Source organism: Odocoileus virginianus, chromosome 32, assembly GCF_023699985.2.
Source record: "Odocoileus virginianus isolate 20LAN1187 ecotype Illinois chromosome 32, Ovbor_1.2, whole genome shotgun sequence".
Taxonomy (NCBI): Eukaryota; Metazoa; Chordata; class Mammalia; order Artiodactyla; family Cervidae; genus Odocoileus; species Odocoileus virginianus.
This window is the reverse complement of record NC_069705.1, coordinates 28,817,759-28,939,654: the sequence shown is the minus strand read 5'-3', so window position 1 is coordinate 28,939,654 and position 121,896 is coordinate 28,817,759. Positions and strand designations below refer to the sequence as shown.

General features: G+C 45.1%; 1 protein-coding gene across 2 annotated transcripts; it reads right to left on the bottom strand.

Annotated features, from left to right (window-relative positions):
- Window positions 1–13,564: 13,564 nt before the first annotated feature.
- IRF2 (interferon regulatory factor 2) lies at window positions 13,565–96,511 on the bottom strand. 2 transcript variants are annotated; one of them, XM_020876531.2, is made up of 9 exons: window positions 96,326–96,511; window positions 54,935–55,030; window positions 46,469–46,568; window positions 44,882–45,058; window positions 44,526–44,572; window positions 35,929–36,046; window positions 24,453–24,617; window positions 16,273–16,319; window positions 13,565–14,982 (listed from the first exon to the last, which is right to left on the bottom strand). In XM_020876531.2, the coding sequence occupies exons 2-9, from the start codon at window positions 55,019–55,021 to the stop codon at window positions 14,674–14,676; spliced, it is 1,050 nt and encodes a 349-aa protein (XP_020732190.1). In that variant the 5' UTR covers window positions 55,022–55,030; window positions 96,326–96,511; the 3' UTR covers window positions 13,565–14,673. The 2 variants fall into 2 exon arrangements, with proteins under 2 accessions (XP_020732190.1, XP_020732191.1); XM_020876532.2 differs by lacking the exon at window positions 96,326–96,511 and adding an exon at window positions 95,899–95,944.
- Between the last annotated feature and the right edge of the window lie 25,385 nt (window positions 96,512–121,896).

Sequence of the window (121,896 nt, the reverse complement as noted above, 5' to 3'; positions counted from 1 at the left end):
GTCTGGTTCTAGGTGAGTGATCACACCATCGTGGTTATCTGGGTCATAAAGATCTTTTTTGTACAGTTCTTCTGTGTATTCTTGCCACCTCTTCTTAATATCTTCTACTTCTATTTCTGTCCTTTATCGAGCCCATCTTTGCATGAAATGTTCCCTTGGTATCTCTAATTTTCTTGAAGAGAAATTCACTTGAATCATCCCCAAACCATCTCCTACCCCTGTTCCGTGGAAAAATTATCTTCCACGAAAACAGTCCCTGGTGCCAAAAAGGCTGGGGACCACTATTTCTTTCACGATAAAACAAGAGCCTCAAGTTCACCAGGAACAATATCATGGAACAGAGCCAAGCCATTCCTGCTGTCTAAATTCCAAACCCATAGAAGCTCTGAACATGTAGTAGATGGGTGTTTGAAGCTGCTAAATGTCAGGGATAAATTCTCATGCAGTAACAGTAACTGGGACACCAGCTCTGAGCATAGACACATTTTTCACTGAATTTACTGTCTTGGAGTATTCCTGAATCGGAGTCATCATTATAATATAAAGAAAAAATATTTGGGGGAGATAACTCACTTTTCTAAAAGAGGAAAGTGTGTAGAATTTGGGGAGGGGGTGTTGCACCAGTGCAGATGGGCACAACTCCCCACCTCCCCAGTATCCCTCAGGGTGAACCGCCCTCCAGGGAGAGGAAGCACCAGCATCCAGAACATGCATGAGTGGTCGCCGCAGGAAGAAGGCAGCAAAGGAAGCTTATCGGGCAGCTTGGGGATTGGGAGGGCAGTCATGGGAAAAGCCCTTTTCTGTTGCATCTCATTTATGCCTTTATTATGCCACATTGTGGGTAACAAACACACACAGCGACACCACACCGCCCTCCACCGCTGATAGGGGACAGGACTTCCTGGTGACTGGATAAAGTAATTATTGCTGGGAAGAGAAGGGAAGTGTATGCTTCCGGTGAGTTTTGTTTTCTGTGGCTGAAATGTGAGGAACTTGGCGAACTTCCCAGCCCAAGAAGTCCCTGTGACAGACTGATAAAGGAAGGAGACGACCCCCCCTCCCCAAAGTCACTGAAGCGAAAGTGAGCTGTGCTTACACGGGATCCTTCCTTAAGTGGAGAAGAACTGAAATGCAGAACAACACACGGGAGATTTTGTAATATTATCTTGGCGGTTACGTAGTCGTCTAGAGGTATTGTTAAGACATTTAAGAACCCCAGTGATTAGCATTTGGACTATTTGTTTGACTTCCTGGCAAATGATCCAGAAGAGCCAACATAATATTGAAGAAGAAGAAGAAGAAAGTTAGAGAATGGACACTACCTGGGTTCAAGGCTGGAAAGTTACAACAATCAAAACAGCATGGTGTTGGCAAAAGAATAGACAAATGGATTAGTGAAACAGAATACAGAACCCCAGGTAAATATAACTATATAATATATATAAATTTATATATGCATAAATTTATACATTTATATAAAATAGAAATATAATATAAATATAACCCCAGATAAATATAAAACAGGCCCCAATAAATATAACTAACTGATCTTTGACAAAAGAGCAAAGGAAACACAATGGAGTAAAGGTAGTCTTTCCAACAAACGATTCTGGGACAACTGAGCATCCACTTGCAAAAGATTCTAAACATACACCTCCTACTCTTCACAATTATATGCTGCTTTTATTACCAGAGTTTAGCTGCAGCTTATTTCTTTTTTAAAAATATTTCATTTATTTGACTCTGCTGGGTCTTAGTTGCAGCACGTGGGATCTAGTTTCCTGCCTAGGGATTGAACCCAGCCCCCTTGTATTGGGAGTTCAGAGTCTTGGCCTTGGAACCACCAGGGAAGTCACTATACCTTATTTCATAATCAGAGACTAAATATTTTCCCAAGTCATTTCGGACACCTACAGTTAGTCACAGCCTGACGAGGAGACGCTGTCTTTCAATCACACTAAAGAGCTTGGCCTTTGCAGCACAGTTAAGATTGACAATGCAATTTGAAGGCATCACAGAAAACCCTAGGGGTGTGTTGGCATTTCCTCTTTGGTTAAACTTATAATTTCGTTTTTCCTTTTTTAAAGAATGTTAAACAGCTTCTGTTGAAAGTCACTAGAAACCTTTAAAAGATTTTGAGGCCTAAATAATAGTTTTTTTTATGATGCATGAAGGGGTCACACCAATTTTCCCCAGTTTTGAAAATTTTTATAATGTACCCTGTGTTGTGGGGCAACGTGTAATGCTCGATATGTGCACACGAGGTGACTTCTGCTTCCATACAGTAAAGCAGTGTAAGCTTTTTGAAGACATTTTCGGTGACCACTGGGACACATATCCATTGATAAGTTAATAGCATGTGGTGCCACCATCGCAAACAGTGAACCAGGAGATGAAGAGATGCTTCTACGCTGGCAAAGCTTGTGTGGCCATAGGCAGTGCCAACTGTCTTGGCACCTCACTTCTCTGCCCAGCAGCAGGCAAATCTTTTTGACAGGGCTTGCGTTACAGATCCCAATTTCATAAATGTTAACATATGGGAAAATAAACTGAGTGTTAAACTCGAGAAAATAGGGCAGCTTTCAAATATTCCAAGCCCTTGGAGAATTCTGCAGAGCTGGAGCTATGTCCACCAGCTAGAAAGTTGTGTCTGCCTCTACCCTTTGTCATCTCAACACCTCCTCCAGCCTCAAACCTGGAGATCACAGAGTTCAGGTCACAGCATGGAGGGAAAACCAATCTAAAAAGGAAGAAGAAGACAATGGTTATGCTTATTTTAAGCTTCCTGCCTGAACTACCATGAGGCTAATTTCTTCTAGATTAGACTTCATTTCCTGAGGGTTCATAAGCAAATGTGTCTTTTCATGGCTGTGCTAAGACACGAAACCTCCTTTTCTCAGGAGGCTCATTTGAATGAGTGTGAACACACAGCTAATTGTGAAAGACCGACTCCCATTTGATAAAGGAATGAAGAATAATTCCAATAAAAGCACTTTGCCCTTTTGCGTGTCCGTGTGTGGTTATTTTTTGCTTTGGGTGTTCTTTGATTCTTTCTTTTTAATAAAATTATAAAGCAAACAAACTTTTAATGACGGTTCCCAGTGCTCACACAGCAAAGCCTCTCCTCTTCCTGCTTAACAATTAAGAGCTTTGCTTTGTTGCCTATGAAAAAAATTCTTAGCTTTAAAAGAAAGAGTAAATCCCCCAGTTTGGAAATATGCAACAAGACCCTATAGGAGGACAAAGTCAAACCAGGTCAAGTTGCAGGTCCCTAGAAGGAATTTACACAAAGCTCTGGGAGAAAGAGTTACCTTGTGGGGGCTCAGTCTCCCCTCACCCAGATGGCTAATTTAATGAGACCATAAAATGAATATATGATCAATTTTTCCAAATGATCCATATCCATTGCATTTGAAAAGAAGATATGATCACTACTCTTAGGGTATAGTGTTGAATATACATGCATAAGTTCTACCTTAGTATTTACTGAATTGTTTAAAACTTTTATCTTTATCTTATTTCCTCCAGACCTGCCATGCTGAGCATGGTGTGTTGAAGTCTCCTTTTACTAATATGTTTCCATCTCTTTCTATTCTCATTTTATGTACTTTCTGCATTATATGCTTGGTTGTTGTACCATTTGGTGCAGAGATGTTCATAATTTATCTTCATTGTGAATCGTGATTTTTCAGCCTAGATAGCATGCTTTTTTCTCTCATTTAAAGCTTTTTAGCCTGAATTCACTTTATCTGATATAAAAATCATCACCCTTCTTTCTTACTGCTTCTGTTTTTCTGTTAGAACTTTGCCTGTTTCTTAATTTTTGGTCTTTTGAATCATTGTGATCGAGGCGTGTCTATTAAACATAATATGGCCTTGTAAGCTAATTTGATACCTGGATCATTTGTCACTACAACAAGAAAAGAGAAGAAACCAGTAAAGTGTGTTCCATTTATTGATACCACTCCTGTTTAGTCTCAACGCTGTCATATTATTTTATGTTATATTCACTGCATGTTATGTTTGCTGTATTTCCTTCTTCATTTGGCACATTTTCTTTGTTATTTCTTATATGTTTACTTTTTCAGGTGACCTGCCTCTGCCCTCTCCAGGGTGTTTCCCATCATTTTACTTGATCTGCTTCTGAGGCTCAGGCCACTGCTCATCCAACCACTAAAAATAAAAGAACCAGGAAACTAAAAAACAAGCTAAGGGAAACCTGGTGTGCTGCAGTTTCAGTCCATGGGGTTGCAGAGAGTCGGACACAACTTAGAAACTGAACAACAACATAAGGCGGGGTGGGGGTCCTGAAATGCCAGCTGGCATACCCTTAGCCACTCTCACCTCGGGCTACACATCTCTCAAGGGTGATTGAGTATCTTTATGAGCACAAGCAGCAGTCCCGACACTACTGAGAACAGCGCCCACCACCTTTAGCATCTTTCTGGCTCCAGCTGGTCACAGCCTCAGCCTACACTGTCTTCCCAGAATCTAGTCTCTGACACAGTCTTCTCGCTCTTCTCCCAGGAAGCTTCTCAATCCCCGTGTTGATCCACTAAGGCAAACAAATACCCTGGAAAGGACTTCTCCTGCCCCTACACCTGGTCTATGTCTAGACTCTATCGAAGCTTCCGCCACACCCAAGTTCCTTTATCCTGTCCATGACCTAAGATAACATTCTAGGATAGGGCAGGAAAATATCAAGAAACACAAAAGCTTAATAGTGTGCTTGTCTGATTCATAAGTACGCTGAAATGCACCTGATTTCAAACTTGCTGAGTCAATATGTCTTGCATCCTATGAATCTGGTGGGAATCAGCGTGCCCACTGGTCTATGATGAAAGTCATGTCGCTGACCCAGAATGAAGTCAATTAGGATCACCTCAATAATCAAAAGTTAATTAAATTCCACCTGGTGATTTTAGAATGCATTTTAAAAATGTGTTTGGGTCCATGATGTTAAAAATAAAAGTCCCTACGGACAGATTCTGATTGCCTTCAACTCCTACCAGGAAGGAATATTTTCTTAACTCTAAGCCCACTCAATCATAAAATGAGTCTTGCCCAACAAAGCATGCACCAGGATCTAGGGAGGAAAAAGACCCACTAATTTTGGGCTACATAGAAACTGGGGTTACAAGTTTGAGCTCTGGAATCCTCAGTGATAAATTCTTGAATTAATATAAATCTGGGAGTGGATAGGTCATTTGAAAGCAGTGCTCTATAATATGGATTCTGGCTATTTTATATCCAGATTATGTGCTTGTAAAACTGAGTGCATACAACACAGTCCAGACTTTAATGACATGATCTTCTTCTTCTCAACATTTTAAAAAATTAATTAATTTATTTATTTATATTTTTTATTTTAATTGGAGGCTAATTACTTCACAATATTGTGGTGGTTTTTGCCATACACTGACATGAATCAGCCATGGGGGTACATGTGTTCCCCATCCTGAACCCCCTCCCACCTCCCTCCCCATCCCATCCGTCAGGGTCATCCCAGTGCACCAGCCCTGAGCATCCTGTCTCATGCATCCAACCTGTACTGCCGATCTGTTTCACATATGATAATATACATGTTTCAAGGCTATTCTCTCAAATCATCCCACCCTTGCCTTCTCCCACAGAGTCCAAAAGTCTGTTTTTTACATTTGTGTCTCTTTTGCTGTCTCACATATAGGGTCATCGTTACCATCTTTCTAAATTCCATATATATGCGTTAATATACTGTATTGGTATTTTTCTTTCTGACTTACTTCGCTCTGTATAATAGGCTCCAGTTTCATCCACCTCATTGGAACTGATTAAAATGCATTCTTTTTAACAGCTGAGTAACCTCACAACATTCTTGCAAAATGTTAATGTCTTCTTTTATATACAAAAAAATCCTGTTTTGTATAGACATTAAGAGATTTCCGAAAAGTCAGCAGCAAGTGAGAACTGAACCCAGGTTCATCTGATTTCAAAAACCCAATCTCTTTCCACTACAGCACCTTGCTGTCCCATACACACCGGAAGTACAGGATGGCAACTCTGGTCTCTGGATTCTCTTATTTGGGAGTTTTTACTTCCTTTGGTGTAACTGGCAGAGTGAATGTCCCAAACAAGCACTCAGCAGTCCCCATGCCCAAATTTGGGGTGGATGGGGGGGAATCAAATCCATCCTCCTGGATTGGAAGCCCAGGAGCCTTAACATCAGGGAAGTCCCGCCCAACTTTTTCTCTTCTGCCTTTCTCTAACACCAAAGCTGGAAATGGACAGCCTTATTTCCTAGTTCCTGCATCTGGGTTTCTAAACTACAAATCTGGTTCGTCAAGTTAGTTATCTGCGCATGAGTGAGACTGGGAGTCAGGATGGAGGCAGAAGCCGCCTTCCTTCACATTCACTTGTAATCATCGGGCAACGTGATTGTGAGACACTGGGACTTTCTAAAGCTGTGTCTCAAGGTTTAGTCACTAATTTTATGGGCCCCCAGAGGGCTTCCCAGGTGGCGCTAGTGGTAAAGAGCCTGCCTGCCAATGCAGGAGACTTAAGAAACATGGGTTCCATCCCTGGGTCAGGAGGACCCCCTGGATGAGGGCACAGCAACCCACTCCAGTCCTCTTGCCTGGAAAACCATGGACCGAGGAGCCTGGTGGGCTACAGTCCATGTGGTCGCACAGAGTTGGACACGACCGAGGCAACTTGGCACACACACACCAGAGATAGGTTGGGGGTGACAGGGACTTCTTGGTTCTCAAATTTCCATGAACACATCACGTCCTCAAGATCGTTAGGTACTTCCAGCACCAGCTTTCTGGTTTCTGAGGTTGACAGCGGAGGCAGAGATGAGGCAGCCTGCTCTCGGCCCCTCCAGCCTTCCCAAAACACGAACACCTGCTTCTCCCCAGTCCAGGCCTCTCTGCTGAAAATAGCCAGAGCGGTTTCTGTTTCCTGCAACTGAACCCCGCTGATACACACTGTTCCCCATCTCTCCCACTAACTGCTGGGCTTTACAACTGTCAACCCTTCAGTGGATCCTTTAAGCCCTAAAATGAGAACTCTAAATACCTCCATCACTCCCATTCTCCCTGGTCTGGCTTTATTTTTCTCCATAGTATTTATTGTCTCTTAAAGATTGCTTGGGCTTCCCTTGTGGCTCAGTTGGTAAAGAATCCACCTGCAATGCAGGAGACCTGGGTTTGATCCCTGGGTTGGGAAGATCCCCTGAAAGAGGAAATGGCAACCCACTCCAGTATTCTTGCTTGATAATGCCATGGACAGAGGAGCCTGCTGGGCTATAGTCTATGGGGTCGCAAGAGTTGGACATGACTTAGTGACTAAACCACCACCAAAGATTGCTTATTGGTTGGATGTCCACCACTACTAGAATTTAATCTCTATTCAAACACAGACTTTGTTTTTCCCACTTCTGTACAGCCTTCTAACACTTAGAACCTTATTGGCATAGGGTTTGAATGAATGAATCTACTTTTCTTAACAGAATGTGGGTGCGTGCATGTTAAGTTGCTTCAGTTGTGCCCGACTCTTTGTGACCCTACAGACTGTATCCCTCCAGGCTCCTCTGACCATGGGATTCTCCAGGCATGAACACTGGAGTGGGTTGCCATGCCCTTCTCCAAAGGATCTTCCGAACCCAGGGATCGAACCTGCATCTCTTACCTCTCGTGCATTGTCAGAGGGGTTCTTTATCACTAGCATCACCTGGGAAGCCCTCTTACCTGAACACTACTCCTAAATTACTGCACTAGTAATAAGGTCATCAACAATACACCCTCAATTATGCCTCCTCATGAAGATTTTACCTGGGTTTAGAAAATCCTCAAAGAACACAAAGTGATATGTGTTCTCTGAATCTTGGCATTAAATTTAGGGTGACCAAATCCTTCTGGTTTGCCTGATATTTTCTCAGTTTTAGCACTGAAATCCCATGACCTGAGCAAACCAAGATGATTAGTTGCCCTAGTTTAAATTCATGAGGTGGTAAAAAAGGCATGTGAAATTACATTATTTTAAATCCATCTTGCAAATTAAAGTTTGCAAACAGGAATCTTTTAAATCAGCCTGTGGTTTCCTTCCCACATCACAGTTGTCTTGTGAATGATCCCAGAAGCCATCAGGGTGAAATTTGAGCAACAGCCTTGGGCTGCCTTCTACACTTTTATCAATCTTCTTTTTTGGTTATGCACTGAATATGCTACAGCTAAGGGTGTGAAATATAATTAATAGCATATTTCATAATTAAATTAAAAACTTGATACAGGAGGTTCCCAGAGAAAAGTTATAGCACTAGATCCTTCGGGAAGGCAAGGGAAATCTGTTTATAATGTTGTTGGGAGACAGAAGAGTGAATTCTATTGAGAATATTTATCAATATTAATTCTAGGGATAAATAAATACTTAGCCATCACAAACCAGAAACAACTCTTCCCTCCCCTCCTCCCCTCTCCAGCCTCTAGTGGCTAACATTATCCTGAAATTTCAGACATCTAGTTCAAGTATAATTTGTGGTTCAAAATAACGTCTTTGATCTGGTGCATTACCGAGAACTGGAGAATGTGAGCATGCTCAGTTCTACGACCTAAGCTTCCAGTAGATGGATCATCTTGGAGAGTTTCGTTCCCCGATGATTCATGCAGTTGAATGCTTGGATGTTTAGATTTTCAAACATTCTTCTCAACCCAAACCAAAACTTAGCGATGCTGTCACCCTGGAGTTTGTTGAGCACCTGCAAAAACAGTTGTGTTGCTAAAATCAACTGTGCCACGTGACGGCAGCGTTTCTCAGGCTGTGTGTGTGAGGGGTTAACGGAGCCGGAGTTGCACAATCCAGCACAATGCATTCCTCAGAGACTGCAAGAGCCGTCTGAACGTGTTTACAAAGCAGATACAGGGAAGCCGCCCAAGGGCAGTGTGCTTAGGGGAACAGAGGCACCACCTGGGCTGCTTTTCTTCTTAAGAAATTGCCCAAAGGACTCCAGAAAACGCTTTTAGACCGTGTGAACTCTGACATGTCCCACATCTCGAGCCTTCCAACCCTTCCATGGAATGACTCAAGTTCTTGGACAGACTTCACATTTTTGCTCACACCGGCTATTAGGCCTGGCCACTTCCTTCCTTCCAGGCTCTATTTTCGGTAGCAGAACCCCTGCACCTGTTGTTAGCATGGCTGCAGAAGGAAACCTCAACAAAACCCTGGTCTGTCTGCCCAGCAAGGCCAGGCCTGCCCAAGCCGAGGCAGGGGATGGTGTCAGGGTCCAGAGAGCCGGGAGCCTCGGGAGAGAACCGCTCACCCACCATCTTCTTGTGTCTCCTGGCCCGAAGCTTTGCCCAACCGGGGCGCTCCTCTCTGTGTCTGGGAGTGGCTGGCCACACTCCTGAGGGTCGGAGCCCAGGGGCCAGGCCCCGTTCTTTTGACACTGGTGTGTGGATCCCAGGGGAGCAGGAGAAGATTCTGGGTCGGGGGTGACTGCCTAATTTCCACATGTGGGAGGCCAACATGACTGAGACATAAGCTGGAGAAGCTTCCAGTCCCGCAGAGTGGGATCCCCTCGGGGAGGGGTCTGCGGCAGCCTGAGAACAGGTGGAGATCTGGTTCTCAGGCCCCTCGGTGGGTCAGGCCCTAGTCCACTGGCTCCGACCATCCTGGCCCAGCGTGCGCCAGCGGGGTGGTGTTTCAAGAGGTGGCTGAACACCATGGAGTCAAAACCAGTTTCTAACGCCATTCTCTTGGCAAACCCAGGCTGCTTCTGAGACACTGGGTACATGACACTGCATGCCAGGACCCCTCTGGGCCACCTGCTTGCAAGCCCCCTATTGTGCTTTCCCTTTCCTCAGTGGAAATTTGGCAGAATCACGGGGGGTTCTTATGTTCACCTTTTATCTGAGTCTGTTTGTCCACAGCTAGAATAACAGGGGGCTTTTAAAACCTAATGAATTCAACGTTCAAAGAATAGCCTCAAGCAAAAGGAATGTCTAATGTTCCAGTAGGGCAGGAGGCCATTTGGGGCTTAACCGTCGTTTTCATTCACATGCAAAATACTTCCAAAAGCACGAGTTGGAAAACTCAGAATCCTGAAACCCAATCACTCATCTTCCTCAATCCTAAAATTTTGATCTCACTAGTGGTTACTTGATAGCTGAATATACTTTAGATTTAGGAGGGGGGGAAAAAAAGCGGATACTATTTTGGGGTTTGGGTGGCCAGTAGGTTTGTATGTTATTTCTTTTCTGTGTATATTTCTTCTTCTCTATAAATACATTTAAATAGACTAAACACCTCCTTTGGCAGTTACTTCCATCAAAACATGGAAAAACGCTATGGCTGAGCATGGATTTATTTAGAAACTTGCAAACGGTGTTCTGGAAGCCCTTTGCGGTTCAGGATGTGCTGGGTTCTTTCAACCTTCAGACTGGGCGGAAGTCCCTGCCACTGGATGCATGGCTCACAGCTGAACAGGCTCCTCGTTATTAAGGGGATGACCCAGGTGCTGGGGCAGAGACTAAGACACTGAACCTGCCAGTTACACACACACACACAGATACACACAGACACACACCACCCCCCCCAAGGCCATCACAAAAGCATATCCACACACACACACACACACACACACACACACACACCAAGCCCATCATAAAAGCATAACACACACACACACACGCACACACAGACACCCCAAGCCCATCACAAAAGCAGATCCACACACACACCAAGCCCATCATAAAAGTGTATCAGTGCACACACACACACACCAAGCCCATCATAAAAGCATGTCAACACACACACAGAGCAAGCTCATCATAAAAGCATATCAACACACCCCCCAAGCCCACCATAAAAGCGTATCGACACGCACACACCCAAGCCCATCACAAAAGCATATCCACACACACACCAAGCCCATCATAAAAGTGTATCAGTGCACACACACACACCAAGCCCATCATAAAAGTGTATCAGTGCACACACACACACCAAGCCCATCATAAAAGCATATCCACACACACACCCCCCAAACCCATTACAAAAGCATATCAACACACACACACACCAAGCCCATCATAAAAGTGTATCAGTGCGCACACACACACACACCAAGCCCACCATAAAAGCAAGCCCACCATAAAAGCGTATCGACACACACACACCCAAGCCCATCACAAAAGCATACACACACACACACACACCAAGCCCATCATAAAAGCATATACACACACACACACACACACCAAGCCCATCATAAAAGCATATCCACACACACATAAAGAGCAAGCCCATCATAAAAGGATATTGACACACACACATACACACCCCCCCAAGCCCACCATAAAAGCGTATCCACACACACACACCCAAGCCCATCACAAAAGCATATCAACACACACACACACACCAAGCCCATCATAAAAGCATGTCAACACACAAACACACATACAGAGCAAGCCCATCATAAAAGCATATCAACACCCCCTCCTCCAAGCCCACCATAAAAGCGTATCCACACACACACACACCCAAGCCCATCACAAAAGCATATCAGCTCACACAGACGCCAGCCAAAAGCAGCACGTGTCCCCAGCACTTCCTGTAACGGACAATGAGGTCTGAGGCTGAGTCCCTGAGATGTCCCGTCTCACTTGTTTTTCTTCCTCAGGCCAACCCTAGGCATGGGGCTCTTTCCCTACACTCCTGGCAAGTGACACTCAGAAGCATGACGGAACATGCCCTTTCTCAGAAATAATTTAAACATCATTCTGCTTCTCCTGCCTTCTTGGCTATGCTCTGTGTGCGTGCTCAGCCGTCTCCGACTCTGTGACCCATGGACCGTAGCCCGCCAGGCGCCTCTGCCCATGGGATTCTCCAGGCAAGAATGCTGGAGTGGGTTTCCATGCCCTCCTCCAGGGGATCTTCCTGACCCAGGCATCGAACCTGTGTCTTCTTGGCCACGGATGGTTATCTATAGGCCCCTCAGGGGTGCATTTCCAGTTCTCATCGTCTCTCACCTGCTGAGATGCTGCCTGTCTGGTCACAACCAGTGTCGGCAGAAGCGCACAGAGCGGCCTCTGGGCCCTGCAGAGCTGCCGAGAGGCCTGGAAGAGAGTTGGGGGGGGGGGCTCCCTCTGTGTTTGGAAGAGAGAAAGGGGTCAAGAGGATCTCCCCTTTGCCCTTTCATCTCCAGGCCACGTGATCGAGAACCGCCTTCTGCTACTGGTTTTTAATTGATTCTAACGCAGGGTGGCTGAGTAGAAGGATTTAGATACAAGTTGCAAAGAACTGGACCTGTTTGTCCAGAACCTGGGAGAAGGCGAGGTCTTCAGTGAAGGGCACGGAGCCGAGGAGGATGGGCACCCCTCCTCCCTGTGGCTTCTCCTCTCGCCGAGATTGCAGAGGCTTTTCTTGAAGGGGAGGTAAACCCACTGTTACCTGGGTGCTCCTCATGGGAGCAGCCAACTGTCCAGCCTGGCATTTCAGCCACAGCACAGCAACCAGCAACATGCTTCAGCTCATTTTTTGTTCAGGGCTGGGTAATTTTATGGCCACTAATTCTATCTGCAGCCACACACAGAGGGAGGCATAAAATTAGCCCTTTGTCCTTTCACTGAAGGAACCTTTTCAAATATTAACCCAGCAATCTCCTGCACAAGCCCCAGGGGTAACAGGGAGGGGGCCAAGGCTCCACAGATTGATTTTACGGACACTGTGGAAGCGTGAGGGGTGAGCCCGGTGGCTTCCCCGCGGTCACGGAGTCGGTGGTGGAGTCTGGGATTCTGGAATTCACATTTCTCACTCGAAAAGATATGCCTCAAGTTCTGAGGGCAGGGCCTTGGGCTGAGGCCCCAGGTCTTAGAAAGTAGACTGAGCCAGGAGGAATCCAACAAATATCTCCTGTTACCAAAAATGTCTTATCCGTGAGCTTGGGATGTGACATAAATACATAATTTTAATCATATGTTTAAGAACAAGAAAAACGCAGATGTGTGTGGAATTTGCTAACAGTAGAGAGCAGTGGAAAGGGGGACGAAGACTCCCTCCATAATCACACCAGCCTCGGACACTTACTACCTGTGAGGCTTTGCATAAAGGCATTTTCCTTTCCAGTCTCCATTTCTTCCCTGTGACATGGAGATAAATCTCTATCCTGTGCACAACCTTGATGAGTGAAGAGGTGAAATCGTCATGTAAGACAACACTCAGCACAGGATCCAGCTCCCGGCGAACACCCAGCAAAGGAAGGCATCCGTATCCTCAGGGCTCCCTAGGTGGCTCAGATCCTGCAATGCAGGATACCTGTGTTCAATCCCTGGGTTGGGAAGATCCCCTGGAGATGCACCCAGCAACCCACTCCAGTATTCTTGCCTGGAGAATCTCACGGACAGAGAAGCCTGGTGGGTTACACTCCATAGAGTCACAAAGAGCTGGACATGACTGAATGATTTACACAAAGGAAAAGGAAAGGGGGAAAGTTCCAGTTCGCCAGAAGAAATGATACCCCTGCCAGTCTTGTCCCATGACTGTCCTCTAAGATACACACAGACAAAACCAGGCGTGATGCCTATTAAAAATTTAACTATATATCATATTCATTTATTATCAATCCACAGGATAATTTGATTGCTACATGAGCTCATAAAAGCTTTTCACCTTTACAAAATTAAAAAAAAAATGTGCCACAAGGATGTAATAACTGCCGATAAACAAGAAAAGGAATCTTAAAATTATAAATTTGCTGTAGAAAAGATAAAAAACAATTATATTTTCTTTAGAATTTTACCTTGAATAAAATATTCCCCTGTATAAAAAATAAAAAAGCTTGCTCTGGTTAGAATTAGAGTATTTTTGTCTTCAAATCTGAGAATTTGCATAATCTTTCCATGATAGTTTTCCTTTGTACCGCGTGGCATTCAAGCATAGCAGATTAGAAAGATTTTCTTTTTTTTGCTGTTTTTTTTTTAAAGCAGTCTTTTAAAATGGGACATCGGTGGAGAAGTTCATTGTCTTCTTCTCCTCCTCAGGGATGTGGAACATGGCCTTTGAGGGGAGGAAGAGGAGGAAAGAAAATGAATGGGAGAGGGGGGAGGGGAGGGGATGAAGGGAAAGAGATGGGAAGGGAAGGGATGAAGGGCCAGGGGTGGGAGGGGAGGAGGGAAGAAGGCTAGGGAAGGGGGTGCTGACTGTGCTGTGAAACAGAGCAGGATCACAAGAAGGTCTATCTGTAAGTGCTTTTAAGATAAGGTGCAGAAGCAGACTGCAACGTCGCTAGTACTGCCCTATGTACATATTCACAAGAATAAAAAATTCCAGCTAGTTCACATTTTCTCCTCCATGTGGAGGCATCCATTCCACCATGCTGGCCTTGACCACGGGCAACGCAGCACCTCACTGCCCGTATGGGGGTTGGTCCTATGACGTCCTTGAACTTGAGGGAGCAGCCCTGGGAGATCCAGCAGGCTCTAGAGATAACGCGTCTACCACGAAGCTGGAGTCCTGAGTTAAAAAGAAGCTCCAGTACTGGAGTTGGACACAGCAATCAATGTTCTATTTTGTCAAGGCTTTTTCCCTTAAGATTCGTCTAAAACAGGTGTCAGAGAGAAAAATAAAATACAAACAAACGATAAAGACAGAGCCAAGAAACCCCGACAACCACCAGGGGAAGTCGCAGGCTTATTAATAGCTCTTGACGCGGGCCTGGGTGATGTCTGACGTCTTCTTGATGACGCTGGCCCGGGTCTCCCGGTCCGGGCGGCTGCTGCTGGGCGTGGGGCTCATGGAGGGGGCGAGGGGGAGGTCTGGGAACGGGGGCCAGGAGCTGTTGTAAGGCACGGGGCAGCTCTCCTCTTTGATGGTGACCTGGAGGTCGGGCTTGTTGGACGTGACGAAGGTGGCCATGCTGGGCAGCAGGTACGTGTTCCGTGGCCCCATGTTGCTGAGGTACTGTTTGCCTTCAATGTTCCTCTTCCGCCAGTGTGGCCGACCCTTGCAAAGAAAAGAACGATGACAGGTATTTCCTCTGCCCTTTCTCCAATGGCTTTTTAAAACACGGCTCCTTCTCCCCACGGGTTAAGTGTCTGAACTTAAGAGGCGTGGAATAAACGAGAAGCTGACTGACTCCACATCCTTGAACTGAGAGCTATCCCCAGCCACACATGCCCCCAAAACACGGTTTCTCTTCCCCTCCCTTTTTTTTTTATCATCAATGCCCATCGCCCACCTCCCAGAAATCTAACCGAGACTATTCTATGAAGGCAGGAAAACGAGGCAGCAGCTTGGTTTCTGGTTCCCCTCTAACGCCAGCTGCCTGGCCTGATTGTTAGGAAGCTCTGGGCCAGGATGGCTGGTGCGAGAGGGCGACCAGGTCTTCATAATGGTCCCACCGGATCCCTGAGTCCAGCTGCGTTTTTCAGAGGGAGGCAAGTGAGGTGCTCAGTAATAGACAGGGAATGCCCGTGGATCGCTTTCAGATGGGTGCAGTTCAGAGCTCCAGCGTGCTGCCAACAGCTGGCTCCAAGGTGTGGGCGCCATTCAGGGAAGAACCTAGAATTCTGACCTTGAAGAAACAGGGTCTGAATGTGTGTGCGCATCTGCACCTACTGTCTTTTCAGAATTCCTGGGCTATCCTTGGAAGCAGTGCGCACCCTGGGAAATCGCTAATTCAAACAACCGCTAGGCAGTCTGTCTGTAACTGACTCCAACGCAGACACAAGGCAGGCTTCAGAGGAATGCTCTCGCTCACCGTCAGGGCCTTGCCTGCCGTTGTCAGAACCCAGCCAGACGAAGAAGAACAGGAGAGGGACTCAGAATCCGACTGAACACGCACTTGGCCAGTGGGCAAGGATCGCGGGTGGCAGGGACTCTAGGGACGTGGAGAGCTGCTCCTGCTTTAAGCGCTTCCTGACATTGATCTCTCATCACTGCCCGGGGCCTCCTGGACCTTCTGTTTCTGCTCGCGGAGTCGGATGTTTATTGCGCTAAGAACATCAGCGTTTCCTGGCTTTCTCCTGCCATCACAGCCTCCTTTCTTACTGAGCCCTCCCCTTCAGTTCCCAAAGCCTCGTTTTGTAAGTTGAAATCCAAAAGCACTGTCAATTTTACGTTGTGTATATTTCTCCACCACCACCACCACCGCCACCAAAAAAAAAAGCCGCAAATGAAACTCATGATCAAAAGAAAAGAACCTTCACTAGCTACGAGGAAACCACCGTGCTGGTTGGGAAGGCTCTGTCCCAGCGCCTGCTGGCGACAGCCGCCCCGCCAGGCCATGCTTACCTCCGAGCTCTCTTCGTCACTGGGCACGCTATCGGTAGTTTCGCTTTCTGTTCACAGAGAGAAAAACACAGGCCCATCATTCCTGCCGCTCAAATCATATGGAGGCTCAGGCAGTGTTTTAAAAAATTATATATATATATCAGCAACTTTTTCTTCCAAAGAGAAGTGGGTCACTAAACTCATAACCTCTGTCCCCTGTGCTCAGGTCAAACGTGTGCACCTGGGAGGTGCCGGAGCAGAACTGGATTTCTCTAGTTCTGCCCCGTCGCAGAAAAGGTTGAGGGTGGAGGGGTGGCTCATTTTCCCAGGGCCAGGCTATGTTTATTCATGGTCTCTGCTTCCCGGGGTGCGGTGCTGGACCCCCGGATGCCCGTCTGCCCCCCTGGTCCACTGCCAGCTCCCGCCTCTGCGTCAGGCCCTTTCCTTGAGGCTGCTCCATCCAGGCCCCACTGGATGGCAGCTGGTTCATTTAAATCCCAGCCCGGTCTCCCCAGGTCCCTCCCTTCCAGCCCAGTCTCCTCCCAGCCCCTCAGTGCTGATATCCTGGATGGATAAAGGAGTTTATCTTCCCCCTGGCTTGCTGTGGATGCACAGATTCTGGGGGTGGGTGGGGGTGGGGGGTCCTGTGAGCCTCAGTAAACTGCTGTGTTTACCTCCTCGTGGGGTTCCCTCCTCCAGAGGGCAGGCGGGGCCCGTGACTTGCTCTGAAACCTACAGAACATGGCAGAGGCGACGGGCTGTATGCAATCACATTACATAAGTCTGAAACTCCGTCTAACGAGGCGACGACCTCCCTGGCTGGCCTTGAGGGGGCAGGCCACCACGGCAGGGAGGCACCCAGACAGACGACCAAGGGGCTGCTTCCAGCCAACAGCCAGCAAGAAGCTGAGGCCCTCAGGATGACAACTTGCCAGGAACTACATTCTGCCCCACACTGTGTGAGCCTAGAAGCAGACCCTCCCAGATCCCATCCTCAGATGCGACAGCAGCCCTGGCCCAGAACTAGACTGCGGGTCTCTGCAGGGAATGCCCCGAGCCGAAGACCCAAGCCAAGTCACGCCTGCTCTCCTGACCCTCAGCAACTGTGGGATGATAAAGTGTGTTGTGTTCAGGCACTAAGTTTGTAGTTATAGGCGGCAAGAGACAACCAACTCAGTCACCACCCTGATTCAGCCTGCCGGCTCTGAGAGACAGAGCAAGTGACTTGACTTCACGGAGACACAGTTTTCCCTATCTGTAAAATGGGAATAGAAGCACTTTCCAAAGAGGATGCCATGCTCAGCCCAGGGCCTGGCACACAGCCCACATCCAGTGAATACTGGAGTGCCTTTGTCCTGAGCTCACTAGCCTCCTGCAACACTGGATCTGTACCACATACTAGGGGAACAGAATCAGGCAACAGCTAGAGGTGACATCACTCGTGCACAGAATACAAGATTATTTTTTTTTTCAGTAATTTACCAGTGTTCTTTTAAAAAAAATTTTTTTTATTTATTTATTTTTGGCTGGGCTGGGTCTTCATTGCTGTGCGGACTTTTCTCTAGTTGCAGCGGCTACTCCACAGTTGAGGTGCGTGGGCTTCTCTTGTTGCAGAGAACGTGCTCCAGGTATGCTCCAGACTTCAGTAGCTGCCATTCCTGGGCTCTAGACCACAGGCTGGGTAGCTGTGATGCACAGGCTTAGTCGCTCTGCGGCATGTGGGATCTACCTGGACCAGCGTTTAAACCTGAGTTTCCTGCATCGGTAGGTATTAGTATATTCTTCACCACTGAGTCACCAGGGAAGCCCCAAGATTTAAGTAAAAATATTTAAAAAAAAAATTTTTTTTAAGCAAACTACTTTTGATTTTTTTTTAAGTAAAAAAAATTGTAAGTGTTCAAATGCAAAATTGATGGCGTGCAGTTTTTCAGGGTTCACAGCATCGAGAAATGAACGCACAGAAGGGAGAACTTCCAAAAGACAGGGACCCTTAGAGGTCACCCTCGGGGTCACTCACTTTGCAGACAAGGCCGGCAGGGAAGCCGTATCAGTGAATGCTTATGGGGCTAGTGAGCCGTGGGCCTGCACTTTGCCTGCAGGTCTCATTCAATCTCTCAGGGACCCTAAGTCAGGAAGCAGGTCCTGTCACCCCACCCCACCCTCACTGGGCAGAAGATCTTGCGTGCTCTTGTGGCTTCCAGCCCTTCCACTCCAAACCTACAGAGGCCCTGGCCTCCAGCCTCCAACCTTGCTGGTGGCATGCTGTGACCAGGTAGCCCCCCCAGCCCACACAGAGCCCTTCCAACCACACAGAGCACCAGTCCTAGACCAGCCCCCTCGGTGAACTAAAGGCTAGGGAACAAACGGACAAACTGAGGCACAGAATCATTCTTCAAACGAAGAAGCCGAAAGTGACGACACGGGGCCCAACCTGGGGCCTCTGAGCACCGTTCTCGGTCACTATACTTTGGGGACTTCACCGCAGAGGACTGACCATCTGCAGCCAGAAAACCGGCCCGTCCAGCAGGGGCAGCAAGCGCCTGGGAAGGCTTGACCCTCTTTATCGGGGAAAACCAGCAACGCCAGGCACAAGAGACCCTTCCCCACAAAAGTACATTATTGTAAAGACAACGGCAAGGGAAAGGCCCCTCCTGGCTTAATCTTCCAGCTAGCCCAGGACTCCGAAGAGGAGACAGAAATCAGTGACTGCCACTCCCAAGGAAAAAAGCGGAACAGAGATGTTGAGAAATCAGCTCAAGTGTGGTGGTCTGAGTCAGCGCAGGGAGGGAAGACAGACCAGCCTTCTGATCCCCGGGCCCCGGGCACTGAGGCTCTCCTGCAGCTCCGACCTCCCATGAAACTTCAAGATCCCCTTTCTGTTTTGAGCGTTAGCTTCTTAGGGCTCCAAAGTCGAGGTTTCTCTTCCTTTCCTGTAGGTCCAGCCCTTCCAATTCCTCCTAATCACCCTCCAGAAATACTTCATCTTCTGTTCCTCTCCCCTTCAAATAAACACAGGATACCACCAGGCTTGTTGGAAATGGGCAAAAGCCAGCAGGGGATTGAATCACCAAGGCAGGAGGGGTTGGGATGCAGTCTCTGGGAAGACTCTGTGGTGGGACCTGGCATGACCATGAATGGGATCAGAATGTCATCCACCCGTAAGTACAACTTCAGGGAAACTGCTGGAGCCAAGAGGAGACACAAATGCTCTGAACTTCTGTTTTCAGCTGACCCAAGTGTTAGCGGAAAAGCATCACATCTAAAGGAAGGTCAATTCCCTCTGAAGCAGTTTTGAAGAATCTCCACATTAGCAAACTGAGATTTCTTATTTTTTTTTTAAGTATTTTCTTGTATGCTTTGCATGGCATGAGGGATCCCAGTTCCTGGACAAAGGATCAAACCCCTGCCCCTTGCATTGGAAGTGTGCAGTCTTAACCACTGGACCATCAGGGAAGTCCCTGATTATTCTAGCTTTTAGTACTTAAAAGAACGGCCTTGCGTGCCTTCAGCTTAGGAGCAAAAGATGCTTGAAGCCCCAGCCTGAGGATCTCAAACCCTTCTCTCTAGAACAGCGGTACTTCCAGCGACTCCTGGGTCACTGGCTCAAAGTGCTTTGTTGGGGGCCACGCATACCTATCTTCCTCTGTTTTCTTGGGTTTTACTTCACCACTGGTATTTTCACAGAACTAACAAGCTCACGGCAGCTGCTGCTTCCAGATCAATGTTGCTGCTGACACATCAATATGAGTTGTTTTAGTTTTCCTTTTCATTAATTTCAGTTTGGTTTTTTATTTGCTTTGAGTAAAATGGAATAAAAAAGAAAAATTGGGAGTTGCCTCCTAAGCACGGTCTGAGTAAGTTGCAGTGTTTACAGAGTAATAGCAGGTACCTAAGCAGTTTGATTGATCTTTCTGATCTCCGTTTTCCCAGAAGCAACCGGGGTGAGAGGGAAGGGGGAGGTTTGGGTGCTTCCTTCAGGACCTGCAGTTTTACAGTGATCCTAGTCTTAGGCTTACTCTCCACGTAGCCCAGTTTCTTTCTTTCTTTCTTTTTTTTTTGCTCCATTTTTTGGCTATGTGACCTGGTATGCAGGATCTTAGTCTGCTGACCAGGGATCAAACCTATGCTCCTTGCAGTGGAAGCATGGTCTTAACCACTGGACCACCAGGGGAGTCCCCTTAGCCCAGTTTTTATTGTCAGACCATCTTAGGAACATAATCTGGAAGGAGACAACACGTCTTCCATCACAGCCCTTTTGCACAATGACATCTTGGTACATTTTCTGGAAGACTTGTTCAACAAGTTTTAGTAGTAAGATTGACAAGGATTTTTTTCCCTCGATCACTTCCTCAATGACTTTCACTACAAGTCTCAATGAAAAGATTCAAATCAGACCCCTCTCTAAAAAAAAAAAAAAAATTTCTGTATTTGGCCGCGTCAGGTCTTAGCTGTGGTGTGGGGTCCTTTGTTATGGGATGCGGGCTTCTCTCCAGTTGCAGCACACAGACTTAGTTGCTCCATAGCAGGTGGAATCTTAGTTCCCCGACCAGGGACCAAACCTGCATCCCATGCATCGGAAGGCAGAGTCTTAACCACTGGACCACCAGGGAAGTCCTTCAAACCAGAGTCCTCTTAAAGCACTTTTATTTTTGCTGCACCCAACAAAACACACGCCTTCTCTGGTTTCTGGAAGGACCCAAAGTCTTTTCTGCTGGTGGCTGATCTCCCTTCTCTCAATTATCACAAATCGACCCTCTGTCTTCTGTCTTCTCCATCCTCTCATCCAGCCTTCCCCCCCAATACTACTGTGATTTTTCTTACTAAACCATCAACAACATAATAAATGATCCCTGTTCACACACTGGGATATTTAAAAATAAAAAGGACTCTTCTCTAGAGTTTCCCAAGGTTGGGCTTTGGGACATCCCTCCCCAGAATGAAGTTTCATGAATCCAACTAGAATTGCATGCTGTCTTCAAACAACATAATGCAAGTGTGTGTGCTCAGTAAAGTCATGCGCAGCTCTTTTGCGACCCCATGGACTGCAGTCTACCAGGTTCCTCTGTCCATGGGATTTCCCAGGCAAGAATACTGAAATGGGTTGCCATTTCCTTCTCCAGGAGCTCTTCCCAATCCACGGTTGAACCCACGTCTTCTGCACTGCAGGCAGATTATTTACCGCTGTGCCACTAGGGACGCCCACAGTGCAAGTATGTCCCTCCACTCAAATAAACTGTCCCTTTTCTTGCTCAACATCATATTTAGACCACGGAGAAGACCAACTTGCAACAGTGAATGTGATTTTTGTAATACTACTGGGATTCTATTTCAATGATCAGTAGAGAGGGAAAAAATAGCAAACAACTGCCTCCAAATACCAGTTTCCTAAATGAATGAAAGTGGTTAGAGGAGGCTGAAATTCACTTGAATAGTCCAAACAAAGGGACCCTGTCATGGAAAACAGGCAAACAGCCTATTTTTTTTTGTGGAGACCATCAAGTTTAAAAAGGAATACAACCAAGAAGCTGTCTTTCCTAGCAGCAAGCTATGGAATTCCTGACTGAAAGATTTTAGCTACCCATGGTCAGTAACAGATAAGTTTCTGGTGTGTCGTGGGTTCTAGAAAGGAGCAGTGATGACTTATCTTGGCTCTATCCAATAAGCTTCCCCGCAAAGGGTTCTGGAGAATTCAGACAATGAAAACAATGGAAAGAAATAAAGGCCAGGCTGAAACACCAGGCTCCAAGCAAACCCCCGCTGCCTGCCAGCCTGGCATTAAAACCCTTCTTTTCAAATCTTTCAAATGTCCTGAAAAGGGTAATGACATTTTCATTTCTCTCTGCATGAATCAGCTGTTCTTGGGATTCTTCTGTGAAGGCAAAATGCTACTGCTGGCAGAACAGCAAGAAGAGGCCCTTCCAGAACCCCCAAGAACACTTCAGAAAACTCTTACTCAACAGATAAATAGAAAAGTCGATTCTAAAGCGCTAACCCCCTTTTTTTAAAAAAAAAAAAAAAAAGGATGTAATAATGCCTGCAGTGCATGATACAGAGAAAAGTCACACATTTTCAGCCATGGTCAGGGAAACAAAAGCCAAGTGGCTGACTGTTTCAGGTTTCAGTTATCTCCACTGTAAAATCAGGGCATAAACATTTGGCTCTGCCTCCTTTGGTTGGCCCTTGAGATCCTGGAATGTGGACCGCTCTGAATGGCCGAGCCCCATGAGTTCCTGCAGGGCAGCGTCGCAGTGCAAGGGCCAAGAACAGCATCAGCCACGCGTGGGTCCCACTGTGCTACAGGTTGTCCATCTCTGGACACATGGCTTCACCCCAGCAGCCTTAGATACTTAATTTTTAAAGACAGAATAATGACAGTACCCAGGGTTATTCTCCTGACAATTAAATAAGCCAGTCAACATCAAGCACTTTGCATAGTTTCCAGGGCACAATGAACACGCAACAAACAGTATCGTTATAGTTCCTATTACAGGGACTGGTACACACAGGAGTTCAAACTATGTTTCATGAATAAATAACTGATGACAAGCTTAGCCTGTTTGGCAGATTATAGGCTTCTTGTAGCCAAGGTTGCTTCTCACTTTCCTTTTATGTTTGCGGCACAAAAGAAAGTCAGGACCTTGAGGACATTCTGCGAAGTGAAATAAACCAGTCACCAATGAACCAATACTGTATGATTGCACTTATAGGAGGCACATAGAGTAGCCAAATGCAGACAGACAGAAAGTAAAAGGGGGACTTCCAAGGGGCTGGGGGGAGGGGCATGGGGAGCTACTGTATATCAGGCACCGAGTTTCAGTTTCGTAAGGTGAAAGGGTTCTAGAGATGGACAGGGTGCTCCTTGCACAACACTGTTAAGGCACTGAATGCCGCTGCAATGTGCACTTAAAAAGGGCTGAAGTGGGGGGACCTCCCTGACGGTCCAGTGGTTAAGACTGAGCTTCCACAGCAGGGGCATGGGTTCCATCCCTGCTCGAAGAACCAAGATCTCACAGGGCACACGGCATGCCCCCCACCCCCCAAAAAAAGGCTAAAGTGGTAAATGTTGTACTACGGATATTTTACCACAATTGAAAAAAATTAAGGTGACATGAAAGCAAACTGGGGTTCAGGAGACAGAAAGTTAATTTAGGGGCTGCTAATGTACAAACAATGTGTCACATGAATCCACCCAATTCTGAAGCCGACTCTGTGCCAGTCACTGGGGTGGTGCCCGGATTGAAGGACATGCTACTTGGCAGCACATAAAGAGCACTGGGAAGAATTCCTGACCCGAGCAACTGTGGTTACCCGTCAGAGGACGTCCTCTTTTTCCTGTGGTATCTGCAAGGAATAACCCTAACTCAGACCTTACATTTCATAACTATAACTGAGTACCAAAAAAGTCAAGAGGAGATCATCAGAAGGAGGGTATGGCGTAATGCTGGTGGGGGAAGGGAGCCACCTCTTTATCTTCTAAGGATGGGAGAGCCTGCTGAATCTGGTCCTAACCCTGTGACATCGCGGCCAATTTCTTCCAGTCTGGGGACATTCCCTGGAGAGTTAAAAATGCCCAATGAGAAGCTTTGCTAAATTGAAAAAAGAAGTGGAACCTATGTGGAGATGACAAGGAAACTTGGTGGAACGACGGAATGGAACGTGGGGTCTGCAGGTTCAGCTCAAGTTCTGAGCCAAACACTTCTGGCCTGGAGAGACTCCTTCACTTCCGATGAAGGGGCTGGAAGAGGTGACCCCTAAGATCCTATCCAGGTGGGACAAACTCAGATTCCATGAAAAACACCCTTACAAATTTCTGATAACGTGTGCAAATAAAACAGACGTAGATGAACTATTACACTGGCTAAAACTTTCGTCCCGGTTTTTCTGTAACATCTTGCTGTAACATCTATAAAATTGAACACACTCCCCCCCTACCCAAAGAAATCTTCTTATCCATTAGTCATGTGTGAACATGTTACGGGTGATCAAGAGAAATGTTGTGACCAAGACTTGGACCTGAGAATAAAAGTGTCTAAGAAGACGTTGGTTGAGAACATTAAAGCCAGAATAATTCCAGCCAGAGTAATCCTCAGGATGGAGGAGTGGCTCTCTGCTGTGTTGGTGAAGTGGGTGACCTTAGACTAAAGGACCTCCCCGCCTTGTTCCCCGTTCAGTGGCAGTTTCTGACCCACCCACCCCCTTACCTGCGTAGGAAGACACGGGGGAGATCTGCAGCGGGTAGAGCTCACTCATGCTGACCGGCTGCTCATCGCTCTCGGTGGTCACCTCCACAACTTGGCAGATGTCCGGGGGATTAGTGACAATCTCTTGATCCTCATAGGTGCCGTCCAGATGTGACTGTCCTACGACTTTAAAGAAAAGATGGCCATCATGTGCCACCATTACCAGCCTATACCATCCTGGCATGCACTCTCAAGAGAGAAAAGCTCCCCCGAGAGAGCCCAAGAGTCGGAGTCCCAGTTATCAAATGTCATCTGTCATGAAATAAGAACAAGCCTTTGCTTTGGGTTAACGTCGGGGGAGAAGAGGCTTGCCAATAACCTGGCTGCCCAGGGCTATTTCCAGTGTGCCTGCCAACGGTGCTCACGTGTGGCAGCATCCCAAACTCAACCCGCTCATGGCCAAGGCTGCAGGAGCAGGGGCCGCATCCAGACCGAGCCCCAGGGCGTGAGAGGGAAACAGTGCTTCCAACCTGACCCGTTTCTCTTCTCTGCTCCTCCTCTAAGGGATGCGGCTGTGCTAGTTTCTGGGTCCTGGGATCCAGGGAGCTCATCAAACCTTAATAGAGAGGAAGGACCACCAAAATCCACCCTGTTGTGTCAGGTCTAGCTGTGGGATGCTCTGTTCATACTCTCCACCCTCTTCCTCCTCGGCAGGCAAAGGCTGTCATATCAGAGTGATTGAAAAGACTGCCTTCCCAGTTCTAACACACCTTTGCAGCATCAGCTCCTCAAAACACTGACAAGATGAATTTTGACCACCTGGGCTCTGAATCCTGCCTCAATCTTTTTTTAAATCAAACTCTTTAGTCTGAGATCACTGGAGATTCACATGCAGGTGTAAGAGATAATACAGAGATCCTGCACGCCCTCTGCCATGCGTCCTCCAACGGTAACACTTTATAAAACCATCGTACAGTATCAGGATATTGACATTGATAATCTATGCGTCTTGTTCAGATTTCCGTGTTTCACTTGTACTCCTGTGTGTGTGTGTACGTGTACTTAATTCCGGCAATTTCATTACACACGTGGTTCCACATAGCCACCACCACAGTCAAAACACTAACCGTCTCATCATTACAAGCATCTTCTATAACCGTATCCACCATCCTTCAGTCTCCTCCCCTTGTCTCTAACCCCTGACATCCGCTCATGTGTTTCCTATTTCTACAATTTTTGTCATTTCAAGCATGCCTCACCGATGAACCCACACGGTAACCTTTTGAGATGGGCTGTTTTCACTCAGCATAATTCCCTGGAAATTCATCCAAGTTGTTGTGTTTATCCATCGTTGGTTACTTCACACTGTTGAGTAATATTCCATGACATGGATGTACCATGGTCTGTTTTTATTCACCCACTGAAGGACTTGTAGTATGTTCCATTCTTTGGCTATTATAAATAAGGCTGCTATGACCATTCATGCACAGTTTTTACCTGAACATAAGTATCCATCTCTGGGACAAAGACACAGGAGTGCAATTGCTGGATCACGTGGTAATTAGATGTTTAGTTTTACAAAAAAACTGCCAAAGTAGCATACAGAACGGCTATACCACTTTACATTCCCACCAGCAATGTATGAATGAGCTCACTTATGCACATTTTCACCAGATTTTGGTGTCATCACTACTTTTTGACTTTACTCATTCAGATACACGTTGGTGATACCTCATTGTGGTTTTAATCTGAATGCCCCCAATGCCCTGTCCCACTTTCAAACAGAGCAGACCATATACACTTATGTTGGCAACTGATTGGATGGAATATCCCTGGAAACTGGCATCCATAAGCAAATGGGACCGACGTTTTCCCAAGGGCCTCTCTCAAAGCACTACGTACCCATAATCAATGTTTTGCTCGTGCGTGTTACTTTAACATTTCAACACATGAGAATGTCAGGGGAAAAGCATCACTATCCAGTTATAAATGAAGACACTCGGGCACAGAGAAGCGCAGTGGCTGTCTGAAGTCACTCGGCTCGGATTCCAGGCAGTGCTCTGCGTCCCTGGCCACCTGGAAAAGGTTCAGGTTAGGCGGGAAGGCAGCCACACTCCAGTCTCCTGGAGAAGTTATTAGCATGATGGGCCAGCTCTTGTTTTCATGGCTCCAAGTATTTTGATTACTTAAGTATTTCTGTTTATACACTGGTTTCTGTTTGAACTGCCTGGGCAATGAGGGGTGATGAAATGACCAGCACAAGGTAGGGAGAACATAACCCGATTTCTATTCAGGGGAGGTTTTAGAAGGGAGTGAGAATCCATGAATTTTCTAGCAAAGAAAAGAAAGGCGCCGAAGAAGCTGGGAAAGGAGATTTGGGGATGTGATAACAGCCTCCACAAAGTCACGGCAGACAGAATGGAATGGAAATTGGATGCCACCAAGGTTTCCCTGGGGTGGGGGGTGGGGGGGATAAAATTAAAGAAGAGGAGGGCAGGCTAAATATGGCAGGCAGACTCCCAAATTCTTATTTTATCCTTTGGATGATCCTACTCAGGCCTGAGAGCATCCATTATGCTGCTCGGCAGACACAGACTGAGCGCTGACACCGACCTCTCAAGTTTCTTCTGCCTCTTCTCCCAAGGAAAATAAGATGGCAGGAAAACGAGATGGGGTCTTTCCTTTCACAAACCAGGGGGTGGATATAAAAACCAAAGAAGTTGTGTCTCTGCGTGCATGTGTGTGTGTGTGTGTGTGAGAGATCTTACATGCTAAGATCTTTTATAAATTTGATTTAAATCAAGTCCACTTTAACTTCCAATACTCCAAAATTCCTTTCTCCCTTGCACTGTCATTCCTGGGAGTATAAACAATGGTGGCCGTTCAAGCATCTTCCTAACGACATCCCTTTGTTCTGGCCAGGAATTCTCTCCCTCAAGGTTTTTCCCCAGAAGGCCCAACTCAGTCATTGAACTGACAAGAGATTTCTGGAGCATCTTCTTTGTACAAGGCCTGGCTGTCTGGTCCTAGGAGGAGATGAGGAAGCACAATCTAGTCCAGGATCTGGTTTATGAGAAGTCCAGCGGGGCTGGAGGCCAGCACGCAATGATCCAGAGAATAAGCCGAGGACAGTCATGAAAATGAACAGAAAGCGGAGGGCCCGTGATGAAAGTTCAGGAAGTGGAATATTTTTTTCCAGTTCCAGGAAATCAAAGGCTTCAGTGAGCGGGAGGGGAGAAGGGGAGGGTGAACGGCAGGCAGGAGTCAGATGCCTCTGCTTTTGGGGGGCCTTTCCTGCCCCCCCCAAGAACAGAGCTGCCCTCTCCTTCCTGTGGACCCCTCACTGGCTGTCCCCGAGGCTCAGCCAAAACGACAACGTGACACAGTCTCGGGACGTGTCCTGACTTTCGGCCTCGCGTGGCCGGTTAATTCTCTGTCTCTTTATTAAACTCTGTATTCGTGCATGTCATCTCCCAACCACGCCATGGCTCCCGAGAGAGCTGAGAACCTGCACAAGGACTTTGTGTCTTGAGTCACAGCACACGTTTGTGGCTTGAACCGCAGAGCGGCTGGATGACTCTGCTGAGTAAAGAGATGAATGACCAGAGCAAGGCTCCCGGGCGGGAGCCAGAGGCCTGTGGGAGTTCAGGACCATTTGTGAGTACCGGATGGAACAATGGATGTCTTCTAGAGAATTTCAGGACTCCTGGCAAGTGGGATTTAAAAAATCCAACTGAAGTGATAAAGACAGAGCAGCCACAGCTGCCAGGGGCTTGCAGGAAGGACAGAAAACATTTGGGAGTGAGGAGAGTGACCTATGTCTTAAATATAGGGGTGGTCACACCACTGAGGACATCTGTCAAAATTCATAGAGCTGCACGCCTTTAAGGGGAGCTGCTTTTACTATATTTCACTTAATATACATGTTTTCAGACCAAAAGGAGATAAGCACCTCTAATTCAATTTTTAAGTGTATCCTGAATACCAGTGACAAGGAGAGAAAAGTAAGTTTTTGCTTTCTGGGCTACATCTGGTACCCAGTTAATATGAGTCCACGATGTTTAAGGCCAAGCATCGCCCTGAGAGTGTGTGGCTTTGTGCTTGGGCCAGGGATGACCGCTGCTCTCTATCTGAACATGACTAAGGACACTTCAGAAACTTCCCAACTTGTAAGTCGCAAGTCCAAGAGAGAAGCAGGGAGGTCCCACACACCTGAGATGCTCTCTGGACGGGCTTTACGCACCAGCCTTGATCAATCTCTCTCTCTTTACCCATCTATAGAGACAGATGGGAACTGATTTCCCTGAATCACCAAACTTTGCCTCCAGGGGACCATAGAGACAGTGCCACTGATTCCTGAAGAGTGAAAAATCACAAGAAGAGCAAAGTGAGCAATCTGCTCAAGCAGCGGTACCCAACCCTTTGGGCACCAGGGACCAGTTTCATGGAAGATGATTTTTCCAAGAACCTGGGGGTGGGAGTTGGTTTGGGGACGATTCAAGCGCACTACATTTATTGTGCACTTTATCTCTATTATTATTGCATCATCTCAGCCTCACATCATCAGGCATTAGACCCCAGAGGTTGGGGACCCTTGTGCTGCAGCGCGTAAGGACAGGGGTGGGAGCCCTCTAGGTGTCAGATGATCCTGATGACCAATAAGAACAAAACCTAACACCTTCTGGGCCCTGAAGTTTGTCTTCCCCACCATGAGTAATCACCTACAAGACCTCACAACTCCATGGGGAAGATACAATTATCACCCTATCTTACACAGGCGGAAAAACATCGTGGAGAATCAAATAGCTAACAGAGCGTTCAAGGGTCAGACAGCTGGTTAAGTGGCAGTCTCAGGGTAGAAATTCAGCTTTCTCTCTCCAGTGCTTAGCAGCACCGTCTCCTGAAAGAAAGAGTTAAAGAAGTTCAAACTGAGCTACCCAGGGTTTTCTGAGCCCCTCTTAGGAGAAAAATTTCAAATCTCACCTTAATAAAACTCTGGGCTCATAACCAATAGTGAAATTGCTTTTCAACAGTTCTATATTGGGTGCCAAGGAAATTCTCGAATGGTTAGAGGAACAAGGAATCCACTAAGCTTCTCTAGCTTATGAAGGTCAGCACATCAGGAAAAGAGACACCCGCAGGAATGTAATTTTATCGGGACCTCATCGCTGAGACTTACAACAATATTATTCATGGCTCGTTACTGATGAGCCTGTTTGATTCCTTAAAAGGTCATTCTCACTTTATTAACAACTGTTGACTTAAATGCAGGGCTCCACCCGAGAAAGTAGTTGCCCCCATGCCTCAGAGAAAGAACTTAAAAGTAGACTACTAGGAATGGGAAAGTTCTTTGAAGGTGGGTTGGTCCTACCACTTGGCAGCTGAAAACAAGCTGAAAACCAGGGAGGTCAGCTAAATTGTCAAGGTCACTCAGGCGGCTGCAGGGTCCAGCTGGAGGCATAGAAAAGCAGGCCATTTGCAAGCTACCACGGAGAGAAATTTCTCTGACCTCATCTGAAATTTGAGAGCTTAAACTGTGAATACCTGCCCTGATGATGTAACACAGATAGAGAAAACTCTTAATCAAATCTATTTTAATATGATTTTGATAATATCACAATCATAATATCATTTTACCATCTCCTAACCACATTTTGGGCTTCCCTTGTGGCTCAGCTGGTAAAGAATCCGCCTGCAATGTGGGAGACCTGGGTTCGATCCCTGCGTTGGGAAGATCCCCCGGAGAAGGGAAAGGCTACCCACTCCAGTATTCTGGCCTGGAGAATCCCATGGACTGTATAGTCCATGGGGTCGCAAAGAGTCGGACACGACTGAGAGATTTTCACTTCACTTTTCAACCACACAGTGATCTCTGGTGATACCCATTGGATGCTCGCAACAACCCTGTGAGGTGGGCAGGATCAGTTTTATCATTTCAGCCTTAGACATGAGGAAATTTGAGTCTCAGAGAAGTTAGGGAGTTTGCTTAGGATCACGTGATAAACAGAAACCTGCAGAACTAGGTCTAGAGCCTTTAAACTTTTAATCTGGTGCTCTTTTGTTTTTCTTTTAGATAAAAGAGTCTGGCCACGATTTGGTTTAGGCATTCAAGGGTGGTAGAGACAGTGTCTACAAAGTTAATACTTTCAGAGAAGGAAGCTCTGTCCCCACATAGGCCACACTGCCCCCCGAAAGTGACAGGCCTACAGGGGTGCAAGGCAGAGCCAGAGTGTGACGGGTGTGTATACACTCTTCACTCCCACCAGAAAACAGCATCCTGTACGGCTCTGCTACAGAGGGGAGCAAACAGTGTGTTCTAGTAAAAACTCGGTTGAGTTTATCAACTTGTCTCAAGGGTCAACTCTCTGGGAGCAGAAACCCGGGTAAGACCTCATGGATTGGTGGCATACCCTTCCTGATGAAGCCACCAAATGCCCCTTCCTCACCCTGCTATGTGGACGGAGCCTGAGCATCCACCCACAGAAACAAAACCCATGACCCAAACCTCTTTCTCCCTGGATGCACACTAGAAATCAAACTGTTCAGAGTCATTCAAGTTCAAACACAGGTATAAAAGAGGTGGACAGGGGCTAGGTCACCAGGAGCCTGTGGACGTGACGGTCTTGGTCTTGGGGCAGGGCAATGGTGACAGGGTGAGACTGGCATTTTGTGACAAATGACTCCAGGGAGAAGGGGCAGCGTGGACGCGGAGCTCGGGCCAGCGCGAAGGTGACTGGGAGTCGCATCAGAAATAGAAGAGGACGGATTTGAGAAATACGACCAGGGAAGACAGGATTAGACAGTTAATTATAAATGAGGCGGAGGTGGCAAGAAAGAGGGGGAAGGAGAAAAACATCTATAGCCTCCTGAAAAGTTGACAACATTCTTGGGTAAATAAAAACTACTTAAAGGTTGAAAAAAGAAATAAAACCTCCACCTTCACTGCCCCGGGCTGCAGGGGCATGTGGGACTGAGACCACGACCTGTGCTGGCTCACCTCTGTCACCCTGGGTTTTCCAAGGTCCAGTTCACCCAAGAAAAACAACATGTATTGTCGGTTGTGTCTGGGTACACTGTGAGATCTCGGTTTACACCTCATACGTGGACCACCCGATGGCTAAGAGTTTTCTCGGGAACCTGATAAAACTGGATATCCGGTCTCTGACCCTGTCCCCAAAAGCCTCCAGGACAAGGCCCAGCCCACTGAGAACCAGCAAGGAGAGCCTTTATTCACCCCTTCTCAAGAGGGGTGCCTTCCATCGAAGGAGCCACCCCAAAGCTACTTTTTATCTCATAGACGGGATTTCTCATATCTGAAGCATCAGGGAAAATGGGAAATCAAAAGGCACAAAGGAGCTGAAGAAATGAAGACAACCATACAGCCTGAGCATCATCTGTGTGTGTTCTAAGTCGCTCCAGTCGTCTCTAACTCTTTGTGACCCTATGGACCATAGCCCGCCAGGCTCCTCTGTCCATGGGACTCTCCAGGCAAGGGTACTGGAGTGGGTTGCTGTGCCCTTTTCCAGGGGATCTTCTCGACCCAGGGATCGAACCCGCGTCTCTTACGTCTCCTGCACTGGCAGGCCATCCTCAAACAATTATTCTGGTGCCAGAGGCTGCTGATCTTAAGTTATAAGTGGGAGGCCCTAGAAAGTTTGGTCTCTTAGTTCTGAATCCTTTTTTGTCATGTTCTGCTCCTGTAGATACTCAAAGTTTCTAAGCTTAGCTGAAAAAAAAAAAAAAAGCTACTCAAGGTTTACTTTAGATGAAGTCAGTAAAATTTGGAAGCAATTACAAAAAAAAAAATGGTATGTCCTAAGACAGTGCAGTTTGGGCCACCAAAATCAGGGCAAAATCCAAATCACATTATTTCCTAATTCTCTACGTCTAGTTACCCAAGGCGTGCTTGAATTACTTCAGGGTCATGAACAACCTTGCTTATTTCACAGCAGTCTTTGCTTTCTTGCAGGGTGGGGTTATCTTTATCAAGAAACACAAAGGGGCGATGAAGCCCCACCTAAGCCAGGGAGACAGAATTTCCGCACCTGCAGACTTTACACACTGGCCTGGAGGTGATTTCAATACAGCTCCGCAGAGGCCCTGCTGACCCGGGCAGTAGGCCAGCAGGGTATTATCAGAACAATCCGACATGTTGCTGGCTTCTTCCACTTCCTAAAAACAGAAGTTGCCACACACACGAAATAATTCAATGTGAAAGAAAAGTAAAAATAAAAATAAGGAGCGTTTTTATTTTTTTCCCTCCCTCCTCTTAAAGGGGCAGCAGGTAAGGGTGTTGGGGGGTGCTGACCTGTGCACTTAAACGTTCAGGAGAAAGGAAACGGGAAAGGACCTGGTTTAAGTACTGAGACACCGCACTCCTGCGTGGAGTACACAGCCAGCTAAATCTGGAAGTACATTCAGCTGTTATGGACAAGAAGGCGAGCCCAGGACACTGCCCGCTGACTGTGAGTGTGTGTGCACTCGTGCATGTGTGTGTGTGTGTGTGTTTTCCTGCTGCCCTAAGAATAAAAGTGAAACACAGCTGCGATCCAGCAAGAGTTCATTTGTCAGGGTAACAGTACATTTCATTGTTTACGCCCTTACTGGATTTGCTTACCACACAGCCCGCCCATCTCCAGAATAAAAATATACTGGCTGGCTGGCCTCCACGGGATTAAGATATTGATTTTCAATCTATTTCCCCAGGGACAGAGCCGACCAACAACGAGGAAAATGCTCTTGTATTAAGGACTCATTTCAGCTCCCATTTTTAATCTCATAAACATGGGCTTAAAAGAGGGGACTGAAAACATCTTAAAGTTTTCCTCTTGGTGCCTGGATACAAAACTGGAAGGAACTCTGGGTTTAGAGACCAATAAATAGAAAGCAAGGAACGGTGTCATTTTTAAATAAAACATTTTTTTAGAAAGTAAAGAGAGCCCAGAAAAGAATCTCTCCAATGCCACAGGAGCCTCGGAATCAGAAAGTGCTGTTTCTCTCACCTAGGTCCACACATCACAGAGGCTGGAATAGCTAACTAACCATCACTTGGGAGAGTGGAGACAAGGCTCTGAGAAGGGTTTAAAATCTGAACTAGTGGTTCTGTTAGCAATAATCACAAATTACTCACTTCTTTCAAATACTTGCATGAATCCACTGCATCTATCATTACACACCTTTGGAAGGGTCACTGACTAGTTAGAAAGAGATATTCAAACTCATTTTACTGCCATCCATTATGATTTTATTCTTTGGAAGAGAATCATTTAATCTGGTTGGTGATTCTCTAACCAAACCTGGCCTTCATCTTTGCCCCAGAAGGAATGACTCATTAAATCAGTGCCAACGCTATGCAGCACCCACTACACCAAAAGGCAAAGAACAACCAACCTGACAGAGAATTTACATACTGAAGACTCAATCAGAATGTTTTAAAAAAAAAAAAGGCGGGGGGTGGGGGTAAAGAAAACTGGTCCAATTCTGGCTTCTATCTGGCATTTTATCTGAGGCTGAATTTCCCTCATTAAGGAAGGGGAGCTCAAAAGTCAAACAGCTCCCTCAAAATAAGCTGAATCTTAAGAAAGCATGCCTGGAGGGTTGGCATATATCTTGCTTTTTAAAAAGAGCTCAGAGGACTGGAGCTTTCTGAGGACAGTCTGCTGACACAGGGCCGATCAAAACCCAGGTGCTGGAGAAGCAGCTCCCAGCCCTGGGGCAGAGGGCCCAGGAGGGAGGGAGCCGGACTTCCGGTCAGACAAGCAGCCTCGCTCCAGAAGGGAAGTGAGAAGGCTGCTCTCTGGACAGCTCGCTCCGCTCAAAATGACTGTGGGGCCATCTGTCTCTGTGCAAAAGTGCCGCATCCCAACGAGGAGGCAAGGCTGTCCAGTCACGAGATACAGCATATGCATCATTCTACCTTCACCCTGCACGCTGCTGGAGACTCCAAAGTGCAAGGGAGACCCTGCACGCGTGATTCTACCCCCAAACTCCAAAACTCCATGTGCAGCGGCTGCAACTTCCGGTCCAAACTACATACTGTGAGCTTAGTCACTCAGTTGTGTCCAACTCTCTGCAACCCCACAGACTGGAGCCCACCAGGCTCTTCTGTCCATGGGATTTCCCAGGCAAGAATACTGGAGTGGGTTGCCATTTCCTTCTCAGGGGAATCTTCCCAACCCGGGGATTGAACCTGCGTCTCCTTTGTCTCCTGCATTACAAGCAGATTCTTTATCTGCTGAGCCATCAGGAAGCCACTGAGAACCCACAAATGAAGGTCCTCGGATGTGAGGCTGACTCTTGGGGCTCTGCTTGATCTTTCCCATTCTTACCAGCATCAGAAGGCCTAACTGTTTACAAAACGGAGCAAAATGAAATGAAACCAAAGGTATTGAGGGCAAAGAAACAGAGGTTCTGGATTCCTGGGCTGGAGTCAGAATACAAGTTCAAGGCTGGGCCTCCACTCTTGCAAAGGGTCCCCACCATCCGCTCACAGCAGCACCCCGGCGAGACTTTACTGAGATGTAGTCCTCACTTGTCACCCTCCTGCCCAAAAGCCTCCAGGGGTGGGGCTTACATGATGCGTGTATATGAAACATCTGTGAGCCTTAGTATCTGCTATATTTCAATTTTTAAAAACTTAAACACACACACACATAGACACCCTCCAGCACTTTTGAGGAAAAAGACCCAACCTCCTTCCCAGGGTCTGCAAAGGTCCCCATAAGCCCACTCCACTTCCTTTCTGAGGAGCCTCGTGGGACCTCCCTAGGCGCACTGGCCTTCCCTCTGATCCTCCAAGCGTGTTTCTACACCGTGGTCCACAGGGCTAGGTCGGCTGCCAGCCCCCTGCTGCAGTTCCTCACCCAGCAGCATCATCTCTCTAGTCTGTCCCTCTGGCGCATTTATCATAGACAGTAAAGCTGTTGTCATTTGCAGTTCCATGAAACTAGGAATTGTTCCGGCCTTGCTCCCCATCTATTTCCCCGCGCACAGCGCGGTTTCTGCTGTACAGAAGGCACTCGGCACTCTTGGTGGGATCACAGTGCCCCCTCTGGCCACACACCTCTGTTTCTGCATCTCAGAGATGAGCGCCACCTCTGTGGCAGGTCCGTCATCCAGGGATGCTGTGACGACTCATGGGGACAGTCTCCCTCATGTCTAGTTCCCAAGTTAAATAAATAACACATTTGTCCACATAACCAAAAATGCAAAGACTGAGAACCGCCAGTCATTAGCCGCCGGTGGGCGGTGGTTGGGGGGGGGGGGTATCTCTTTTCATCTACCTATTTTCTTGAGGTCCATCCACCTCAGTTCCTTTATCTGATCCTCAAAGGATTTAATTTTTCAGCCCTGACATCTGAGGGCCTGAACTTGCATTCTGAGACAGTTCCAAGCCCTCCTCCCACAGCCTATGTTATTTCAAGTCACGTTTTACAAATTCTCGACCCCGGAGGGGGTACTTGAGCGTATAAAGAAACGAGATGTCAAAATAGTTTACCTATGATGTTCACCGTACTATCCACTTCAGTTTTTATAGTTGAAGTCAGGACCGCATACTCAGGAGAAAGATCACTTACTCCGTTACTAAGCCCCAAAGGTGACTCAATTGGTTCTTGCTAGGAAGAAGAAAAGAAAAAAGAATTGAGAACACTTCCTTTCCCCTTCCTTCGCTTAGTTTAAATTCTTCCCTGTCTGCTTTCTTTTAATGCCAAGGTCAGGTTCGTCTCCCAAGTGCATGTTTTCAATCAGCCTAGAGCTTAAAAAGCACATTTCTGCCTAGAATGTCTTCTATAGCATTCCCTTTTTTCCCCCCTTCTTCCTTGGAGGAGATAACACCACTGCACCTGGCTTGCCTTCCTGAAATGCTTACCTCTGCACCCGACGACCCCTGGGTAAGAAAGCTGCATTACTATCGAGGTAAAGCACCGTGCAGGGGAGACCTCAACTCTTCCTTCTCTGAAGGAGGAGGTGCATGTGAGTCAGCTCCTGGCCTTCTCTCTAAGGGAGGAATCCTGCTGCCCCTTTTATACTTTTGGAGGAAAAGCTCTGCCTCAATTACAAGCCCAAGGACAGGAATTTAGAGCACATGGTGGATGAATTCTTCTCATATCGGGTCTGCCCTGGACCCTAGCCATGTGAGCATCCTGCCCCAGTGCAGGGGCGGTGGGGTGGCCGGTGACACGGGCCAGACTCCCAGCTGAAGACCCCCTAACTCCGTGGAGGCCAGTGGAGCAGCCCATATCCATGGCGCCTGTTAAATCCTTCCGAGAGTCTACATATTGATTCTAATGCATCTAGGAGAACCAATTCCTCTGGCCAAGCTTGGCTCTCAATTTCTGCTTTACTCAAGTGCACCAGAGCCCTCCAACCTCTGAACACACCAACAGCTCTGGAGAGCCAGTGCTGGGGTACAGACTGACTTTCAGTGATTTGATGAGAGCGCTTCTCTCCCAGAGGACATTGCACTGGTGTCTACGACAGCAGCAGAATCAGACAAAAAAAGCCACACACAACTATTGGGGAAACCACACTGGAGAGGGGGATATAAGGGTGGAGAGAACAGAAGACAGGAGCAGATCACATGAGATGGATATGACTGTGCTTTGAAAAATTTCAAGTGGCTACTCCAAGGCATGCAGAGTGTTCTTATCAATGCATGTGCTGCTTGGACTCAATGACGAATGCCCTGTAAACCTCAGGGAAGCCACAGTCCCATCCAGCAAATTCCCACCATGATATCCATGACTTTGAAGACATCACCTCACTGTATAGCTCAGTTCTTGAAAAAAAAAAAATCACAAAAGGCAGGGTTGACCAGATGTATGAAACGCTGAACCCAGGAAAGACCTGGGACAGCTCTGTTAGGTAGAACGTTTACCCCCTTCCCCTGTAGCATCTCTTTTACATATTCCAAAGTTTATCCTTTCTGGGAAGAAACTCGCTTGCTTGTGACTTGAGGTGTCACCTTCCCTTGAAAGCTAAACTCTTGACTGTGTACCTGCCTTCCCACCTCAGCCCCCTCACTATGGCTCGGAAAAGCCTGCAGTCTGGCTGCCACTCTACTTGTGGAAGCAAACTCTCAGCTCCTGGAGAGGGTGATGGTGAGACAGTCTGGCTTTGGAGTCACATGAGCCTGGAGTTCAAGTCTTTCACTAGTTACAGGGCTTTAGCCTCTTCAGTGGTCTCTTAGGATGCTGTGGACAGCTATAAACTGAGGACAGTAATAGAACCCACACCATTCCCATGGGGATGATGCGAAGATCAAATAAGACAAATTGCACCTGTCATCTATAATTAAATAAACACTCACTATTATCCAAAGTCACCGATAAAACTCCACTCTCCCAAATCCAGGCACCTTTCTGAAAGTCTCTTTCCCAAGTCAGCCCCACACCCTGACATCCAACAGGAAGACCTGGAAATCTCCCTTCTTGACAACAAAATCTACCTGATCCTCCACCTTTCTGATGGCACCCTCCTCTCTGGCTTTCTCAATGACCCCTTTCTACCCCCACCATCTCCAACAGGCCCCACATGTCATTTTATTCCTCTTCCATCTCTTTGATTTCCCAAAAGGAACTAAGAACATTTTAAGGAATTAAGGAAAGAACTGCTCATTTTCATGGGTCTCTTTTGTTGTCATTTTCCACTCTAGGTTTCTTATAAAAGTAATGAGGCAGTCAGACTTGCATATACTTAAAAACCTAAATTATTCTGATTTCTCAACGTGGAGATGTCAAAGTGTTTCATATGATCTACAGTTTAATTAGTGGCAAGTGAGACTTTTATCACATTACACTTGAGAAAACTATGACTCAGAGACGAAATTAGTTTTCTAAGATCACACTACTTTTTTTTTTCCTAAGATCACACTACTTTTAATGTGAGGAGATACGGGAACTGAACTCAGTCTTTGGTCAGGGAACATGGTCTAATTCCAGTAGTTTCTGTCTTAATAAACCCTTGGATCCTGTAATAATTCCAATGGAGACTGAGACAGAACTACTGCCAACATTGTTCTACTCCCCCGTTCCCTGCCTTGAATCCTGCACAACTTCTGTAACAGAACAGAATAGGAAATGGCAACTCACTCCAGTATTCCTGGGAAATCCTATGAACAGAAGAGCCTGGCGAGCTACAATCGCTGGGGTCCCAAAGAGTCCGACATGACTGGGCGACTAACCCACCAGCACCACCAATGGAGACTGAGGCTACTCTGAACGCTGCTTTGCCTCCTCCCATCCCCACATCCAAAATAACCAGCCAATCGATTTCCAAGTCCTCCATGCAAACCTCCTCATTGGTTCTGAAAGGACAAGACAGCAGATTGTCTAGTGAAAAGCATCCAGCACCTCTCTGAAAGGTTTCCATCCAGGGAGCAGAAAAACAGGGATCTTCACTACCTTCAGCTGAAAATTTTGAAATTATTAGAATAGGAAGATCTAAAACTAAACTATGTATTTTTTTTTTAACGGCAAGAGCCCAAATTAAGAAAATAGGTGAACGTTTCTCTATAGAACAAGTATACAGAGATCCTTCAGGTCACGAATGGCCTCTGCCCACAGCATCTCCTGGTCCTCTGTGATGCTCACTCTTGCCCTTTGCCACACCTGGCTGTACCACAACCTGGCCCGCTGAGTCCTAAGCCAACCTGCCTCCTCCTTCTGCCCTAACATCTCTCCATGAGGCCTGAAAACCCAGGGCTGCTCTTGGGTTCACACCTATCTTCATACTCAGCATCCTCTTCCAGAGAAATGTCTCCTCTCCATTCCAACCACTATTCTCATCTAAACTGTCTACTGCAGTCTCTCCTCTGTGACTGCTTCCCATCACCATGAGAAAGACCCCCTTTAAATATCAAGTCCACCACACTCCAAGTCCTTCCCAAGGAGTTCAACTGTGCCTTACGCCACAAAAGCATCTACGGAGGTTAGTCAGCCAACCAGTTTTGCAGACTGTGCTCTGAGCAGTCCCTTCAAGAGCTTCCAGGAGGAGAGGGAGGCAGCAGGGTTGGCTGGGAGAGCCCTTCACTTGTTCCCTGCTTCCAGAGCAGTTCTGATTCCATCTGTTGAAAGTTCAGGTGGGTTGCTTGCATGGGTTTTCAGTTCATTAAGGTTTAAAAACTGAAGGTCCCTTGCAACCCATGAAAAGTTCACTCCAGTATCATCCCTGACAGGTAGTCTTCTGTGGACAGCAACAGGGCGCATATTGTTTGGCAAGCCAGCTCAAGTCACTGTTAGATCCGAGAGCTCTATCAGAAAGATCTGCTGACTTCTCTGGCAGTCCAGTGGTTAAGACTTCACACCTTCAATGCAGGGAGCGCAGGTTCAATCCCTGATGGGGGAACTAAGATCCAGCATGCTGTGCAAGGTAGCCAAAAAAAAAAATCTGCTGAGCCAATACCTGCTTTTCTGTAACTCCCATCCAGAGGTCTGCACTCAGAACTAACAGAGACCAGACCCGCTCTTTACCAAGTGATGGTGCAGGCTGTCCTTGATTATATTTTCTGTAAGAGTACCAATTCTTTGATTTGGAAGCAGTCTACAGTTTGTAAGTATTCATTTCTAATCCATCCAACCTACACGCCTTCTTTTCCCCATGTGCCCTCACTCAGGCTCCTGCTCTAATGAAGCTGGAAAGTTTCCTGACTTCTCATTTCCGACTCTTTTCAACCCCATGGACTGTAGCCCACCAGGCTCCTCTGTCCTGGAATCCTCCAGGCAAGAACACTGGAGTGGGTTACCATTCCCTTCTCCAGGGGATCTTCCCCACCCAGGTATCAAACCCAGGTCTTCTGCATTGCAGGCAGATTCTTTACCATCTGAGCCACCAGGGAAGCCCCACCCAACGAAGATCAAACAGCAAGTCTGACCTCCAGACCTTCACATATCATGCTCCTGGTGGTGGAGGATGTCCACCCATTTACTGGCGTGTCCCCCAAGGCCTGGCTCGGAGCCCACGGCTTCTAAGAGGCCGAGAGACACTGAGGGAGGTGATGGGGCACAGGTTCTGGAGTTGGACTCACCTGGAATCAATCCCAACTCCATAAGGCAGTGCAACTCTGGGAAAATCACTCAACATCTCTGTGCCTCCACTGTTGCTGAGGCAAAAGGGAGACAACCTGCCCATCATGAGAAGGACGAAGTAGGTAATAATTGAAGCTGAGAGCATGGCAGGAGCTCCAGAATGTCAGCTATACCCCTCTGTTTTATCCATTTCTATCCTTACTGATTGTGGCCTTGGGACATTTTCTGAAACACAGATGTGCTCTGATGACATGCCATCTAGTGCTGCTCTCTACTATGCTTCTTATTCGAATATTTCCTTAGACAGCCAGTTACCGCCACACAGGCAGGGCTCAGTTCAAGTAAAAGATGGCTCACTTAGTAAACAGCATATACTCCAACAACAGGGGATATGGAGGCTCCAACATCAAGGGATATGGAGGCAGCATTTCTGCACATATTACGTGGTCACTGGGCCTTGGGTCTCCCAGTTTCCGGGAAGCTATTTCCCAAGGAAACAAAGAGCATGGAGATAACAGACTGCGTAAATGGCCCAAGAAATATCCTAAGAGTGGGCCAGCATGCTCTGAATATTCTTTCCTAGTTAAAACTTCAACTCAATCAACTATACTGCAATGAAAAAAAATAATTAAAAGAATAGTATTTATTCAGGTATGTTTAAAAAAAAAAAGAAAAAAACTTCAACTTTAATTGAAGGAAGACTGGAAAGAGCTTGTTTTAACAGCAAATTTTCATCCCTAGTTACGACATGCTCCTGCCTAGTCACCCAGTCACGTCTGACTCTTTGTGACCCCATGGACCATGCCAGGCTCCTTTGTCCATGAGACTTCCCAGGCAAGAATACTAGAGTGGGTTGCCATTTCCTTCTCCAAGGGATCCTCCCGACCCAGGGATCCAACCCACATCTCCTGCATTAGCCGGCAGATACTAGTCCACCAGGGAAGTATACGTATAAGACAAACTTTCTCTGTAGAAGAAACCTACCTAGTCTATTCAGTTGCATATATGCATAGGACTATGAACTCAGATCTTAGGAGTTTTGACAAACAATAAAAAGTAATGTATGAACATCTCAGTAAAATCCTTTACCCAATTCCAGACAACCTGGGGAATGAACTTTGAACCGCTCTACAGAAACATTCAATGAACACTATGCAGCCATGAGCCACAGCACTTGGGAAAGCCTACCAGCCTCCTCCATGTTCCCAGACAGATGCAAGGGGATTTATATTCAAAAGTTAAGTTGTGTTTACTTCCGACGAATCGCCTACCTTCTGCTGAAGGAACAATGTCTCTCTGAGGGACACATTTCAGGTACTAAGCAAGCCTACATCATAGCAGGATTTCGCACTGTGCCCTCTCCTGGGATGGAATTAATACACATGGCTGCACCTACGAGGAAAGCTCTGACTTGCTCCGCCGTGTCAATGTGGGGCCTGGCCACATGGGAGACGTCGTAGGTGACGGGGCTGCAGATGACCTTTACTGCCGAGAACACCACGTGCCATCAATTTTCACATTGACGGAACTGTGAGGGGCACATTCCTCACGTTTCCCTACCCCTGAAGTAAGACATGCCTTCTGGTCAATTATATGTGTCAGGATTTCACTGCAAGCAGTTTTCCTTGCTTAGAGATAAAAAAAAATAACAGTACATCTTACAATCTTTGGTACCTAATAGTCATTGCTTCTGGTGGATATGTCTGAGCAAAGTCAGCTGAAAAGTGAGCATTTGTTACTCCATTTTTATTTCTCCATTAACTGAGATTATGAAATTTAATCTGCATTCTAACCCTCCACTCCCTCCCCATATATTTATTTATGCATCTACTTGGTCAACAAATACTCATCGATCTATGCAGTGATCAAGTATGTATTAACTATCTGTTTTGTACCAGTGACTAAGCTAGATGCTGTGAAAATATTAATAGCAGTAAATATGATAGAGTTGTACTTAAGACTGTAAGTTGTACTTAAGTTGTACTTAAGAGGATTCTTCAAAATCACATACTTGTGGAAGTTACACTTTTCTGACTAAACAAGAATAATCAGAATGTAGGCCCTAAAAAAAATATCCAAACAATGGGAAATTTGATACAACAAACAAGATTTTTTCAATTGCAAGAAAAAAATAATTTTTTGAAAGTAATCTAGTGGAAACCCGTAGGTTAAAAAGACTTGAGACATATACAAAAATTACAACATGTGAACTTCATATGATTTTGATTCAAGTGATCAGACTGTATAAAAACTATGAAATTATGAGACAAATTAGAAATGTTTAGCACTGACTGGATGGATATTTGGTGATACTGAAGAACCACTATTAATTTTTTCAGATGTAATAATGATTCTGGATTATTTTTAAAGAGCATTTATCTTTTAAAGATATTTATTGAAGTAGTTGTGAAAGAAATGATGTTTGGAATCTGCTTTAAAATATTGGGCTGAACCATATGAAACTATTTTTGCAAGTCAAAAATGGTTGAGTATCTGCAATTTCACACATATAGGGAAGTGGACAGAGGTACTAATTTAACAAAATGGCCATGAGCTGATTGATGTTGAAAGCGGGGTGATGGTCTATGAAGTACATTTGACTCACTTGCTTCCTTCCTGTGTGTATAAAATTTTTCCATAATAAAAGGTTAAAATAAGGCCTCTACTGTGCTATATTTAAAGTAAGTCACCAACTAAAAATACTGAAAGTGGAAACTAGAGGTCTCACTGCTGAAACACTCTAGCTAAAATGTTTCTTTTCCATTGTAGAAGTAAATGTGTCTGAAATTTAACAATTTAGCTAAGTTTTCCCCTCTAACTACCTTCTCAAGTCAAACTGAAGTATATTTCTTGTGTGTGTTTTCCTGACTATTCTGACTCAGTGGTTTGCTTTTAAACATTGTGCTGTCTAGATAATTTGGATTTTCCTTCAACAGTTATTCTGGAGTAGAAATCAGAGTACTTGGCATCACTTTTAAGTTCAGTTCTAAGTTACCATGTGAACTTGGCCACATATCCCGCTGCCCTTGGGCCCGTGTCACTCAACCCTCTCACGCTACCCATCTCCGCATCTGCAAAGAGGGTGTGCTAAAGCAGACCACCGTCTCTCCAATGGTCTACGGGCCCCGACTGTAGAGTCTGATCTTTGCTTAGCAACTGAAGCTCGTCTTCAGTTTCTCATGGGATACTTGGCGATTCTCTGGCTTTTGAACAAGGGCCACCCAATCAACACACAAAAGACCCTCACAGGGTAGGGGGTTTCAGACTACACAGCTGACGGAAAAGCTCACACACACAAACACATCCCTACGGAAGACCTTTGGGAGTTATGAAAGCTAGTTCGATACTGAGATCCACACAAATAAAGGGCTTGAACAGACCACACACTAATAGTCTGTCAAGGGAAAATATATATATATACATAGACACACATAAATAGATATACACACATATATGTGTGTGTGTGTGTGTGTGTGTGTGTGTGTGTGCATGCGTGTTCGGTCACTCAGTCATGTCCAATTCTTTTGCAACCCTGTGGATTGCAGCCTGCCAGGCTCGAGGAGCCTGGTGGGCTACTGTTCACGGGGTCACAAAGTGTCGGACATGACTGAGTGACTAAGCACACACATATATAATGCACATCATATATAAATGTAGGTATTTAACATAAGTTTATAATACCTAATATAATTTAAAATATATTTAATGGCCTGAAAATATACTTGATATCATCAGATAGTAGCGGGTAGTTGGAGCTTAGCTGGAGCTAAGTGACCAGCTGGCAAGAGTTGCGGGGGCCAGATGGAGGCCTGAGACTGCCAGGCTCAGCATGGATTTGTGAGTTCATTCATAAATCGCTCAGGGAAATTGGATGAAGCCGGGGAGGTGTGTGTACCTGGGCCTACAAGCGGGCACATGCCAAAGAGGAGACATGAAAAGCACAGAAATCACAACAGCAAAGGAAGCAAGATTAAATACTTCACAGAGACCACATCGCTTGTTTTCAAGAGACAGACTATGAATCACTAGTATGATCACAACTTTGGCCTCCTCTCTGCACAAAGATTACCTTGATGTGCTTCACTCTGTCTTCTTTTTCTGTCTTTGGTTTCTTTCCTGTGGCAACAAAAACAGTTCGAGATTAATCCCAGAAGAACGGACAGACATTTCCCCTATGTTAAATTCTTTCTGAAACTCTCGGTGCATTTATTGCTGTAATCTGTAGATGGTCAAGATCCCAGACGTTTCTTTTCCTTTCTTTGGGGGCCCTGAGAGTCATTTTACCCAGCCAAGCAAGGGCTGAATTAACATCCACAGTGGGAACAAGGGTTGTATCCTTGCTGGGGCTACTATTGTGGAAATCAAGAAATCACAAAGGCGCTATTTAAGCAATGGTTGTTTTAGCCAGTAAATATCTTTATCTACCTTTCTTAGAAGGTCGCTCAGACATGGGCAGCATCCGGTAGACTCTGAAGGCATTGTTTCCTTTCTTTATGCTTTTGTCTTTGACTTCCTCGATGTCAGGCAAGGAGTTCATGGCACATCGGAAATTTGCCTTCCACGTTTTCGGGTCGGGTTTATCTATTCCTGGTTGATGCTTTCCTAACAAAATAGTCGAAAGAATTAAGGTTAAGAAAAAAAAGAAAAAGAGAGGGAAAATTATTTCCAGAGTAAAAATTTCTGGAAACAGGATTGCTGGCGGGTTGTAGAGAGAATGCTTTTCATTCCAGGCCACGCCTACAGTGAACAAACGTCCTGGTTTGTTCCAAGCTGAGAAGGTTCTTGGGATGTGGGAATTTTAGTTTTAAAATCCAACAGTTCCAGGGCAAACTGGGACAGACTGGTCACCCTGGGTCTACAAAATAGATTGAGAGGAAATAAGGGTAGAAATCAAAGTGGAAAATCAAGGTAAGGAAAAGAAAAAGCTAGGAGGCCAGGAAGGTTTCTTTGGTGGCTCAGCTGGTAAAGAATCTGCCTGCAATGTGGGAGACCTTGGTTCAATCCCTGGTTGGGAAGATCCCCTGGAGAAGGGAACGGCTACCCACTCCAATATTCTGGCCTGGAGAATTCCATGGACTGTATAGTCCACGGGGTCGCAAAGAATCAGACACGACTGAGTGACTTTCACTTCACTTCACTTCAGGAGGCCAGGAGACCAACAAGCATGGGTCACTGGAAGGTCTCTTTTACAACCGACTCTCAAATAAACAGCTCCCTGGTTAAATTATATTATAAATAAATAGCTACATAAATAAACAGTAAATAAATAATAAAAAATAAATAGCTAAATAAATAGTAAGTAATAAAAAATAAATAAACAGCTAAATAAATAAATAGCAAGTAATAAGAAATACATAGCTAAATAAATAGTAAAAGAAACAGCTCTCTAGTTAAATTTTATTATAAATAAATATAATCTCGACTACCTTTGGGGGAGATAATTCAACCAAGGTTTGCAGCTCCAGAACAAATCAGTTCTACATTCCCCTGATACACACCTGGGGAACTTCATCAGAAAACCACATTTATATGGCTGAGTTCATTCATTGTTCACCTGAAACTGCCACAACATTGTTAATCGGATATACCCCAATAAACAATGTTTTTGGTGTTAAAAAATTTTTAAAAAAAGAAAACCACATGTCCAGGAAATTTAAAGACTCAGTTTCTATGGAATGGGTAGAGCATCACTTCTGAGTGATGAAGTCTATACCTCACGTGTCCTGGATGTGTCTGGAGATAAGTCACAGGTTTATCAGCACTATCTTCATGAAACCATAAGCCACAGCATTCATACATGCAGCAAAAATAAAAAGAAACAATAGCTAACAGTCTATCATATAACTGATATTTGCCAAGAGAGTAGAACGTAAATATTCTCAACCAAAAAACAAATTACACTTTAAATACCTTGCAATTGAATTTGTCAGTTGTATCTTGATTTTTAAAAAGCATGAAACCAACCAAAAAAAGCAACAGTGCCGGCCTCTGGAGCTGACGCGGGATTCATACCTGTATGGATGGCCCAGTTTCTGAAGAGGGGTGCATCTTTTTCCACATCCCACCCGTGTCTAGCAGCATGCATCCAGGGGATCTGAAAAATCTTCTTTTCCTAAAAAAACAAATAATAATAATAGTAAGAAGAACTGCAGCCAAGGGTTTCAGGCCATCATTGCAGAGAGTTCTAGCTAGTTTTAGCTAGTAAGACTCCCCATTAAGTAAAAATCACTGGGTTTGCTGAATATCTATGGTAAACCAAACCCATTTCCTCACTATGACCCAAAGCTTGACAGTCTACCAGGTGAGATTGAGAGGCAGGTGGAGTCTGTTAGGCTAGAAATAAATTTCAAGGTCAAAAGTGATGATCTGGGAAATGCCAATGTGTTTCATTATCTGTGCCTCCTTTTTTACAGGACCACAGGTAACTGGCCACTGACTGAAACATCTATAGCTGAGGATTTATTTCTGTCACTTGGTAAAGAGGAACTCCAGCTGTCTTAGGTAAATTAAACATCAGGCAACTCTAGCCTGGAGACATGTACACGAACATATGTAAAACAGCCAGCCAGTGGGAATTTGAGGCATGACGCAGGGAGCTCAACCTGGGGCTCTGGGAGAAACTAGAGGGGTGGGATGGGCTGGGAGGTGGGAGGTAGGCTCAAGAGGGAGGAGACATGTGTATACACCTATGGCTGATCCATGCTGATGTATGGTAGAAACCAACACAATATTGTGATTATCCTTCAATTACAAATAAAGATATTTTTAAAAATTAGGCAACTCTCCAAAGCAACACTCATTTCACTGCTAAAGGGAAGTTGGGGTGTCTGAGGCCATGGTCAGAGACTGAGTATCTCAATCTGCTCATGAAGCCAACAGAAATGAAAGATTTTGTTTTATGGACTTCCCTGGCAGTCCAAGGGTTCAGTTCAGTTCAGTCGCTCAGTCGTGTCCGACTCTTTGCGACCCCATGGACCGCAGCACACCAGGCCTCCCTGTCCATCACCAACTCCTGGAGTTTACTCAAACTCAGGTTCAGGGGTTAGGACTCGGCGTTTTCATTGCGGGTGGGTGCGGGGACGGCACAGGTTTGATTCCTGGCTGGGGAAATAAAGATCCCGCATGCCAGGTGGCGTGGCCAAAAATACATAAATATAATAAAACAAAATAGAGAAGTTAAAAAAAAATTAAAAAGATTTTGTTCTAATTCCTATGTGTCTACTACCTGACCTGAGGAGAAAGCAACAAATATAAACAAATATGTACCAGTTATATGAGGATGATACTCCTTTCTGAAGAAAAGTCCCTTAAGTACAGTTCTTGTCATAGAAGACCTCCATCTCTCTTACATCCCAACTCAAAACTGCTTAAATCACCCCTGGCAAGCATATGACTAGAAACTAGTGCTTTGGAACCAAAACAGTAAAACTGCTATGTGAAACCCAGTTCCCTTTGCATGTTCACACACTCTCAGTTTTGGTTCTTCCAAGACCCAAAGGAGCTGGGTACATGTTACTATTTCCACTTTACACTTAAGGAAACTGAGGAACAGATTTAAATTATCTATTCAAGGAACTTACGGTAATGTTAGTAAATAACCAAATTCAAAACCTAGGTCATGTGACCCCATATTCAATCACTGACTCACACTGCCAGTTGTCTCCCAGGGTTTAGATTTACGTTTCCTGACCTACAACAGATCCGCTGACTTGGATTCCATGGAGATTAAAGACTAAGAAAACTGTATTTTTTTAAACCTCTCAAGGTAGGTCTGATCATTTCTAGGGATGGGGAAAAAAAATCTCTGCACAATACACCGGAGCAGGAAAGTAAATGTCAGGAGGGATTTTCCACCACTTTGGTTTCACACAATGAAAGATACAAATGGGCCCCGCCAACCCAAAAGGGACCTGGTGCCTCCTCACAGAACCAGTCACAAAGCTGGAACTAAAAATATGTCAGAACATTTGAGGGTTCCCCAGAACTGTTAGAGGGGAAAATTCCATGTATATAAAACATAGTCAATAAAGAAGAACTGAAAGTGAGAGGTTTTTCATAAAACCCTCCGTGTACACGCTGTATCATCCACTGAGAGGGGGCAGGGTTTCAGGTTGGCCAGTTTCAAGAGGACAGTGATCTGAAGAGGGTTGAGTGAAACTTTATTTTTTACGGTCGATGAATATCAGAGCGCAAAAATCACTCAGTGCAGTTTTTAACATTCCCAGGGGAAAAAAAAAAAAAAAAGCCCATAAATTTATCTCTAAAAGAACTTTTCCTGAAGTACACAGCCAGAATCTAAAGGTTTATGCTTAAAGATACAGACCCTTAAAGAATCAGACTCTTGTACTTTTTTCTAGATCAAAGGAGATCTGGGGTGACACAATCTGACATCAATCTCCTGAGGCACAAAACTGATTCTGATAAGTAGATCTTTTCAAGCATGTGTGTGCGCGCAAGCAGACACAACTTAGTGATTCAACAACAAACACACACACACACACACCTCCAAACCTAGTCTCCCAGAAATCATGCCCAAATCATGAAACCATGAAAGTAATAACCGGACCTAGCAATCATCCACTCCAGTGTTCTTGCCTGGAGAATCCCAGGGACGGGGGGAGCCTGGTGGGCTGCCGTCTATGGGGTCGCACAGAGTTGGACACGACTGAAGTGACTTAGCAGCAGCAGCAATCATCCACCATGAATCCCCTTGAAATGGGCAAAGGACCTGAACAGACATTTTCCCAGGGGGGCTGCACACACCGTGTATGGAAGGACTAAACCCAGCAGCAGAGTCCACTTGTACTTCCACGTGTAGAGACCTCTGCCCACCTGTAGGCAGGAGAGATAAGCCCAGCTCAAGTTGAGAAAAACATCTGAGATAATTTTGAGCAATGCAGAACAAACGTACTTTGGCCCCAAGCGGGATCCAGCCTTCCTATCTCCCACGGCCGCTTCACTCCCCCAATATTTATAAGAAGTTCCAATGCCGCTCGCTAATTTTGTTTGGACTTCTCACTGTGTTCTGAGATGGCCTGATATTTACACAAGTACAAGCCTGCTTTCAAAGTGCAGAGCAGGAAAAGGTCGGAATTACCCGATGACCTCCAGGTCTCAGGGAGGGGGCCTTGGCGCCTGGGTCCAGGCAGACCTCTGGGGAGAAACAGGAACCTCAATAATCAGGGTGGGAATCAATCGAAGTGATGAGAACAGTGAACCTGGATGCTGCCTCCTTCCTTCCTCAAGAAACAGCCCAGGGAAACCACAAAATCAAGCATGAGGACAAATCCAGAACAGACCTGGTCTCTTCCACAAGCCAATGGAGAGACGGCCAAAAGGGAGTGGGCATTGCACATAGTCAGGAACCAAATACAACCTGGGGGTCTGCTGTGGCTTCTGATGGAACAAATAAATCCTAGAAAGATATCTGGAGAATAGTCAAGGTATTCTGAATAGGACGGGGCAGTAATGACATTTTAAATGATGGCTAATTATGATTAATTTACGATTATCCAGCTGGTAATGGTATTGTGAATCCATAAGAAAACGTTCTTGGGTCTTACAGATACACCCAGTGAGGGAGTTGCTTTAATCACCTCCCAACACAGATTTCTTAACTCTTAATAGTTGTTCAATCTAGATGTGAGTTTTAAATCTAGAAGGGAATTTGCTGCACTATTCTTTCTAGTCGTTAGATCATTCAAGCATACTATGTATATTTGCAAGTACTCATAATAAACTGGCCCAAGCCACAGCCACTTTCAGGAGCTAGGTACAGTGCTGCTATGCGAGCCTCCTCATCGCTCCTCCAGAGGAATCCAGAGCACCTGTTCCATCAGCCCCCACCCCCTCATGTGTTGGAAGCAGGAGATGCAAACAAATTCAAGGCATTAATTAGCCACCTATTTTTCTTCCCTGGTGGCTCAGTGGTAAAGAATCTGCCTGTTAAGCAGGAGATGCAGGTTCAATCCCTGGGTCAGAAGATCCCTGGCAGAAGGGAATGGCAACCCACTCCAGTATTCTTGCCTGGAGAATCCCATGGACAGAGGAGACTGGTGAGCTCCAGTCCATGGGGTTGCAAAGAGTCGGACACGACTGAGCGACAGACTTTCATTCACTTCCCCACCCCTTCATGTATTGGAAGCAGATGGAAACAAATTTAAGGCATTAATCGACCACCTATTTATCTCTTGCTCCAGTCCATGGGGTTGCAGAGTCGGACATGACTGAGCGACAGACTTTCATTCACTTCCCCACCCCTTCATGTATTGGAAGCAGATGGAAACAAATTTAAGGCATTAACCGACCACCTATTTATCTCTTGCTAGGAATGCACTGGGTATGATGGAGTCTCCGTTTGAGAGCGATGTGACGTTGCCAACCCAGTGTTCTTGAGTCTAATTATCTTAACAGAACAAAAACAGGGTCACCAATGTTCCTCCCCTTCAAGTAGTCCCATCCTTCATCCATTCATTCTCAGCACAATGTTACCTAGAGCCTCCAGCGTGTCAGGCCTGGCACTGAGCTCTCAGCTACGGTCAAGACAGCCCTGGTACGTGGCCAGCCTGGAGTGCCTCCCCGTGAGCATTGGGAACGACAAACCCCCGAGGACAGCACAGCTTTTCTAAGAGTCACAACAGGCTTCAGCGGAAGAGAATTTGGGATGACCTCAAACCACTCAAAATACAAGTAGGGATTCTTGGGCTTATGAATGGGCAGGGAATAACAGTAGGGTCTGAGTGAAATATTTATGCAGACAGACGAATGCCAGCGAGCCTAAGTTAGCAGAAACCTATAAATAGATGCCCTGGGGAGGTGTGGGTACAGACAGGAAACGCCCCAAGGCCACCCAACATGTGCAGTGACTGCAGCTAGAGGGCGTTTCCAACTGCACTGGGCCCTCAGGCCGCCCAGGAGCTGCGAGCACAGCATCGTCCTGGGAGGGGCCATCGGCTGCAGCCACCACCCCCTCTCTGTCCTTCAGCCTCGCCCACGCACAGCCCAGCAGACGACAAGGTGGTGGAGGTCTCCTGTCCTGCACCGGGGAAAGCACTCAGGAGCCAAGAGCCAGGTGAGTAAGGCTCCACACGATGGATTGCCTAAGAGGCCCTAAGTGTTCAGCTGCACCAAGAAGAATCCATTCACTTTCTGGTCCTCTTTAGAGCCCACTGGACTGCAAGGAGATCAAACTGGTCAATCCTGAAGGAGATCAAACCGGTCAATCCTGAAGGAAATCAACTCTGCCAATTCACTGGAAGGCCTGACGCTGAAGCTGAAGCTCCAATCTTTGGCCACCTGATGCGAAGAGCCGACTCATTGGAAAAGACCCTGATGCTGGGAAAGACTGCAGGCAGAAGGAGAAGGGGATGACCGAGGATGAAATGGTTGGATGGCTTCACCGACTCAATGGATCTGAATTTGAACAAACTCTGGGAGATGGTGGAGGACAGAGGAGCCTGGTGCGCTGCAGTCCAAGGTTCGAAAAGAGTCGGACACAACTTGGCAACTGAACAGCAAAATCCAAAGTACACAGACAGAGGAGTTGGAGGAAAAGGTATCTCGGTGGACAGCCCCGGTGAAGAAGTAGCTCTGAGATGGGGTGTACGCTTCCTTGGACTGTCATCACAAACTGCCATCCACTGAATGGCTTAGCACCACAGAAATGGATCCTATCATTTTTCTGGAGGCCAGAAATCCAAAATTGCGACATCAGCAGGGCAGTATTCCCTCCAAAGGCTCTAAGCAGGATCCTCCTTGCCTCTTCTGGCTTCCAGTGGGTCCAGGTGTTCTTGGCTTATGGCTGCAGCACTCTAGTCCCCACCTCCTTCTCCACGTGGCCTTTACCTCTGTGGATGTGTCTCCTCGTCTGTTTCTTTTTTTTATTTTTATGCAGACCATTATTTTAAAGTCTTCACTGAATCTGTTACAATATTGCATCTGTTCTACCTTTTGGTTTCTTGGCTGCTAGGCATGTGAGCTCTTGGTTCCCTAACCAGGGATTGAACCTGCACCCCCTGCATTGGAAGGGGAATTGTCTTAACCACTGGAATGCCAGGGAAGTCCCTCTTCTGTGTCTTATAAGGACCCTTGTCACTGGATCAGCCCACCAGATAATCCAGGAGGATCTCATCTCGACATCCTTAAGTTAAGTACATCGGCCAAGACCCTTTCTCCAAATAAGGCCACAACCACAGGTTCTGGGGATTAGGATGTGGATATATCTTTGAGGAGGTTACCATTCAACCTACTACAGACAACAACAAACTGCAGTGTATTCAGAGTCCACTTGCAGGAGACATGGTGACGTTTGAAGCAAGCCACAGTGTCAAGCTAGCCAAAACGGTGGGTGGGTTTTGAAAAGGAAAAAGCAAAAGCAAATAACTGACTTCTCTTCAGAAATCAGGAACATCTGCTTTAATTTCACATCCTAAATCAATATAGGCAATAGTACCAGTTCTTCAAAACATAATCCTCCTAAACCTACAAGCCTTGGTTTCCTTGTCTGCAAAATGACAAAAGAATCTAGCTGATGACTTGTTAAAACTCAACATTCAGAAAACTAAGATCATGGCATCTGGTCCCATCACTTCATGGCAAATGGATGTGGAAACAGTGCAAACAGTGACTTTATTTTTGGGGGTTCCAAAATCACTGAAGATGGTGACTGCAGCCATGAAATTAAAAGACGCTTGCTCTTGGGAAGAAAAGTTATGACCAACCTAGACAGTTTATTAAAAAGCAGAGACATTACTTTGCCAACAAAGGTCTGTCTAGTCAATAGTCATGTATGGATTTGAGAGTTGGACTATAAAGAAAGCTGAGCACAGAAGAACTAATGCTTTTGAACTGTGGTGTTGGAGAAGACTCTTAAGAGTCCCTTGGACAGCAAGGAGATCCAACCACCCCATCCTAAAGGAAATCAGTCCTGAATATTCATTGGAAGGACTGATGCTGAAGCTGAAACTCCATTACTTTGGCCACTGGATGCGAAGAACTGACTCATCTGAAAAGACCCTGATGCTGGGAAAGATTGAAGGCAGGAGGAGAAGGGGACAACAGAGGATGAGATGGTTGGATGGCATCATCGACTCTGTGGACATGAGTTTGAGTAAACTCTAGGAGTTGGTGATGGACAGGGAGGACTGGCGTGCTGCAGTCCATGAAGTCGCAAAGAGTTGGACATGACTGAGCAACTGAACTGAACTGATGACTTGCTTCTTTGGAAGAGGCTAATTACAAAGCCCCTCCAGGATACAAACCTAAAACACTACAGACACAGCAAGGCTGGAAAAGTATATTGTTTGCCCTAAGACCTTAAAATATAGGACAGGTCATTTGAAGTGAGCATATGCTTTACTTAAAATATTTCTGTTTACTTCTATGCCATCTTGTTTCAGAAGGGACTCATTTAAATCGATCCATTCAAATCCAATACACCATTACATTTAAAATAAATGAAAAAAATAGGTAAACAAGGAAGAAGAAAAAAAAGAAATAAGATTGAGAGATATCTGAGAAGATAAAAATGAAGTAAGGAGTAATATCCATACAAAAATTATGCTGCAATATTCTGTACACTTGTTAGGAGAGGCCACAATCTGGCTGTCAGCTCTCCACATGTGATGCAAAGGTAAAGCCTGACCCGCTAAATTATTCATCGTGTCCTTAAGATTAAAAACACGGGGAGGTAGAAGAGGAAAAAGACACTTGCTCAGAAGAACCCTAATATTCCTGGTAGTGGGAGAGAAATCTCTCTTGGGCTGTCTTAAAGAAAGCATGATGTAGTCATTGCTTTTCTAGATTATAACTGAATGTTTCCAGGCGTTCTTTATTTTTACATCCAATGGCTTCCTGATTCATCCCCTAAGAGTCAGGATCAACTAAACTGAGAGTTTTGAGGTTGATAAAAGTAAGAAAGTATTTATGTACATATGTGGGAGCGGGTTGTAAATGACAGAATACTGCTTTTTTCGGACAGGTAGGCACACAAACAGGTTTCATAATAAAGTAAAAGCATTTTTTTTTAAGACAAAAACAAAAGTTTTCTTTACATAGAGAATACTGGAAAGAAAATCAATATGCTCCTTCCCCAAGAGAAAGCCCTAGAGTTTCCATGTCCTCCAACCCTAGAAAACCAGAAGCAAGAAAGAATATTCAGAGATGGAGAAGGGTAAGAAGCACTTAATAGAAATACAGTGAGAAGCTTCCCACAACAGTCATACATGAGACCAGAGCCTTAACTCGGGGTTGAGGCTACAGTCTGAAGTGATGATAAATCTTCTTTTTATGACTCTTTGATATTTTCATAATCATTTTTGCTTGGTTGGCTTTTGTAATAAATCAGCATAATATTTTGAAAACAAAGAACAACTTTACTTGCAGCAGTCCACACACAGCTGCTTTTAGTAGGGATCTCTCTCACATAGACACATGCACTCACATACATACATGTACACACACACACATGCACACACTTACCTTGCTAAGCCACTTCAGCCCTGGTATCATATTTGAGTTGATCTGTTCTTCCAGCCATGGGCGCATACGCATCCTTTCCACCGGCATGGTGTCCTTCTGCAGAAGAGCAAACACAACATCAGGCATTTCTGCTGCTCACTGTCATGTCCGCAGATGGGGTCTGACACCATGCCTGACCGGCTGTATGTTCCTCTTCCTCAAAATCACACAGCTTATGTGTACCCTGGGGCCGCGGGGCTATGAGAGCGTATTAGGGGCTTTGCCCTGGAGCATCCTGCCCCACTCATGCCCGAGGGGCTGTCTCCGTGGGGCGATGGTGAGTGAGGACCACACCTGCTCTCAGCTAACAGGATTCCATGATGCAGAAACTGCAGCCAGAGGGCTTGGATACCTAACGCTGGGTTTTGCGCTTGCGTGCTCCGTTGCCGCCAACTTTTTGTGATCCTATGGACTGTAGCCCACCAGGATCCTCCATCCATGGGATTATCCAGGCGAGAATACTGCAGTGGGTTGTTAACTTCCTCCTCCAGGGTATCTTCCTAACCAGGGATCAAACTCGCATCTCCTGTGTGTCTGGCATCGGCAGGCAGATTCTTTACCACTGTACCACCTGGGAAACCCTAAGGCTGGGTCTTACCCCCTCCCAACCTGGCTGTGTTTATGGCAGATACCTTCCGTGTATCAGGTACCCAGAGGAGCAGTGTTTTACAAGTACCCTTGGGCATCACCTTTTTAAGAGCCAAGGGTGGACACAGTAGCCATTCCTTTGGGGGATCTAAGTTATTGACAAGCTTCAACATCCCGACAGGCACGTATGGGCAAGGTCTTAAGGTATCAGTTCATTTGGCTCCAAGGTCTTTCACCAATTAGCCATCCCCTCCTGATGTAGCCTGTCTCCCTGCAGAGCACACCAGCCTCCTGCTCTGGCTTCAGCATCACTTTTATGTGAAAGCATCTCTTACTCATTGTGCTCCCTTAAGGATCTTTCTTCACTGTCACCCACCCCCTCTGACCTGGGGTCACCTTTCCTCCACCAGCCCACAAAACACCTCCCTGCTGCTCCTTCCAGATGCATTTCTACACAGTCTATCCCTCACCCACCTAAATATACCCAGAGCGGGATCACTCATTCATCTTCAGCCTATTTACACACAAGTTTGCATTCGATGCAAAAGCAAAAACAATGGCAACCAAGCCTCCAGTTCCACAGGACTTCATGGACAGTGGGACATGACGCTCTTTTCAATCCTTGGCTGCCTCACCTATCCTTGGATCATTTTCTCCTCCAGAAATGAGCTCTGGATATTCTGTTCCGATGACTTCAGGCTGGGATGATCACAGTCTCAGTAACGCTCTCTTCCAGCTCGCAGAGGACTTCCTGTCTCCTCTGTGCCCAGCCCGCAGCTTGCACCAGAGGGCAAGCATCACTATGAGCCACCTGGCGCTGCACTCTCTGCCCGTAAAGCCTATTTCAACTCTAGAATTAAGCCTAGCCCTTGCCTTTCCCTTGGACCTTTTCCCTACTTCTGACCCACTCACTGTCACAGACACCGCCTCCTCCTTGCTCCTCTTTCCCGGCCTCGCCAATCCCAAGCCATTCTCCAAGACCCAGTCTCCGCCCTCCTCCCCACAAGGCCTCCCAGACACGCCAGCTGCAGGAGTCCCTCCTCCTCCACGTCCCACAATGCCCACGATCTTGTACTGCTCGTCGGAAAATCAAACATTGCTATAGGGCAGCTATTCTAAGGTTGTGTTTATTCTTACTAACTCTTACCTTTTTAAACGGAAACTTCTCAGCTGTGCCCACCCTCTCCTCCTATCCAAAGAGTAAATTCACTGAGAGCAGGAACTCCAGCTCTCATAGGTCTTTGGATAATCCTACAAAACCTAAATGCATCCACAAGAGAGGTGGAATACAAGAACCAGTTCTGCAGGTCAGCCAAGATGGGGTCACCACGGCAGGCTGGCCCTGTCCACTCATCTGGTGGCCTCAGGAGTGACAGGAACTGCAGGGACACCCAAAAAAGATGGGAACAGCCACAGGGGGCCCCCACACAGCTGCTCTGAGTGGGTCTCAAGCTGTTCCGATCGCTTGCTCCTTCATCCACCCACTCAGAGGTCATATATCAAGAGTGATGTTCCAGGAACAGGAAGGAAGGAGATGGTCCCTGCCATCTAGGCACCCCCAGTCTAGCAGGAGACAGGGGACAAGACAATTCCCATAGCCCAGGGCACCTCCTGTGTACAGAATGATAAGGAGTTGCAGAGCGTTCTGGAAGCGTGGGGGAAAGCTTGTCCACATTAGATCCACTGGGTGACCAACCATGGCAAGGGCTCTGCCCAGCTGGCCCTGCAGATCCCCGTTCTTAAAAAGATCTCAAGACACGGAGCGGGGGCAGGTAGATCCGGGCAGTAGAGAGGGGCGAGGAGGCGTGGATACGATGTGACAAGCTCTTCTGAGGGGACAAGATGACAAGCAGAACCGCTGTGGCCCAGGAACTTCTGCAGCCCCTACCTTAGCTTGGCAACACGGAAACACGCCCCTGCTTTCCATCTGCAACTTATAACATGTTCCTCCCCTATTTTTTATTTTTTCACAAACGACCCATTTAGGAAAAAATGGTCATCTGAAATAAGGCAAAAAAACTTTCTATCTTTAAAGCCTGTGTGGGGAAATACAATCAATCTTCATTATTCGAGGATTTCATATTTGCCAATGTACCTACTCATATTTCTGTCATCCAAATTGATCCTTGGGGTGTTCCCTGGCTCTTCACAGACATGCCAGAGACGTGAAAATCCTGAGTCAGCCGGTGCACATGCTCCCAACTAAGGTGAACCGGTGACATCCTGCCTTCTTATTTCAGCTCTCACACTATAAATACGTGTCCTTTTCAGAGTCTATCCAGTGCAACATTTCCCACATTTTCCTGCTTTTTTGTTGGTGATTTTGCCATTTAAAACGGCCCCCAGAGAGGGCTGTCTGAAACGCTGTCAACCAAGTCTAAGTCCAAAAAGGCTGTGAGGTGACTTTTAGAGAAAATACGTGTGTGAGATAAACTTCCTTCAGGCACGAGTTACTACTTGTTGTCTACAAAACGTATTAAATATGGAGTCTTTAAAATAGAAGCACGTAAAACAAGATTACATATCCATGAGTTGATGAAAATGTGATCAGGGGCTCACAGGAACCTAACGTCTTTGGAGAAGAGGGAAATGCGGACACAGACAGAGAGGGGCTTGCCAGGTGGCTCTGCGGAAGAATCTGCCACCAGGCAGGAGGTGCAGAAGATGTGGGTTCGATCCCTGGGTCAGGAAGATCCCCTGGAGGAGGAAATGGCAACCCACTTCAGTACTCTTGCCTGGAGAATCCCATGGACAGAGGAGCCTAGTGGGCCACACAGCCCATAGGGACTTGCATAGAGTCAGACACAACTGAGTGACTGATCATACACGCGCGCACACACACACACACATGCACACACACGCACACGCACACATACACACACACATGCACACACACAGAAGCCCATGTGCAGAAACAGCCACGGGGGCAGACAGCCATGTGAGGACACAGGCAGAGACTGGCGTGATGCAGCCACAAGCCAAGGAGTGCGTGCAACCACCAGAAGCAGGAAGAGGCCAGGAACGATCCTCCCCTGGAGGATCAAGAGGAAGAACCGCCCTAAAAACACTTTAACTTGGGGCTTCCAGCTTTCAGAGCTGTGAGAGAACAGATTTCTGCTGAAGTCACACGGTTTGTGGTACTGTGTTATGGCCACCCTAGGAAGCTTAATGCAGAAGATGCTCTGAGTCAGGTGACAGGTCTCCTACTCTGTCTACAGTTAAGGGAAGATGAGGACAGCAGACAGTCCAAAGACCCCGGGGGCAGGAGGACCAGCTGCAGAAGGCAGTCAGCAACAGGGTGATGTCAGAGACATCAGGCCTGGAAAATCAAGCTTAGGATTTTGGTCATCATCCCAAGAGTAAAGAGAAAACTAGAGATTTATACCAACCAATGATATTACCAGTGTTGTGAACAGTAAAGCTAAGAGTTGATTATAAAACCTAGACCAGGGCTCCACCAATGTTAATGCACATACAAATCTCGATTCAGGAGGTCTAGGTGAGCCCTGGGATTCTCAGTTTCTAACAAGCTCCTAGGTCATTAGACCACACTCTTGAGGAGCAAGGCTCCAGACTCACGTGGTTCTTCTGCGAAGAGTCTGGTTCTTCTTGCTACAAAGTCTGGTCGTCCCAGCAGACAGCCCTCCTCTACCAGTCTCTGTGCATCGTGTTCTGCAGTGTCATCTACTTGTTGACCCAGTCCGTTTACATATGTCCTTCTAACAAGGATGCAGCTCAGCCAAACCTCAATGTCTACGGCTCACCTAGCCAAACTCTATGGAATCCCACATATGGAAACTATTCTAAATCTTTAGTCAGGACTGTCATAAATTATAAGCAGATTTTTAGGAAAAGCAAATACAGCAAGTATCTGATCAAAGTAGGGAAAACTCTATTATCAAGTGCTTCACTTACTTCAGGTTCCATGGTATGTGTGTGTGTGTGTTTAATAGCTAGGACATTCCCGATGATACACAATGAAAGCTAACCCTTTTACACGGAAGCACTTCCTCTTTCTTACTCGATTTTAGAGCCTAGCTCCCCCTCCCACACACTAAACAGGTAATGAATTACCAGTGGTCTTGCCACATGACCCAGAATAAAAAAGTTGCCATTTGACGTAGATTTCTCACGACTATCAGAGGCTGAATATGCATCTGTGAAAGGAAGGGAAGGTAGAACTCAACATTGATCTAGCACATGCCTACAAGTCATGTGTTTTCCAGTTTCCATCAGTGAAATTCAAGGTGCTAGCTGGGTCTTCCTTCTTTGATGCAAGTTTCCCTTGGGCAGAAACACTCAGGCCACAGGAAACCGGAAGAGAGTTGAAAAAATCAGGGGACTCGACAGGGAAGACAAAGAGGTGCTATTTTTGCCAAGAGGACCGAAATACATCAGAAACTGGGACCTTTGTGTTCCAGTTCTGACTTTGCTATTACTACCGTGCGTCCCTGGGTCAGTCACTCAATCTCTCCGGTGGACATTGTAATCATCTAGAAAAAGGAAGGATTTCACAAGGATAATTTCCAAGGTTATCTGTGACTCTAGGAATCCTTTTGTAACATAAAGGCTCATAACCTGATTTGTCTTGTTTTGTAAGCTTCATTTCCTGTACACTGTGCATTAAAAGCGAAAAACTTAAATTTTATTGGTTCTATAAAACCTAAACATGGGCTTCCCTGGCGGCTTGGATGGTAAAGAATCTGCCAGCAATACAGGAGACCCAGGTTTGATCCCTGGGTCGGGAAGATTCCCTGGTGAAGGGGATGGCTACCCATTCCAGTATTCTCACCAGGAGAATTCCATGGACAGAGGAGCCTGATGGGTAACAGTTCATGGGGTGGCAAAAGAGTTGGACATGATTGAATGACTACACTTTCAAACCTAAAATATGAAGCATCTATCCTCAAGCTTGACTTTGAGAAGTCAGCTAACCTAACATCTTTGAGATTTAGAGTTGGGATCATCTTTGAAACCATGGCATTGGCTATAAATCAATCAGTGCATGGCAAGTATTTAGAATATTACCGGCACCAGTGCTGCTACATAAAGGCACAAGAGCTGTTCACTGTGATTCATGGGATAAACTCACATCCATGAGGCTGACAATAACTCTGGTCCTGATTAGTGCCATTAACTGAGACCTTGAATTTTAACCTAAATAACTGCAGCTTGGCTCTCAGAATAGTATGCCACTTACTGAGCACTTACTACATGCTAGCCATGAAAGCCAGGGTTTTCTGTGAGCTTCTCACTTCTCTTCAACCCCAGAAGGTAGGGACTTTATTACCCATATTTCAGATGAGGGGATAGGTTGGGGAACTACCCAAGACAATCTGCTGATCACTACGGGAGCCCAGACTCTCGTTCAGGTCTGTCTGCAATGCCCAGGCTCAGAAACCCTAACATCTGCCTTCCTCTTGCTTCAGAAAACACTCAGATGGTCTTTTCACTGTTCTACTTATGGAAACTTTCCCAACCCCTCTCTGATTTGCATACCATTGACATGTTAATCATCCTAAAAACACCACTTAAATCATGTTAATGTTCAGTACCAGAGACTTCTAACATCCTTGCTGGATTTAGAGAATTAAACTCTGGGCTGAGAGATGGGGGTTGCTTCTGACAATGGCACGGTAGGTAATTCAGACCGAACTCCCCTAGTGAATAACTAGGAAACCTGAACAAAGTGTGTTTTTTAAAATATGGTTAGAAACATCAGAGATACTAAAAAGGTGGTAAAGAATTAGGAGGTCAAGATCTTGGGGAAGGAAGGAACGCAGGAAGGTAAGCCTGATATTTGGGGCTGCTCTTCTGCAAGCCTAGAAGCAACTGCTGAACCCAGAGAGGAAGCTTCAGGGCTTCGAAGCTGAGCAGGGGTGCCGACATTTCCAGTGACCAGGGGCAGAAGAACTGAAGTCAGGAGCCAGCTAGGAAAAGGGAGTCCTGGGAACTCCCCGCTCCCAAAGACGAAAAGTCGTGTAGGGTGTAAAACGAAATGGAAATAGACTAGCCTCAAACACTAAAACCTGGCTTTGATTAATCTCAATCCTTGATCAAACTGAAATGATCTGGAACTACCAGAAGTCACCTTAAAACATATCTTGAGGAAAGATAGCATTATCCTAAGATTTATATCCTATCTGATGTCTTTCAGATACAACGGCCAGCATTCAATCAATATAGCTAGGAATCCAAGGATGAAAGACAACAGAAGAGAAAACCAAGGAGAGTAGTAAACAATAGAGACGGACCAACAGGGACACACACACAGATTTTGTACAGATCTAATGAATACACAGACACCACTGCCTCCAGACAGTCTTTAAACAACTAGGCTTAACGCATTTAAGGAAATAAACGACAAGATGGAAAATTTTTTCAGAGAACTGAAAACTATAAAACTGGAAATTCTACACTAAAGGATAACTACTAATAATTCAAAGTAAGAATTCAAGGGATGAGTTTACCAACAGATTAGACACCACTGGGGGGGAAATGTGAACCGGAAGACAAAACAGACAAGAATGAAGCACTGAGACAAAAGAGTGGGATATGTGTAATAAAGGATCACAAATCCATAACACTGATAGATTGTATCTTAGACCTAAAAAGTTCTGGTGGTTTAGTAGCTAAGTTGTGTCTGACTCTCTTGCAACCCCATGGACTCTATGTACCCTGCCAGGCTCCTCTGTGCATGGGATTGTCCAGGCAAGAATACTGGAGTGGGTTGCCGTTTCCTTCTCCAGGGGATCTTCCCAACCCAGGAATCGAACCCGGGTCTCCTGCATTGCAGGTAGATGATTTACCGACTGAGCTATCAGGGAAGCCCAAAAGGTCTAGATATGGGTAGTTGGAAGTTCTACAAAGATAAGAGAGAAGAATGAGGTAGAAGCAATATTTCAAGAGACAGTGATCAATTACCATCTAATCACAAATTTAACACTCACTACAGATCCCAAACTGGCTACTATAAATAAAGCCACACCTAGGCATATCATAGTACCTTTGATAAAAACCAAAAATATAGAGAAAAAATCTTAAAATCAGCAGAAGAAAAAGTTTCTTAAGAAAAAAAGGCTCATGACCTTCAAAAAATACAAAACCCAGAAGCCTTCAAGTGACTACTCAACAGAAACCATGGAAAACAGAAGATGATGGAAAAGATGCCTTTAAAGCACCTAAAGTAGGACTTCCCTGGCGGTCCAGGGGTTGGGACTCTGCATTTCCACTGCATGGGGCGCGGGTTCAGTCCCTGGCTGGGGAATTAGGATCCCTGCATGCTGTGTGTTGAGACCAAAGCAATTAAGTTAAAATAAATTTTAAAAGGCACCCAAGGAAAATAACTGCTCTTTTTAAAAGTTAAATACAGTGAAAATTTCCTTCAGGAATGAAGAGGAAGTAAAGGCATCCTCACTTGGAGGCAAACCTAGAGAACTTCTACCAGCAGCCCCACCGCATGTCAGTTCCCAGTTATAGCGTCACAGATGGTGTGTCACAGCGTGGTAAGAGGGCAGGCAAAGGCCTGGGAGCGAAGTAGCTGATAAGCACAGGGCTTAACTTGGAGGCTGTGTCACAGAAGCCAATCACAGTGGAGCCCAGCCCCATGGCTTCTGCAGCTGCATCATTTGTTTTAAATATGCCTGTGCAGGCTTCTTGTTCTTCCCACTTAGCCACGTGCCAGCCCTCTGATCAACCGACATAAATGTCACCCTCCGACAAAAGCCAACTCGAGTCTGTTTTCACCCATTAACCCTCTCTCACAGTTCTAACCACTGGACCCTCTCCCCCTACGGATGTACTGTCTGCAGTATCTATTCATCCAGGGTACCACAAAATATTTATTCAACACACATTATTATGAGGAACTGTGTGCTAAGGGCAGAGGAGAATTCAAAGATGTATAAGACATGATCACTACCCTCGAGGAATTAGTAAATTAACTGGGGGCATGAGACATAAATTACATAAAGCTAACTAATAATACTATAATTATCATAATAAAAGACTGCAATAGAGATCAGAAGACAGTGGATGATTAAATGCCAACTAGGTGAACTCGTTCATAAATCATTATTAGATGGGTTTCTAAGCGAAAGCTTTACGGTACAGGAAGAGTTTACAGGCTAGGGCGGGATCACTTACGCAGACAGAAGGCAGCAAGCCGTCAGGCAAGGTGAGCATTGGTGTTTACGGACGAAGCAGAACTAAGGAAGGCCTCTTTGCTGTGGACAGAGCAACTGATTCACGTACCAACAGAATGGACAGTTCACACGTTCACGTATTCATCACTAACCCTCATGATGGCCCTTGTCAGTTAAGTATAACTATCCCCATTTTAGAGATGAGGGAAAGCAGAGCTTACAAAGGTACATTAAACAAACAAAAAAAGTGTCCTAGTCACCCAAGCCCCCAGATTTGAATCTGGGGACCGAGATTTGAACCTAGGTTTTGCTGGAGGGTCTCAAATGCCCCACTAGACATGGGGCTTGTTTGCAGGGGTTACTGAAAAGTCCTGAATGGCCATGTTTCATCATGAACCAAGCACCACTCCACACACAAAGGCAAGGAAGCCAGTGGCCAGAGCTACTGCTCTATCGAGTTTGGCAGCTCTGAGGAAAGGAAAAACACACAAGTGGCGATACACTCGTAGGAATATAACACAGCAATTTTTAGTGGCAATTTCTCCTGGATATACACTAGTCCTTCCCAAAATGTAAGTTCCTCTTACATGACATCCTATGCTCCTCACATTGACTTTTATGTACCCTTTTGGGAAAAAAAAAAAAAAGTTTTCAGTTCAAAATGATGTGAACTTAGAGGAAGATGGAATTAAAAATTAAAAATCACCATCACCCTGTTATCATCATTATCTTTATCCCCATCACACTGGTTCAAGCCCTTACTAAGAATGAGATACCAATGCTCATAACACACAGTTATACTTCGCTATACTTTCTCTCCACTTATAGCAGCACCCCAAACTGTATGTGCAATTATCTGGAGAATCAGAAAAAAAAAAAAAAAAAATTCTCTGACCCCATCCTGGAACTACTGAATAAGAATCTCCAGGGCTTAAGAATCAGTTATTTATTTTTTAAATTTTTTATTTTGTATTGAGGTATAGCCGGTTAATAGTACTGGGACAGTTTCAGGGACTGTCAGGGACTCAGTCACATACATATATACATGTTTCCATTCTCCCCCAAACTCCCCTCCCATCCAGGCTGCCACATAACACTGATCTGGGTTTCATGCGTTATACAGTAGGTCCTTGTTGGTTATCTATTTAAATAGAGCAGTGTGTACCTGTCCATCCCAAACTCCCTAACTATCCCTTCCCCTCACTCCACCCCCGGCAACAATAAGTTCATTTTCTAAGTCTGTGAGTCAAGAATTAGCTATCTTTTATTATCCTAGGATACTTTAAATGCAGGTAAGTGTATGTAGTGTATGTAGGATCATTAGCCAATGGCCTTTCGGATTTCACATGGTTAGTAAACAACTGAGTCATAGGGAAACAGGGAGGCCAATGGTGAATAAATTTCCTCATCAATGGAATACAACTGCATATGAAATTAAAGTCTAAATACCTCTAAGTACTGCAGAGCCAGTTTCCCATACTAAGAATTATCCAAACTACCGTTTTGCATATTCACTACTGCACACCCACAAATTTCTTATTAGGCATGTTTTCTATACCCTTTTAGAAGACATTACCAGAGCTCCTTTACAAAAATCTCCCTGTTTCTGACCACAGACTACCCTGGCACCTGAAACAGGTCAATTTAGCCTCTGAATCACAACCGTAAGTTGACAGAGAAATTGACTTACAGCCTCCACACATGTGCTCGAAAGACACCAAAATATCTCTGGTTTTCAGTATCTGCAGGTGAGCCAACGGTCATTCTAGAAAACAGTTCTCAATGTGACCAAAAGAGAACAGAAGGACTCCACCCAGGGAGGAAGGCTTGAACATCCACGCCACATGGCACGTCTGTGCAGGCGTGCGCTCCCCACGAGAGGGTCCACCTCCCCCCGCCATGCTCCGCATCCCTGCTCCGTCTCCCAAGAACGTCCACTCTCGGGGCCCACTCCTTCCCAGGCACAGCTCCCAAACACTTCACTGAAGATGGGTCTCACTGCCTCCCTCTTCTTATTTGCTCACGAGGCAAAAATTCAGGACTGGGCTGAATAGTTGTTGCTTAGTCGCTAAGTCGTGTCAGACTCTTTTGAGACTCCATGGACTGCAGCCTGCCAGGCTCCTCTGTCCCTGAGATTCTCCAGGCAAGAATACTGGAGTGGGTTGCCGTTTCTTCCTCCAGGGGAACTTCCTGACCCAGGGATCGACCTCACGTCTCCTGCTTGGCAGGCAGATTCTTTACCACTGAGCCTCCTGGGAAGCCCCTGGCCGAATGGTACCCAGTCATAATAATAATAATACCATTATAGATTTATGGTTTATCACTTCACCAGAGCTTTCAAACCGTCTCTGTCTTTTTATGTTGTTGTTGTTCCTTCTCCATCAATGCTTCTCATTCTCCATGGGAGCACTTTTAGATTTTTCTACCCTCACTTCCACACTCATTGATCCCAGCAAATGATTTTGCCTCCCACCCCAGAGACGAAAACAGAGGCCACCACTCTTCTTTCTGAATGTCTGACTCCCTCCCCTCTTCAGACTGCTCTGTGACCTCCTTTCGTCCTTCTTCAGACCAAGTGGGTGGTAATGTCACCCTGCAGCAGGGAATGTGGAAGGTTTAAGAAGCGAAATACTTGGTATGATCATCTCTGGGTCCATCCATGATGCTGCCAGGGGCCTAGAGATGACCATTCTAAGCGAAGTAAGTCAGAGAAAGACAAATATCATATAATAGCACTTATGTGTGGGATCTAAAACAAAATGATACAAATGAACTTATTTACAAAGCAGAAATAGGCATACAGATGTAGAAAACAAATTACAGTTACCAAGGGGAAAAGGTCGGTTGGGGGGTGGGGATAAACAGATTAGGAGTTTGGGATTAACAGATACACATTATTATACATAAAACAGATGAACAACGAGGATTTCCTATATAGCACAGGGAACTATACTCAATCTTGTAATAAGCTATAATGGAAAAGACTTAATATGTACATATCTATGTATATATAACTATATATATATGCATAACTGAATCACTGCAGTACATCTGGAAGTAATACAATACTGTAAACCAGCTATACTTCTACTTGAGAGAGAGAGGAAAAATACTGAGGTTGGTTTCAGGTCTATTGAATTTCAGATATCTCTGGGATATCCCAAGACATGCCAGATGGGCAATTAGATACGTGACGCCAGAGCCCAGGAAAAAAGTCTTGCCTGGTCATAGTCAGGCACCCCATTACAGATTGTTCAAATGCCATCTCCACAAAGCCCACACTGGCGAATTCGAAACTGCCCTTAAATTCATAATATACACTGCCTCTATCATGTATCCTATGCTGTCTTCGCTGCATTTTGCCTTACTCCACCAAGACAAACTTCTGTTAACATTGCTACACATGTTAACATGTAGAACTCTCTAGAATATCTAGCCTTGCACTTTGTTCCCAGAAGGTAGCCAAGAAATGTACACCAGCCCCCTCCAGCAGTACTGGACATGTTCTCAGTGGACAGGTCAGGGTCAGATCTCAGCCCTGTGACTTTCATGTGACGGTGACCCACCTTTTTCATCTGTAAAACAAGTGGTACCAATGTCCTGGGGCTTCCCTGGTGGCTCAGAAGTAAAGAATTCTCCTGCAGTGCAGGAGACATGGGTTTCATCCCTGGGTCAGAAAGATCCCCTGGAGAAGGAAATGGCAACCCACTCTAGCATTCTTGCCTGGGAAATCCTATGGACAGGAAAGCCTGACCGGCTACACTCCGTAGGGGTCCCAAAGAGTCACTAAAGGACAAAAGCAAACAGCATCCAAACAGTCTAACAAGGCAACCACTGGCCATAAGTGGTTACTGAACACCTGAGATGTGCCTGGTGTGAAGACAGACACCAAAGTTTCAAGGCCAGCTCTAGTCTTTCCAAGTCACTGTGAGTGGTCGGGTGCCAGGAAAAAATCAAAGTGTCTGCAAGAGACACGCCTGTGGGTTTCCTGCTAAGGCAGGTTATCCACCTGACACTGAAACAGTTACCCTGAATTTTCAGTTGGGTCGGCTTGAAAAGGCCTGACTCACCCTCGGCAAGCTGAATCATTCTGGGGGAGGCAACCCTGCTGCTAAGTGGTGAGCTTCTGTGTGAGTCATCCTTACCTCCGCCTAGACCTGCGAGCCCTTGAACACGGCTTGCCCGGAGTATCCCACGCCACACGGCAGCAGTCCCAACACTAGCTAACAAGGAGTAAGTGTTTGAGAGGTAGCACTGACATATATAAACCACCATGTGTAAAGCCTGCTAGCTAGTAGGAAGCTGCTTATATAGTACAGGGAACTCGGCCCGGTGCTCAGTGATGACCTAGAGGCCTGAGATGAGGGGTGGGGGGGTGGGTGGGAGACTGGTTCAAGAAGAAAGGATATATGTGCACAAATAGCTGATTCATGTTGTTTTTACAGCAGACACTACCACAACATTGTAAAGCAATCACACTCCAGTGAAAAAGCAAACTGAAAAATTAAAAATAAATAAATAATCGGAAGGAGTCTTAGGGCCTCAACTTAGCCTGTGGATTATGAGGCCAAACTGGGAACCACATAAAGAGCCATTGAGATCCCAGTGCCTCTCAGTTCGACCCAGTGCCCGCCCAGGGAGCCCTTGCTGGCCCAGAGCACTGGTCAGGCTGCGCTCGCCTGACCGATGAGTAGAAAGCCTCGGAGCCTCATTACCCAGCTCCACCCCCTTCAATTCACACTTCCTGCCCCTTTTAGTACCTTCCTGGCTGGTGGAGATCAGCAACAGGGACTGCATATCCTGTCCAGCCCGGCTTTATTTTTGTAATTTGCAAGGAAAACAGCATTTCCCCACTCCCATACGCCATCCCTTTACACCTCCACCCCTTCTTTAAGAAGCAACAGGAAAGAATCTTTGTTTTTTTTAACTTGAATCACTGGGTGTATTTTCCAGTGGTTTCATTTTAGTTTCTGCCTCTGCCATAAAGCAGGGTCACCTGGCCTGAGCATGGGCCACCTGGGACCTGGAAGGTTCTGATGAAAGCAGGAAGGGAGGGAAGCACGCCCTGCCCTGCCCTGCCGGTTACTGATTAACCCAGGAAACTATTTCCGGAACACAGACAAACCCCATAGAAGCCGCTGCTCCACCATCTCAAGAGTTGATTTCACAGGAACACTTTTGTAAGGCACTGAAAACCACGGAAGTGCTAGGCATTGTGGGTATTTGTCAATTTCCACAGCCGTCAGCGTGCATGAAGAGCAATCGCTCGCCCACGAGGCCTTCTGCTTCCCCTTCACTTCTAGTTTCAGGACCTCTAAAGAGTGCCAACAGCCCAGCCCACAAACTCCACTCCAAACAGCTTCAGTCTCTTAGCACCGTGCATGTCCTCCACACTCTATACACCAGCTCACTTCTTTCTGGGAGTTCAGGGGCCGGTTTTAAATCAACCCTTCCAAAAAAGCTTCCCCTGAGCACTGCAGATTCGACTATTACCACAAGGCTCATTTTGTTCACGTTGATATGACAGCTCCTGATAAGTATCTGGACACTAAAGATAAGCAATCTTGTCTGACTCAGCTAATACATTTGGCTGGGAACGTCTGAATAAGTGACTCTGATCTCCGCCGGGCCTAGCACTGTCCTTGCTTATCAAGAATGATGCTGGCCAAAATGCAAGACATTATCGGAGGAGGTCTGACTGCCACTGGGACCCTGGGACACCATGGCAATCCCTGGGCAAGGTGGAGAGACCAGGGGTGGCCCCAGTAGCTTCTGGGTCCACAGCAATGCCCTGGGCAGGGCATTGACTGGGCAGCCTCTTGGGAAAATGGTTGACTCCAGGGCTAAATCAGGGAAAGCTAAAGATGAGCTTGAACCATCTTGGAAGCCAGAAAGTAATGAAATGACCAAAGAACACTGGGAGCACGTCGAAAAAACACAGTAGCCAACTTGAAGGGGCTCCTACTGGCCAAATCTGAGACAATTGGAGCACTGAAATAATGATAAAATTGTGCAATAGCCCACTGAATGAAATAGGGACCTACAAAAAAACTTAATAGGAAGAAGAGAAAGCTTTTCTGCAAAGTACAGTGCCAACTAACAACGGTGGAAAGATGATGGAACTAGATTGCCGTTTGGCAGCAATCCAAGTAGTAATTACTCAGTCAAGACACAAGTTAAAACCAGTGGGTGAGAGGTTGATGAGAAAAAGACACTTATACAATCTCAAAATACCTCGCTCAAAATATTCTGTATTACAAAGGGGAAAAAGTAACTTTACAGTGGAGAAGGCTGACAGATAATCTCCTTACTCAAATGATCAAATGCATATCACTAATAAAGGAACAAGTCAAAGACAGATGCCACCGGAAAAGAGGCAAAAAGAACAGAGCATCACGTCCGAGATACTCTTGCAGAAAATGCATCTTCTGAATTTAATCACAAGGAAACCACCAACAAACACACTGACAGATGCTGTATAAGATAACTGGCTTGTAGTCATCAAAAATCTCAAGTTCACGGATGCTTAGGAAAGATGACAAAAGCCCAACACCTGAACCTGGATGGGATTTTTCTTTTTTTGCTACGAGGGACACTGTTGAGACAACTAGCAAACCTGAACAGGGTCTGTGGGTTAGAAAGTTCTCGTGTCCACTTCCTGAACCTGATGGTCACGTGGAGAGGTCATCCTTGTTTGCCGGATAGATACATTCAAGGATTCAGTAGTGATGGGACTTCAGGTTGGCAAGTTTCTCTCCAGAGGTTGGGAAAATAGGAAAATTCTTTGCAAGTATTTTTGCAACTTTGAAGTCTGAAATTAGCTGCAAAGAAAAAGACTTAGCAAAAAAAGAAGACAGCCAAACATGCCAGGGATTTACTGTCCAGAGTGGGAAGCAACAGCATTTCTGCAAATATAACAAACTCTAGCCAATTCCCCCTGAGGTGCTTAAACTAAACTGCTGGTAGTTTTTTCTTAATCCATGGGTACCATGACTATATGAAGTATGTGCATCAGTCATTTTATCTGTCCACCCATAAGGGGCTTCACAATCAAGCAACAACAATCTGAACACAGAACCCTGAAGCTTCATTTGCTGGGGAAGACGGTACACAAGTCATTTAAAGTATAGGGTATGTGGGAAATGAACAGATGACCCCAAAAGCCAGCCTGCATATTTGAGAAGGCTCTCAGACTTCAGCATCCAAGAGTTATATCCAATCAAACATCTGAATTCATATTTAATTGAACTCATACTTGATTGAAATTATTTAGATTTGGGGTTTCCCTGGTGGCTCAGACAGTAAAGAATCTGCTTTCAGTGAAGGAGACCAGGGTTTGATCCCTGGGTCTGGAAGATCTCCTGCAGAAGGAACTGGCAACCCACTCCAGTATTCTTGCCTGGGGAGTCCCATGGACAGAGGAGGCTGGCGGGCTACATAGAGTCCATGGGGTCGCAAAGAGTTGGACACGACTGAGCGACTAAATAGATGCTAGATTTAGATTTTAAAACATGAGGTTGGTTTCCAGGTGACACGGCTTCACCTTATAGGTGAAGTCAGCAGCAGAAGAAAGAAGTCAGAAGGCCAGGTCCCTGAGGCGCTCAGAGATGGTGGGTTTTGATGTCTTCAGGGGACCCCACACCACAGGATTCTCTGGGGGGCATTTCAGGCCAGTCCTGCACTTGGCTCAAGAGAAGTCCACCATGAGTGAGGGTTTTTTTTTTTTTTGGCTTTTTGTGTCTTATTTACAGCTTTTCCTCAATGTGGAGAAAACGGAAGCCTGAAAAGCCTTCAGTTCTACTTCCTCTCACTTAGCTGATCATTTCAGTAACTGCTCTGACCTGCAAGTAACAAGCACAGCACATATTTACTTTTTTCCCAGGAGAATAACTACAACACTCTAAGAACAGAAAGTGAAACCAGGGAGTCAAGAACAATTCCTGCCTTCAGCAGAGCCCACACCAATCAAGTCCATTCTCCCCTGCACCTCTCAACCCCAGTCTGTTATCTGCCTGGCAACCAGAAGACTCCTGTAAAAGCATAAACATGATCTCCTTTAAAGCTCACTGTTGTCACCCGCTCTGGCTCCAGCTTCCCCTCCCGATGCTGGCCTACTCCCTGACCCTCAGGTCAGCAGGGCAACCCATGACCTCTGTACTTGCCATCCTCAAAGGCAACCCGCTGACTACATGGCTCACGTCTTAGCTTCACAAGCACCTCCTGGGCAAGACTTCCTAGTCTCCCCAGGCCAGGCCAGACTCCAAACCTATCCATCTCCCTAGTCAAGAATCTCCATGAGGTTCAAGAGCAATTCTGTCTTCTCACCTCTCTTCTCTCAGGGCCCAGCGTATGGCAAAGATTGATGCTGAGTTAATAAACTAAGACCTGACTGCGGATGTCAAACAGGAAAGACAGTGAGAGGGGGAACAGAGAAGGGAAACGGCCTAGTAAAAGAAGGCTGGTACACAAGCAATTACAGTGAAAAAAGTAGTGATCTGCCCTTTAAAAGGGGGGGGGGGGGTATATAAATGCAATGATTAATTTGTCTGAGAAAGCACTGGGGTATCTATTTTTACATTTTTAAAATTATTTCTTACAAGCACTGCTTTCCATTATTTTAGGGTTTCAAGATAAAACCTGGCATCATATTTATTTCAAAGTGGGCCTATCACCACTGTGTTTTCCATTACCAGAATGCACAGATGGTCAGTATAGTGACCATATCATTTGTAGTTCAAAATGGAACACTTCTGAGTATGAATGGGGCCTTACTAATAATTATACCTTGCCTCTAAACATATGTAAAGAAAGACTATCCTGGGGGGAAAAAAAAGGCAGGATTAGGGGGTCTTCAGGTCATAGGAGATAACTGCTCTTTTATTCAAAATCCTTGGGCCGTGTATGTTTTAGAATTCAGCAGCTTTGGGATTGTAGAGAGATGATATGGTGCATATAACATATAGAACATAACACCCCCAGCAATCTCTAGAGCAGAACCACTTAATCTAATACAGCAATATTTCTGCAGTAAAACAGGAACATTCACACTGATTAGTAAAAACTATAAATAGCTTCATGCCAGTTTGGGGCAGACTATACAGACAAATGAGTCATGAAAAAAAAACTTTCAGTTTTCAGAGCTTTTTGGATCGCAAAGAAGGGATTTGGGGCCTGTAATTAATTTCAAGTTATTTCAATCCTTGCAATATATTATTGTTCCCATGCTATACAAGACAATCAGCATCTTCTTCCTTAAACTGTACTTACATCATAAACTAATCAGGCACACACCATGCTTGAGTTAGTAACAACACATTTTCAGTCCTGAAATGGAAAACTTGAATACAGACTGTTTTTGCATATTAAAAAGTAAGGGAATGTTTTTGCGGAATTTTTTTTTTAAGATTTGACATCTGAGGTAGCCATTTAAAAATTATTATTGCCTTTCACATTAGTTCCACCAAGTAATAGGTATACATTTTACTTTTCCAATCTCACACATAAAATATTTATTTACAATGGAAAGTGAAAGTGTCAGTCGCTCAGTTGAGTGGACTGTTTTCTACTCCATGGACTGTAGCCGACCAGGCTCCTCTGTCCATGGGATATCCCAGGCAAGAGTACTGGAGTGGTTAACCATTCCCTTCCCCAGGGGATCTTCCTAATCCAGGGATCAAACCCTCCTGCATCGCAGGCAGATCCTTTACCATCTGAGCCACCAGGGAAGCCCAAGCAAAGCTTTAAATAAGATTCAAAATTTCTTTAAAATTTCTTCCCTAAGGTTGCCTTACAGTGACATTTGTAATGCCATCATTCCTTCTCCTACAACATTTTAAATATCCGATTTCAAAAATTAAAGTTATGACAAAATACTTCCAGGAGTATGAAGTTAAATCACGTTTATTTGTTGCTGTTTATCATAGTTTATGCAGCATAAGAACAGCATCATCCATTGAGGAAGCATGTGAGTCATTCTCTACATAATATAAGCCCTACTGCTCTGCAGAAACCACTGCGTGAAAGAAAAAGACTCAAAGTGGCACAAATGCAAATTCACTCAAGGAATTGTCCAGAAACTTTACCCCCTTACACTTGAAATAATTTTGAATGAAAGGGCAGGTGTATCCTTGCCACGTGAGACGTCCAATGTACGTTTGAACTGTTTCGGTTCTATGGGACTTGGGTAGAGATTCAGTTCAGACATCCTTGCATACACACTTCCTCCAGGCAGTGTGAAGAAAGAAAACAGAGCAAGGCTGACAATGGCCAAAGTCAAGGAGCCCCAGAGACCTTCCTACCAAAAAGGCCAACGCAAGCATGCCACCAGTTACGTCTACATGCACTGAATTGAACTGTTTATCAATCAGTCAGTTCAGTTGCTCGGTCGTGTCCGACTCTTTGCAACCCCGTGGACTGCAAATACATGCACTGAAAAATCTACCTTGGGACTCCTCTGGTGGCCCAGTGCTTGGGATTTCCCCTTCCAATGCAGGGGCATGAGTTCAATCCCTGATGGGGAGGGTGGGGCTAAGATCCCACATGCCTCATGGCCAAAAATCCCAAACAAAAAACAGAAGCAACATTGTAAAAAATTCAATAAAGACTTTAAAAATGGTCCACATCCCCCGCCAAAAAAAAACTTTTAAAAAATTTTAAGAGAAAAAGAGCAAACTTGACTCCCCAAAAAATGCTCTCCTGATTCCTCAGCAGGCAAAGATGGTGGTAGAATGATGGTGGCCATGACTATGATGCGCACCTGGTATTAAGCTCTATGCTCTTCATACATCACCTCCCTCAACCCTCACAATAACCCTGTGAGGTAGCTAACACTGTTATCACTGTTCCCATTTTTAGAGAAGGAAGCTGTGGCTTAGCCCCTGGCAAAGCTGATCCCCCATCCCTGAGCTCCATGACCATGAGATCCGAGACGGGCTTCAGACTTGAACGGACAGGATTTGTCCACACGTGCCCTCAAACACATACACTAGAAAACGGGTATGTTTGCCGAGGCTTTCATGGACGCCATGCTAGTTCTGACAGTTGCTTCCCCGTGTAGGGAACATTTCAGGAACACGAGCTTAAGTCCCGCAGGCCAACAGACTCAGAAAGGGAAGAGCCGAGTCGTGGTAGCATTTCCCTACTTTGTTGTGTTGGGTCTCCTGTTCTGAGGGAGGAGCAACTAAGAATACAAATCGCCCACAAACAAGGATGGAACAGGAAGACAGTGAGCTGTCTGGGGCTTTTCCTAAAAGAGGAACAAATCTTTTGACCTTGTATGACCCCAGGGCTGCACTGGTGAAAATAATTGAGTGTATGTGTGTGTCTGACTGGTCTCACCAGGTCTGGCAGCCAAGGGTTTAAAAGCTGAAGTCCCTGAACAAAGCTTTGCAAACCCGTAACACCTCTGTTTGACAATGTCCCCTAGGAGATGCTAGCAACCACCAGAGGCCACCCCAACAGGCATCCTTGATGGACAGGGCGTGGGTCCTCCCAACACCTCCACAAGGAACAAGACAGCAGGAAGAAGGGTCACATAGGAGTAAGATTTTAACACTGTCTCCTGCCTATCTTTGCCTGCAGCCAGTCGAACACAGAGCAAGGAACAGCTGAGGAAAGGGGATGGATCGCCAAAGACCTTTCTCAGAGAACACTTTCCGAAGGGTAGCGTTTTGGAAAGAGTGTGAAGACCAAAGATTTCGCCTCAGAGATCCTTTTGCAACTCTCTTATCTGATGCAGCAAGAATGATGTTTAAAAAAGAGCTCCCTGGAGGTTCAAGAGGAAGGGGACATGCGTGTACCTATGGCTGATTCATGTTGCTATATGGCAGAAACCAACACAATATTGTAAAGCAATTACCCTCCAATTAAAAATAAATAAATTTAAATTTTTAAAAAACTCAGGGCAAAAAAGAAGAGCTCCCATCACACCCAGGGACTTGCAGAAGGAAGGAGCGTATCATCAGAGCATCCCTTGGCTAATTTCCTTACAAGAGCTGCCACATGAGTAACAGAGCAGAAAAGGCCACGAGGTGAACTCAAGCCTGGTCTGAAAGCCCATCTCTAATGCTTATTAGCTATGTGACCTTGGGCAGGTTATCAACCCTATCTGTTTCCACAGGGCTTTGCAAAGATTTGATAAGGAACCCTATAAAACACCTAGAATTGTACTTTACATCTCACATGTGCTATAGGTTGGGGTACAAACAGATACAAATTTTCCAGATGGTTAGCTTGACCACAGGTATCAGACACTTTAAAGGATATCCTTTGACCCAGTCAAGTGTTTTCAAGGCAATTTTACCATGTGTGAAACATGTTTTCTAAATCATCAAAAACAAAACACACAAGAACGATCTAAATCTGTTACATATGCAAATGCAATATTCTTTCTCCTATAAAAAATTGAGAAAGCTGTGTGACGTTACACAGATAAATTACTTTCCAGGTATATCTAAATTATAGAAACATAAGAGCATTAAAAAAAAAATCCATCACCTTTTAAAAGAGTATCTCCTAGAAGAATTCACAGAAGGTAGTAAGGACCTAGAAGGGGAGAATGACTTTTAAAAAAGACTTCATAAATCTGAAGTTGCGTTGCGACCACTGTGTGTGTTTGGCCCCAGACCCGTGTACCTAGGTGGCATCAGATTCTGCAATTCAGCAAAGCAAGAACCATGGACAGATTTCAAAGCATATGGACGCAGGCTCGTACTGCATAATCAAACCTTCTTTCCATATGGAAAATGGGAAAAGAAGCGACCCTATTTTCTCCTTAATCAGCATGTCCTCTGAGCACAGCTTCTGCACTAAGTCAAAGCCTGAAAGGCGTGACTTCTCCTTTTGGGAGTTAAGTGGGGAGTCCATTTCAGACTGTCCCTCTTCGAATAAATAGGTGGATGTCTGTGGAGCCATCCAGTTAAGCCAGCAGTCCAAAAGCCCGGAAAACACATCCTGGTCCTCAAGTACCCCGGGGAAAGCACAGGAAAAATTAAACAAGATGGTGCATATGAGAAAACTCTGGACCACAGAGTGTATCATTGAGACACACACAGCAGCTTGGGAAGGAAGAACACGGCAGGAAATGGGCAGGACCTAAATTCTCCGAGCTCTTTACATCACCCAGGTCACTGCCTACCTGCCACTACCATAAGAGTCTCTGTGACCCTAAGGATGGTGAGTGTTTTGTCCCACTAGGAACACAAACAAGGGGACGTGGAAAAAGGGGGACGACGATGCTTTCATTAGTTAGAAAACTCAAGTAAGAGGGATTCAGAAGAATACTGGAACCTTCCAAGAAAACCCATTTGCATAAAATGACAAAAACTGTTTGCTGCCATCTGATTTCAAATCCATTTACTGGCCGATGATGTTGACACGAGTTTGAGTAAGCTCCGGGAGTGGGTGATGGACAGAGAAGCCTGGTGTGCTACAGTCATGAGGTCGCAAAGAGTCAGGCACGGCGGAGCGACTGAACTGAACTGATGGTGAAAACTGATGCTTCCCCAAAGATACTTGCCTGAAAATAATTTGCTCCGAAAAAGGTTGGCACTGAAGGGCACTATCTTGTCCCCTCATTCCACATCCACAGGGTCTCTGACAGCTTCCTTCTTGCTGCGGCCTTTCCTTCGGGGATTTCCTTTGAACTTGTCCCCTCAGCCAGTGGACTCTCAATAAAGGTTACTACTGATGCTTTTTACTCCTTCTCCTCCCACTCCTTCTCCTCCTCTTCCCCTTCTTCCTTCTCCTTCCCCTTCTTCGTCTCCCTTTTATTATAATTATTATACTTATTATTATAGGGGCTTCCCTGGTGGTTCAGTCACTAAAGAATCTGCCTCCAGTGCAGGAGACCCAGGTTCAATTCCTGGGTTGGGAAGATCCCCTGGAGGAGGACATGGCAACCCACTCCAGTATTCTTGCCTGGAGAATCCCATGGACAGGGGAGCCTGGTGGGTGACAATCCATGGGGTCACAAAGAGTCAGACACGATTTAGCGACTAAACCACCGCACTGTTATTGTATAATATTACAATATTACAATAATATTCAGTTCATCTCTTTTTGCTCAAATCGGGTTGAGATCCAACACACAAACTATAACCTTCCACAGTAATGATTCTATTCATGAATGTTTCAATGTTTCTAAAACAATAAAAAGAAACCACCACACTACAATGATCTAAATCTGTTACATATACTAATGCAATATTCTTTCTTATAAAAAAAAGATGAGAAACTGTGTGAAGTTGCACAGATAAGTTACTTTCCAGATATATCTAAATTATGAAAATCTAAGCTCATTTTTAAGAAAAAATCCCTGATGAATTCCAACTGGAAATGAGAGCCACCACTGCTAACCACCCCCAAATACATTAAGACCTGACTCAAGAACACACCTTTTTTCTACAAGCTGCAGAAATGTCTTCAAATATTTTTCGAAGCTACTTACTGCCATTCACCAAGTCCCAAACAGTGCCTGGAAACTGGATTTGGCATCCACAGTATTGTTACCATGTCCCCCTCTCCACCAGCCCTCCTCAGGACCACACTGGTTTCCCGCCCCTTCTTGGCCTCAGCAGAAGGTGCTGGAGACAGCACAGGTCTGGTGTCATGCACGCCTGATGGGAATCTCACCACTCACACCCTGTCACCTCTCCAAATCTTACTTCCTTCAGCTATAAACAGAGATCTTAATAGCAACTCGGCAGAGCTGCTATGAGGAAGAAACAGATAAAGGGCAGCTTCTATTCTATTAGGAGGAAAAGTATGAGACGAGTGCTTTGGTCTCCCCTAAAACATCCCCCAAGAAATTCCAAACAGCAGAGCCAGCGCCCCACCTGATAGCAGAGTGGACACCCCAGAATTCCTCCCAAGGAGCAGGAGGGTCCCCAGGGTCCGAGTGGTGGAATGTGAGCACCGTCTGCACTTTGCACAGTGCTGGCCAGATTCCTCTTCCAAACGTCTGATCACCTGGCTTGACACTGCAGTGTCTCCATAATGACCAGTGAATAAAATCTGGACTCACCAGAACTCAGCCCCATCCCACCTTCTGACTTCTTACCCCACTCATCCCTCCTACCATCTAAACTCAACTGAAATTCAAGCTTCCTGTACTTGAAAACAGGCACAGCTCTGGGTGAAGTCTTTGCTGGCAGGAATCGTATCTTACTCATATTCCCTAAAGATCAGGTACGGTCCTTTACACACGAACCATCATGTAGTAATTACTGATTGATAAGACAGTGGATGAACCCCTCCTGGAAAACCGACTGTGGCTGGGGATGGGGAGGAAAAAGCAGATGACATGAAATACATGTTGTGATGCTGGAACTACAACATGAACAAGTAACAAATAAGCCGGGCCGGGCGTGCCAAAGGGTGGGAAGATTACTAAAGCATGCAACCCCAAAAAAGAAAAATTGTACTATTTTCATGACATTTTTTGCAGGTGAACCAAGTTAAGTATGTTAGCAAACTTCTGAATTACATTTATTTAACATTTCATTCAAAACAGAATCTTGCGAAAAGCTCTGTGGGGAATACAAAGCCAATCAAGACATGATCTTTGTCCTTAAAAAGGTTACATTGTAACAATGGAGGCAGGAACACAAAACCACCAGCTCTAAAACTAGGTGATCCTAGAGAAACAAATCAAAGATGCCAAAGCTTCCCATGATGAGCCTGAAGTTATAATAGTCCCTTCAGGGGCTTGAAGTCATCAACACAACTGGTTCTTGGTTTCTTCTCTGCACTGGACTCACCCTGGGCATTTCATAAACATGACAATCATAGGACCCTGAGCTTTTTGGAAGGCATTTTGTGGGAGTTTTACTAGATTACGTCAAAGCCCAGAAGAGAGGGCTTCAAAGAAGAGGGGGCATCTGAAGTGGGCTTGGAAAGGTAGAGGAGCTCAGCCTCTGGCAGAACAGAAGGAAAAAACTTACAAATGAAGGGAACACAGCAACAAAGGAAAGGGCAGAAGCAGCCTGCTGGCATGTTCGAACCATTAGTAATTCGGAGAAGCTATGCCCCAGGAAAAATGGGCGGATATGGGAAAGCAACAGCCGGAAGGCTCCCTGAGGCTGGCTGGCTAACAGAGAGACCTTTGTCCTTGCACCTCCACAAGGATCCCTGCCGACTGATGAAGGGAGACACCCTCACACACCCCGGAGCACACACACGTGTGGCTGAGGTGTATCCCACCTGCTGTCAGGGCCTGGCTCCTCACTAGAAAACAGCGCAGGAGCCCCGTCGGCTCTGAGGTCCCACAGAGGAGCCTGTCTGGACAGGAAATGACAAATGGGACAACTAGGTCAATCATTCCGAGTTAATTCATCCAGTGTTTCTGGAGCGCTGGGCGTACACAAGTTGTTCTGCTGAGCCCTCCCATGACGGTGCTCCCAAATTTATAATCAGCTCAACAAGGCAGTTGTTGATAATAAACCCGGAGCGTGATCTATTGAAATGTAACACAGAAGTATCTTGGGCCTTTGAATAAGACCTTCAAACGTAAGCAAAGAGCCCAGCACAGATCCAATAAATGCTATCACTGCAGCCGCTAACCTAGTTACAGCCTCTGCGCGGTCACCTGGTCACGCTGGCAGGGAGAGAGGGGGGTCGCGTGCAGATGGGAAGAAGCCCACCGAGTGCACCCCTACCTTCTTCCAGGCTTCTTGAGTCGCTGAGGCTTGCCCCTAAGGTTCCATGAGCCTGCCCTTCCAGGCTCTTCCATAGCGTCACTCGGAGAACACGGCCAAGCGACCACGAATACGATGCCAACTCCAAGTCCCGCTGCTGAGATGAAGCCACATCCAGTCACTCTTGGAGGCTGGGACGCTGCACCCTAAACACTTCTGCTGTGCCAAGCTCTGGCTTGGGGGCACCTGGGCCATCACCTTGGTTCTCTAACTTGGGTTTCTCGTCTGCATTAACGGCAGCAGTCTCTATCGCCCCCTCACTTAAGTATTGTGAACTTAGTCATCAAAACTTCTCTTGCACTAAAAGCCAAATCAAAACAAAAAGAGGATACAAAAAATATTTTGTACCTTTGCATCACTTCCTCTTAGAAATGTATGAAAACATCTCCTAGACAGGCCTGGTTATTATCAAAAGCACAGTCTGGTCCTTCCTGCAGTGCCCGTGTTTCTATGAATGAAACGCATGCATCATTCTTAAACCTTCTTCTATCTTCTCTTAAGCAGAGCAGGCTCACAGCTCTGACTTCCAACTGCTAAGAGTCACTACCTATATATCATCTTCTAAAACATAAGGGGTGGGGAGATGTTCCAAATCCCCAATAACCCTTCTCCCCCAAAACTTGCTCTATACTCAGAATAAAGCCTTTCCTTGCTAATAAACACAGGAACACATGCACTGAAGAAAGTATTCATTCCTACCGGGAATGATCCTTGGCACTCCCTTGACCCGTCTGCTCCCATCAGACAAGAGATCTCTCCATCCACCAAGAGTGGGAGGAATTTCCAACCCTTCATGGTTTCATTCTTACTGCTCTTTCGACCAAAGATGCCCTGAGCCCCCACGGGAAACTGGCTGAACCTTCCCTGTTCCTACAGTGTGGATATGTATAGTGAAGCTCACCTCCATCGTCCTGGTCAAAGATAGAGCCCCTGCCAATTCCTTCGCATAGCCTTGCTTTTGTGCTTCCATTAAGCACATCTTTTGTTCTTTTTGCTCCTACGGATGACTATTTCCCTGCCTGTCTCTCTGACTAAATGATCAGCTCTGTGAGAAGCTGGAATTGTCAATTTTGCATCTCTACACCAGCAGTCCAGAACCGTCTGTTGAAGGAATTAACTCTTCTGAGAGTTGTATTTAAAATATTTGTCTGCAGGAAGGAGTCTTCAACTTAACTTCATCATCATATTTGTTTCCATAGCTACTTGAGGCTAGCTTTACAGACTTTTTTAAAAGTCTGGGCCCCAAGCCTGAAGGGAATACAAATTTTTGCAACTATCTATCTGCTTCCCAATTATTGACAATTCACTCTGAGTTATAATGCATATAAGATCTTGTCAGGCTACATTATTCAATAAAGACCAACTTATCAAAAGGATTGAGTGAAGCAGAAAATTTGAGCAGAACACAAAAGTAAACCAACAATAAATTTGCTACTGTAAAGTTGCCATTTCACTAAATTTGTCATCTACTATAGCTCTTATTAAGGACAAATACCTGGTTTCTCATTCTGACAATTATTCACATTAAATATACAAATGCTTTCATTCATTTTTCCCAGCAGACCTGTTATAACAGCACTATTTTGCTTCATCTGCTCAAGTGGTGGTTATCAAACCACTGTTGAGAGTATTACGTATAAATTCTCAGGTCCCTGAATGTTATTCTGAGGCTGCTTTTACTCAGTTTTATCCAAAATATCTCAAAAGTACTGAACCCTAGGGTCTTTTTATGAGCCCCAAGTATTGAAGGTACTTATATGAGTCAGAGATGACCATATGAGTAGCTGATACAATTAATTCACTACCATATTCAAGCATTATGTTTTTTCTCTTACCAGAAATTTAGGATTCAAAATGTAACAGAAAAAAATTAACTCTTTACTACAGAGTTCAGCAAAACATACTAAGGACTTAATCTGGCCACGTGACCCTGGGCAGGCTGCTTGATTTCTCCAGCTGTGAACATGAAGAAATAGACTATAATCTCTAGGAAAACTTTCAATTCTAGTATTCTGTGAGAAGGTTAAGTACTCTTAGTTGATTCCCCATTTCAGAGTCCACTCTGATATACTCCATTCAGTATAATTTAATTCTTCAATAGGTGCTTTATCAGCTCTACAACATCTCAAAATTTTTCAAATTTTGAAAAATTTTCACTGGTTTTATACCAGATGTTATATACATACTGTAACAAGGGAGAATCTTTTGTGTTTTCAGACCATACTAATATTTCAGACCATATCTTTTGAGTTTTCAGACCAGACTTTGGAACCCATAAAATAATGACTTAATCCTACAACAAATAGCAGCCAGTTCAAAATGGGCAAAGGACTGGAATAAACATTTCTCTAAAGAGGATATACAAATGGCCAAGAAGCACGTGGAAGGATACTCAACATCACCAGCCATTAGGGAAATGCAAATCAAAACCACAGAGACCATCAAACATCCGTTAGGAGGGCTACTACCAAAAAAAATTCAAGGGAAGAAATTCTGGCTAGGATATGGAAAAACTGGAACCCTTGGGCATTATTGATGGGAATGTAAAATGGTGCAGGTGATGTGGAAAGCAGTTTCTCAAAAGGTTAAACCTAGAATGACTGTATGACCCACTGGACTGTAAGAATTGAAAGCAGGGACTCAAACAGATACTTCTATAGCAGAGTTCACACCAGCATGACTCACAAGAGCCAGTGGTAATGACAACCCATCGAGAGATGAATGGATCAACAAAGTGTGGGAATATTACTCAGTCTTTAAAAGGAAGGACATCCTGACACACGCTCCAACGTTGGATGAATCTGAAAAACACTCTGCTGAGTGACATAAGCCGGACACAAAAGGACAAATATTGTCTGATGCCACCTATGTGAAGTACCTAGAGGGGCAAGGAGAATGGTGGCTGCCCAGGCAGAGGGAGGTGGGTTTTTATTTAATGGGCACAGAGTTTCTATTTGAGATGATGCAACAAGGTTCTAGCAAAGGACAGTGGTTGATAGCTGCAAACACAGTAAATTAACTTTATGCCCTTTGACTGTATACTTAAAGATGATTATAATAAGAAATTTTGTGTTATGTAACTTTTACCATAGTAATAAAAAAAAAGAAAATGATCAGACATGCATTTATGAACTCACTGCTTGCTGTCACTGTTTCTGTGAGCCCTGTCATGGACAATGGTCATACTTCACTTCCAGGTAACCTGAAGGTAATCTACTGACCACATATATACAAGCACAAAAAAGGACGGATTTTCAAAATTAAATATGGGCCAATTTCCCCTTCAGGGCGATGTCATCTCAAGCCGTGTGAGGTATGTCAGGAGCGAGGTTCTCCTGGCACAAACCTCCAGGGAGGGATTCGGAGCGCTGTGTCAGCCGCAGCACGGCCAGTTCCAGTCTGCCCTCAGAGGGGAGGTAGAAAGCGGAGATAACCATCATCAAGGCTCAGCCACCTCATGACAAAGGACGCCAGACAACGGCGGGAGAACCAAGGTGCCAAACCCAGGGAGGGAAAAACAGTAGCGAACCAGCCAGAGCAATGAAACGAGACCTTGTTCTACGCCTGTGATGAGCTTTACGAAGAATCGGTCCTTTTGAAAATACAACGTACACAGCTGGCCCCAAAACGTGCCTCGTCCACACTGTCGTCTCCTGGACAACCTGAGATGGTGCTGGGTGGCCCATAGATGATGCACACACACCGCAAGTCACTTCTTTAACTGAGGTCTCGGCCGCCCAGACCGAGGCTCCTCACTGCAGGGAACTCACACCAACTGCCGACCTCACTCAGTTCCAAGCTGAAGACCTCTCCACCGTTCTATACCTTCTCCCCCGACACGGAGTCAGCACTGAGTACATCTCCTGCAGAGTAAAGAGTGACTGGATGAATGATCAAAATTGTCCACTGCTTCCTTTCAGGGTCCAGACCGACCCCATTGCCCAGACGGCAGCCCGAATTGCACCTTGACTTTGAGAGGAAAAAAAAAAAAGACTTGATGCATTCAAAGCACCTATAAGAGAGGCAAATAAATAAACCCTCTCCTATAATATTTTAAACTCACCCTGACTTCCTGAATCACCAGGAGAGCCACACCCCAAAGGGGAAACAGCAGTTCACCCGCATTCCCTCCTGGGACCTTTGGACTTCGCTTCTATAACAGAGAGAAGAAAGGGGTGCCATCCGTGCCAGTCCTCAGGGCCACCGAGAGCACCCCACGAACCCAGGACACCCCCTGGGGCCACCAGCTTCTCATGTCATTTCTCTGGCCCCTCACCCCTGAGGACCTTAAGACTTTCCAAGTCAGCTCAACAGGGCACCCGAGTGAAGTGTTCCCATTTGAACAAAATCTCAACATCCCCCCCGAAGAGTCAATCAAGATTTACCTTCAGGATTACGATTTTAAAGTGAGATTATACTTTCCTGTTCTTCTGTCAGTTGCAAATCCCCAAACCTACTAGAATTCACTTAAAACTAATCTACAGTGTTTTCATTGGAAGAAAGCAATCAAGAAAGCTCTGACCCGCTGAGCAGCTGGGAATTTCTTTGCTGAAGGTTTGGTTTAGTCTTTATTTTTCTAGCTGCTGGCCCTGCTAACATGATTCAGTGAAGGTCGTATTTAATCTCGCAGAGAAAAGCTACCTAAGCAGTTCTTAGGTAAGGCTTCAGGAAAAATAAATTGCCTGGGCTCTGTGGCTATGTCTGTTGCTTCTCCCCAACAATTACAGTCAGAGAGAATAAATGAAGGCAACTGTTAAGATACCAGGGCTTGACTTCAAAAGAACTTCCCTGCCTATGAGTTATGGGCTGAAAGTTTGTTAATAACAAAGTTATTATTAATAACTAACCCACCAAGAAAGTAGCAGCTCCCAAATGTATACCTCTGGTTTATCAGCAACAGAGCTTATTTACATGTACCGGAAGGTATTACTATCAGCATTGGAACATAAATGTCAAAGAAATCGAGTGATAAGATTTCTGTAAAGGCCTCGGTCCAAAGGAGAAAATCAGACCATTTTTTTTCACCTTCTGGATATTGAACTCCTTAATACAAAGTGATAACTCCTAACGCAAAGTGACAAATCCCAGGGTTTCTGTGCTCCATATATATACCACCAGGTTTCTAACACAAGAGAGATCTGGCCCATCCATCTTGAGCTGGAATCCAGCCTTCGGAGCTAACCTTCGCTTTCAGGCTGAAAATCAAATCAACAAATATTTACCTAGTGCTCACTGCATATCAAGCATGGGTGGGGAATGCAAGGAAATACGACACGATCCCAGGCCTCAGATAACCTGGCCGGGGAGGTGTTGCAAACGGGAAAATCCAGGGAATCGACGTTTTTCACAGCACTTCAAAAGTGTGGAAAATATTCAAGGTGTTTGGGACTATGGCCAAAAGAATGGCACACATGGTGTGTTGCTTCTGAAGAGATTCAGAGCATCTTATTTTAAGCTGATGAGAGGAGGTAAGGTTGGCAGGGGACACACAGGGAGATGCAGTTATAACCAAATAAGTACTCTAACTCTGCTTTTTTTGTTGTTTTTTCCTGGTTCTTTTAGGTTGAGTCGCTGTATTACAATGTTTCCCCATATTTTTCTTCACGACTTGCTTCATTTCCTAGTCCTACACCGTCCAATATAGTAGCCACCAGCCACGTGGCTGCTGCCCGCTGCACGCTTGAAACGTGACCAGACTGAATTAAGATGTGCTGAAGGTATAAGATACAGTGGATTTTGCAGATTCAGCATGAAAAAAGTAAGTAAATGATCTCATTAATAGTTTTATGTTAATTACATGTTGAAAGGATAATATTCTGGACACACTGGACAGCATTAAAATTAACTTCACCTACTTCTTTGGGGGCTTCCCAGGTGGATCAGTGATAAAAAAAAAAAACCTGCCTGCCAATGCAGAAGATGCAGGAGACACAGTTTCAGTCCTTGGATTGGGAAGATCCCCTGGAGGAAGAAATGACAACCCACTCCAATATTCTTGCTAGGAAAATTCCATGGCCAGAGGAGCCTGGTGGGCTGTAGTCCATGGGGTCACAAAGAGTCGGATATGACCGAGTGTCTGAGCGTGCACTTCTTTTTACTTTTCTAACGTGGCTACTAGAACATTAAAAATTATACATGTGGCTCACATTCTATTTGTATTGGGTAGTGTTGTCCTAATCAATATTCTTTTTTCTCAGCTGTGCTTTGGCATTCTGCCTCTAAACTCCTAATGGTTACACCCAAGCCCAGTTTCATAACACATCCAAAAAAACCTCTCCCGTGTCTATAAAGGAATCAAAACTATTCTAAAAATTTTTTCCAGACACAAATTCCGGATTTGAAGGCTTCTTCAGTTATGGAACGTCAGAAATCACACTCCAATTGAGACGCACAGAGTCTCAATCCCATGGAGATTCTCCCCTTGGAGAATCCCACGGGGATTTGTAAAGTTTGCCATGTGGGGAAAATAAAACCTCCCGGATTTCAGGGCTCCTGTGAAACAGCCAAGCCACCTGACACAGGAACCAACCAGGTACAAAGACTGTGCCCATAAGGCAGGGAGAGTTGCATTCACTTCCCCTAGAAACCTTTTCTTCTTCCCCTACCACAAGAATTAGATCTGTAGCCATTTGTCTAAACTACTGCTCTGCTCAAGGATAACCAAACTTCTCTAATCTTCTCAAGAGGGCCAAATGGTTACAGCCTTGACTAGGTTCCTGGGTTAAATTTGCAGGGTCTCAAGAGGCCCTACCTCTCTAAGCATGTACATTTCAAAAAGGACAAAGCCATGACCTCAGGGACACCTGTCGTTGGTAAGAGCCTTACGTTCCAAAAGGTGAGGATGTTGACTCAGAAGAGGAAAGGAGCAGAGGGTTCGATCCCTGGGTCGGGAAGTTTCCGTGGAATAGGAAACGGCAACTCCCTCCAGTTATTCTTGCCTGGGAAATCCCACGGACAGAGAAGCCTGGCGAGCTACAATCCATGGAGTCGCAAAGAGTCAGACATGAGTGAATGACGGAGCACACACACTCTCTCTCTCTCTATCCACCACCACCCCCCCAACCCCAGACCATTGGCAGCGGAGGGGGATGGTCGTTCTGACGTCGTTTATGGAAGGTAATCCACACCCAGGTTCCATCAGTTTTCAATGGTATTGCTTCAAGGTCTAGGTATGGGGGGCCAACTCCGTAGCATCTCTCTGGCTGCTGACCCGGTTGTAAAGATCAAGAAAGAACTGTCGCCTCCTATCCCCGTGTCAGGTGCTTCTGTCACATACACAGCGGACATATCTGTGAAGTGGGTAACATCTCAGACCCTCCACTGTTGCTGATAAAATAATGCATCCCAACCTCCAAAGGAACCATCGATCTCAGTATCTTGAAGCTGTAAGAGCTGAATCAGGACAAGGGCGTACCCTGGCACTGGCTGGGAAAGCTCTGCTTCTAAAGCCCGGCTCTGTACATCAAGGCAGAGGGGGCCTGGGAATGGCCAAGCTCACGAACAACACCCTCCTTAGCAACATCCGATTTACTTGTCCTCATCCACATTTACCAGAGGTGAGGTTAGAAGGGACACTTCAGAGTCGTCTTGAGAATATTTTTCTGGTTATAAAAAGTAACTGTGATGAGATGGATGAAACTAGAGCCCATTATACAGAGCGAAGTAAGCCAGAAAGATAAAGACCATTACAGTATACTAACACATATATATGGACTTTAGAAAGATGGTAACGATAACCCTATATGCAAAACAGAAAAAGAGACTCAGATGTATAGAACAGACTTGTGGACTCTGGGAGAAGGCGAGGGTGGGATGTTTCAAGAGAACAGCATTGAAACATGTATATTATCTAGGGTGAAACAGATAACCAGCCCAGGTTGGGTACATGAGACAAGTGCTCAGACCTGGTGCACTGGGAAGACCCAGAGGGATCGGGTGGAGAGGGAGGTGGGAGGGGGGACTGGGATGGGGAATACATGTAAATACATAGCTAATTCATTTCAATGTATAACAAAAACTACTGTAATGATGTAAAGTAATTAGCCTCCAACTAATAAAAATAAATGGAAAAAAAAATTAAAAAATTAAAAAAAAAACAAAGTGGAAAAAAAAAAAAGTAATTGTGTTGTTGTATTGAATTTAGGGGAGAAGCCAAACATCCATAAGCACGCCATCCATATGTTTCCTTCCAGCTTTCTGGGTTTTTTTATGATGTATATATAAACACACACATGTTTTAAAAATAAAATTAAGGTCACAATTGAAAATCCTCTTTTTCTCCATTCAACATACACCCCAAATACCTTCCCATCACTAAATGCAAAAGCATGAATTTAATCAGCTATCTGTACTCAGGGCCTGGTGCACTGTAACCCATTTAAATGTGCTCCTATTGTTGGGGATTTAGGGTGTTTCCGAGTTCTCACTATAACAGAAGCGAACAGTAAACATCCCGGTACATAAATCTTTGTTCTGCTTCTGGTTACTTCACATCTGTAGGTTCCTAGAAGTGGGATTACTGGAACAGGGGGAGTTCAACATTTTTAAGACATTAAGGATACACCACCTAACTGTATTCCAAAAAGTTTATTTCAAAGTATAATATCCCAGCTACGGTACCCAGTGCTTAGTTTCCAAACTACAGTGACCGCAGTACCAGCGACAATATCCACAGCTCAGTTTTAACCCTATGCCTTGTTTTCTTTAGGGAAACAGTATTGGCCAATTCTCTTTTCCTGACTCCCTACTTACCTCCTACCGCCTGGCAAAAATAAAAGAGCAGCAAGGAAGACGGGCATTGGGGAGGGGACAGCCTAAGGGATGTGACAGTGTTTCTGATCCATTTCATCAACAGGTATCTTCTTCGAGGGGACTGTGGTTGCCTCTAAAGGTGAGTTTGAGTCTTAAGGCCTCAAGTCAGGGCACCAATTCCTCCATCCTCTCTGGCTCCAACACCACCTCTATCGTACTTCCAACCACGCCCAAGGGGTGACCACTCACAGCCTCCTGTTTACTTGTCTAAAGGTGGCCATGCCTAGTTATTTGATCCCCCAGAAAAAAAAAAAAAAAAGGCCAAACTCCAAAGTTAGAAGTGGAGGGTCCTCTAGCATTTCAACTTGTTCTGCACTGACTGTACCACCAGCCTGTCTCTCTACTTGCAAAACGTCTCAATGACATTCGTGGCAGACACAAAGTCTACCCGTCTGACTCCCTCTTCACTCTCTCTCGCTCAAGAATTCAAGAGGCAGTATTCTACTCTACACCTTCATCTCTTTCTTCATCACCTCATTCCCTCAACTGTCACTTTCCCCACTCACTTCCCACCCCCCACACCCACCAACACCCTAATCAGGGGCCGGGACGCTCTCGTCCACCGCTGTCATTGTTCTCATTGCCTTCAATGATTTTACGGTAAGGACCACAGAGAAAGCTCTTTAAAAGTAACATGTTAGATATGACTTGAAACATGTATGTAGCTTCCTCTCACTCAAAATGTCAACCTCATGACATCGGGAAAGTCCTCTGCATTCTAAGCTTATGGGGCGAGGACAGCCTCTTCTATCTAGAAGGTATTTCTTTGGCTCCTACAAAAACCTGACATCTGTAAGCTCAAAAAGAACAGATGAAATGAGAAGCTCATCTTTCCTTTGATCGCATTAGGTGTGTGAGTATCAAATGCTCTTACACAGACAGCAACAGATTGCTAAGGATGCTGGAAAAGAAATTATTCATGAAACTGACAGAGCAACTGGTTAACTCTCAAAAATGTTTAATCAAAACTGGACTGGCTTTTATCACGCAGAACTCTAAAGCAAGGTATTTTGTTGAACTAAATTGGCCTTGCCCCTGAGATAAAAATGCTTAGAACCAGAAAGGACGACACAGCCTTGTTGTCTCATAAGCATGGTGCTACGAGGTATGCACACAGGACATGGGACATACGGAGCCTTTTTTTGCTTGACTCGTGTTCTTTCTTTCTCATTAAAGCTGAATAATAAACCGATAAAGGGGAGTATAAGCCAAAACAGAAACAAACAACAAACCAACCCATGACTCCGTGGGCTTCCTAGAGAGACACAGGCTCATGAAACAATCCTCCTCTGCTTGTTCAGAGCAAAAAATTCAAAATATCACAACCCTACGACAGATCCCATTTTGTATGACAAGCAAGGTCAACATGAGCAGAGCCAATGGAGAGGGACATAGGTTACCTATTCAAAGAGCTTCCCTGGTAGCTCAGACGGTAAAGCGTCTGCCTGCAATGTGGGAGACCTGGGTTCGATCCCCAGATAGGGAAGATCCCCTGGAGAAGGAAATGGCAACCCACTCCAGTACTCTTGCCTGGAAAATTCCACGGATGGAGGAGCCTGGTAGGCTACAGTCCATGGGATCGCAAACAGTCGGAGATGACTGAGCAACTTCACTGGTTCAAAATGTGGATAACAAGTTCCATTTGCTTGCTGTCCTGCATAACCTGACCTGGGAGCCAATGAAAAAAAATGAAAAGATTCGACCCTGGGAAGAGACCCTTGATTCAGTGGTTCTCTGCCTTTGCTCTGGCCCACATATCCAAGGGACAGGGATCCAGGACACCCTGGTCAATGTCAGAGGGCTAATCAGGGGCGGGGGGAGCGATTCTCCAAAAGAGAGAGGCAAGGAGAGGAAGGGGCTTCAGTCTCAAACCTGAAGGTCTGTGTAGTTTCTAAAAGCCCCCTCTCCATGATTCTGATACATATAAGCCCCACCCCTCAAAGATGATAGAATCATGCAGCCCTATTTTACAGATGTGAAAACTAAGGTCCAGAAAGGAGAAGTGAGTGGGGAGTTAACAAAAGAGCTGAAAAGTCAACTCCAGGCCTCTGGGCTCTTTGAGTTCATGCACCTTCCACTCTCCAGAGCCTTAAACATAGCTGGCTGTCAACAGATATTTAATAAACAAATGAAATAAGGACCCAATGTTTGCATTCATTTAACAAAATAATCCCCTGGGTTACTGCAATGGTTCATATCCTGGGGTCCCTGGACCCCCAGCAGAACTCAAAGTTACTGATGGGGGCAGGGGAAGATGGCAGCTAGTTTCAGAACCTCAGAAGGTCCAACAGGACTAACAGTTTATCTAGGCCCAGGCTGCCTACAACATTGACTTTCTCTGCTTTGGGCTGGAATTGGATCATCTAGAGTTAATGATGTTGGTTCTCAGGTCAACCATGATTCCTAACTGCAGTATGTTTCTGAGGAATGAAGACAGGCCCATGAAGTCTTCCTAACCAAACATAATCTGTTTCAGAGGCTGTTTGTCAAAAGATAGAGCTGGTAAGATGAGAAATCATTTTAAAAGCATCTTTGGAGGAAAGACTGCTGGTGACTATGGGTCTTCTGGAGGGGTCACCACCCAGCCTCAGCTACCTGCAGGCTTGATTTCCTGCCTGTATATTGCCTTTGGTATTTCATATAAAATATTGGCTTTGGGTTTAAATCTTGACCCTACAGATAACTTACCATTCTTTGCTGGAAAAAAAAAAAATCAAGATTTAATCAAATCTCATCATTCCCTTTCTCACCAGCCACCCCCACTATGAGGGCCACTGCTTGACCCTGCCTTGGGCAAAAATTATAGCCAAATATTGATCATATTCAGGCCAAAAGTAGGGCACAAATGGGGTGAACAGGGACAGAGGCCCTAACTTCCAACCCCTGTGCTCGAAGGAACATGTGTCCCATACAGACCAAAAAAAGAATTGGCTTTATTGCTAACAATAACAGACATTTCCCAGCAATTTATGTTACTTATATATACTCCTTTATGTATTTTGTATCTGTTATAAACATATACCATCTATTACATTTATTTTCACATACACTGTCATGTATCATTTTCATATAGATAGTGTTAGGTACATAGTAAGCATCTAATAAATGCAAGTTAACTGACTTGCTTTGAGGATGTCATAGCGGGACTCTCCTGGTGGCGCAGAGGTTAGGACTCTGAGCTTCCACTGCAGGCAGTTCAGTTTCCATCCCTGGTTGGGGAACTATGATCCCACATGCCCCGTGGTGCAGCGAAAAATAATAAAGATGCTATAACAAAAATTCAAATCAGTTAAGAGCATATCCTTAATAACAGATAAGGAAGAGTCTTCAGCACGAGGAAGAAAATTCACACTAAAACACAGGGAGCTTGGAATGGATTTTTCTTGATATAAGGAGGGAAAATACACTGGTCCAATCACTTTTATTTCCATATCATTTGGTCTCCATGGACACCATCTAACTTTTGACAGAAAGAAACTTACTAACAATATTAGATGTCTTGTTAAATATTTTAATGCTCTACATAAAATAGTTATTCTGTATTTAATTCCTTACCATTCCCTATATTCTCTCAGAACAAGTAAAATCACTTCTTGCTAAAAATTCTCTAAAAGAAAGTCAGAGTTTAATCCACAGTCATGATTCCCTGACTTTTAAAGTTAAGAATGCATGCGTGGTTAGTCGGTCAGTCCTATACAACTCTTTGCCACCCCATGGACGGTAGCCCCGCCAGGCTCCTCCAGGCAAAAATACTGGAGTGGGAAGTTAAGAACAATCTGATAGACTTCTGAAGGTGAATGCCTTAGCATTTGTAGACTGCTCTAACTTAGGCAACCTTCTTTCATAACAGTATCTTATTTGTTCCCAAAAGCAACCCCATCAGATATTCAGTTACATTCGACTATCACCTTTCATAGAACTCACCCCTAAAGGTAATTACTGTATTTATTTTTTGGCTAGGTATTTTCAGCTCACCAACTAGAATGCAAATTCCCCCAAAAAGTAAAGAAACTCCCTTCCTGTTCTCAAACTCACAGAACCCAGCACTGTGTCTAGGACATAGTGAATGTTCTATGGATACTTATTAAATGAATAAAGCCTCTTATCTGCTTTAAGTGTTTTTCTGGTATGAAGCACAGAACAGAACCATGTCCCAGATATCCCATTTAGAGTTCACTGGTCTGTTCACCATCAAAAGGAACGTTTTGTGAAAATGCTCTAAAAACAACGAAGCTTATATGCCATGACACCAAGAACAGTGTCCTTGGAGACATGAGAAAATTGATGCACATCAAACTCCCCAATGTTAAATGCCCGAAGTTTTAAAGTTTCCACTACTTAGTTCAAACATCTTGAACTAGCTTTGGTATACTGAATATTTGCCTAATAAAGTATACGGGAAAACAGAGGAAGAGAGAGACTGGGTCATGGTTCACGGAGCTGTCAGGACTTCGGTTCACCATAATCGGTCTCCAATTTAGCCACACACCCTTACTTTGGATTATCATAACACTTTAACAGGTAAGTAAGTCTGAAGTGTGCAGAATTATCTCTAACTTTTGAAGGACAAAAGAAAAAAAAAACCCAACTCATTGAGAATGAAAAATGTAGATGTTTAATATTAAGAAGCAGTTACAAATCAGAACAGACAAGAGCTCGGATCCAGGAGGCCAAAATCTGACTTCTTACACAACAGGCTGTTATAAATTATAACCATTCACTAATTCTGGACTTTGCCCTATCGATCAATACATTTTTCGAGGTATTAAAAAATACCAAATGAAGTCCTCAATATTCCATCTACTGAAGTTTCCTTAGAAAACACAAGATTTCCCAGAATTTTGTCCTTTCCCTCTCCGAAAAAGGAGTGATGGGGTAGGGTGAGAAAAGGAGAAAATCCTGAGTGCGGGTGCACGAAGGTAAATAGGGGTCACCTTCCAGGTCGTGGCAAGGAGCTTGCATCTGCCTAACGTCAAGATCATCAACCTTCCGTTCCAGGTTGTCACCAGGCCCCTCTCAGTACCTGCCCTTAAGCACCAAAAAGCAAAGCGCAAGCTGCCGAGTCCTCAATGTTATCTGCAGTCGGTCTGAAAACTCAGAAACGAATGCAGGCTTGACAGCAACCTTGGTGATTCCTGAAAATCCACAACAGGAAATGTAACTCTCCTCCACCCTCCCTCGCCATTCATCAAAAGCAGACCGAGTCACAGCGACCGGGAGGCCGGTGGCAGAGGGAAGATGCCAGCACTCTTCTGAACCGAGGACCAGGCGCGTTTACCGTTGCCCACACTGGAGGGAGGAGGCTGGAGAGGGAGGGAGCGGGGAAAATGTCCCCAAGTTCCAAGTTTGCCTTTAGGGGCAAAGACGACCGAAAACCACGCCGCCAGTACGTGGCCACCTCCACTGCCAGTGCCAAGGGTCACACTTATAGGGGTCCCGCCGACACCGGCTGACGTCGGCGCCTCGCCAGGTGCCCGGAAGGCTGTTTCTGCGCCCGGTTCGGGCTGCCAGCTTCTTTCCCGCTTCTTCCACTCTAAAGGGGTAAGGGGGTGAGGGCGGCCCACGCAGCCACACCTGGGGCCCAAACTGAGATGCCGGTGCGTCCTCGGGGGGGGGGGGGGGGGGGGGTCGGTGTGAGCTGAATCCTGAAACCCTTCCAACTTGCAAAAGGCTGCCCGAGCCCTCTCAGGGCCGGCTCCCTGGCACCGCGAACGGCCGGGCGCCACGATGGGCCGCGGCGGGCATCGCTTGGTGGGCAAGCCCGGCCCGCGAGGCGGAAAGGAAGTGGCGGCCGCGGCTTTGCACCAACCACGTTCGGCCGGCTGGCGAATGCCACTCTGCGCCCCGAGAGGGGTCGGAGGGCGTGGGGCGGGCACTCGCGTCCCCACCCCGCCGCCGCCGCCCGCGCCCCGGGAGCCCCAGGGGACGCCGGCACCCCCCACGGCGGGCCTGCCAGCGGGACGCCGCTCGGTCCCCGGAGGCTCCCCACCCCCACCTTGCCCGCTCCGTAGCCGAGGCGGGTCAGGCCAAGCGCGTGAGGCCGGCCCGGGGGCGCCCGCGGGGACCCGGAGGCGCCCGGCGCTAGGCCGCGGCCCGGACCACTGACCCCTCCCGGGACTCTCCGCCCGAGCCCCCCCCACCCCAGCCCCGCGCGAGGACAAGTGCAGCGACAAAGCCCCAGGGCCAGGCCGGACGCTGGCCGGCGGGAAGGAGGACGCCGCGTCCCTCCCGGGCGGTGGCGACAGCGGCCCAGCCCCCAGGAAGCCGGGCGCGCCGGCCAGGCCCCGCGAGCAACCCCGATCGGAGCCCGCCCGCCCGGCCCCCGACCGCTGGCACCCGATGCCCGCGACCCTTCCCCGAGCCCCGAGGGTGGGCGAGCCCCGGGGACCGCCACCGGGCGCCCCATGAAGTTTCCTTCGGCCGCGGCGGGAGGCGCCTCTCCCGGCCCGGGCGCGGGGCGCAGGCTGCGGGCGGTCGGCGGGTTCCTGCCTATTTACGCCAGAGGCTGCCTGGAGAGAGGCGCCGCCGCCGGGCGCCGAGAACTACCCGCTCCCCTCCTTCGGATCTGGTGGCGCCGGCATCTGTAAACACACACACACACACACACGCACGCACATACATGCACGCGATCATGTTGTTTTTAAAAGGAGGCCCGACTCCAGCGGACCTGCTCCCCCACAAACAACACCTGGGGCGCAGGATCGCACAGAGCAGGTCTGTGTCCATGGAGCCAGCTCTCCGCATCTGCAAATCCAAAAGTGAAATTAAACCTCCACCAACCTCCTCCTCCTCCTCCTCCTCCTCCTCCTCCTTGCAGCCTCAGCAGCAGCAGCAGCAGCAGCAGCAGCAGCAGCAGCAACCGAACCTGCTTCCCCTAAAACCAGATGATCCATAACAGCGCCGACTGTTCCTCCAAAAATCAGTATTAATATTTATGAACCTCAGCATTTTCCGTCTGCAAAACATCGTGTCAAACCATCAGGACGCGCGCGCGCACACACACACACACACAGACACACACACACACACACACACATCCCCTCCAGTCCTCCTAAACATGCCCTCGAGAAAAACACACACGCACAGTCCCAACTATTATTTGAAAAAAATGTTACCTCTCAGAGTGCTTTTTTCACGCTACCAATACAATTCCGCAAGGCTTAAGTGTTGCTAGGGTGTGTGAAATGGAAATGAAAGCCCGTCAGTTGAATAATCGCAGGAGCAAAACTAAAAGTTACTCCCCGGCTTGCCTGAGAACAGTCCAGATCGAAAGCAAAACAAGGAGAGGAAACTGCGAAGCGCCGCGGCTGGAAATCCCCCCGCCCCCCGCCCTCCCGGAGCCGGGCTCGCTCCCGCCCGCCCTCCGCACTCCCCCCGCCCCCCCGCTCCGCCCTCCTCCCTCCGCCCTCCTCCCTCCGCCCCTCCTCCCCAGTGTTTGTTTCAAGCTTGTGCAACCCGGAGGTGCAGGCGGGGGGAGGCCGCGAGCAGCCGGGCCGGGAGGTGCGGAAGTTCGCCGCCGCCGCCGTTCATTGGCGGGCAGCGCCGCTTTCATCATTTCTCAGAAAAGTCAATTTCATTTTCACTTCCCCACGTCGCGGCCGCGGGAGCAACAAGCGGCTGCTCGTGAGTGTGCTGCCCGCGCACCCGAGCGTTCACACCACTCGAGCCGGGGGGTCCGGGGGCGGTGTGTGGGGGGGGGCTGGGGGTCCGGGGGCGCCAGCTTGGGCTCCGGGCGTCAGCTGGTTGGCGGCTGGAGGGGCAAGCAGGTACCCTACCGACTCCCCATCCTAAAGGGCGACCCGAAGGTCGGGAAGGAGGGAGGAGGCTGGCGGCTCCTGGAAGCCACGCTCTAGCCATCCGGTCGGTGGGGTAGGTGTTTACAGCCTGTTTTCCGAGTGAGTAAAACTTCACTTTGCAGCACTGCCCACTTCCAAGGAACACAAGAAGCAATGAACTGACAAGACAGCATTACTTAGATACTGGTGCGCTACCTGGGCCCAGCGGCGCGTCCTTAACCTTATTTGAACCCTTATCAGTTGCTGAGGGTGTAACCATTTCGGGGGCTGCTGTCATCTGGGACCCTGCCCCGGGCGATAAGGAAGGCCCTCCGCCCCCCGCCCCCCCAGCCTGAGTTTGCCACAGAAGTTCCCTGCCTGCAGCTAAGATGGGCAGGGGTAAGAGCAGATTTTCCTGAAAGATGTCTTACCGTGGCTGGACTGGGAGACAGGTTTATACTGGAGTACTTCCAGCCAGGTTCTGATTTGGCCTCTTTAACTTACTACCTGGCATTTCCCAGTCAAGTTGCTTAACCTAAGGCCTCAGTCTTCAATGCCCTGAAATGGGGATGATTTAGAAAATGCAAGAATACAGGAGCTGCACCAGTTCCCTTCAAAGGGTGTTAGCTCAGACTAACACAGTTCACTTGGGACCTGTCGCTTTGGGGTCCCTTGCTATAAAATACAGATTCTCATCTGGTTATATCTGTTCCTTCCCCCACATGCAGTTTCATTGGCCTTCTCCCAAATATCTCTCCCCTCACACAGGAAGTCCCTTCTTGGGGGGCCATAGCTACATTTATGTAAATACTTACTAAAAACAGCTCCAGCAGTCCTCTTTCACAGAAGTATTCAGTGCAAGTAAAAGTATCTAAGTATGCTTTTTTTTTTTTTTTCATTTATTTCTACCAGTTGGAGGCCAATCACCTTACAACATTGTAGTGGGTTCTGCCATACATTGACATGAATCAGCCATGGATTTACATGTATTCCTCATCCTGATCCCCCCTCCCACCTCCCTCTCTACCCGATCCCATGTGTGGCCAGGAGAGAAGGGTTTAGGATTCTGCTTTGTGGCTGTGGTCCCAGAAACAGATCTCCCATACTCTCTGTTACTTTTTATCCTCTCTCATAGAATACTATTTGCTACAGTCACTGACTTTCTTATTTCAGAAAGCAATGACCGTGATAGATGGTTAGAGTAACTATATACAAACTCTGTAGAATTTTCGTCACTCTTTACCCACCCGGTGGACCCAAGTAAGAAACCCCATGGTGCTTAATGTTTTCCTTCCTCCCAACACACCACCCATCATATGGACCTGTTGATGCTGATCCCAAGTATCTCTGGCCCCAGCCCCTCCTCTACCCCTCTGCATCCCCTTCACTCAGTTATGGCAGTGGCCTGGGGACTAGGCTTCCCGCTCAAACTCGAACCCCTCTGGATTAACAATCAGGTTAAGCAGAAAATCAACTTCAGGCGAAGCACAATTCCAGACCTAACCCCCCCCCCCCCCACCCTTTCAAAAATTTCTCCACAGCCCTCTGGATACAGTCCGTATTATTTTCAAGACATAAAAAGCCCATTATAATCTGACATTAGACAGCTTTTCCAGCCTCATCTCTTGCTACTGTGCCCCACACCCCTCCCTTGTCAAACCAGCTTCCATTCCTTTTGGTAAAACAACAGAGTCATCCTCTTGTTCCGTATTTTATCTTCAGCGTAGTGCCCAGCACAGAGACACTCAACTACTTAGGAGCTAATAGTCGTTTGCCCTTGGCTCAAAATTGCCCTTGGTTCAGAAAATATTGTAGACTTTATCAGAATATTTTTAACAGAAATGTAATCGATATTTGTTGTGCAGAATACAGAAAAGTTGAAGGAAGTCTATGACACCTGCAATTTTACCAATAAGGAATAGACATGAAGATATTTTCATGTAGGTCCTTTTAGTAATTTTTGTAAAGAACGTTTCTGCTCAGAATCTCTGTATCGTTTAATAATCGCCATAATACGGCCTGGTGCCCATGTGACATCCTTCTGTCCTGTTTTTATTTCTTTGCTGGTTCCTCCTATGCTGCCAGCCCCCTAAATTATGGTGTGCTGAGACAATCTAGCCTCGCCCCTCCTGTTCTCTCATCCTACATGCTTTCTGTTAGAGTGCTCTCACCTACACCCAGAGCTTTAGAAATCACTATTTGGCGATAACTCCAAAATCTATACCTCCTGAACTCTGGGTGCATTTACCTTCAAGATGTTCCTTGGGTGCAACAAATTATTTATGTCCCAACTAAACCCATACCATTTTCCCCAACCACCTTGTATTTGTTACTTCATTAACCAGCCAGGAAACTGGGAAGCATCACCAACTCCCATCTTTCCTGAGTCCACGAAACTTCCTGGGGCATGGGTATCATTTCTAATTTCCAGGCCCCTAAACCCACAAAGCATAGAATGGATTTCACTCTGTTTTTATGCTCTTGAAGACATGTGATTGCAGACCCAAGATGTAAATATGACCCCCAAATCCACATGGTATTCGTATACAGGGTCAAAAAATATTTTTAGCCTTTTGATGAGATGCATAGAGTCATAAACCTCTGTGGAAAATGAATCAATATAGCACAATATAACCATTTTGAAAATCTCTGGGAAAAGTAGCTTTTGCCACACCAAAGAAATCTGACCAAAGATCTGATATAAAGCAATAAATGTTGTTTGAGCAGTCTAACATAATGAAACGAGAGTGAGGTGTGTTTATGTCTCACCTGTGGATTGGAACATCCTAAGATCATCTGTCTGGATGCACCAGGACTCATTTCAAGGGAGTCGAAAAAGGACAATGATGACTTGTCCATACAGCAGTCGATCTTTCCATGAATGAAACTTAAAGATACAGTCAAGGTTAACCTTTCTCAAATGGGTTAATTTACTTGTTCTAATAAATGAGACTAATTTGATAAAATAATCGTTTAAGTAACGAATATTTATTGAGTGCCCAAAAACTCTTCTTGTGAATGTAACAAATGAAAATCTCTGCCATCCAAGAAGTTTTATTACAGTCCAGTAAATTGGAATGTTAATTTCCATTGTATCATCCTAGTAATGGCACGGACATCACCTCCAGCTATTATCACAGTCTTTAGAACTGTGCGTTAAAGTTACAACTATAGGCTATGATGGCATGCTAACTAGAGGGCTAAGTATTTAGAGCTGTGATTAAATCAGTTCCCCGCCCCCACCCCCACCCCTGTAACTCTGTCAGTTGATGCCCTAATTTTTCCCGCAGTATCTCGGGTACTACTGTCCTGGCCCCCAAGACTCTTTTGCATGCTGTTAGAATTCAGCAGAGGTTATAAACTCATGGAAAATGAGTGTTCTGCACTTGCCAGAGCAGTTGCCCAATACAAAGCCATAGATTATAGTTCTGCGCTGCAAAGAATATCATTGTGAACTCCATGTTGAATAAACAATACAGCCATGGTAGATTTGAGTTGAAACAGTAGAACTGCAAGGATGTTGAAAAAGCCATCTAAGTTCAAGGATCAGAAGCATTAAATTGGAGAAATTCTTGACTACTGTATTACCTCATGTAGTGGTTTTTTTTTCCATTTTACTAGAAACTCTGAAATGAGGTTCATTTGTTGCAATTATTCTCTGAAAATCATGAATTTCAATTGAGTAATATATTGCCCAATCCTTAGTAATAAATATTAATTTTGTCCTGTTCCTCTGGTGAAATAAGGGAAGAAATACTCTTTAAATGTGCCAGGATGTGTGTGTGTGTGTGTGTGTGTGTGTGTGTGTGTGTGTGGTGGGGGAGGTGGGTACAGGGAGGGAGATAGAGATGAGTTTCTCTTGTCCAAAAGCAAAGCTTTCAGCTTCAAAAACTTCATAATTTTTTTTTGCTATCATTTGTCAGTCTTATTCCAAATGGCTTTGAAATATTCATTATGTCTCTAAGGTGATAAACTATAAAGTAGTGCTTTTAAAGTCAGAAGGGAAAAGTGCCTATAGCCTTGCCTTGAGAGTCTTTAGAAACAATTACTGTAATAGTTTCAAGAATGAAAAGTATTTCAGAGACTTCCCTGGTGGTCCAGTGGTTAAAACTTAGCTTCCCAGTGCAGGAAGTGCTGGTTCAATCCCTGGTTGAGGGGCTAAGATATCACATGCCTCCCAGGGCCAATAAAACCAAAATGTAAAAAAGAGGCAATATTGTAACAAATTCAATAAGGACTTTAAAAATGGTCCACATTTTTAAAAATCTTTAAAATTTTTTTTAAATATTAAAAAAGAAAGAGAAACAGAGATCTCAGATCCCAAGGAACCAGGAAAAAATAAAAAGCAATTATTTCAAACAAGAGCTGGAAATAAATTTCCAGTTTGTAACATAAATTGAGCAAACCACAAAATTCACTGAATCTGAGTTTTTGAAGAATCTTCTGTTACAGCTTCCACCACTTTTCTGTACGCTCCTCTCACCAGCGTGTGACTCTTGATGATATTCAGTCTGTTCTCTTTGTCCCCCCAGCTTCTGGGGGGACATATAAGAATATATAAGGACATATAAGAATACACCTTATTCTATTTGAAAATGTTTGGAAATTTGCCAATCAGAAAGACACAAGAGTGTCATAAAACAAAGGACAAAGAGTATTTTTAAATAGTCTTATTACTTCCTCAAAAAGTTACATCTCCACTACATCCAAAAGGTGCACGACATTTCATACATACAGCTCTTGATGTTGCCTCCTTCGCCTTAGATGCACCTCCAAGACGTATAGCTGTGTTCTGGGTAAGAATAAAAGGAAGCCCTGCTCTCCCAGAGCTTACATTCTAATGGGGATGATGTCAACACAACCAGACCAATCAGATAGTTACAGATTTGTATTCGTGTGCTGAGAGAAACAAGTCAGACCTTTGACAGAAAATACTGGGGGGCCTATTTGTTTCCTGGGGTACCACAAACCAGGTGGCTGAAATAACAGGAATGTATTGTCTCACAGTTCTGGAAGCTATATGTCCAGGATCAAGGTGTCCACGGGGTTGGTTCCTTCTGAGGGTTGAGAGGGAAGAATGTGTCTCCCTCCTATCTTCTGGTGGTTGGCCAGCAATCCTGGGCATTCTTTGGCTTGTGGAAGCATCACTTCATCTCTGCCTGCATCTTCACGTGTTCTCCCTGGATGTGTATCTGTATCCAAATTTCCCCTTTTTTATAGGGACAGTAGTTTACTGGATTCACTTCAGTTCAGTTCAGTTGCTCAGTCGTGTCCGACTCTTTGCGACCCCATGGACTGCAGCAGGCCAGGCCTCCCTGTCCAACACCAACTTACTGGATTAGGGACCCCCATACTCCAATATGGGCTTCCCTGGTGGCTCCGTGGTAAAGAATCCACCTGCCAATGCAGGAGATGTGGGTTTGATCCCTGGGTCGGAAAAATCCCCTGGAGAAGGAAATGGCAGCTCACTCCGGTATTCTTGCCTGGGAAATGCCATGGACAGAGGAGCCTGGCAGGCTGCAGTCCACGGGGTCATGAAGAGTCGGACATGTCTTGGCAACTAAATAACAACAACAGCAACAATACTCCAATATGATCTCATCTTAATTCACTGCATCTGCAAAGACACTCTGAGGTCCTGGGGGTTAGCATTGCAACATGTGAATTTTGAGGGGCACTCACTTCAACACATAACAAATATCAACTGTGTGATGAAGCGCTGATGTAGGGGAGAGAGTGGAGGCAAAGGCCTTGAGAAGCAAAAGGGCCTGGCGTGTTCTGGAAACCAAAGGAAGGTAAATGTGACTTAAAAGTTCTGAATGAGGGTGAGGACACAGGCAGAGGCCAGAACAAGGAGTATGAATTTTATTGTGAGATCAATGGGAAGATTTTGAAGGGTTCTGAGGTTTTAAAATGTCACACTATAAATTTCCCACATCAATGAAATGCAGGATTTCTTAATTTGTGGATTTCTTAGAATTTGCAGCAGTTCTTTTGCTGACCTCTCAGTTCATTACACGATGAATTTGTTGAGGAAACAACACATTAAGGATATTTGGAAACAGTTTGATCTCATTTTTCATTTCTTTTTTGTATTCCTAAAGTATTTCTTTCCCTTTAACATTTTCTCTGATTTTCATCTCTACAAGTGAAGCAAATATTTACTTTATGCTCTTCATCACACCCCCATAAAAACTTTCCTTAAAAAAAAGAATGTACATTCAACTGTGGATTCCTGGCACACACTATTTTCCTCAGACTGTTTTGAGTGAACAATGATAATTCTCAGAGTTTATGTCACCACAAAATCAATATTCATCCCCAAATTTAATGGTTTTGAATATTTCTTTTTTGACTTTGAAAATTTTTCAGAATTTTTTTTCCATCAGAAACCCCTTGTGTATAATGAATAGTTTCCACAAAAACTGAATTTTTGTTGGCAGAAGTTTTAGGTAAAACTTCTCGATTTGCCTTGGATGTTGTGTAATTTGAAAGCAAATATTGGTTTAAATAGCCCATCACATATTTTCTCAGTATCCAACTGTGGATACTGGATTTCGACTCCTGACAACCAAGAAAAAAGTCACTTTCTTTCCTGTTTTACATGTTGAAGTTTTGAGTAAGATTTCATTTGGGGAAAAGCTTCTGTTGCTTTTCTTTTTTAAAAAAAGGGAAAAAAGACCAAAGTCTCAAATACTGGCTGTTAGTTCAACTTCATTTTCCCATAATTGGAGATAAGAAAGAAGACACAGCAAAGTGTGAGTGAAGATCCTTAAGACTGAAGGAGAGGCAGAAATATGCAGATCAAGGAGCAGAAACTGGAGGGAGGTAGATGGGTGCGTTCTGCTATGAGGCAGAGCCAGCCTCATAGGAGGGACCAATTTTTAGGTTCATCCTCACTTGACTTGCTCAGATTGTCCCATATTTTCCTTGTTTTTAGTTCCTATCTTGACAAGAACATTTCATCTTTTCAGGGGTGTAAAACCAACAGAATCATGACCACTTGTTTCACAGTGTGTATGGTTGATGTCACGTTTGGGTTTTTTTTAATGTTTCATTTTTATCTTTTGGACGTACCGTACAGCATATGGGGTCTTAGTTTCCCTACCAGGGATTGAACCCTTATCCCCTACAGTGGAAGTGCGGAGTCTTGATCACTGGCTGGCTGGCTGGTGTGCACGCTCAGTCATGTCCAACTCTTCGCAACTGTAGCCCTCCAGGCTCCTCTGTCCATGGAATTTTCCAGGCAAGAATACTGGAGTGGGTTGCCGTTTCCTTCTCCAGGGGATCTTCCTGACCCAGGTATCAAACCAGTGTCTCCTGTGTCTCCTGCATTGACAGGTGGATTCTTTACCACTGAGGCACCTGGGAAGCCCCCTTAACCATGCCCCTATGTCATGTTTTATGACACTTTTGACCAAGCCTTTTCCCTCATTGAGAAATTAGAGGAACACTACCCTAATCATCTCATCTTCCACAATGCTTACAAATATTTGCCACATACACACTCTTAATGGTATTTTTGCTTATGATGAACTTAAACATAATAGTAGGAAATTTATGCTCCATTGAGGGTAAAAGGAAAGCAAAGTTTTATATTTACAATAAGGTCACCCCAAAGATGTTCCTATATATAAGGCAAAAAGGAACTATATCAAAACATTAATAGTGGTTGTCTTTGAGTAACAGAACTGAGTGATCTTTTTGGTTGAAAAATTAACATTTTTGTGAATAAATTTTCCTTTTATTAATGTAAAAATGTTAATATATTTTATAGATGATTTCAGAAAATTATTTCTTGATATGCTTATGATTTTTATGCAAATGACTTGTTTTAGCTAGTTTCTTCCACTGGACTTCAAAAAGGAAAGCACTGGTTTATACATCTTACATCTTACACTGCATCCTTATAAGAATTTTTAAATCTGTCTAGATAATTTTTTCCTACAAATGCTATATAGTTTCTTCTAGTCTTTAATTTTATCAAAATATTCATTTTAAATGACTCTCCAAAGAAACATATAAAGCCAAACATAAATTACTGTGTGTCCAAATCAATGGCTATTAATAAGTGATATATCCCATGATCATGATTAATATTTGAATAAGCTTTTGCTTTGATTCACATCATGTTTTAAATATGCTGTTTGAAAAAGATTGACTTAAGAGAAATCTATGACAACTAAATCTTTTCTACTTGTGAGGTTTCATTTCATTTGGATGTAAGAATATTACTAGATGCTTAGATGCTCAGCAATCAAATTAAAATTCTTAGATCTCAAATATGAATGAGGATTCTAAGAAAAATACCATAATTTTTATGTTAAATTTTTTGTCTTTCTTTGCCTTTCCTCTTTCTGGCACTTTCAGCTTTAGTCATCATAGTTCCTATTTTGCTTGCTTTATTTCCACATACAACAGGATTATCAGAAGAGAGAGAAAACAGCTCATCTGAAGGCAGTGATGGGAAGGGTGTTTACCTTTCTCTTTCTCACACACACACACATACACATGCATAGAGGAGAGGTGGGTCCTCTGCATTGTGGAAATTCACTTCAGAATACTTTTCCCTTAGAAGTAAGAAGAAACTATGATGCTATATGTATATAGTTTTCATTCATGATGGGTTAAAATAAGAGTTCATGGGCTGGCCCAGGAACACACCATTTTATAACATTGTTCACATGCGAAACTTTCATTCTGAAATCTAGACAGCTGTTGTCAAAAGATTCTAGGAGGGCTCAGTGGGTTCTGTCAGCCTGGGACTGCTGGCCCTCTGCAGGGGCGTCCTTGACAGTCTGGAGTAAGCAGGAAAGAAAGAAACCTGGTCTCGATCTTGAGGCATTTGCAGCTGGGAGATGGGACCCACAATGGAAAGATGATTATTTCAAGACAAATTATATGTGGCCCCATTCCCAGGTAACATTTTAATACATTTTTTGAATTTGTTCATTCAGCGTCTGTTTCTTGACTTGATAGTACTTATCTATTTTTTATATTCTAAATGATATTTTCTAATATAAATAATACATATATGTATATATGTAAATACATATATGTATTATTATTAAATATGTATACATGCATATATGTATGTATTATTTTTACATTATACATATATGTATTGTTATGTATATAAATACATATGTGCATTATATCTATTATTGTATCTATATTATATATTATATCTAGTTATATCTAATATATTACATCTAATATAATATTACATATATGACAGTAGGAATGCTCAAACTACCTCACAACTGCACTCATCTCACACGTTAGCAAAGTAATGCTCATAATTCTTCAAGCCAGGCTTCAACAGTATGTGAACCGTGAACTTCCAGATGTTCAAGCTGGATTAGAAAAGCCAGAGGAACTAGAGATCAAATTGCCAACATCCGTTGGATCATTGAAAAAGCAAGAGAGTTCCAGAAAGACATCTGCTTTATTGACTATGCCAAAGCCTTTGACTATGTGGATCACAACAAACTGTGGAAAATTCTGAAAGACATGGGAATACCAGATCATCTGGTCTGCCTTCTGGGAAATCTGCATGCAGGTCAGGAAGCAACAATTAGAACTGGACATGGGAGAACGGACTGCTCTCAAATAGGGAAAGGAGTACATCAAGGCTGTATGTTGTCACCCTGCTTATTTAACTTATATGCAGAGTACATCATGAGAAATGTTGGATTGGATGAAGCACAAGCTGGAATCAAGATTGCTGGGAGAAATATCAATAACCTCAGATATGCAGATGACACCACCCTCATGGCAGAAAGTGAAGAACTAAAGAGCCTCTTGATGAAAGTGAAAGGAGAGTGAAAAAGCTGGCTTAAACTCAACATTCAGAAAACTAAGACCATGGCATCTCGTCCCATCACTTCATGGCAAATTGGTGGGGAAACTTGAAACAGTGACAGACTTTATTTTCTTGGACTCCAAAATCACTGCAGATGGTGACTGCAGCCATGAAATTAAAAGACGCTTGCTCCTTGGAAGAAAAGTTATGACCAACCTAGACAGTATATTAAAAAGCAGAGACATTACTTTACCAACAAAGGTCCATCTAGTCAAAGCTATGGTTTTTCCAGTAGTCATGCGTGGATGTGAGAGTTGGACTATAAAGAAAGCTGAGCACCAAAAAATTGATGCTTTTGAAATGTGGTGTTGGAGAAGATTCTTGAGGGTCCTTTGGACTGCAAGGAGATCAAACCAGTTCATCCTAAAGGAAATCAGTTCTGCATATTCATTGGAAGGACTGATGCTGAAGCTGAAACTCCAATACTTTGGCCACCTGATGCAAAGAACTGACTCATTTGAAAAGACCCTAATGCTGGGAAAGATTGAAGGCGGGAGGAGAAGGGGACAACAGATGATGAGATGGTCGGATGGCATCACCAACTTGATGGACATGAGTTTGAATAAACTCCGGAAGCTGGTGATGGACAGGGAAGCCTGGCACACTGCAGTCGATGGGGTCACAAAGAGTCGGACATGACTGTGCGACTGAACTGAACTGAATGATGACAATAGAAAATAGAGCAGTGCAGACTTATTTGTCATGACAAAATCAGGAAGAACTTGAATGTCTGTTGGTAACTGAATGATTGAATAAACTAAGGTTGATCTATTCAGTGGGATATTAGGCATCAATAAAAAAAGAAAAAATTAAGAATATCTGTTTATATTGATGGGGGCCATGATGTATTATAAGGAATGAAGATCATGATGCTATGAAATGTTCATAGTTTGATATCCTTTTTGCAAAGACAACAGTGCTAGTATTAGTTGCTCAGTTGTGTTTGACTCTGCCACCCCATGAATTGTAGCCCACCAGGTTCCTCTGTCCATGTGATTTTCCAGGCAAGAATGTTGGAATGAATTGCCTCTCCCTTCTCCAGGAGATCTTCCCAACCCAGGTATCGAACCCATGTCTCTTGGATTGTAGGAGGATTCTTTACTGTCTGTGTCACCAAGGAAGCCCAAAAGACAAAAGTGGACCCCTCCACAAAACAGTTTGAATTTAAAAGGATAAAGATGTAGATACAAAGCTGTTGATGTTGGTCACCTTAAGGACAAGTGGGCTATTCATTTTTTAAATTTATTTTTGTACTGAGGAAAAAGAAGATAATTTTAAAACAAAATGAAAATTTGGAAATTCAGAGCTGATTAAAGAGAAAGAATAAAATCCCTTTGAGGGGCTTCCCTGGCAGTCCAAGGTTAAGATTCCACCTTCTAATGCAGCCGAAAACTACAATCCCACATGCTTCAGGGTGCGGCCCCAAATTTTTTTATTATTATTATAAGGTAAAATAAAATTTAAAAATCTATTTTAAAAATTATATTGACTTCTGATTTCTGTTTCGTTTGGTATTATGTGTGTGTATGTGAGACAGAGAGAGAGAAACTGCCCTTGATAATTAATTATAAATAGATGGTCCACTAGTCTACATCACTTCAGGGCCCTTCTGGCAAGAGTACTTTGATCCGGAGCCATCCCACAGAACCACAGGGAGAGACATAAGCAGGCTGACATTTCCCTTCCCTAAGGCATCTTGCCCTCCCTGTGGAAAAGGCCTCAGGGCCTCAGATCCCTTCTGTGTATCTCCACAACCTAAAAGAAGAGCAGGAGTTTCGTAAAGTGTAAAACTATGGGACTAAAGACTGTGGCTCTCATGTCAGCCTGACCCTGCTCTTGTTAAGGCTTCTCTGGTCACCCTGAAGAGTTCTCGTAAGTCATCGTACAGAACCAAGATGGCTTCCCCCGGGGCAGGCCGGATGCGCCCGCCAGAGGGACGCCAGCAGCTGCTGGAGTCTGGTCCACTGAATACCCTTTGACAAAGTGTGTGTCCCTGCTCCAGACAGTGCTTGTGCCTCCATGACATCAGTTCAGTGGCCTCAGGAAAAGTAGGGACCTTAGTCCAGTTTTCTCTGTACCTCTTCTGAAGGGTTATTCGCCGAGTGAGAGGCGTCCATTGCGTCAGTATGACGCGTTCGTCAGTCAAGCACAAAAGGAAACGGTTCCCCGTGGTAAACAAGGAAGCACAGCAAGAAAATCCAGAGGAAGGGCTCGGGCTTCCACTGATGGTGGAATCTGAGCTGTTCCTTAAAGAACAGGTTCACAATGAGTAATTAAAAATAAATTCATCTGTGAGTGTGTCATACTTAGTTCTCAGCCTTAAAATTTCTTGCCAGGAGTTTTCAGATTTTAAAATGTCCCCTAATCCCACACAGAATACCTGTCTAACAAACTCATCTTGTCCTACAGTCGCAGCCAATTCGGTGTTTAAGCCAGAGGGATTTTGTTAAATTATACATCAAATGTATTTCTAGGGTTAAAAAAAACTAGTTTTTTTCAATTAAAAATTGGATATGGGAGTTGGGGTTGGGGGTGGGGGTAGAAACACTCCTACATCCAACATATGGAAGAAATATGTGCGTTTAATAAGATCTCTGAGGCAGCTCTTTGGCCTCTAAAACTATAGGCTGAGAACTATTTCCTTGTGATACTTTGATTCCATGGGAATGAAAGGGAAGACAGTCACCAGATCAGTGCCTGCAGACATGAATTCCTTGAAAGCTCTGAGGTTCCGGCGGCGTGTGTCACTGGACTGGCAGATGGAATACTGTGGACCTGCCCTTGGCCATATTCAGGATGTATAGAAAAGTCTATGCTCAGTCGCTTTAGTTGTATCTGACTCTTGGTGACCCTACGGACTGTAGCCCACCAGGCTCCTCCATCCCTGTGATTCTCCAGGCAAGTATAGTGGAGTGGGTTGACCTGCCCTCCTTCAGGGGATCTTCCTGACTGGGGGATTGAACCTGCATCTCTTATGTCTCTTATATTGGCAGGTGAGTTCTTTGCGACTAGTGTCATCTGGGAAGCCCCATATAGAGGATTAGCCTCAAGTTATTAACTCAGCATCCCACTCACAAGTCATTTAATTACATGGTTTTGATCACTCCATGATACCAGACAGCTGGTGAAAACTAAAGAAGGAAAAAAAATCTAACGTCCAGATGTTTTTAGCTTGTGGTCATGTAGCAAAACACCTGTGCACCAAACTAGTATTTTATCCAGATGTTTGATGACCTTTAACTCTTTTCTGTATAGTTTATTTCTTTCTATTAGCCAGTAGATTAAAATTTAATTTATCTCCAAGTTTAGGCTTTAATGATACAAAAATAAAGGAATTATAAGAATCTACTACATGTGGCCAGTCCTGTTTTCTGCTACAAAAATATGGGAGACTCTGGTTTCACAAGGACAGAGTAAAGACATACCCACCCAACCTCTTTCTCTCAAAATTGACCAAAAAATATCAAGGAGAACAGGTAACAGAAATTCATACCCATCATTCAGAAACTGGAGATGTCTGTGCTCTTGGTATACGGAGATAGGATTTTGAAAGAGGAACATCAAAGAGTCAGAGAGAAGGAAAGTCAAACCTCAGTGTCTGCAAAGGGTGTGGGAGGAATGTCTATGAGAAGTGAGCTAATTTTCCATACAGAACCCAGAGAAGCACAGGAATGGGAAAATCTGGGCAGGGGCCAGCAGAATTAAATTGAGCCCGCCCCCACCCCACCCTGGTTCTCCAGTCATGCTCATCCAGTTCTCAAGCAGTTTATTGGCCTCTTCTCTTTCCAGACACTCAGGTAAGCATAAAAAGTGAGAGAAAGTGAAAGTCGCTCAGTCGTATCTGACTCTTTGCAACCCCACGGACTATACAGTCTATGGAATTCTCCAGGCCAGAATACTGGAGTGGGTAGTCTTTTCCTTCTCGAGGGGATCTTCCCAACCCAGGGATCGAACTCAGGTCTCCCACATTGCAGGTGGATTCCTTACTAGCTGAGCAACATAACTCTCATCCCTCAAGTGCAGGACACATGTAATGAATTCTTTCCAAAGAGAACAGTATGGAAATAGAGGCAAAGGTAACTAACTCTATAGCAGAGAAACCTGACGAACTACCTCACCCAAGTGATCGAAGTTAACGTCATCAGTGATAAATCGTGTTGATAGCATGAGCCTTCAATATGATGTAATGACAATGACTCAGTGGCCTTTGTCTCAAAAACCCATAACTCCAATGCGGCAGGCAGAATAATGGCCCCCCAAATGTCCACATTCTAAACCCCAGAATGTATTGTGGTGGTTTAATTGCTAAGTTGTGTCTGACTCTTGCAACCCCATGGACTGTAGCCTGCTAGACTCTGTTCATGGGATTCTCTAGGCAAGAACCCGTATGGGAAAAGAGACTTTGCAGATGAGATTAAGGATAGGGACCTTGAGATGCAGAGATTATCCTGGATTATCTGGGGGAACCCAATCTAATCACAAGAGTTCTTAAAAGTGGAGACCTTTTACTGCTCTGTCGCCAGAGACGAGAAGTGATGATGGTAGCAGGGTCAGAGGCAGAAGTGTCGGAGAGAGTCGCTCTGTTGGTTGCTCCAGGAAGGGACCGCTGGCCAAGGGACTGTATTGATAGACGGCTTCTAGAGACTGGAAAAGGCAAGGACACAGTATCCCCCAGAATTTCCAGAAAGGAAAGATTTTGTCCCAGTGAGACTCACGTCACACTTCTGACCTACAGAACTCTAAGTAAAAAATTTGTGTTGTGTGGTTTAATTCACTAAGTTTGTAGTAATTTGTTACGGCAACAATAAAAAAACTAATACGTTCCATCTAACCATGATGAAAACATCACCCCAACCCAAACTGAGGGACATTCTGCAAAGCTCAAAATTCTCAAAGTCATCCAAAACAAATAGTACAGAAATTGTCACAACCTAGAGACACCTAAGGAGGCAGGATAACTACATGTAAGGTGGTATCCTGGATGAGAAAAAGGACATTGATAAAAACTAAGGAAATCTGAATAAAGTATCGACTTTAGTTAATAGTATCATAACGCTATTATGTTGGTTCACTAGCTCTAATAAATGTATCACGATAACATTAAATGTTAGCAATAGGGGAAACTGGGTAAGAGTATATAGAAACTCTGTACTATCTTTGTAATTTTTCTATAAATCAAGACTCTTCTCAAACAAAAGTTTATTTAAAAAAATTCGCTGGATAGGAATAGCAGTAGATTAGGCGCAAAAGGCCAGGGAATATGAAATGATACCAATACAATCTATCCATAGTGAAGCACAGAGATTAAAAAAAAAAAAGATTGAAAGAAAATGTAAACAAACAGAAGTCTTGAAAACTGACTTGAAGCCACCAGAAACTGGAAGAGACAAGGAAGGATTCTCCCTAGCACTTTTCCAGGCCAGAAGCTATGGTCACATGTATGCTTTGCTGAATATATAATATTAATAACTATGATCAACCACCTCTACCTTTATAAGTACATAAAGTCAAATGGGTTTAAAATCACTAACTCAACAACTATCTGCTTCACACGCAGACTCTGGATTGGTTAGAGTTTTATCATCCTTCATCTCAACCTCATGGTCTTATGTTGTCCCGTATGAAGTTCAGGGTGATTCATCTCCTTTTCTAAGTTGATAATTTTCCAATATCAGGCAAATTCCTGACTTTACTGTTTTGTACCTTTCTATGCCAATACAATGCCAGGTGAGATCCAGAGACTGGGAGAACACAGAATGGCACATAAAGGCTAGTTGTTAATTCTAGCAAAATGATCAAGCAAGTTTTTTTTTTCTCTCTGCACCTAAGGATAATTTTTAAAAACCTTTTTGATACATTTTTCCCCAGTTTTATTGAGAAACAGTTGACATACATCACTGTGTAACTTTAAGGCCACCAGGATGATGGTTTGATTTACACGTTAATACTTTTAATGAGGACAGTTAAATAGATTGAAACTAAATGTGTTTTCCGAGCATCAGTAAGGCCGGTGATCTTCATAAGCTTTAATTGGTAGAAAAATTTTAGCTGTTTCATGTGGCTCAACAAATATATGAACACACTTACACATATATCAGAGAGTCATAAACAAAATTTGAGCATGAGTCCACTCACTTATTTTAGGTGTTTTTTTTTTTGATGTGGACCATTTTTCAAGTCTTTATTGAAGGTTTGTTGCAGTATTGCTTCTGTTTTATGTTTTGGTTTGTTCATCGTGAAGTATATGCGATATTAGCTCTCCAACCAAGGATCAAGCTCACACCCCCTGCATTGGAAGCAAAATTCTACCTGCTGGACTATCAGGGAAGTCCCATTCATCCACTTTTAATAATAAAATCTGACCTGTTTTCAGTAAAATGAACCATTTTTCTGAGAGTGATGAGAGATTTGGACCATTAACATTTATTATTTACATATAATATTAATATATTATAATGTTAATTAATATTATTAATTAATATTAATAATAATGTTATTAACATTTAACATTATTAAAACATACCACAGAAATTTAGTCACACTCCTGCCTAACATGCCTCAGGCACTCCCCAGAACAATTAGAATAAAATCCACTCACTTCCATGGCCTACAAAATGCCTGCATGGGGTCTGGCCCACACCCACCTCTCTCTCTCACCCCATCTGGGATCACTTTCTCCCCCATTTGCTATGCTTTAGCTCAGGGGTCAGCAAACGATGGGCTCCCCCAATGATTCAGCAGGTAAAGAACTCACCTGTCAATGGAGGAGATGCAGGTTCGATTCCTGGATTGGGAAGATCCCCTGGAGAAGGAAATGGCAATCCACTGCAGTATTCTTGCCTGGGTAATCCCATAGACAGAGGAGCCTGGTGGGCTACAGTCCATGGGGTCACAAAGAGTTAGACACAACTGAGCAAATGACAGCCCACAGGCAAAAGCCAGGGAACCCGTTTTTGTACAGCCCCTGAGCTGAGAATGGCTTTTATTAGTACATTTTTTGTTGTTCAGTCATTCAGTTGTGTCCGACTCTTTGCAACCCCATGGTCTGCAGCACATCAGGCTTCCCTGTCCTTCACCTTCTCCCAGAGCTAGCTCAAACTCATGTCCTTTGAATCAGTGAGGCCATCCAACTGTCGCATTCTATGTTGTCCCCTCCTTCTCTTGCCTTCAGTCTTTCCCAGCATCAGGGTCTTTTCCAATGAGTCAGCTCTTCTCATCAAGTGGCCAAAGTGTTGGAGCTTCAGTTTCAACATCAATCCTTCTAATGAATATTTAGGATTGATTTCCTATAGGACTGGTTTGATCTCCTTGCAGTCCAAGGGACTCTCAAGAGTCTTCTCCAAAACCACAGTTCAAAAGCATCCATTTTATTATCAAGTGTGAAACAGATCGCCAGTCCAGGTTGGATGCATGAGACAAGCGCTCAGGGCTGGTATACTGGGATGACCCAGAGGGATGGGATGGGGAGGGAGGTGGGAGCGGGAATCGGGATGGGGAATACATGTAAATCCATGACTGATTCATGTCAATGTATGGCAAAAACTACTACAATATTGTAAAGTAATTAGCCTCCAACTAATAAAAATAAATGGGGGGGAAAAAGCATCCATTTTTTAGCACTCAACCTTCTTTATGGTCCAAGTCTCACATCCATACAGGACTACTGAAAAAATCATAGCTTTGACTAGACAGTCCTTTGTTGGAAAAGTAATGTCTCAGCTTTTTAATATGCTGTCTAGGTTTTCATAGCTTTTATTCCATGGACCAAGCATCTTTTAATTTCGTGGCTGCAGATACCATCTGAGGTGATTTTGGAGCCCAAGAAAATAAAGTATGTCACTGTTTCCATTGTTTCCCCATCTATTTGCTGTGAAGTGATGGGACCGAATGCCATGATCTTAGTTTTCTGAAAGTTGAGTTATAAGCCAGCTTTTTTAAATGATTGCAAAAAAGGTCAAAAGAAGAACACTATATTGCACCATGTGAAAATGACAGGTAATTCAGTTCTCTGTGTCTATAAATGAGGCTTTATTGGAACACAGCCACCCTCATCTGTGTGGGTTTCCCTGGTGGCTCAGATGGTAAAGAATCTGCCCACAATGTGGGAGACCTGGGTTCCATCCCTGCATCAGGAAGGTCCTCTGGAGGAGGAAATGGCTACATACTCCAGTATTCTTGCCTGGGAAATCCCATGGACAGAGGAGTCTGGCAGATATCTCTGGAGAGAGACTGGGTTGAAGGTTCCTTCTTTCCCACCTGGCAGCAGCGATTAATTGAAAAGTTTTCTGGAGACCAGGCTTGGTGCTCGAGGACGTGGCGATTCCTCCTGCAGTCAGTGTGAAGGATGCTCCCCACCTATGCACCAAGAGCCTAGGGAGCGGGAGGAAGGGACTATGAGCTCCATCTCCCAGACTCCAGGCAACAGAGGCGGCTTCAGAGACCCTCCTTGGGGTCAGTCCTGCCATGGCTCCGTCAGATCACAGCCGGCAAAGCAGCAAGCACCGCCCAGAATTTCTGGTGTAGCTTGTGAACACAGGAAAGGGGGTGAGGTGTTCCTTCACTGCATTGCACTGGTCCGCGGGAGCAGCCCGCCACTCTCTGGGTGAAAGGGATGGGAACTTAGTGTGAGCAGGAGTCAAAGTGCACAACTCTGCACCACTCATAGCCAGGATCTGCTTCTATGAACTGTTATTACCAACTTGTCTACCTTATCTACCTTGTAAACTATGACTTACAGGAATAGAAAGCCTTCATTCATTATCTCTTAAGGCCATGAAGCTAAAAACACCAAAGTCTACCTAATACACACGGCTGTGACAGCCCCACTTAGTTAAATTGACACATCCTTTTTTTTTTTTCTTTTTTAAATTGGATCATCCTTAGGTGTATTACTTTTGTTCTTAAAATATGAAAAGAGAAGATGTGTGTGAGACTTTAAGGGATGCCGGCTTAAAATGCAAATACATTGTGTGAGATGCAGGGGGAAGTCTGTCAGAGGCAGCGACGAGAAAGTTGGAGATTCTGAAAAAGAAGGAACAGATCACGGCCGGCCAGTGAGAGAAAAGCCTCGATACTTCTGCTCACGTTTAAGTGGCAGTTTTCGTTTGGAAGCAAAATGTTTCTCAAGGCCATTCAGCAAGTGGGGCTTAGTTAGGAATGATTTTTGTGTAACTGAGAGCACTGAACTCCAAGGGGAGCATTCCGACCAAGGCTGTGGGGGGATTCTGAACCGAAATTTAGAGGGAAATGCAGTGAGTCCACCAAGAGTGAGGACAATGCTGGGCTCCGAGCTGTTTTAACATAAACCTATGTCTGAAAAAAAACAAAAAAACAAAAAACTATGTCTATTAAGACCCTGACGCTGGGAAAGATTGAAGGCAGGAGGAGAAGGGGACGACAGAGGATGAGATGGTTGGATGGCATCACCAACTCAATGGACATGAGCTTGAGTAAGCTCCAGGAATTGGTGATGGACAGGGAGGCCTGGTGTGCTGCAGTCCATGGGGTTGCAAAGTGTTGGACATGACTGAACGACTGAACTGAACTGAACTGATGTCTGTTAAGGCTGGTTTTGAGAGCCCTGGCCCTGAAGTTGAGAGATGGGGGCGCAAGAGGATATTCTGACACTTTCTAGCTATGAGAAGCTACTCTCTGGGGGAGGGGGCGGTGTTTTCACTGTAAAATCGGGATTCTACCATTCAGGGCTATTGTGAGGAGCAGAAACCCTGCATGTAAAGCGACTTCTGTGGTGGCCTGTTCAGAGGGCAGCTGTCAGTGCTGTGTTAACCCGCCAGGTCGGTCACTGTGTAGACACACCCTTCTAAAATCACATCATGATCTTCACTAGGCTGCGAAGCTACCCGTGTGAAAGCTTAGCTGATATGGTGTTCAGTCGCTCAGTCATGTCTAACTCTCTGTGACCCCATGGACTGCAGCACGCCGGGCTTCCCTGTCCTTCACTGTCTCCTGGAGTTTGCTCAAACTCATGTCCATTGAGTTGGTGATGCTATCCAACCATCTCATCCTCTGTCGCCCCCTTCTCCTCCTGCCCTTGATCTTTCCTAGCATCAGGGTCTTTTCCAATGAGTCGGCTCTTCACATCAGGTGGTCAAAGTATTGGAGCTTCAGCTTCAACATCAGTCCTTCCAATGAATATTCAGAGTTGATTTCCTTTAGGATTGACTGGTTTGATCTTACCGTCCAAGGGACTCTCAACAGTCTTCTCCAGCACCACAGTTCGAAAGCATCAATTCTTCAGTGCTCAGCCTTCTTTCTGGTCCAACTCTGATATGAAAATCTGACAGATTCTACCTGGGGTACCTGGAGCCGCTTCACCGTGAGAGAACCACAAGAATGGAACCATCTGCTGCCACAGATGCCAAGGGAACAGGGATGGTCCTCGCTTGGCTGAGGACTGGAGTGAGTCTGGGGTCTGAATCAGATAATTCGTGCAAGGCCAGAGCCACAGGAATTGTTCAGAATGGGACATGGGGCCCAGGGAAAGAACTCTGGCTGAACGGAGAGATTAGGCTGGAAAGATAAGAATGGGAAGCAGAAAGTGGGTATGGGCCAGGAAGGTCTGAGCAGGTGGTACACACAGCTAGCTGGCTGACACTGTGGCACTGGGGTGTGGCAGGGATACTTCCCTCCGCTATCCTGAAGAACACGCTGACCTTGCACATTGGTAACCTTTCTCACCCATCCCCAACCCACTCAGACCAACTGTCAGCTTCCTTGGATGGATGCTTGCCCAACTGCCTGTCACAAACCAGTGGCACCCAGAGCTCTGCTCCTTTCCTCACCTGCAACAAACAAGAAGACAAAGAGAGAAGAGGCGGGCCAGGGTGAAAGTCCACTCACCCTGGCTGGCAGTTAGAGGTGAGCCAGGAGGCTCCAGGCCCCTAGCATCTGGAGGATTCCTTGGGTACAGGTGGAAGAGGCAACTCCACGTAGCAAAGGCCAACCCTCTTGTCCACTTACAGAGCCATCTCTCAGCATCCATTTATAGCAATTCACCAAGCACCTTCAAATTTTAAGGCTTGGAGGCGGAGAGAGAGCAGGACAGGTGCTGATGAGAAATGGCCCCGAGTTCTAGTCTGTACTGCTTTCCTGCATCTCTCGTGCATCTTCCTGGCCTGACCCTTGGCACCAGTTGGCAGGTAGGATTGCTGTGCAATTGTTCAATATGACCAGTCAAGCTATATGAGACAAAAGACAGTTTAGGATTATTGATTTTAAAATGTATGAAACAAAAAAATTAATAAAAATAAAATGTATGAAACAATGGGGTGGGTGAAAGATGAATACTGAGTACTTTTCAAGACTTTGTATAATATTTTATATACAAATAGACTTTGTGGCTTTCCAAGAAGAAAATAGAGCATGTAGTATTTCTATTGTACTGCAGAAAATGCTACAGGCCAGATTGAGCGCCACTCCAAATTCACAGGTCCAAGTCCTATACCTCAGTTGCTCGGAATGTGACTGAATTTGGAGACAGGACTTTTAAAGAGGTAACTAATTTAGAATAATCAGAGTGGGCCCTAATCTAATGACTGGTATCTTTATAAGAGGAGATTAGGGCACAAGACACCAACAGGTGCACCCACTAAGAGATGATCATCTGAAGACATAGCAAGAAAGCAGCTGCCTGCAAGCCAGAGAAGCCTCAGAAGAAACCATCCCTGCCAAAAGGTTGATCTCAGACTTCCAGCCTCAGAAAATAGTCATGATAAATTAGAAGTAATGACAAATTAAGCAATACTGTAGAAGCTAAAAGAATAGAATGTGGCCTGCCTTTAAAGAAGGACACCAAACCAAAGAAGCACATTCTCTCCTACCTGCAGCCCTTGTACAATAAACCATCATTATATAAAGAGAGACAGAAGGAGGCTGTGACCTGTATCTCCAGTTTGGGGTGAGATAGGTTCAAAGAAGAGAAGATAACTTAGTCTATTTCATTCATTGCTTTATTTAGTTTTATTCCTTGTAGCACCCTGGTTTGAGAGGGCTTGTAACACAGCATTCCAGCCAGTGTATTTGGCCAAATGGGTGACAGGAGGGGCCGGAACAGATGAAGCCCTCATCCTTGGGGTGACCAAGTGCAGTATTTTCCCCAGCATGCAATAGACAAACATGACTTTCCATCATTATCATTCTCGATATGTTTCCAGTGAGATGGAGAAGGTTGGGAGGTTGGGTTGTAGCTGAAATGGTTCTTGATCTACGAGGCCTTCGTGTAGATAACAAAAGTCTGTGCATAATCTCACCTGATTCCAACTAGTTATAGAGAAGGGAAATCCACTTTGATCTATCTCACTGTTTCCTTGGGACCCTCCCTGCCCTCACCAACCCCTGCGTTGCTCCCAAATTTACACAGAAGAGAAGTCAAGTAGGAGAAGTGTAACTGGGTAAATGTTCAGTCCTCACTGATCAGTTTAGTGACCTTGGGCAAATTACAAAGATCATACAGTGAACTCCCTTGAATGTATAGATGAGGAAACCTTCACTATGACTCAATAGTTTGAAATATCAAAGAAGTGGTTGGTGGTAACACCAAGGCAAGAACCCTTGTTCTCTCTAGTTCAGGTATTTGGCTGCCATTGCCCTTGAACCAGTAAACTGTCGTCATGCTGCAAGGAAATTATTCATTGATACAAAACAAACAAACAAAAAATCACCATGTGTGCTGTCACCATGGCAGATCAGCAGAGCTGTGATCCAACAAGACTGGCTTCCTCCAAATGGGATGGTCAAAATGGACAAGGGGCCTTGATGCTCATTGTGTTCAAGGATCAGTGTTCTGTTTTGCTGATGCAGAAGCCCCAGAATTGGTTGTATCCAGGACAGACTCACATCAACTATCCCCGAAGACCTGAGATCTAAAGCAGAATGCTAGTTTATTACCTTATAAGGGGGGATAGATCTTTCTATCTACTTACCCCAATCTCAGCAGCTCCTTCTAATTTTCCAGGTCCCTTAGAGGCTGTGTGATGATCATGAAATTAGAGCGCGGGGATTCCCAGGCCCCAGAACACCTGATGAAGCAGCCTGTCAAGTAATACTTAGAGAATTTCAGTGCCTGCCACCAGATCATTCTTCCCTCTACATCCTGCCCCCCGCCCACCCCCCCCGCCACTGAATTCCTGCCATCTAGTCCAGCTCTTTGCTTGAGAGGGTGGTGTTCAGCCTTGCCCCTCCTGTTAGCAGTCATCCTTCCCTAGATAAAGTAAGCACAATTGATCCCTATTCCTCCAGGTTAATAACACCTATTATGTCCAGCCTCAGGTAAGTTGGTACAGATGTTCTGATATAACGGCATTGATTAGCCTAGGGAATCTCTATCTCCTTAGTCAATAATTTACTGATTTCACTCATTATCTTTTGGTACTTCCTCATTTAGTCCCAAAGTTGTGAGTGTCTTATTGTTACCCCATGTACTGACTACAATATCTGCTGAAAGCAAAGCCTATTTGAAGGAGGAAACAGAACAGGCTTCATCTTGAAAGCAGGACTCCATCTTGGGCCAGATGTGGACTTTGAGCTCTATGCCCAGGATCTATGGAAACAACATACCAACTGGAAAACCAGATCCCCTGGATGGAAGAGCCCCAGGGCTCGTTTCTAGACTGTCCGTCACCTAAAAGAATACCCTAATTATCTGTGTAACCAAATAGATTCATAAATTCTATTATGCTTATTGGGGTATGACCACAGGCCTATTGATAATTGTCCACTGTTAACTACCTAGGCTTAAGGCATATGAATCACTGGTTAACTTTGACTGTATCTTTCTTTTCCTTTGTTCAGACTAGTTTCAGAGAATTTGGGGAGGTGGGTTTGAGCACGTACACTTAGGGTATATAAGGTTTTCACAAAAACTGGTTGGGGTCCTTGGCTAAGAGGAGACTCTGCCTTGGGCCTGCTAGTGTAATAAACTGCACTCCACTATCTGCATTGTCCTTCTGAGTGAGTTTGTTTCCCGGAATGCATGGCTACAACATACTGACCAGCTTAGGGCACCAACCAAAGAATTCTCATGGGCCATCTTTGGAGAAATCATGAAGCGAAGCACATACTGTGGCTGTTTAGTTGCTCAGTTGTGTCCAACTCTTTTGCGACCCCACAAACGGTAGCCCGAGGGCTCCTCTGTCCATAGGATTCCCCAGACAAGAATACTGGAGCGGGTCTCTATTTCCTTCTCCAGGAGGTCTTCCCCACCCAGGAATTGAACCCAAGCTTCCTCCAATGGCAGGCAGCTTCTTTACCTCTGAGCCGTCAGGGAGGCCTGTAGCACATATTACAGCCTCTCGTTTCCTATTTTCACCCTTCGGCACCTGGGGCTGATTTTGTTGCCCTCAACCACACTCTCGCATAACTTCTCTAGTAGTTCTTAGCCCTCTTTTGTCCATATTCCCTTTCTTTTCTAACCTTCCAGCAACCTTTCATCTCCATACTTAAACCCAGGCACTCACACTCAAGTATTGGTTGTACTGTGCTAACACACACCCTCAGCGCCTTCTGGAAAGCAGCAGAGATTAAATCCTTATTTCTGGTGCAGAGTACCACTGCCAGTTCTCAGCCCTGAGACCTCTTGGAGCCTCAGTTTCCTCACCTGCAAAATGATGATGGTCACTTTGGTCACCTGCTTTCTTCACAAGATTGCCGAGAAATTCAGAGAAGATAACGCAGGCCAGAATACTCTGTAAAAGGCTCGGCAAGCCACCCAAAGGTAGAGAAAACAGTGTGGATAATTTGCCAAAAAAAAAAAAAAAAAAGGCATTCATTTAAATGTGGCTTTGTTCCTTTGTTGCATCTAATTAAATCAAAGGAAATGTCAGGTTTAATTCTTAAGGACCAAGATTATGTTTTTGCCCAGGCAAGAGAAATGTGCCTTGGGGATACACTTAATTTGGTTTTTCTATGCTTTAGGATTAAAACCCTATCTGGAATTCTCATGCCTTTTTATCCTTCTATGCATTTTGATGCTAATGTAGGAAAGTTCAGCAGAGATGAATATTCTAAATATTTATTACTTTATTTAATG

Coding starts and splice junctions, on each gene's coding strand:
- IRF2 (XM_020876531.2), bottom strand. CDS start 55,021: ATGCCGGTGGAAAGGATGCGTATGCGCCCATGGCTGGAAGAACAGATC. Junction 24,618..35,928: donor TAGTACGGTGAACATCATAG/GTAAACTATTTT, acceptor TTTTCTTTAAAG/TCGTAGGACAGTCACATCTG. Junction 14,983..16,272: donor GTGACGAAGAGAGCTCGGAG/GTAAGCATGGCC, acceptor TTTCTTTGCAAG/GGTCGGCCACACTGGCGGAA.